The following is a 134,582-nucleotide window of genomic DNA, read 5'->3' on the forward strand; positions in this document are numbered from 1 at the left end:
GTTTAACGCAAGCACACACCTATCTTTACAGGAAGGGCCATCACACTCCCTGGCCTGCTTGAGGTTTTTCAAAATTATCACCATTTGTGTGTGTGTGTGTGTGTGCACGTGTGCACGTGTGCATGTACATGCGTGTGTATGCGTGCCTGTGCCACTACAAATACGGGGTCAGAGGACGGCCTCAAGTTTCTGTTCCTTGCCTTGCATCTTGTCGGGGACAGGGTGTCTCCTGGCTGCTGCTGCAAAGGCTGGACTAGCTGATCCACAGCTTCCGGGTCCAAATGTATTTTATTATTTATTTATTTGAGAGAGAGAGAGAGAGAGTGAATGGGTGCTTCAGGGCCTCTAGCCACTGCAAACGAACTCCAGATGCATGTGCCATCTTGTGCATCTGGCTTACGCAGGTCCTTGAGAGTTGAACCGGGATCCTTTGGCTTTGATGGCAAATGCTTTAACCACTAAGCCATCTCTCCAGCTCCCTTACTTTAATTTTTTTTTTTTTTTTTTTCTAGCACAGGCTGACCTGGAATTCACTATATAGTCCCAGAGTGGCGATCCTCCTACCTCTGCTTCCTGAGTGCTGGGATTAAAGGTGTGTGCCACCATGTCCAGATTTAAATATATACATATTTTATTTATTTATGTGAGAGAGAGGGAATGGGCATGCCAGGGCCTCCAGCCACTGCAAAAGAACTCGATGCATGCGCTCCCTTGTGCATCTGGTTTACATGGGTCCTGGGGGATAGAACAGGGATCCTTTGGCTTTGCAGGCAAATACCTTAACCATCAAGCCATCTTTCTAGCCCCTGGTTTTTAAAACTATTTATTTATTTGTTTGAGAGAGGTAGAGAGAGAGAGAGAACGGGTGCACCAGGGCCTCTAGTCACTGCAAACCAACTCCAGATGCATGCGCCACCCTGTGCATCTGGCTTATGTGGGTACTGGAGAATTGAACCTGGGTCCTTAGGCATCACAGGCAAACACCTTAACTGCTAAGCTATCTCTCCAGCACCCCACCCTTTTAAAATATGGAATGCTTCACGAATTTTCGAGTCATCCTTGTGCAGGGGCCATGCTAATCTCTGCATTGTTCTAATTTGAGTCTATGTGCTGCTGAAGCGAGCCCTTCCATCTTTGTATTTTATTTATTTGCAAGCAGAGCAAGAGAGCCAGACAATCTAGCCACCGCGAACGAACTCCAGGTGTATGTGCTGTCTTGTGCATCTGATTTGTGTGGGTACTGGGGAAGTGAACCTACATCCTTTAGGCTTTGTAGGCAAGCACTTTAACCACTAAGCCATCTCTTCAGCCCCCTCCAGCCCCCCTTTTTTTTTTTAAAAAAAATGTTTATTTTAATTTGTTTATTTGAGAGTGACAGACAGAGAGAGAAAGAGGCAGATAGAGAGAGAGAATGGGCACTCCAGGGCCTCCAGCCGCTGCAAATGAACTCCAGACATATGTGCCCCCTTGTGCATCTGGCTAAGGTGGGTCCTGGGGAATCGAGCCTCAAACCCGGGTCCTTGAGCTTCGCAGGCAAGCGCTTAACTGCTAAGCCATCTCTCCAGCCCCCTCCAGCCCCCCCTTTTTTGTAATTTAATTTTTAAAAATTTTTTATTAGCATTTTCCATGATTATAAAAAAATCCCATGTTAATTCCCTCCCCCCCACACTTTCTCCTTTGAAATTCCATTCTCCATCATATTACCTCCCCATCACCATCATTGTACTCACAATATCAACCTATTAAGTACCCTCCTCCCTTCCTTTCTCTTCCCTTTGTAATTTAATTTTTATTAACATTTTCCATGATTATATATAATCCCAGGGTAATACCCTCCCCCCACTTTCCCCTTTGACATTCCATTTTCCACCCCCCTCCCTTTTTTTTTGAGACAAGTTCTCACATATTCTAGGTTCACTACGTAGCCCGGCTCTGGATCCTCCTGCCTCTAATTCCGGAGTGCCCCGAGAGAAGTGCCTGCTCTGAGTGCACCGGGCAGCACTGTGGCCTCTCGCCTTGCCCCTCTCTCACCCAGGCAGAGTCCTCAAGGCTTTCTTGTGGCTGTGAGAAACAGCCCTCTTATTTCCTAAGATGAGGCAGGTGCTAGGGGCTGAAGATCTATCTGGCCATCCCACCCCAAATGAGTCCCATCGATTGTTTTTAGGTGCTGCAAGCTACCCTTGAGTCACTCGTCTGGCCTGACTTTGGACAGACGTGGGGACCTGCCATTGCTTGAAACCCCTGTGCAATGGCCGACGGGGCCAGGCAGGTGAGGCAGGTGAGGGCGGAGTCTCCAGTGTGGAGCTGAGGGAGGGAAGAAGAGACTCGCCCAGCACAACCAAGCCGGTCAAAGCAGGAGCTAGCGAAGTGTATGCCCACGGGCCGGTCATAGGCCTCGGGGCCTCTGGAGGCGTCCCAGGCTTAGCGAGCCCAGTGGGATGCCCAGTAGGTTAGTAGAGATGCCAGCAGGCCCTTGGGGCCTGCCACTGCTAGTAGGCATGAGATGGAGACCGAGGAACCCCTCCTCCTCAGAGTCCTTGCCAAGCAATCTTCCCTAAGCCTGTGATTGAGCTGTCTCTCAGGCTGGCCTTGAACTCATGGTGATCCTCTACCTCTGCCTCCAAGGGTTCCCATTAAAGGTGTGCGCCACCACGCCTTGCCCAAGCAATTTCCGCTAAGCCCAAGACTGAGTTGACAGTCTGCTTTTTTTTTTCCTTATTTTTATTTATTTATTTTTTTTTGAGGTAGGGTCTCACTCTAGTCCAGGCTGACCTAGAATTCACTATGGCGTCTCAGGGTGGCCTTGAACTCATGGCGATCCTCCTACCTCTGCCTCCCAAGTGTTGGGATTTACAGGCATGCACCACTATGCCCAGCTCTCCTTTTTTTTTGTAATTATTTTTTCTTTTCTTTTTTTGGTTTTCCGAGGTAGGGCCTCACTCTAGCCCAGGCTGACCTGGAATTCACCATGTAGTCTCAGGGTGGCCTTGAACTCACAGTGATCCTCCTACTTCTGCCTCCCGAGTGCTGGGATTAAGGGCGCGCACCACCACGCCCGGCCTTATTTTTTCATTTTTATTTGGGGGGGCGGCTGGGGATGAGGGGTGTTGAGGAAAAGAGGGAGAGAGAGAATGGGCGGGCCAGGGCCTTCAACCTCCAAACTCCAGATGCAAGGCATGCTTGCGTCACTGTGCGTCTTGCTTATGTGGGACCTGGAAATTAAAACATGAGTTCTTATGCTTCTCAGGCAGGCGCCTTAATCAGTAACCATCTCTCCAGCCCGAGAGTCTGCTTTTTTAAAAAAATATTTATGGGCTGGAGAGATGGCTTAGCGGTTAAGCACTTGCCTGTGAAGCCTAAGGACCCCGGTTCAAGGCTCGGTTCCCCAGGTCCCACGTTAGCCAGAGACACAAGGGGGCGCACGCGTCTGGAGTTCGTTTGCAGTGGCTGGAAGCCCTGGCGCGCCCATTCTCTCTCTCTCCCTCTCTTTCTCTCTATGTCTGTCGCTCTCAAATAAATAAATAAAATGAACAAAAAAAATATTAAAAAAATATTTATGTGTGCTGGGCATGGTGGCGCAGGCCTTTAATCCCAACACTCGGGAGGCAGAAGTAGGAGGATTGCTGTGAGTTCGAGGCCACCCTGAGACTAAATTCCAGGTCAGCCTGGGATAAAGCGAGACCCTACTTCGAAAAACAAAAACAAAAAACAAAACAAAACAAAACAAAAAATTTATTTGCAAGCAGATACAGATATATAGAGAGAAGAGAGACAGATAGAATGGTGGACCAGGGCCTCTAGTCACTGCAAATGAACTCCAGAAGCATGCGCCACGTTGTGCATCTGGCTCATGTGGGTCGTGGGGAATCAAACCTGGGTCCTTAGCTTCGCAGGCAAGCACGTTAACTTCTAAGCCTGCTTTTTAAGGGGGCTTAACCTTGGCTGCTTGAGAAGGCTGGAGCCCAGAGTCATCATCCATCGCCTAACTCCAATTTGCACAGCACATGAGAGGCTGGCTCCAGATGTCTTGGTTTTGCCAAGCTTGGCCTGGAGTTAAAAAGCTGAGAGGTGCGGCAAGCCAGGGTAAGGAGTTGGGGGGTGGGGTACTGATCTCCACCGGGGGCGGAGGGGGGGTGGAGGTTGGAGTCCGGGAGGGGGCGTGGCTCGGCCAGCCTGAGCGTCTTTCTCCAGCCGGGGAAGCAGTGGGGATCCTCCAGAAGGGGTCGAGCTCTCTCTGGCCTAGGGGACTGGCTTGGCGGGCAGTCTGCCCCGGCCCCCTTCTGGAGGAGAAGGCTCGGCGGCAGAGGCGGCGGCTGGGGGATGCCCACGGTGACTCGGCTGCGGTGAGTTGAGGTCCGCGCCCCCCTCCTCTCCGCGTGGGCGGAGGCCTCGGCTCCCGGGGGCTCGCGGGCCGGGGTGACGGGGCGCGGGGATTGGTGGCCAGGCGGGACCCCGCCCCCGGACACCCCCCCACGCCTCCCCCCTGGGTGGAGGGACCCCGGGCGCTGGGCGCGCGCTGGCCGGGCGGCAGATCGGTCGATCGCGGGGCTCGGCTGGCCGTGGCTCGGAGGGGTCGGAGCGGCCTGGCCGTCGCGGGAGCCGCCTCCACCCCCGGATGGGCCGGGGACGGTGGGAGGAGCGAGCCGGAGCCCGCGCGGGGCGCGCCACTCGCCGCTGCCACCGCGGCCGCCGGAGCGAGCCGCCCCCGGGAGCCTGGGCTGTGGCAGGTAGGGACGCGTGGGATGCGCGGGGAAGGACCGATCGTGGGCGTGGGGGGGTGGGTCCCTGGGCAGGAAGAAATCGCTGCCTCCCAGACCCGCCCGAAGCCAGCCACCCCAGACATTCCAAAGCGCCACGGGTTCCCGGGTCGCCTGCAGGTCGAGTTCCCTCGGGCTGGGGTCAGACGTGGGCTGGAGGCTTAAAGCTCCTCACTGCTAGACCGAGGAAGGAGGCTGGTGAGCTGGGCTTCCTGCGGAGTTGAGGAGAGGGAAGCCGGGCTCCCATCCAGAGATGGGGGTTTCAGAACTCATTTGCAGGGTGCCTGCGGCCCATGGACCAGGGAGGAGCCCAGGAGCCGTCGTGGGCACAGGCTTTGATTTGTGGCCCTGTCTGGCCCTCTTCCTCTGGGGGCCTGGGTCTCCTTGGTGTGTGTGTGTGTGTGTGTGTGTGTGTGTGTGTGTGTTTTCCCTTGGTTTTTCGAGGTAGGGTCTCACTGTAGCTCAGGCTGACCTGGAATTCACTATACAGTCTCAGGCTGGCCTCGAACTCATGGGTGATCCTTCTACCTCTGCCTCCCGAGTGCTGGGATTAAAGACATGCGCCACCACGCCAGGATTGTGTGTGTGTGTGTGTGTGTGTGTGTGTGCGCGCGCGCTTTTATCAGCTTCAGAAGGCCTCCTGACAGGACAGGAACCTGTTAGAAAAAAAAAAAAAAATTGGGTTTGTGGGAAACTGGCTGTATTCACTCCTTTTAGTGGCCAGCATGGTGTTGGCTTGGAGTCCCAGACTGAAGAAAAGCCTCTGGGCGGCATCACAGGAAGTTTGAAGCTTGGGGCGCTCTGCTCTCCCAGCAGCAGCTCCTTGGCTCCTCATTCAGCCAGGGAGCACCTGCAAGATGTCCCGGCTCGGGGTGGGGAGGAGGGAGGAGGACCTGAAGGGCTCTGTCCCCGCGTGGCCCTGCCCGAGGAGGAAGACAAGACACAAACAAACAGCAAGTTCTCTGATGAAGAGCTTCGATACCAGTGCTGGACTGGTAGCTGTGGAAATGCCAAGAAGCTTTCTCCTGGGAGTTTGCAGGACGAATGTGCCAGCCTGTGAGATAGCCAGGGGAACCAGGCTCTTGTTCTGTAGTTTTGTGCCAATGTTCTGTGGCTGCTTCCTACCCTCCTTTTAGTATGCTTGGAACCAGGACCTCTCTGCACCCCAGGGGCAGAGACTGACTGGCAAGGGCTTCCTGTTGTACATATCCCATGCCACTCCCAGAGTTTGTTTCCTTCTGGGGTCTGGAAACCAGTTTGCAGACCAAGTACACAACTGGCCCAGCTGCCCCCTGGAGGGGGCATGGGCTCTGGAGGTTTGGGGTTTGAGCCAGCTCTGTAGGAGATGCCGAGGCAGGCTGGAGGAAGTCCTTACTTCCTTTCTGAAGAGAGCCTCCATAGCAGAGGGCAGAGGAGGGGGGGCTGCTGGGAGGCGCTGGCCAGACGCGGTTTCCTGTGAGGGTAGACAGCCCTGGGGTGTCCATGTGGGATCCCTTCTCTGGTGTTGGGAGTGGGCAGGGTGGGGCACCCGTGACCTCACCTGAGGTGTCTGGGGCTCTTCCCTGCCCCTGTTGACCCCCAGAGGTCTTTGCTTTCCTGGCACACGTTGGGGAGGTGACAGTACACGGGAGACTACGGCCTTGGCTGGTGGTGGTGTGAGTGGGAGCGCTGAGTTCGTTCAAGCCCTTGGCTGGCTCTGTGGTCACCCACCCATCTCAGACAGGTGGCACATGGGTCGTGGCCTTCCAAGGCCCAGGTGGGGATGCTGTGTGGCAGAACGTGTCCCCATGATGTGCAGCTAATAAATAATTTTTTTTTGAAAAAGAAGTTTCAGCCGGGTGTGGTGGCACACGCCTTTAATCCCAGCACCATGAGTTCGAGGCCACCCTGAGACTCCATAGTGAATTCCAGGTCAGCCTGGACCACATTGAGACCCTACCTTGAAAAAAAAAGTTATTTATGAGAAGGGGGGGGGAGGGAGGGAGAATGGGCATGCCAGGGCCTCTAGCCACTGCAAATAAACTCCAGATGCATACACCACTTTGTGCCTCTGGCTTCAGGTAGGTGCTGAGGAGTCAAACCTGGGTGGGACCTTTGGCTTTGCTGACGAGCGCCTTAACTGCTAAGCCATTTCTCCAGCTCAGAATCTTCTTGACCCTTTGCTGACATTCCCCCCAGGGCTTTAGGAGCTTTCTGCAGTGGTATCACTGGGTCTCACACTGTTTCGGTCAGCTGGCTGCTATTTAGCCCCGGATGCAGCCTGTGGTCTCCAGCTGCTCATATCTGGATGCCGCTGGGAGATGTGAAGACAGGAGTCTTGGATGACAGCCAACACCCCTTGGCATAGACACCCCTAAACCCTGGTCTTAGACAGGGCGGGGTTCGCTACCTTTCACGTGTGCTCACTCTCCTCTGCTTTACCTGGCAGCTGACAGCCAACCCCAATCCTGATAGAGTTTTCCACCAAACGCCTGGGTGACCTTCGGCACTTACTTAATGTCTTAGTTGCCTCATCTTTAACCTCCATCCCCGGGGACTTTGGAGGGTTAAATGGAAGACAATTCGTGGAAAGCGCGTGACTTGCCATCAACACGGGTGCGGCCAGGACTCCCCAGAGCTTCCTCCCGCGGTCAGGTGTCTGGCCCAGGAGCCAGGGAACACTGGGCAAGTGGGCACCGGGCACCGCTCACTTGGAAGCTTTAGTCCTCTGTCCTCCCTCTCTGCCCACCAGCCCCTCCTAGCCTGGGGGGGACCTCCGTACAGGGTCAGGAAATGGCAGGCTGGCTGTGTGGAAGCTTGGGCTTGCTGCCTGCTGGGCCTCTGGGAGGGGAGCCACTGGTTCGCTAAGAATAGCCCCAAATCATGGCTCTGCCGCTCCCTGGCCCACACCAAGGCGCTTTGCAGATGGGTTTTTCATGTTTTTTTTTTTTTTTTGTGTGTGTGTGTGTGTGTGTTTGCCGTGGTCTGTGTGGCGCAGGGATGGGCTGGGAGCTGCAGGCTCTCCTGGGCAGCAGGTTTTGTGCCCCTGCCCAGACCTTCATCTGGGACACGGGAAGGAGAAGGCAGATGAGCCTTGGCCTTTGTTACTCGCGAGGTTCCTCTCTCCCATAGGGTGTGTCCTGACTCCAGCACCCCTGACTGTCTTCCTACCCGTTGCCTCCCCCACCGCTAAAGACCGGTAGTGATTCCGAACACACAGCTGGGCTGGAGAGATGCTTAGCACTTTAAGACGCTTGCCTGGGAAGCCTAAGGACCCAGGTTCGACTCCCCAGAACCCACTGAGTCCAGATGCACATGGTGGTGCGTGCATCTGGAGTTCATTTGCAATGGCTGGCATGACTGTTTTCTCTCCCCTCTTTAATAAATAAATAAGTTAATTAATTAAAAAATACAAAAAAAAAATCCCTACACAAAACAAAGAACATGCAGCAGGTCCCCGGGCTCCGCGCAGTGGATGTGACCTTTCCTTGCTTCGTTTCCCTCGTGGCACAGGATGGGAGCAGGGGCTTCTGGGTAAGAGCATCACAAGGGGGGGGGGTGACTGGGGAGATAACGTAATAACTTTCTTGCTTTGCAAGCATGACAGCCTGAGTTTGATCCTTAAAACCCACGTAGGAAAAAGCTTTGTGGGGGTTGGAGAGGTGGCTTAGCTGTTAGGGAGCTTGCCTGCAAAGCCTAAGGACCATGTTCGACTCCCCAGATCCCATGTAAGCCAGATGCACGAGGGGACGCATGTGTAAGGTCGTGCATGCTTGCAAGGTGGCACATGTGTCTGGAGTTTGTAGTGGCTGGAGGCCCTGGCATGCCAATTCTCTGTCTCTCTCTCATTAAAAAAAAAAAAAAAAAAAAAAAAAGCTGGGGGGGTCTGGAGAGGTGGCTTAGTGGTTAACGCGCTTGCCTGCAAAGCCAAAGGACTCAGGTTTGATTCCGCAGTACCCACGTAAACCAGATGCACAAGGTGGAGCGTGCGTCTGGAGTTGGTTTGCAGTGGCTGGAGGCCCTGGAGTGCCCATTTTCAATCTCTCTCTCTAAAATAATAAATACATAAAAATAAAAGCTGGGCATGGGGCCTGGGGAGATGGTTCAGTGGTTCAAGGCACTTAGCTCTGCACACCTGCTGACTGGAGTTTGGGCCCCCAGCACCCACATAAATTCAGATCACAGTGGCACCTGGGTAAGGAGAGTCTCCCTGTCCAGCTTGAGTGCCCTTCCCAACATCGAAACGAGAGAGATCCTGCCGCACACAAGGTGAGGGAGAGGACCAGCGCTGTGAGGTTGACCCCCGCCGCCTCACACAGGCACGGCACGTGTGCACCCATACACACATGCAAATAATAATAACAATCAAAAATAAAAGCCAGAGGCTGGAGAGATGGCTTAGTGGTTAAGGCGCTGGCCTGTGAAGCCTAAGGACCCAGCTTTGATTCCCCGGGACCCACGTATGGCTGATGTACAAACAAGGTAGTGCATGAATCTGGAGTTTTTTTTTTTTTTTTTTTTAAATTTGAGAGCGACAGACACAGATTAGAAAGACAGATAGAGGGAGAGAGAGAATGGGCGCGCCAGGGCTTCCAGCCTCTGCAAACGAATTCCAGACGCGTGCGCCCCCTTGTGCATCTGGCTAACGTGGGACCTGGGGAACGGAGCCTCGAACCGGGGTCCTTAGGCTTCACAGGCAAGCGCTTAACCCCGGTAAGCCATCTCTCCAGCCCTATGAATCTGGAGTTTGTTTGCAGTGGCTGGAGGCCCTGGTATGTCCTGTCTCTCTCTTTATCTCCCTCTTCCTCCCCCTCCTTCTCACAAATAAATAATAAAAGCCAGGCATGGTGGTTCATACCTATGATCCCATGCTGGGAGGTAGAGACAGGTCGACCCCTGGGGCTTGCTGGCTAGGCAGTCTAACCTGCTTGGTGAGTTTCATGCCATTTAGAGAATCTCTCTGTCTTTTAAAAAATATATTTTGGGCTGGAGAGATGGCTTAGCGGTTAAGCACTTGCCTGTGAAGCCTAAGGACCCCGGTTCGAGGCTCGATTCCCCAGGACCCATGTTAGCCAGATGCACAAGGGGGCGCACGTGTCTGGAGTTTGTTTGCAGTGGCTGAAGGCCCTGGCGTGCTCTCTCTGTCTCTTTCTGCCTTTCTCTCTGTGTCTGTTGCTCTCAAATAAATAAAATATGAAATATATATATATATATATATAATTTATTTATTTGAGAGAGAGAAAGAAGGAGAGAGAGAGAGAATGGGCACAGCGGGGCCTTGGGCCACTGCAAACAAACTCTACATGCATGCACCCCCTTGATCTGGCTTTCATGGGTCCTAGAAAATCAAACTGGGATCCTTAGGCTTTGCAGGCAAACGTCTTAACCTCTAAGCCATCTCTCCAGCCCCATCCCCCCCCTTTTTTTAAGGTAGGATCTTGCTCTAGACCAGGTGATCTAGAATTCACTACATACTCTCAGGGTGACCTCAAACTCATGGCGATACACCTACCTCTGCCTCCCGAGTATGGGCAAGAGACTGTCTCAATAAAAGTTGATGGTAAACTGGGCATGATGGCGCACATCTTTAATCCCAGGCAGAAGGACCCAGGTTCGATTCCCCAGGACCCACGTTTGCCAGATGGACAAGGGGGCGCATGTGTCTGGAGTTCGTTTGCAGTGGCTGGAGGCCCCGGCGTGCCCACTCATTCTCTCTCTCTCCCTCTTTCTCTGACAAATAAATAAAAATAAAATATTTGAAGTGTTTAAAATGTGGCACTCTGAAGATGCAGGGCTGAGGGCACTTGTGGTGGTGGAGAATCGGAGACCACACCGTCTCCTTTCTGTTCTGTGTTCTCTGCTGCCCCAGGACTTTTGCATGTGCTGCCCTCTCTGTCAGGCTTGCTTCCCCACGTCCACCTTGGCCATCGCTGACCATCAGATCTTACCCGTTTGCATCGCCTACTCTCCCGATGTTCTGTCTGAATGTCTGTGGCCCTAGTGGCCCCATCACGTTGTATAAAGTGTTGCATAGTTGATTCCCTTCTGTCTTGTTTGTCTTTTCTCTGCGGGACCAGAATGTGCATGTATCTAAGGACACTTAGTAGCCATTTGCTGACTGGTGGTGAGATAAGAGGCTGGCAACATACTAACCAGACAGGGCTGGAGTTCTAGATATTGGAAGGATGAATGTTTCTGTTCTGTTAAGCAAAAACGCTTGTTGGAGAAGGAAGCTTAAAATGTAGGTTTACGGCCAGGTGTGGTGATGCAGGTCTTTAATCCCAGCACTTGGGAGTCAGAGGTAGGGGGATCACCATGAGTTCGAGGCCACCTTGAGACTATATAATGAATTCTAGGTCAGCCTGGGCTAGAGTGAGACCCTACCTTGAAAAAACAAACAAACAAACAAACAAATGTAGGTTTGAAAAAAAAGTAGGTTTAGAGGTCAGGTGTGGTGGTACGTGCCTGTAATCTCAGTACTTGGGGGTTGAGGCAGGAGAATTGCTGCAAGTTTGTGGCCAGCCTGGGCTAAAAATGAGCTATAGGCCAGCCTAGGCTATAAGAGTAAGATTCTGTCTTGAAACAAAACAAGATGGGTGTGGTGGCGCATGCCTTTAATCTCAGCACTCGGGAGGCGGAGGTATGAGGATCGTTGTGAGTTCGAGGCTACTCTGAGACTACATAGTGAATTCCAGGAAGCCTGGGCTAGAGTGAGACCTTACCTCGAAAACTTAAAAAAAAAAAAAAAAAAAAAGAAAGAAAGAAAGAAAAAGAAAAAGTGTCCTAAACTAGCATGAAGTTAGAAAGGGACCATCAGGATTCCAACTCTGGTCCTCTGATTCCCACCATGGTCCTGCCCACACTGCCTCTCAGAATTGCCTCACCACAGTCCCTGGGGAAGGCAGAACAAGAGGTAGAACTATCCATGAAGGTAGATCCTGATTTTCTCAACTAACAAGTAAAACACAAACAGCCTCCTGCTTAGGCTGGCCTCCAAAGCAGAGCGGTCCTCCTACTTCGGCCCCTCAGTGGTGGGGTTAAAGGCATGAGCCATCACACACCACTTTTATCTTTTTCTTTATTTTTAAATAATTTTAAGCATATTTTATTTATTTGTTTGAGAGAGAGAAAGAGAGAGAGAGGATGGGCGTGCTAGGGCCTTCAGCCACTGCAAAGGAACTCCAGATGCATGTGCCCCCTTGTGCATCTGGCTTACGTGGGTCCTGGGGAATTGAACCGGGGTCATTTGGCTTTGCAGGCAAACACCTTAACCACTAAGCCATCCTTCCAGCTCTTATTTTATTTTAAAAAAATGTACAAAATCGATTTTCACCTTACCTTTTTTTTTTTTTTTTTTTTTTTGGTTTTGCAAGGTAGAGTCTCACTCTAGCCCAGGCCCACCTGGAATTCACTGTGTAGTCTCAGGCTGGCCTCGAACTCACAGAAATCTTATTTTTGCCTCCCGAGTGCTGGGATTAAAGGTGTGCACCACACCATGCCCGGCCACTTTACTTTTTTTTTTTTTTTAAGGAGTGTGCCACCATGCCCAACTTGAAATATTTTTTTAAAAAATATTTTATTTATTTATTTGAGAGAGAGAGAGGAAGAAGCAGATAGAGAGAGACAGAGAATGGGCACACCAGGGCCTGTAGCTACTACCGACGAATTCCAGACATATGTGCCCCCTTGTGCATCTGGTTTATGTGGGTCCTGGAGAATCAAACTGAGGTCCCAAGGCTTCGCAAGTGAACCCGTTAACCACTAAGCCATTTCCCCAGCCGCCACCTTACTTTTTTTTTTTTTTCCTTTTGGTTTTCCGAGGTAGGGTCTTACTCGGGCCTAGGCTGACCTGGAATTCACTGTGTAGTCTCAGGGTGGCCTCAAACTCACGGCGATCCTCCTACCTTGGCCTCCCAAGTGCTGGGATTAAAGGTGTGCGCCACCACGCTCAGCTTCCCACCTTACTTTTTGAGACAGGGTCTGTCACTGAACTCAGGGCTCATTGATTCAGCTGGACTAACTGGCCCGTTAGCGCCCGGGACACTCATGTCTTTGCCCACCCCTGGGATTACAGGAGCGCGTTTTAGGTGGGCGCTGTGGGTCCGCGCTCGGATCCTCCTGCTTGTGCGCAAGTACTGAAGCCCTCGAGCCATCTCCTCCGCTGCCAGGAGCTGAGGTTTGAAGGGCGCGGGCTGTGGGTTTTCAGCGTGTATCGCATATCGCTTGCCTTTCTTCTTGGGGTGAACCCATGCCCGTTTTGGCCTGCAGCAGTTGGGAATAAGCCTGTGGACACTCACCACCCGGGACGCCTGCCCGGGGTGAATTGCTGGGTGATGAGACAGAATCCTTGTTTGACCAAGAGCAAGGCTGGAGGGGCTTCCAGAGGGACTGAGCAAGGCCACGTTGACATCTCAAGTGTCACCTAGCTTCACTGACCCCCTCGTTTTCCCCATCTCCCGGCCCCAGTGGCAGCCTGCAGGTCAAGCGGGGTGAGGGAGGGTCCTCTGCTGAGCTGTGCGTAGGTCTTGTGGGCATTCTACAGACTTCTCTTTCCTCTTTCTCCTCTGTCTCTACCCCTGCCAGCTTGCACTTTGTCCTTGTTGACCATGGGGACCAGCAGAGACAAGGCTCTGGTGTTTCATTTTATTTTTTCAAGGTAGAGTCTCACCGTACCCCAGGCTGAGCTGGAATTTACTATGGAGTCTCAGGGGGCTCTCGAACTCATGGCGATCCTCCTACCTCTGCCTCCTGAGTGCTGGGACTAAAGGTGTGTGACACCATGCCCAGATCATTTCTCCTATTTTATTTATTTATTTATGAGAGGGAGAGAGAGAGAGAGAGAGAGAGAGAGAGGGAGGACGGGCATCCCAGGACCTCTAGCCACTGCAAATGAACTCCAGACACATGTACTGCCTTGTGCCTATGACTTACATGGGAACTGGGGAATCGAGCCTGGGTTCTTAGGCTTCGCAGGCAAGTGCCTTAACTGCTAAGCCTTCTCTCCAGCCCAACATTCTTCTTACGATAAAATATACATAAAAAAAAAAATTTACCATCTGGCTGTGGCACAAGGTGCTTTTCACAATGTTACACAGGTGTCAGCCCCATCTCTCCAGAAGGTTCTCTCCTGCTCTGGAGCTCTATGCCCATTGAACCCTAACTCCCCAGCCCCTCCCCCCAACACCATCCTGCTTCCTGGTGCTGTGACTGACTAGAATGGGGACCTCTTGTAAGTGGAATTGTGTGGGACTTGTCCTCTTGTTTCTGGCTTGAGTGACACAATGTCCTCCACGGTCCATCTGTGTTGTAGCACGTGTCAGAATTTCCTTCCTTTGTATGAGGTCATGATAATTGTTCTCTTTGTCTTATTTATTTATTTGCAGAGAGAGAGAGAGGGACAGAGAGAGAGAGAGGGAGACAGGGAGAGAGAGAGAGAAAAGAAGAGAGAGGGAGGGAATGAATAGACGCACCAGGGCCTCTTGCCACTGCCAAGGAACTCCAGATGTGTGGCGCCACCTTTTGCATCTGGCTTTATGTGGGTCCTGGGGAATCAAACTCAGGTTGTCAGGCTTTGCAGGCAAGCACCTTAATCACTGAGCCATCTCTCTGGCCCTCTTTATTTTATTTATTTATTTATTTTTATTTTTTGGTTTTTCGAGGTAGGGTCTCACTCTAGCCTAGGCTGACCTGGAATTCACTATGTAGTCTCAGGGTGGCCTCGAACTCACGGCGACCCTCCTACCTCTGCCTCTCTAGTGCTGGGATTAAAGGCGTGTGCCACTACGCCCGGCTCGTTTCATTTAAAAGTTTTTATTTATTTATGAGAGAGAGAGAGAGTATGGGTGTGCCAGGGCTTCCTGCCACTGTGAACAAACTCCAGATGCATGTGCCACTTTGTGCATGGATACTGGGGAAATGAACCCAGACAGTCTGATTTTGCAAGCAGGTACCTTTAACAGCTGAACCTTTCTCCAGTCCCCAGTTTTTTTTTTTTTAATTTTTGAGACCCAGGCTGGCCTTGAACTCAGTTCTCCTGATTCTGCCTCTATGCTAGCTTGTAGTTCTAATTTTTTTCTTTTTGCACATGTGTGTGATGTGTGAGCATGTGTATATGCATGTTCGTGTGTGTGTGTGTGTGTGTGTGTGTGTGTATGTTACAGTCAGGTTTGCATTGCTGGCAGAAATCACCCAACCAAGAGCAGCTTTTGGGAAAAAGGGGGTTTATTTTGGCTTACAGACTCCAGGGGAAGCTCCATGTTGGCAGGGGAAAACGATGGCATGAGCAGAGGGTAGACATCACCCCCTGGCCAACATAAGGTAGACAATAGCAACAGGAGAGTGTGCCAAACACTGACATGGGGAAATTAGCTATAACACCCATAGGTCTACCCCCAACAATATACCGCCTCCAGGAGGCTTTAATTTCCAATTGCCATCAGCTGGGGAATCTAGCGTCCAGAACACTTAAGTTTATGGGGGACACCTGAAGCAAACCACCCATATATATATGTGTGTGTGTGTGTGTGTGTGTGTGTGTGTGTGTGTGTGTGTGTGTGTATGCATGTGAGTGGAGGTCAGAGGACAACTTCACGTGTCATCCATAGAAACGCCGTCCACCTCCACTGAGACAGGGTCTCTTGTTGGCCTGGGACTCACCACGTAGGTTATACTGGCTGGCCACTGAGCACCAGGGATGGTCCTGTCTCACCCTCTTCAGAGCTGGGATTAGAAGACCAGACAGCATCAAGCTGAGGTCCTCAGACTTGCTGACAGGCCCTTTATCAACAGAGCTATCTCTCTAGCCTCTGTAATTATTACTATCATTTAAAAATATTATTTATTTGTTTGACAGAGAAAGAAGGAGAGAGAGAGAGAGAGAGAGAGAGAGAGAGAGAATGGGTGCGCCAGGGCCTCCAGCCATTGCAAACGAACTCTAGACGCTGTGCCCCCTTGTGCATCTGTCTAACGTAGATCTTGGGGAATTGAACCTGGGTCCTTTGGCTTTGCAGGCAAACGCCTTAACCACTAAGCTATCTCTCCAGCCCTGTAATTACTTTTTGGAGCAGAGTTGAAAGGCGTTTCGCACCTGAGGGTTGATGAGGGGTCTGGCTTGCCGGAGGCTTGCTTGCTGAGTGCTGCACTGCCCTGTCATCCTCACTGTGGTCCTGTGAAGTGGCTGTCATTTTACAGAGGGAGAAGCCAGGGCTGGGCTCTGTATTCCTGACGCCAGAGCAGGCTTAGACCAATGCCTTGAATCCTTCTCCTCATCTCTCCTCATCCGAGTGTAGAGCCCAAAGGTGTCAAAATGGTGACAGCTGGCCTGTCTTCTGTTCTCCCAAGCCTAAGTGTTCTCCTTGGCACAGTGTTCTTGGAGGTCACCTTTTGGCAGCATCCTCAAAGCCCCCCCGGCACAAGGCCTGCAGGGCAGCCTGGCTCCGGGTGGCCACATGGCAGGATGTCCCTCGCAGCTGGACTTGTCCTGAACAGACAGTACCAGGGATATTGGGATGGCAGGGACAGAAAAACAGGAAGAGGAAGGGCTCAACACCATTGGTCCTTTCTAGGGCTCTGGTGCCCGTCTGCTGTCTCCTCGGCTGGAGCAGGAGGCCGCGGACCTGCCTGCCAGAGACGAGCAGAGCCTGCGCCTGGCTGACCCGGGTCTTGGCGCTGTGGCTTGACTTGTCTGATGAGTGAATCGAGCCTGGCATTTGGTGCCATTCGAGTTTGAATCTTGCTTACCAGCCACCTCTGCTGGGTGTGGCTCACAGAACAGCACAGCAGCGGATGTGTAGGAGGCACTGGCCCTGGGCACTCAGGTGGGTCCTTTCAGCCTTGGTGGACACTGTGGTTGTCTTCGGGCAGGCACGGGGGGGCCGAGTCACGCGTGGCCAAGCTGCTGCTGGTGGAGCCGAGGCTCGAGCTCCTTCCACGCCCCGGTCCTGGGGCCTGACCGCAGCAGACCCGGCCCAGGCTGCGGTTGCCAGTGGGAGTTCCCTCCCCACTCTTCTCTCTCTCCCTTTCTCTCCTTTCATGTGCATGTGTTTGTGGTGTGTGTGAATTCTTGAGTTTTTCAAATTGTTGATTTTTTTCAAAATGTTTTATTTCCAAGTTGGGGAGGGCAGCGTGCGCACGCGCCGGGGCTTCCAGCCGCTGTAAACAAACTGCGCATGCGCCACTTTGTGCTCTGGCTTCACGCACGTCCTGGGGAATCAAACCCAGGTTGGTCGGCTTTGCAGGCAAGCACCTTAAGTGCTGAGCCGTCTCTCCAGCCCCGAATACATTTATGTGTGTGAGTGCACACATGAATGTGTGTGTGTCTTACTCCATTCCTCTCCATCTTTTTTTTTTTTTTTTTTTGAGGTAGGGTCTCACTCTAGCCCAGGCTGACCTGAAATTCACTATGGAGTCTCAGGGTGGCCTCGAACTCATGGCGATCCTCCTACCTCTGCCTCCCGAGTGCTGGGATGAAAGGCGTGCGCCACCATGCCTGGCTCCATCTTATTTTGTGAGACAGTCTCTTACTGCGCTAGCTAGCTGGCAAGCCCCAGGGAGCTGCCTGGCTTCGCCTCTGCCTCCCTAGCACTGAGATTATAGATAAGCACACACTACCACTTTTTTATTTATATTTTTATTCATTTATTTGAGAGAGGGAGAGGGAGAATGGGCGGACCAGGGCCTTCAGCTGCTGTAAACAAACTCCAGACACATGCGCCACCTTGTGCATCTGGTTTACCAGGGTTCTGAGGACTCAAAACTGGGTCCTTTGGCTTTGCAAGCAAGTGCCTTAACCTCTAAGCCATTTCTCCAGTCCCACTCTTTTTTTTGGTGGTGGTGGGGGGGGTTCACTCTAGCACAGACTGACCTAGAATTCACTATGTAGTCTCAGAGTGGTCTTGAACTCACGGCGATCCTCCTACCTCTGCCTCTTGAGTGCTGGGATTAAAGGTGTGTGCCACCATGCCCAGCTTACAGTCCCACTCTTGGCATTTTTTTTTTTTTTTTTTTTGTTTTGACGTAGCGTTTCACTCTGATCCAGGCTGACCTGGAATTCACTATGTAGCCTCAGGGTGTCCTCAAACTCAACAGTGATCCTCCTACCTCTCCTTCCGGAGTGCTGTGATTAAAGGCGTGCACCACCACTCCCTGCTCCACTCTTGGCATTCTAAGTGGATTCTGAGGATCCAAACTCAGGTCCTCATGGTTGGGTGACAGGTGCTTTATCCAATGAGCCATCTCTCCAGTCTGTCTTTCTTCTCTCTCTCTTTTTTTAAAACATTTTTTTTTTTACTTTAGAGAGAGAGAGAGAGAGAGAGAGAGAGCATTGGCATGCCAGGCCCTCATCCTTTGCAACCGAACTTTCGCCACCTAGTGGGCATATGCGACCTTGCACTTGGCATCACCTTCGTGTGTCTGGCTTATGTGGGATCTGGAGAGTAGAACATGTGTCCTTAGGCTTTGCAGGCAAGTGCCTTAACCGCTAAGCCAGCTCCTCAGCCCTTTTCCTCCTCTCTTAACTTGGGACTGATAGGATGGTGGCAAGAGGCAAACTGAGCCGCAGGCCCCAGTGGATACGGAGGAGGAGTTCATCCTTCTCCACACAGCCGCAACTCTGTCCTGTTGCCCGGCCTGGGTAGCGCATCTCACCTGCAGAGCAGTGCTTGGCATCCTGGCATGGAGCCCAAGGTACTCCAGGTTCCGTCCCCCGCCTCATCTCTGCTGGGTTGGTGGGGGGGGGGGAGGCGATCTCACAGATACTGTGAGCTCCTGGCAGGCTTTTGCACAGTAGACTCTCTCCTTGCGGTTCCCTCCAGTCTGACCGCCATTCCTCTCCCTCCTGGGCCTCCCTCTGTTGCCTCCTCCTTCAAGAAGCCTTCCCTACGATCCTGATGAGCTAGTTAACACCTCCCTCTGCCTGCAGCTCAGCGTACTGGGAAAGCTGGTATAGTTCCCCCCCCCCCCACTCTTCCTGTCCACAATTGTGAATTGGGATACCTGGGTGTGTGTGGGGGTGGGGTGGGGAACGCCTGGGTTCTCTTGCTTTGGCTTGTGTAGCGCTGCCAGGAGATGGGGACATGGCATTCTCAGGGTTAAGTCCCTCCTGTGCCAGAGGCGGAAGCAGCGGGGACAGAGCGTGAAATGAAGTCACTTCCCTGTCCCCAGGGCCGCCATGTGCCGGGCTTTCTGCAGGCAATCTTGTTTCCTCACTTGGCTTCCACATGCGCACACACTGCTGGCTCCCATGACCCCCACAGGTCACTAGCAGGTGGAGGCTCCTGATGGAATGTTGGCCTCGTCCGCTGACGTCACTTCCTGTCTGGATAAGCCATCCACCTTTCCTGCCTGGAAGTCCCCTGGGAGGTTGATGACAAGGATGTGCCCCTTGGAGGAAGCTCCCTGAGGACAAATGGAACACCTGCTGTGTCTCTTTATTCTTGGGGACGCTGAAGCCTGGAAGGGGACAGAGCTTTCCTGTCTCAGACCCGAGCCAGGTTTCTGGACCACATTCCAGCTGTAGGGAGTGTTAAGAGTTCCAGAACAGGGCTGGAGAGAGGGTTAGAGGTTAAGCGCTTGCCTGTGAAGCCTAAGGAACCCGGTTCGAGGCTCGATTCCCCAGGACCCACGTTAGCCAGATGCACAAGGGGGTGCATGCGTCTGGAGTTCGTTTGCAGTGGCTGGAGGCCCTGGCGCGCCCATTCTCTCCCTCTCTCTCTGCCTCTTTTTCTGTTTGTCGATCTCTATTATAAATAAATTCGCTCTCAAATAAATAAATGACAATAAACAACAACAACAAAACTTAAAAAAAAAAGAGTTCCAGAACAGTCTCTGCTCATTCCCCTTTCTCTCTTCCCCACCACCTGGCCATGCTGGCTAGTCCTGGGACCCTGGGACTGTCCCTTGGTATAGTCATTGAGCTCTGGGCTAAGAGCAGGGAAAGCCACCTGGCCATTCCAGCCCCCACCTTTGTTCACCATCCACAGCTCCTCCCTCACAGAGTGGTTTCTTTCTTGTCCATACAACCCCCTTCCCAGCTCCCTCACTTGCTCTCTCTCTCTCTCTCTCTCTTTAAAATATTTATTATTTATTTATTTATTTTATGAGAGAGACAGAGACAGATAGAGAGAGAATGGGAGTGCCAGCGATGTAAACAAACTCCACAGGCATGCACATCCTATGCATCTGGCTTTACGTGGGTCCTGAGGAATCGAACTGGGGTCCTTAGGCTTTGCAGGCAAGCGTCTTAACTGCTGAGCCATCTCTCCAGCCCCTTGCTCTCTCTCTCTCTCTCTCTCTCTCTCTCTCTCTCTCTCTCTAGTTTTTAAAACTTTTTTATTTTTCGAGCTAGGGCCTCACTGTAGCTGAAGCTGGAATTCACTGTCATTTCAGGCTGGCCTTGAGCTCACAGTGATCCTCCTACCTCTGCCTCCCATGGACTGGGATGAAACGCGTGTGCCGCCACGCCTGGCTAACTCTGTCTTTTGACACTCCTGTCCAGTGCACGATCCCTCCCTTTAACTTCCCCTCTCCCTCCTTCTCTGTCCTCTTTCTCCCCCTCCTCTTCTCCCTGCTCCTCCCCCCTTTTCTCTCTCCTCCTTTGCAATAGTCTTCGATCCAAGAAATTGTCTGTGAGTCATCTCATCTGAAGCTTCCCTCCCCTTTTCGGATCACACCAGTCCAACCTGACATTGAATTAGACCCTGAGCCCAAGACACTGTCCGTCTTGGTCCTCCATAGTGAAGCCGGAAGCTAAATGTGGTGCTGAAACCTGGGATGGGTGCCCAGAAAGGGGACCCTCTTGGGGCCCAGGGAGCAGTGGGTAGCAGCCGTTAGTCCTGGCATGACCCCCGGATCTTGCAACTTCCGCCCTTTTCCCCACTCTCCTTTTCAACCTTGCCTTAGCATACAGTGTTGTGACTTGGGTTGGAAGTGTTATCCAGACTGCCTTCTTGGGCTCTCTTCCTCTCCTTTTCCTCCTTCTGCCTCTGGCTGGGCTTTTTGTTTTCCAAGTTAGAGTCTTGCTCAAGCCCAGGCTGACCTGCAATTCACTATGTAGGCTCAGGCTGGTCCTGAACTCATGGTGATCCTCCTCTACCTCTGCCTCCTAAGTGCTGGGATTAAAGGCGTGTGCTTAGGTGGGCATGGTGGCGCATGCCTTTAATCCCAGCACTCGGAAGGCAGAGGTAGGAGGATCACTTTGAGTTCGAGGCCACCCTGAGTCTACATAGTGAATTCCAGGTCAGACTGGGCTAGAGTGAGACCCTATCTCACGAAACAAAAAACAAAAAGGTGTGTGCCACCACACCCGGCTGGCTGGACCTTTCTCCATTCAACATTAGCTCCATTTTCTTTTTTCTTTTTAAATAAATAATTTATTTATTTGAGAGAGAAAGAGAGAGAAAAAAAATGAACAAGTATGGGAACACCAGGGCCTCCTCACCCTGCAAACCAACTGCAGACGCAAGTGCCACTTTGAACATCTGGCTTTACGTGGGTCCTGGCGAATCGAGCCCCAGCCATCAGGCTTTGCGATCAACTGCCTTTACCACCTTGCCATCTCTCCAGCCTGGCATTAGTTCCGTTTTCTGGTGAATCAGGTGGTTGGGTCACCTTGGGTGAGTCAAGTGAGTCCCTCTGGGTGGGATCTGGGAACTCCTGCTCTAAACGCAGTAAAGATGCAAAGATGTTTGAGCTCTAATTTTTTTTTTTTTTTTTTTTTTTGAGGTAGGGTCTCACTCTAGCCCAGGCTGAACTGGAATTCACTATGTAGTCTCAGGGTGGCTTCGAACTGTCAACAATCCTTCTACCTCTGCCTCCTAAGTCCTCCTGAATGCTGGGATTAAAAAACCACCGCGTCCGGCTGAGCTCTAATTTTTGAGATTGCTTTCCGTGTGACTTTGATTCACACTTCTGGGAGATTTTAAAGGAGTGTGAGGATGCTCTTGCCTTTTGTTTGTTTCTGACTCATTTCCAGGTCTTAGAGCTTGTCACATCAACCCCTAGACGTTCCTCTCGGGCCTTCTCACTGGGCAGACTCTCTCCCTAGGACTTGGGACAGGCTGGGCAGGCTCTGTGCTCTCTGAGCTGCACCCCGGGGCGTTAATGCCTGCTACTGTCCCACTTACCACCTGACAGATCTTTATGCCGTGGGAAGCTGTGGAACCCGCCACGGCCATGCCAGGCTTATAGAATCTGATTTTTCATTGAAGCCCCTGACTTGACCACTGACCTCAACACCACTCAGTCCTCTGTCCTTGAAAGGGCCAGTTCTGCTCGTTAACAAACCATGTGCGAGTCTCTCCCAGACCCCCTTGTCACACCCTGGTGAACAGCTGAGATGCTTCGTGATTGTACTTTGAAAAAGTGTGGTTTCTGACACTCGTGTTTACCGCTTTACCAGAGACGGGCTGTGTCATCCGCACATCCTGTCTCTGCTTTGCTTCCGGCTGCGACTGGGACGTTTTCATCTCCTGTGACTTGATGCCACCCTGGTGAGGAGAGCAGTGTGCTGTGCTGTCAGGAGAAGTGTTCTGACCTCAGGGGTCTGGATGGAAGGTGCTGGAAACCTGGGGTGTGAGGCGCTTGCTTACAGTTCTGGAATCACGTGGTAGCCTCTGTACCGTGCCGCCTTTTTTTTTTTTTGGTTTCTCGAGGTACGGTCTCGCTCTAGCACAGGCTGACCTGGAATTCACTCTGTATTCTCAGGCTGACCTTGAACTCATAGTGATCTTCCTACCTCTGCCCCCCAAGTGCTGGGATTAAAGGTGTGCGCCACCACGCCCGGCACCAGCTGCCATTTTTTATCCTTGCCCCCTAACAGCCCTGACGAGGAATAGTGTGCCATTTGGGATTAAAAATTCAAAGCCAGAAGCCGGGCGTGGTGGCGCACGCCTTTAATCCCAGCACTTGGGGGACAGAGGTAGGAGGATTGCCGTGAGTTCAAGGCCACCCTGAGACTCCATAGTCATAGACTCCAGGTCAGCCTGGGCAACAGTGAGACCCTACCTCAAAAAAAAAAAAAATTTCAAAGCCAAGATGGGTTTGGTGGCTCATGCCTTTAATCCCAACACTTGGGGGCAGAGGTAGGAGGATCCACTGAGTTATTAATGAGTTTGAGGCCAGCCTGAGACTACATAGTGAATTCCAGGTCAGCCAAAAAACAAAACGAAACGAAACAAAAAGAAAAGAAAAGAAAAAAAGTTCATTATTAGCTGGGCATGGTGCACGCACTTTTAATCCTAGCAGTTTGGAGGCAGAAACAGGAGGATTGCTGTGAGTTCAAGGGTACCTGAGTTTACAGAGTGAGTTCCAGGTCAGCCTGGGCTACAGTGAGATCCTGCCTCAAAACAAAATTAGCTGGGAGTGATGGTTCACACTTTTAATCCTAGCAGCCTGGGCTGGAACGAAACTCTTCCATGAAAAATAAAATAAAATAAAATAAAAGGTTACTTAAAAAAAATAAAAAATTAATCAGCCAAATGTGGCGGCACAGGACTATAATTTCATTATTCACATCCATGGCTACATAGGGAATTTGAGGGCAGCCTGGACTATATGAGACCCTGTTAAAACAAAAAAAAATTAAACCAAAATTGTCTTGGGAAGCCACAGGGTGGAGAGGGGACTGGGCCCACTGAGGGGGAGATTCTTCCTTGAGTCTGTGTACCTGAAGTCCCTTGGACCAGAATCTTTATTCCTTGTTTGTTGTGAGAGAATGGGTGAGCCAGGGCCTCCAGCCCCTGCAAATAAACTCCAGATGCTTGTACCCCCTTGTGCATCTGGCTTACGTGGGTCCTGGTGAGTTGAACATGGGTCCTTAGGTTTTGCAGGCAAGGATCTTAATGGCTAAACCATCTCCCCAGCCCTTAAAACTTTTTTATTGACAGCTTCCATAAATAGAAGCAATATGCTATGATTATAATCTCCTCCTACCACCCTCTCTTTTCTCCCTCCCAAATCCCCCCTCTGCTGAATCCTTTCTTCTTTCCAAGTAGTCTCTCTTGGATTCTGATGTCATGCTGTGTTTTATCCCCTGGAAGAGGAGCGTGTCACCGATCAGGCTCTTCTGTGGCCCCTGGTCAGGCAAGTAATATATGGGACAGGGGATAGGAGACGCCTAGTCCGACCCTGTTACCCACTGTTTCTGTGACTGGGTGGGTCTCTGGCCATCTCTGGGCCTCAGTTTCCTCCTTTGTAAAGTGAAAGGGACAGACTGGAGTTTCCAAGGTGCTTTTGGCTCTGACTCTTAAGATACGTGTTGGTGACCAAGGGGATCATACTCTACTGTGATGCGCACCCATGTATGTGTTGGAAGTTGAGGGGCAAGGTCCAGGGTGAGGGGCTGGTCTGAACCCATATTCTAGGTACAGACCTGAAAGTTTGGCCTCATCCCAGCCTGTCCGGGTCCCCAGTGGGGGACTCCTGTGTGTGGTAACTTCCTCTGTGTTTGTTCTGAAGCAGATGTTTCCTGCAGCTGGGCTGCTCAGCCACACTGTGCTTGAGATGGATGGGCCTATTTTTAGCTCCATTGTTACTACCCCGGGCATCTGGCTGCCAGGGGCGTGTGAGACGCTGTGGCCTCGGAAGGGACTGTCCCCCTGTCCTACATAGTGTCCTCCTTCTAGGCCTCCGTGTGTTTACTGAGAAAGCCGAGGCCACTTCAGGGGAGGCCAGGGGAAGAGGTGGGGCAGATGCAGTGGGAAGGGCCCAGCGCTCTGACGTGAGCTCGTGAGCTCAGTTTGCCTACCACTGAACGGGACAGTAGTCCTCTACCCTTGTAGAGCTGCTCTGAGCTTCTGCTATGACAGGGAATGAGACATTCATTCAGCAAGTGATGTGTGGAACCTACACGTGCTGTGGGTTCATACCCAAGGGAGCCCAAGACATGTACTTGCCAAATGCTAAGTTGGGGGTGGGGTGTCAAAGGTCATGGAATATGGACTGAGCACTCCAGGGCATGGGGCATTTCTCTATTTTTTAAAGATTTTATTTGCATATTTGTTTGAGAGAGATAGAGAGGGAGGGAGGGAAAGAGAAAGAGAGAGAGAAAGAGGGAATGAGAATGGGCATGCCAGGGCCTCCAGCCACAGCAAACAAACTCCAGACACATGCACCACTTTGTGCATCTGGCTTCCGTGGGTCCTGCGGACTCAAACCTGGGTCCTTTGGCCTTGCAGGAAAGTGCCTTAACCGCTAAGCCATCTCTCCAGCCCTCATGGGGCATTTCTGCTGGCCACAGGTGGGTGGGGTGGAACTTAGATGCGTGGAAGGGGAAAGGGTCCATGACGTGAGAGACCCTTGAGGGCGTAGGCAGCTTGGGAGCCTCTTCCCAGGAAGGGCTTTTGGGGTGGCTCTAGGGACGGAAGCCTCCGCAGTCCCCTTCCTGGCAGCTGTGAGTTCGATGACTCAGCTCATGGCTGTCTGCGCACTGAGCTGTCATGAAATGCTGATTCTGCGTGAAGGGTTCAGCTGTCAAGTGTTTGGGTGCCATCTGGCCCCTTACTTTCCGTGTGGAAACTGGGGTGGCCTGTGAGGGCTGGGCTGATCTGGAAGCCTACTCAAAAGCCAGGGCTGAGTTTGCCACACTTCCACATTTAGGGCACTTTTTCAGGGCTGGAGAGATGGCTTAGCTGTTAAGGCGCTTGCCTCCAAAACCAAAGGACCAGGTTCGATTCCTCAGGACCCACATAAGCCAGATGCACAAGGTGGTGCTTGCGTGTGGAGTTCCGTTGCCGTGACCTTAGGCCCTGACATGCCCATTCTCTCTCTCTCTCTCCGCCTCTTTCTCTCTCAGATAAAATTAGAATAAGGGGGGCTTTTTTTAGTATAAATGCCCAGGGACAGCAGCCACCTGGATTTGCCTTGGGCACATGGGTGCTGAGGGTGGGAAGGGGCTTTCTTTTTTTTAAATTTAATTTTTATTTAAAAGGTAGAAGGTAGGGTCTCATTCTTAGCCCAGGCTGGCCTGGAACTCACTTTGTAGTCCCAGGCTGACCTCGAACTCATGGTTATTTTCTTAACCTCGCATGGCCTTGGAATTTTTTTCTTTTTGGAGACTGGGTCTCATGGATCCCAGGCTGGCCTCAAATGGGCTTATAGCCAAGGACGGACTCGTGCGCTGCCTGCCTCCCCTTCCTGAGTGTTGGGGTTACAGGCACTGGTTTACGTTGTGTCGGGTATCAAACCTAGGGCTTCATGCAGGCTGTATAAGTATATAAGTATATAAGCCAAGTGACCCTCCTATCCCCATAAGGGCTCTTCAGTGCTGGGCAGGGGCGTTTAGATTGGAAGCCATGGACATGGGAGGGGGCAGGGACAGGCCTCTGGAGTCCCTGCTGTGCTGCTGGGCACCACAGTGGGGCTTAGGGTTAAGTCACCACTGACCATCTGAGGCCCCACGTAGCCATCAGGAGAGCCAGCGGGCAGTGGTTGTGTGGCTCCCGGGAGTCTCTGCGTGTCTTGGTCTTGCCTGAGGCTCCACGTGCCCACCCTAATGCACCGAGGACAGAGGGCAGCAACCGGGGACAGGCCTGTCACTCCCTTCCCGCTGCGTGCACTGCCCGCAGGTTTCAGTCCTAGTGGGCCCCCGTGGCCAGTCACCTGATGTCCCCTTGGGGCTTTGCAAGGACTCCTATGACTCAGAAGGGCTCCTTGCTGGCCGCGGTGGCGCACGACTTTAATCCCAGCCCTCGAGAGGCCGAGTTAGGAGGATCCCCGTGAGTTCAAAGCCAGCCTGAGACTCCATAGTGAATTCCAGGTCAGCCTGGGCTAGAACGAGACCCTACCTTGGAAAACCAAAAACAAAACAACAAACAAAAACCAAAAAAACAAACAATAACAAAAAAGAAGTGCTTGTTTGAAGGGTCAGGAGAGGCCGTATCTACCACTGCATGCAGCCATTCTGCCTCGTGGGAGCAGAAGCAGCCTCTGGTTTCTATCAGCAGCAGGGAGCACCGTATTTGAAGCTGGAGGGGCCGGGTAATGGTGCTCTCAGTCTCCTGTACATGTCTCCTCAGCCATCCCCAGGTTCCCGTGTCTGGGGATCATGGCTGCTGTGATCCCTCCATCATTGCCTCCCGGGCTTCCTGTCTTGCCCACCAGCAGGGAAACTTGCAGGAGGAGAAAGAAGTTCTGTCCCGTGGCTGTGTGACCTGTGGTCACAGAGGGTCAGAGTCTGAAAATAACAGTGTGCACTAGTCAGGATTAGATTTGGCTCTAAGTCATAGGAAAAACCAAATAACAAGAGTTTACACAAGATGGAAGTTTATTTCTCCGTCCTGTCCCAAGCCCGGTGCTTGCTGGGAGCAGACCTGCAGCGGTGGCTCTGATCCATGGTTTTCTCAGGACACTTGGACCTCTACCATTCCTAGGACGTGGCGTCGGTGTTCCAGGCAACAGGATGGAAGCAGGGAGGAAAAGATTTTATGAGGGAAGATTCTGGAACTTAGCATATGACATTGTCCCTTATGTCGCTAGAATTTAGTCATTTGACCCAAGTATATACAAGGCAAGTGGGCAATGAAATCTTGGCCCTGGGTATCCCCATCAAAAGCAAGTGGTATTTGTTCCTTTTTGGGGGGTGTGTGAGTGCCGTGGGTATTTTATTGTTTGGTTTTTCTTTTTTTAAAAAAATTTTTAATTTATTTATTTGAGAGCGACAGACACAGAGAGAGAAGACAGATAGAGGGAGAGAGAGAGAATGGGCGCGCCAGGGCTTCCAGCCTCTGCAAACGAACTCCAGATGCGTGAGCCCCCTTGTGCATCTGGCTAACTTGGGACCTGGGGAACCGAGCCTCGAACCGGGGTCCTTAGGCTTCACAGGCAAGTGTTTAACTGCTAAGCCATCTCTCCAGCCCTTGTTTGGTTTTTCAAGGTAGGGTTTTGCTTTAGCCCAGGCTGACCTAGAATTCACTGTGCCATCTCAGGGTGACCTCGAATTTACAGCGATCCTCCTACTTCTACCTACTGAGTGCTGGGATTAAAGGCGTGTACCACCAAGCCTGGCATTATGGGTATTTTAAAATATTTTATTTTAATTTACTAATTTGAGAGAGAGAGAGAGAGACAGAGAGGGAGAGGGAGGGAGAGGGCAGCCTCCAGGTGCTGCAAACAAACTCCAGATGCATGTGCCACCTTGTGCCTCTGGCTTATGTGGGTCCTGGGGACTCCAGCCTGGCTTTGCAGGGAAGCTCCTTCACTGCTAAACCATGTCTCCGGCCCCACTGTGGGTATTTTGGTCAGACTTAAAGATGTTCCAGGCTGAGAAACTGGGAGAAGTGTCAGAGCCCAGAGCCTCGTGTGGACATTTCCCAGGGAAGTCAGTCCTGCTTTGGGACCAGAGGGCCACACGTCACAGGCTGGACTGAGCCCAAGGAGACAGGCTTCTGGGATGATAGGAGCCAGCTCAGTGGCAGTTTGCAGGGATAAGGGAGGTGGTGACTTCTCTGTGATCAGACCATGACTGATGGTGACAGGGTCTCCTCTTGGAAGAGTGGCCAGGACGCTGGCGCTCTGAGGAAGACCTGCAGGTGCCAGGACTGCAATGAAGACAATGATCAGGAGGGTGAGAGCCTTATCCCACTTCTGAGTGCTTCTCTTGAGGGAGGCTGGGCCTGGAAGGGGGTGCTCAAGGGGCCCCTCCGTGAGGCCAGCCCTGCTGGTGCACATCTTTAGAGACTCCGAGAGAAGCCAGAGATTGGAATTAATATTGTATTGAGATCATGGGTTTGATATGAAATAGCCTGACTGGCAGCTTGTAGGGGAAAAGGGAAGTGCTTTAAGGATATGTGCTGATAGCACTCTTGGCCGCTTTAAGTATAAGTACACACAGCACACGTGGCTGCTTTAAGGACAAGCACACAAAGCACACATGGCCGCTTTAAGGATAAGCACACAAAGCACATGTGGCCTCTTTAAGGATAAGCACACACAGTATGTGTGGCTGCTTTAAGGACAAGCACACACAGCACACATGGCCGCTTTAAGGATAAGCACACACAGTATGTGTGGCTGCTTTAAGGACAAGCACACACAGCACACATGGCCGCTTTAAGGATAAGCACACACAGTATGTGTGGCCGCTTTAAGGACAAGCACACACAGCACACATGGCCGCTTTAAGGATAAGCACACACAGTATGTGTGGCTGCTTTAAGGACAAGCACACAAAGCACACATGGCCGCTTTAAGGACAAGCACACACAGCACACATGGCCGCTTTAAGGATAAGCACACACAGTATGTGTGGCTGCTTTAAGGACAAGCACACAAAGCACACATGGCCGCTTTAAGGACAAGCACACACAGCACACATGGCCGCTTTAAGGATAAGCACACACAGTATGTGTGGCCGCTTTAAGGACAAGCACACACAGCACACATGGCCGCTTTAAGGATAAGCACACACAGTATGTGTGGCTGCTTTAAGGACAAGCACACAAAGCACACATGGCCGCTTTAAGGACAAGCACACACAGCACACATGGCCGCTTTAAGGATAAGCACACACAGTATGTGTGGCTGCTTTAAGGACAAGCACACAAAGCACACATGGCCGCTTTAAGGACAAGCACACACAGCACGCGTGGCCCCTTCAGGCCTATGGATCCCAAGGTTTTGTCCCAAGTTCAGATGCAATTTCTCAGTCCTCCAGAGCTCAACCAGAGCTTCTCCTGGGGTCTTCACAATATGCATTCAATGAATTCTTTTTGGATTTTAAAGAAAAACTATTTGTGTGTGTCTCAGTGTGTGTGCCACAGTGTGTTTGTGGAGCTCAGAGGATTGTGGGCCACAGGGGCTGATGTTCTCAGGACTCCACCTCGCGCGCTTTGCAGGCTGAAACCTGACCACCGTGCAGGCCCACCCGCCGGACCCACGGCCTCATTGCAGGGCTCCTCTGCCTTCTGCCTGGGATGTTTGTCTTCTCCTTTCCAGTTTAGGAAGACCAAAGGCATTTCAGGAACCTAAAGCTACGGGGTGAGGATGTAGCTTAGTGGTAGAACACTTTCCTAGCATGTGCAGGGTCTTGGGTTCAATTCCCAGAGCCACAGAAGCAAACCAAAAAATAGTTAGGAGTCATTGAAGGGGCTCCTTCCATACCAGCCCTCAGAAGACTTCATAGTACTTATTTGCATGTGTGTAGTAGGTGTGACGGTGTGTGTGTGTGTGTGTGTGTGTGTGTGTCCCAGAGGAGAATGCCGGGTGTTCCCTTCCATTGTTACCTGCTTGAGACAGAAGCTCTTCACTGGTCCCCCAGTTTGCACTTTGCTCAAGCCCCAATTAGACTTGCATGGCCATGGTCAGCTATTGATGTGGCTGCGGGAATTGAACGGAGCGATCTCAGGCTCCCTCAGGCCCGCACTCTCGCTCAGGAAGCACTCTTAACTGCTGAGCCAGCTCTCCAGCCTTTCATTTAGTTTAGTGTTTAATTTTTATTTATTTTGGTATTTTTTGAGGTAAGGTCTCTCTGTAGTCTCAGGGTGGCCTTGAACTCACGGCAATCCTCCTACCTCTGCCTCCAGAGTGCTGGGATTGAAGGCGTGTGCCACCATGACCGGCTTTTTTTTTTTTTTTTTTTTTGGTTTTTCAAGGTAGGGTTTCACTCTAGCCCAGACTAACCTGGAATTCATTCTGTCTGTATTCTCAGGGTGGCCTTGAGCTCACAGCGATCCTTCTACCTCTGCCTCCCCAGTGCTGGGATTAAAGGCGTGCGCCACCATGCCTGGCTCATTTAGTTTTTAATTATCTCATCCTTGTTTTATATTTTAGTTATTTATTTATGAGTGGGGGGAGAATGGGCACACCCGGGCCTCTAGCTACTGCAAATGAACCGTAGACACATGCACCACCTTGTGCATCTGGCTTACATGGGTACACATAGAGCCAGATGCACAAAGTGGCATATACATCTGGCATTCATTTGCAGCAGCCAGAGGCCCTGAGGTGCCCATACTCTCTTTCTCTCTCTCTCTCAAATAAGTAAAGAAAAAGAAAAGCAAGAAAATAACACATTCCCGCCCACCACTCAGAGGCAAGTGCCCTTGGTGTTGAAGTGAGGTCCCCCGGGTGCTATGGCGTCTCGACCCTGAGACAGTAGCCAAGCAGTCTGGGCAGGAGGGACCACAGAGAGACCCCGCCAGGTCCCCTGAGCTGATTCCTTGCGGCGGCAGTAAAGTGTGCAGCTCATTCTCTGAGCCAGTGGCAGATCAGAGCCGGGGGGGGGGGGGTGGGGGTGGGGGTGTGCAGGATGGCTGGTGTAGTGTTTTGAGCGGCTCACACAGGCGGCTGGAGTTGCGGGGCAGGGGCAGGTGTGCAGTCAGCGGGGGTGGGGGGGGTCCCCCGAAGCTGGGCCTCTGGGTTAGGATGTACAAAGGCAGCCCTGGAGTGAGGGGCATGGGGTGGAAGCAGTCCCCTGCCACCTTGTGGAAGGCTGAGACAGGCCTCCATGTGACTGGGGCTCAGAGAGGAGGAGGCTGTCCAAGGCCCTCGGCTGTGGCTTGCGAGGTGAAGGCCTTTGAGCTGGGAGGCCCAGTGGACGGAGGTTTTAGGGTGAAGGCTACCTCTTCCTTCTTCCATACGTTTTGGGGGCCGGCTCAGATTTCAATGTTTGCCACCTTTCCCCTACCCCCAGATGCTTGTTTTGCCAGCTGCGCACATCTGTATTGTTTGTTGGCCGCCTTTCCTGGGTACCAGCTGGAGCCTGCCATTGCCAGTGGGCCTGGGGGGCCAGGCTGGAGCCCAGAGCAGTCCATGGGGATGGGAGGCTGGAGGGGTGGGACGGAGCTCTTCCTGTGGGAACGGGTCAGGGCCTGGCCTTGGTGACCGCTGTGGCCAGAAGTTGCCAGCTGCGGGCCCGTTCTGCGAGGTGTCGCTCCCTGCCCGCCCCCTGTGCGCCTTGCTTGGAGCTGCCCCCACTCACGACTCCTCGGTCCAGGCTGCTGGGAGGGGTCTGGGAATTTTTGGTGAGGGCTGTTTGGGGCTTGGCAGCTGCAGAGGCTGAAGTAGAGAGAGTTCCCGCCCTGTGGCTTGCCAGCTGGGGTTCACTGGGGGGGCGGGCTCCCTCTCTGTGAGCCACCTGCTTTTCTGCTTGGGAGCATACAGGCTCATTCACACACACACACACACACACACACACACACACACACACACACACACAGAGAGAGAGAGAGAGAGAGAGAGAGAGAGAGAGAGAGAGAGAGAGAGAGAGAGAGAGAGGTGAGAGAGAATTCCAGGGAGATGGGCTCTTGGAACCATGAGGTGCACCTGTTAACTAACCTGTCACCAGGCTACTTGGAGTTTTGTTTGTGGTTGAGGCAGGTCTCACTCTAGCCCATGCTGACCTGGAACTCACTTGGGTAGCTCAGGCTGGCCTCAAACTCATGGCCATCCTCCTACTTCAGTGTCTTGAGTGCTGGGATTACAGATGTGAACCACCGCACCCACCTTCTTCTACTGGGAGATTTTAAAGATGGCAAGTTTGAGCAGAAATATGTGTGTCTGTGTGTGTGTGTGTGGGGGGGGCTTTCTTACTTTGAAGAAACTTCTAGAAGGGCAGATGAGTCCAGTGGCCGGTTTCTGAGTTCCCTGGGCAAGAGGAGACTCTGGGGAAAGAGCCCGTGTGCACGGCGCCGGGGTGGTGGTGGTGGGGTTCCCGCATGGGCACCGGGAGCTCCGGTGTGGAGTTGGAAAGGGCAGGGCAAGCACAGCCTGCCCACTGATCTGGCCTGCCTGGCTGCTGGCCCTGTGTGACCTCACCACTCACAGGTGCCCCTGTGGTGATGAGAGCGAGGGTGGTGGTGGGGAGGAGCAGTGGGTGATTGGGAGCCTTGTCCCAGCCACATGATGCACGCCCCCCCCCCGCAGGCATCTTGGCGGGTGGTTGCGTTTTAAGAATAGGGGTTGGGGGCTGGATTCTCCACATACATCCTGGAGCCTGGAGCCCTGTGTGTGTGTGTGGGGGGCCCAGACTCCTGAGCTCCTCCCTGCCACTTGGGACTCCAAGCTCCTTCCTTCCCAGCAGACCCCTGAGTCCTGCCCTAGCCGCCTCGCAGCAATTTGATCACGTCCTAGCCTTCTTCCCAATACTTTTCCTTTATCTGCTTTAAACAGATTTTAACTTATTTCCTTACGTTCAGAGAAGACAAACCAGGAAAAGCAGGCAAGTCAAAAGGAGGAATACAAGTTATCTGTAGGGCTGGAGAGATGGCTTAGCAGTTAAGGCAGCTTACCTGCAAAGCCTGAGGACCTAGGTTTAATTCCCCAGAACCCACGCAAGCCAGGTGCATATGATGGCACATGTGTCTGGAGTTCATTTTCAGCGTCTAGAGGTCCTGGCTCACCCATTGTCTCTCTTTCTCTCTCATAAATAAATTTAAAAAGTATTTTAAAAAAGTTGTCTGTAATCCGTTTGGGTTGAGAACTCGTTGAGGTCCTGAGAGCCCTGCTGAATGCGCTCGGTCCAGCCCGCTCCCTCTGTCCACTTCCCGCTCCCCAGACGTCGCTCTCATCAGCCAGCGGCAGAGGTTTGAAGACTGCTCCGTATTCCCATAACTCAGCCACCACCCCAAGCTGTTGGCCGGAAGTTGTTTTCAGCACTTGATTCTTGCCGTCAACACCCTAATCAGCAAAACACCATTGTGGGCCCCTTGTCACACACATCCTTAAGTGTTTCCTTTGAGTCCTGGAGGCGACCCAGCATTCTTTGGGTGGGGGAGCTCATTCCCTCTCAGATGTTGGCGTTGGGTTCTGGGGTCTACTCTTCGAATATTTGTGGAGCACTCACATAGTATAATGGTTCTGACCTCATATTTTTTTTCCTTTTTTTTGGTGTATGATGTGTGTGTGTGGGTATACATGTTCATGTATGTGAGTGTGGGCATGTGCATGCAGAGGTCAGAGGGCAACTTTTTTTTTTTTTTGAGGTAGGGTCTTGCTCTAGCCCAGGCTAACTTGGAATTCACTGTGTAGTCTCAGGGTGGCCTCGAACTCATGGTGATCCTCCTACCTCTTCCTCCCGAGTGCTGGGATTAAAGGTGTGCGCCACCACGCCCGTCCAGAGGACAATTTTTGAGTGGCCTCGCCTCCCAAGTTGTTTGTGGCAGGGTCTCTGCAGCTCTCAAACTTGTTGTTGCTCACTGCTGCAGTGGCAGGGCTGACTGCTCCAAAAACTTTTATCCTTTTTGGTTTTCAAGGTAGGGTCTCACTCTAGCTTAGGCTGATCTGGAATTCACTATGTAGTCTCAGGGTGATCTTCCTACCTCTGCCTCCCGAGTGCTGAGATTAAAGACGTGTGCCACCACGCCCGCCTTCCCAAAAGCTTTTGGGAAATTCTTTATCTGTGCCTTCCACCTCCCAGTTGGCACGCTGTGATGACAGAAGCCCTCCGCAGCTTTTACGTGGAGTCTGGGGGACCTGAACTCAGTGCTGACATGCTTGGGTAACAGGTACCTGATCCACGGAGCCTCTTTTTATGATACTCATGGCTAGAATGTCCTTCACACTCTTTGGAAGCACACATACCAACACCGGAATGATGCAGGGATTAGCAGGACGCAGTGTGGGGGTGGTGGCAGTGGGCCTGTGGAGAATGCCTTGCGTCCCATCCCTACCCAAACTGGCAGCTCGGCTCTTTGTCACTCTGTCCTGCCTCTCGCGGCCTGGACATCTTGAACCAGTGTCACCTCTGCGCCTGGTTAACCCCTTCCTGTCTGTTTTATTTTTGCCAGGGGGCATATAGTCCTCGGGATCAGGGCTGGTCTTCTTCTTGTGTGTGTGTGTGTGAGTATGGTGTATACATGTGTATGTGTGAGTATGGAGGCCACAGTACCCAGCCTTCAGTATTTATTTCTAAGCAGAGAGACAGTATGAGGAAAAGGGAATGGATGTGCCAGGAGGGCCTCTTGACACTGCAAACAAACTCCAGGTGTATGCACCTCTTTGTGCATCTGGCTTTACATGGGCACTGGGGAATTGAACTCCGGTCGTCAGGCTTTGCAAAAATAGTGCCTTTAGCTGCTGAGCCATCTCTCCTGCCCCCCCTTGTATTTCTTCAGTGTTACGACGCGTACGTTCTTGTATGTGACTCGGCACGCCCAGTGTCCTGATGTGTGTTGGGGGTGGGGGGTCAGAGGACAACTTTGGGATGTTGGTCCTTGCCTTCCACCTCATTTTGAGGCAGAGTCTCCTGTTCTCATTAGTCATGGCCGTGTTTGCCAGGCTGGCTGCTGTTGGGAGCTTCCAGAAAATTCTCCTGGATCCGCCTCCCGCCTTGCCATCGGCGTGCTGGGATTACAGAGATACTGCACTGCTTCTGGCTTTGACAAGGGACCTGGGGTCTGAACTGCAGTGCTCAAGCTTGCACGGCAGGCACTTTATTCACGAACCATCTCTGCAGCGCCCTCTCCCCCGACATCTGGTCTGTGCCCCTCTGTGTGTAAGTGTCCCGAGGCGGCCCACAGAGGCCGGGCACGCGGCACACCCGGGGTGAGCTTCGCAATGGCGGCCCTCATCCGTCTGCAGCCGCCTTGGGAGCCACCGCTGGCGTGAGTCAAGAGTCCCCCGCCCTGGCTCATTCCAGACCCTTGGAACTGCGCGCTGTCTCTCCTGCAGGTTGGGGGTCCTGAGGCAGCTGGCAGACCATGGGTACAACGGCGAGCACGGCTCCGCAGACGGTGGCCGCCAGCGCCCCCTTCGAGGGCCTGCAGGGCGGCAGCAGCATGGACGGCCGGCATTCTCTCAGCGTGCACTCCTTCCACCCCACGAATTTGCACAACAGCAAGGCCAAGTCCATCATCCCCAACAAGGTGGCTCCCGTCGTGATCACGTGAGTAACAGGGCACGCGTGACCATGCGGTATGGTGGCATCTAACACTTCATGCTTACAAATTGCCTTCAGGGACCTGGGCAGATGGCTCAGTGTTTAAAGACATTTGCTTGCAAAGCCTTCTGTCCTGGGTTCAATTCCCAAACTGTCCGCATAAGCCAAACACAAAAAAGTGGTACAAGCCGGGCGTGGTGGCGCACACCTTTAATCCCAGCATTTGGGAGGCAGAGGTAGGAGTTCAAGGCCACCCTGAGACTACTCCATAAGGAATCCTAGGTCAGCCTGGGCTAGAGTGAGACCCTACCTTGAAAAACAAACAATAAAAAAAAGTGGTACAAGTGTCTAGTGTTTGTAGGAAAGTGCCTTAATGGTTGAGTCATCTCTCCAGCCCTTGAATCTGGTGTTGGTTTGCAGTGGAAAGAGATCCAGGCACACCCTCCCCCTGCATACACACATACACACGCGTGTACATACACGCACACGTGCAAATAAATGACTAAATAAAAGTTAAGCAATGAGACAAAGCCAAACCGAATTGCTTTCAGTTTCTCAGATGGGAAACATTAAGCTCTAGAGAGGTAAAGCGGTATTTCTATAACTGCATAGCAAGCAGGTTACAATACTGGGCCTCTTGTGAATCTCTGCGCCCGAGTTGCCTGTGATGGGCATGATGCTGTGATCATGGAGAAGGGAGAGGGGCTGCAGGTACAGACGTCCTCTTGAAGATGATTTTTTTGTTTTATTTTTTAAGGTAGGGTCTCACTCTAGTTCAGGCTGACTTGGAATTCACTATGTAGTCTCAGGGTGGCTTTGAACTCATGGCAGTCCTCTTATTTCTGCCTCCCAAGTGTTGGTATTAAAGGCATGTGCCACCACGCTCGGCTTTTGAAAATGATTTAAAAAATATTTTGTTATTTATTTGTAAGAAGATACATATGAGAGAGAGAGACAGACAGACAGATAGATAGACAGAATGAGAATGGGTGCCTCTTGATCCTGCAAATGAACTCCAGATGCATTACCACTTTGCATATCTGACTTTACGGGAATACTAAACCCAAGCTAACACCTTTAACCGCTGAGCCATCTGTCCAGCTCTTGAAAATGATCTTTATTTTTTGAAGTAGGGTCTTACTGTATCCCAGGCTGATCTGGAATTTACTGTGTAGTCTCAGTTTGGCCTTGAACTCACAGAGACCCTCCTACCCCTGCCTCCCCAGTGCTGGGATTAAAGATGTATGCCACTCTGCCCAATGAAAATGATGTGGTTTTGTTTGCTTGTTTGTTTTGAGGTAGGGTCTCTAATTTAGGCTGACCTGGAATTCACTCTGTAGTTCTAGGCTGGCCTTGAACTCATGGTGATCCTCCTACCTCTGCCTCCTAAGTGCTGGGATTAAAGGCATGCGCCACTATGCCTGGTGATGAAAATGATTTAAAGATTATTTATTTATTTAAGAGAGAGGGAGGGAGAATGGTCATACCAGGGCTTCTAACCATTGCAATGTGCATGTGCCACCGTGTGCTGGCTTACATGGGCCCTGTGGACTAGAACCTGGGTCCTTTAGCTTTGCACATAAGCACCTTAACTGCTAAGCCATCTCTCTAGCCCGTGACCAAACAATTTCAAAGAAGTGTGTGTACCGAGACACATAGGATGTTGATACTTTTCCTTCAAAGTCAGTGATTCTGGCCCTAAATTCACAGTTGGCTGTTCCAAGGCCTAGCTGGCAAGCTGGGTGCTTCTCTTGGCCTCTCCTTGTCTAGGCCTTCAGGACTGCTGACGAGGTGGACGCTTTGCTCTGAGCAAGCTTGCAGAGGAGAGCCTGGGACTCATTTGTCCTGTGGGGCAGCGTGGGTGAAGGGGTGGGCGTTGGTGGCGAGGGATAAGTGGCTGGCAGGACATTGAATCTGTCACCTGGAGAGCCAGGAAGCCTTGTTCTTCCTATTGCATCTCTGCCTCCCCCTCTTCCCCCTCTGAGGTTCAGGAAGGGGGATTCGACATGCTAAGAATTAAATCTATTCCACACGGAGTTAAAATTTCCTCCCAATCCCAGGAGTTTGGCAGACACCCAGGAGATAGGCTGTCTGTGTCTAGAAGCCTGCGGGCGGGAGGTCTGTCTGGCCAGCTAACCCCTTGGCCTGACAGGAAAGTTGTCATCACCATAAATTACAAAGCTCAGGAAAGAGGGAGGAGAGAGATGTCACATAAAAGCGACTTGATGGGGGTCTGTTCCAACAACGGTCACTTCAAGTTGGTCTGTGCCTTGAAGACAACATTAGAAAAAGCATGTTTGGGGGCCTGGCTTCTAGTCTCTCTCTGGGCCTCAGTGTCCTTAGTAACACAGGTAGAAATGACATGGGAAATACTGAACCAGATGGCGTGGCTCAGACCGCCACTGGCTAGCTGTAAAAACCCAATAGAGACACTGTCCATCTGACCTGGAATTGGCCGTGAGCACAGCTGTCCCTGGGTTGTGGAGTGCTCAAGGTGGAAGAGACTTTAGAGGTCACCTTTCTGTACAGGGCCGGCTCACTGCATCCTGCCGGCCAAATCTGGCCCATATTCTGTTAATGTAAATAAATTCTCTTTTGGTGTCCTTCCTTCTTTCCTTCCCTCCCTCCCTCCCTTCCTGCTATCTTTTCTTTTCTGTTTTGCTTGTTTTCTAAGGCAGGGTCTCACTCTAGTCCAGGCTGACCTGGAACTCTGTAGCTGCCGGCTGCTCTTGAACTCACAGCACAGTGACCCTCCTACCTCTGCCTTCCAATCGCTGGGATTAAAAGATGTGCACCACCTTGCCTAGCTTTGGATTTTTTTTTTTTTTTTTGGCATATGCCGTATGTGTGGTGTGGCATGTATATGAATGCGTGTGCATGTGAGTGTGCATGTGTCAGGAGGCGGGGGGAGAGTGCAGGGAGACCTCTGCTGCTAATTACCCTTCTTTACTTGAGACATGTTCTCTCACTGAACCTGGAGTCGGTTTTTTGTTTTGTTTTGGTTTTGGTTTTTCGAGGTAGGGTCTCACTCTAGTCCAGGCTGACCTAGAATTCACTGTGTAGTCTCAGGGTGACCTTGAATTCACGGCAATCCTCCTACCTCTGCCTCCCCAGTGCTGGGGTTAAAGGTATGTGCCACCACACCTGGCTTTTTTTTTTTTTTTTTTTTTTAATTTTAAAGAGAAGAGAGAGAATTGGTGCGTCAGGGCCTCGGCCACTGCAACCAAACTCCAGACGCTTGTGCCATCTGGTTGGCATGTGTGACCTTGCAGTTGCCTCACCTTTGTGTGTCTGGCTAGGTGGGATCTGGAGAGTTGAACATGGGTCCTTAGGCTTTGCAGGTAAGTGTCTTAACCACTAAGCCATCTCCCCATCCCTTTTGTTTTGTTTTGTCTTTAAACTTTATTTTATCTTATTTTTAATTAATTAATTTATTTTTTTACTTATTTGAGAGTGACAGACAGAAAGAGGCAGTTAGAGAGAGAGGGAGAGGAGAATGGGCACACCAGGGCCTCCAGCCACTGCATACGAACTCCAGACACGTGCACCCCCTTGTCCATCTGGCTAGCGTGGGTCCTGGAGAATTGAGCCTCGAACCAGGGTCCTTAGGCTTTATAGGCAAGCGCTTAACTGCTAAGCCATCTCTCCAGACCTAAACTTTATTTTTTATCTTTAAAATATTTTCCATTTATTTATTTATTTAACAGAGAAAGAGGGAGAGAGAGAGAGAGAGAGAATGGGTGCACCAGGGCCTCCAGCCACTGCAAACGAACTCCAGATGGATACGCCCCTTGTGCATCTGTCTAACATGGGTCCTAGGGAATCGAACCTGGGTTCTTTGGCTTTGCAGGCAAACGCCTTAACCGCTAAGCCATCCCTCCAGCCCTAAACTTTATTTTTTATTTTTAAAATATTTTCTATTTATTTATTTATTTAACAGAGAAAGAGGAGGAGGAGAGCGAGAGAAAATGGGCGCACCAGGGCCTCCAGCCAATGCAAACGAACTCCAGACACATACGCCCCTGATACATCTGTCTAACGTGGGTCCTGGGGAATCGAACCTGGGTTCTTTGACTTTGCAGGCAAACGCCTTAACCGCTAAGCCATCCCTCCAGACCTAAACTTGATTTTTATTTATGAGAGAGAGAATTGCTAAGACATCTCTCCAGCTCCCCACTTTTTTTGTTTTCTTGAGGTAGGGTCTCACTCTAGCCCAGGCTGACCTGGATTCACTCTGTATTCTTAGGGTGGCCTCCAACTCATGGTGATCCTCCTACCTCTGCCTCCTGCGTGCTGGGATTCAAGGCGTGTGCCACCACGCCCCGCATCTTTTTTTTTTTTTTTTTCATCAGACTGGCTGACCAGTGAGCCCTGGTGATTCTCCTGTCTCCACTCCCTACAGGCCTGGGGTTTCAAGCACAAGGACTCAGGATTGAACTCGTGAAGTCTCAAGTCCTCTGAGACCCTTATGCTTACACAGCAAGTGCTCTTACTTGCTGAACCATCAACCCAGATCCCTGTCAATGTAGTTTCTTTTGTATGTGTGTGTAGGTGTGTGTGTATGTGTGGCGTGTGCACGTGTGTTCACGGTGGTGGGCTGCGCTGTCCTGAGGTGGTCAAGGGAATGTCAGGTGCCCTTCATTTCTCTCCGCCTGTTTTCACTGGAGCCAGAGCCTTTCACCCATCCTGGAGCTTGCCATTTATTTTGCCAGCCCCACTGGTTCTCCATTCTCTGCTTCCCACAGGGCTGGGGCTCAGACATGTGTGGCCATGCCTAGCTATTTCTGTGGATACCAGGGATTGTGCTGGAACAGCCTCTCAGACCCCCTCAGGCCCTGGCGCTTGCACAGGAAGTGCTCCTGGCCCCAGCCCCTTGCAAACAGTGTCTTGTTGGAACACTGGCCACTGTCATGCCCGTCCATTGCTGTGTCACCGGTGGCCACCAGGCCCTTGAGCAGCAGAATTGGGTACTTACAGCGCAGCCTGCCTGGCCCACAAAGCCTGAAGCACTTCGTCCCAGTCCTTCGCGGTGAGGGCTTGTGGAGCCCTGATCCGTGCATTGTAGAGCCGGAGACTGGACTAGATGGGAAGCTGGGTTTCAGGGATGGAGAGGGATTTGCCACTGAGCACCATGGGGTGACAGGAGGGCACAGGTGAGTTCCAGGACACAGACAGGATCTCCCAGAAGCTCGTGGGAGTGCAGCCAAGTGTGGCAGAGCAAGAATCCCAAAAGAGGAACGTCGCCTCAGATGAGGCGGGCAGGCAAGAACCCGCCTGAAGTCATCCTCCGACCCCACGCGCGGGCCGGGGCACGCGCACCTCCACACTCGAAAGCCAGCACGCACACTCACACACCGGTGAATAAATTTTTTTGAGGCAGGGTCTCATTCTAGCACAAGCTTACCTGGAACTCACTCGGTAGTCCTAGGGTGGCCTTGAACAAAGTCACAGTGATCTCCCGCCTCAGCCTCCCAAGTGCTGGGATTAAAGGCGTGCACCACCATGCCTGGCTTTTTCTTTCTTTCTCTGATTCTTTGTTCCTTTGTTTCTTTGTTTGTTTGTTTCTTTCTTTCTCTCGCTCTCTCCCTCCCTCTCCTTCTTTCTTTCTTTCTTTTTTTTTAGTTTTATTTATTTATTTGCAAGGAAAGAGAAAGAGAGAAGAGACAGAGAGAGAGAATGGGCATGCCAGGGCCTCTAGCCACTGCAAACGAGCCCCAGATGCATGTGCCCCTTGTACATCTGGCTTACATGGGTCCTGGGGAATTGAACCTGGGTCCTTTGGCTTCATAGGCAAATGCCTTAACTGCTAAGCCATTCCTCTAGCCTGCCCCTTTTTTTGAGATAGAGTCTCACTCTAGCCCAGGCTGAATTCACTCACTATGTAGTGTTAGCAATCCTCCTACCTCAGCCTCCCGAGTGCTGGGATTACAGGCGTGGCACCGCGCCCGGCCACTGTGACGTCTGCGTGCTGTGTACAGTCATCGTGCGTCAGCACTTGGGCCTTGGCCTCACTTACTGTCTACAGAAACCATGACTCCCACATGGGGGTTTCTTTAAATGGCCCCATGTGGAGGCCGAACTGCTCTTGGCAATAGGCATGGTCATGAATGTTTCCTGTGCCCCTGCACTGAGGTGGGCACTTATCACTGTTGGTGTATTATCCAGTTAGGGTGCCTGGAAACATAACCATTATTAAAAGGCTGATGGGACCCTTGTGGGCTGAACCACCACATCGGCTTCGGGAGTGGGGATTGTTCCAGGCATAATCTGAGGAGTGGGCCATCCAACTATATTGTCTAGTGTGTGTCCGCTGAGCCATTTCTCCAGCCCACCTGACAATATCTTGATCCAGGTCAGTGGTAGGCCATCATAACAAACTAATACTCAGACAGGATGCCTGGGTCAAGCCCTTTCTTGGGTGTCCAGGCTGCTACGGTGGCCCTTGTGACCATCCAGGCACCTCGTGGTCAGCCTGTGCCTCTGTCTTAAGACGTGAGATGGCTGTTCTAGTTCTGCCATCTCTTCTAGATTCTGTCAAGAGAGAAAAGTGGCCTAGAATTTGCTCTTCACCCCCTCGCACCTCATTTGGTGAAGCTTAACCACATGAGCATAAATCGCTGAAAGGGAGGCTGGGAAATGTAGTCTAGCCCGTAGCTGGGTGGTCCGGGTCTCCCGGCTCGGTTCTGGGGTTCCGTGCCTGAGGATGGAGAGGAGAGTGGCTGTTGGGGGACAGGGATGAGGGGCACACAGATGGGCGTGGGAGGGGCTGGGGCAGTGAGGGTGGGGGGACCTTGACCACAAAGGCGGTCTGACTCAGTGTCCCCTCGGCCCCTCCCTGGCAGGTACAACTGCAAGGAAGAGTTCCAGGTCCACGAGGAGCTGCTGAAGGCCCATTACAGGACGGGCCGGCTGTCGGACGCCACCCGCGAGCACTACCTGGTCCAGGTGAGGCCACGCCTTCCCGCCTCTCCCGGCGTCCTCCCTACTCTCCTCCACCCCTTCCCTCTCCGCTTGTGTCAGCCCCCATTCTTTTTTGTTTCTTTTTTGAGGTAGGGTCTCACTCTAGCTCAAGCTGACCTGGGATTAAAGGTGTGTGCCACCACGCCTGGTTAGCCCCCATTCTTTTTATTTATTTATTTAACGGAGAAAGAGAGAGAGAGAGAGAATGGGCACGCCAGGGCCTCCAGCCACTGCAAATGAAATGCAGACGCATGCGCCCCCTTTTGCATCTGGCTAACCTGGGTCCTTTGGCTTTGCAGGCTTTGCAGCCCCCGCCTTTTTTTTTTTTTTAAGGTGTTTCGTGGTAGGGTCTCACTCTAGCTCAGGCTGACCTGGAATTCACTCTGTAGTCTCAGGGTGGCCTCGAACTCATGGCAATCCTCCTACCTCTGCCTCCCGAGTGCTGGGATTAAAGGCGTGCGCCACCATGCCCGGCTACAGCCCCCTTTTTAAAAAAAAAATATTTTATTTATTTATTTGAGAGAGGCAGAGAGAATGGGTGTGTCAGGGCCTCTAGCCATGGCAAATGAACTCCAGACACATGTGCCACTTTGTGCATTTGGCTTATGTGGGTACTAGGGAGTCGAACCTAGGTCCTTGGGTTTTGCAGGCAAATGTCTTAACTGCTAAGTCATCTCTCCAGCCCAAAGCTCCCATTCTTGTTTATGATAGTGGGCTGGAGCCCACGGCCTCACACCTACTAGGCAAGCTCTCTACCACTGAGCTACATCCCAGTCCCTTAGCTCTCCTCCTTTTCCTCCTCTGCCTCTTTATTATTTGCGTTCTTGTGTGTGTGTGTGTGTGTGTGTGTGTGTATTCACTTGTTTGTGGGCTCATATGTGTGTACTGCCTTGATCTTACTGCGATCATCTTATCTCAGCCTCCCAAGTGCTGGGATTAAAGGCGTGTGTCACTATGCAAAGTTTCTTGAACCCAGAGTTTACCCAATGCCTTTTCCCCAGACCTTCTTTTTTTTTTTTTTTGGTAGGGTTTCGCTCTAGCCCAGGCTGACCTGGAATTCACTATGTAGTCTCAGGGTGGCCTCGAACTCATGGCGATCCTCCTACCTCTGCCTCCCGAGTGCTGGGATTAAAGGCGTGCGCCACCATGCCCAGCTCCCCAGCCCTTCTAAATGGCCAGCACAACTCTATCTCCTCACCACCAGGGGGCACAGCAGCGGGAGCCCTGAGTACCCCAGCTTCCTATCCCCCCAAGTCTGGGAGCCTCCATTTTCTCTTTCAAGAGTTCAAAACTTATTCTAGCTTTGCTTCTTCTTCTTCTTTTTTTTTTTTTTTGCTTTTTTCAACTGACACTTTTCATAATTATAGACAATAAACCATGATCACTCCCTCCTTCACAAATTCACTCTCCATCATATCCCTTCCCCCTCTCCACTAGTCTTTTATTTTGATGGCCTCATCTGTTCCTCCTGTTATGAGGGTCTTGTGTAAGTAGTGTCAGGCACTACGAGGTCATGGATATCCGGGCCAATTTCTATCTGAATGATTGCATTGTAAGGAGTCCTACCCTTCCTTTGGCTCTTACATTCTTTCTGCCACTTCTTCCGCAATGGACCCTGAGCCTTGGAAGGTGTGATAGAGCTGTTTCAGTGCTGAGCACTCCTCTGTCACTTCTTAGCACTATTGTGCTTGTTGGGTCATCCCAGTGGTCACTGCCATCTGGAAAGAGAAGCTTCTCTAACCAAAAGTGAGAGTAGCGTTAATGCATGGGTGTGAATGTTGAGGAAAGTGCTCACAGGGCAGCTTGGTGAGCATAGCATGTGCCGCTAAGCAGACAAGAGCAGACATTGCACTGCTGGAGCTCATGACCTCTCCAGCCATAGACTTAAAAAATTTTTTATTTAGTTTTTAGAGAGAGAGAGAGAGAGACAGAGAATGGGCACACCAGGGCCTCTAGACACTGCAAAGGAAATCCAGACACATGCGCCACCTTGTGCATCTGGCTTATGTGGGTCCTGGAGAAGCGAACCTGGGCTTCATAGACAAGTGCCTTAACCACTAAGCCATCTCTGCAGCCCTGCCATAGGCTTTTGATTAGGTTTTTATACCAGGCAAGTATTTACTCCCATAGAGAGGGCCTCCAGTCCAATTAGAGAGCAGTTGGTTTCTCCCAGAACAGACATGCCACTACTGCACCCACTGGCTCATTTGGCTTGGCTGGCCCAACTTAAGGCTTGCAGTGTCTGCTGTTTTCACTGCTGATGGCTCCTCTCTCCCATAGGGCTGCATGCAGCCTGGCTTTTTCCGGCTTTCTATCAGCTGGTCTACCGGGAGGAGGTTTTCAGCTCCTAGAGCTTGGCGTTTCCGGCTGGGCTGGGAGTATAGATCCCTCTTCTCATCTGTCAGGCTGTGGAGGTGTGGGGCTTGATGGAAGCAGGGTCACCCAAGACCACCCGGGGCTTCTGTTTGCTCTGGAACAAGCTCTTGACCATCCTGGCAACTTTCTCGTCTCTTTCCTGCAGCACTTGGGTCTTGTCATCTTCCGGCTCAGTCCTGGTTTCCCGGATGTCCATGTGCCTTGGTAGAAATGAGGGAAGTCTGCTGTTTTCTCGGGGAGCTCTGGGCCCCTCTCCCAGGGCCAGCTTTGGCCTGCGCTCCTCCTGCTCGTTCCTTTCCAGGCCTGGCTCCGAGGCTGTCTGCTGCACAGTCTTCTCCACTCTCCTGCCTGTTACGACGCCCTTGCTGTCTCGTGTCTGTGTCTCATATGAGCCTTGCAAGCAATTTGAAGGCAGGATCATGTCGTCTCCCTTGCTCCCAGCCATTCCCCTCTACTGGTCCTCAGGAGCTCAAGACAGAGCCCAAGGGGCTGGAGTGATGGCTTAGCTGTTAAGCACTTGCCTGTGAAGCCTAAGGACCCTGGTTCGAGGCTCGATTCCCCAGGTCCCACGTTAGCCAGATGCACAAGGGGGCGCACGCATCTGGAGTTCGATTGCAGAGGCTGGAAGCCCTGGCACGCCCATTCTCTCTCTCTCTATCTACCTCTTTCTCTCTTTGTCACTCAAATAAATGAACAACAACAACAAAAAGCAGAGTCCAAGACAATTCCCTGGGGTCGCCCCGAGTGACTGTGCCCCAAGTGACTGTGATGCGCCTCTCTTTCCGTCAGGGCCGCTACTTCCTGGTGCGGGATGTCACTGAGAAGATGGACGTGCTGGGCACTTCAGGGAGCTGTGGGGCCCTCAACTTCCGCCAGGCGCGAGGTGGGCTCCCCGTGTTTGGCATGGGACAGCCCAGTCTTCTGGGGTTCCAGCGGGTCCTCCAGAAGCTCCAGAAGGACGGACACAAGGTGAGCTTGCTTCTCCCTTAGACTGATCAGGGAAGCGGGGGCCCCCCAGGAGGGCTGACTCAGGAGATTTAAGGGGGCCCTGGCTGTGAGTTGGGAGCGTGAAGAAGGGGGTGGCTTGGGCCAGGCTCTGCTGAGCCTTGGCCACCACGCTGGTCGCTGAGGATTGGTAATGATTGGGAAACTCTGCCTGATGTTTACGCATTGCCCCATGTGGGCATGGAGCCCAAGGTGTGTACCCCACTCAGAGACACTCTGGGGAAGCCAGGGAATGAGAGGGTGAGAAGAGGGGCCAGGTCCGCCACTGCCAAATGCTGGGCACAGCTCACAGCTCAATCCCTTGTTCACTGTGGGCTGTCACCCTCATCTTACACATGGGGAAACTGAGGCCCAGAGAGGGCAAGGGTCACACAGCTCGTGAGCGGTGCCCACAGGTCCGGACGCCAGCAACTAGAGCCCACTGCCTGCTTTCAGAGGCGGGTGTTGCTGTCTGTGGGGTGAGGCCAAGGGCATGCCGTGACCACGGAGCGGTGGTTCTGAATGGCCTTAGGTGTGGTTGAGTGCCAGGGCGAATGAGAGTGAATTGGGGTCCTGTGCAAGTTCCACGTTCCCGGCTCGAGCTGAAGTTCCTCGAGGAGGGGCAGGCTGCCAACCTCCCTCCCCCTCTGCTGATCGGAGCTCAGTGAGCGAATGATGGACTGCTTGGTTGGCATTCGTTGCTTCAGCTGATATTAGTCAAGAAGCTGGTTTATGTAGGACTCCATGCAGCGTGCATTGTGGGTATACGAGATTGACCAGGGCGTGGTTCTGCCTCGGGGAATTTACAGTCCGTCCAGAGAGAAAAGCATAGGCGTAGCGTTTGCACGGGGGAACAAGCGTCTGTGGCAGACCAGGGTGGGGGATGGCTTCTTTCTGGCAGGAGTGCATCATCTTCTGCGTGAGGGAGGAGCCCGTGCTGTTCCTGCGTGCCGAGGACGACTTTGTGTCATACACGCCGCGTGACAAGCAGAACCTTCGCGCAAACCTCCAGGGCTTGGGGCCTGGGCTTGGAGCTGAGAGCTTGGAGTTGGCCATCCGGAAGGAGGTGAGGGCGAGCTTCTCCCCGGCAGGACCATCATCGCCCAGAGTCCAGCTCTGCAGACTAGGCTCCCCGGGCAGCTGCTCGGCTCCCCTTTGCCCAATCTTCCTGGGTTTTGTGCCCTGCTTGGGCTAGTGGCTGCCTACAAAGTTGACTTCTGGTTTTCAGTTTGCCTTCCTCTGCCTGTCTCTCACCCTGTTTCTCTCTTTTTTTTTTTTTTTTTGGTGGGGGGAGGAAGGGGGTTTCAAAGTAGGGTCTTATTTAAACCCAGGCTGACCTGGAACCCACTCTGTCACCCTGTCCTGGTCTAGAACTCATGCTGCCTCTGGCTCCCAAGTGCTGGGAATAAAGGCGTGTGCCACCACGCCTGGCTTCCAGCTTCCCTCTCAGGGACCAACATTCTGGTTTAGCAAGGGGTTTGGTGGGATGGGAGAAACACTGGATTATGGGGCCCAAGGCTGGGGTTCTGCCGTGCCTCTGCCATGCGGTCCCTGGGGAGTCGGTTCCCTGCTTTGTGAGTCTCTGGGTCAGCCGGCACACGCACGGAGTGAGGGGTCACAGTGGGCCTTGCTGGGAACTGCCATCTTTCTGCTTTCCCTTCCGGCCTCCTGAGCTCTCTTGCTTCCCTGGCTTCCAACTCCCAGCTGGCCGAGCCTCACCCTAACCTGGCACTCAGTTGGCTTAGCGCATTCCTGCTGCCCACTGGGCAGTGCCCTCCAGTCTGCCCCCATGGGGACCGGGGGTGCTCAGCCCGTGCTGGTTGCCCTCAGGGTAGTGGCCTTCCTGGATCCTTCCACACACGGCCATGTGGTTCCCTCTTGGAGGCAAAGTTGCCTGAGGTAGTTTCTGCATGCTGAGGTCACCAGAGCTCTTGGGGACGGTCGAGGAGGACCTGAAGGTCAGATCGCGTCCCTCTCTGCCGGCACCTCGCTCCAGATCCGTGACTTTGCCCAGCTTAGCGAGAACACATACCACGTGTACCACAACACGGATGACCTGCGGGGAGAGCCACACGCCGTGCGGATCCGCGACGAGGACGACGTGCACGTGACGGAGGAAGTCTACAAGCGGCCGCTCTTTCTGCAGCCCATCTATAGGTACCTTGGGGCCCGTGTTCCCCCTCCCCCCCAGGCCAGCTTCCCAGTACCGGCCCCAGTTCCCCCATCCACTCAGCAAGAATATGTTCCCCACATCCATCCCTCTCCCCCCACCCCATAGGGGACATTTCCCGACGGCTCTTAGAACTGGGGAATTGGACTGGTGCGTGGGGACATGGCCTGGCTGATGGGCTATTCCTGTCCCTGGCAGGTACCACCGTCTGCCCTTGCCAGAGCAGGGGGCCCCCCTGGAAGCCCAGTTTGATGCCTTTGTCAGTGTTCTCCGGGTGAGTGGCTGTGGGAGCGCTGCGTGGGAGCAGGTGCCTCAATGGCCAGTGTCTTGGCTGTCCTTAGAGGAAGCATCAGTGCTTGCTTAACATGACGCCCACTTTGTGTGGACGTGGGTAGTGCTGCGCCTTCGTGTGTGTGTGTGTGTGTGTGTGTGTGTGTGTACACGTCTCTGTGTGTGCATGCACATGTATAGAGGTGTGCACGGCACACTTCCTAATCCCAGAGTTTAGCACTGAGCCCAGGATTGGGCTCTGATTGTGGCTTGGCTATGAACTTGCTGCACGGTCTTGGGAGACTGCACCCCCTTCCGCTCTAGACCTCCGCTTCCTCAAGTTTTAAGCCCAACAGGCTGCCATTCTTCATTTTCTTTAAATGCGAGAGTGAAAGAGAATTGGTGTGCCAGGCCCTCCAGCCACTGCCATCTAATTCCAGACGCTCCCCCCTGTGCGCATGTGCGACTTTGTGAGCTAGCGTCGCCGTGTGTCTGGCTTACGTGGGCCCTGGGGAATTGAACATGAGTCCTTAGACTTTGTAGGCAAATGCCTTCACTGCTAAGCCACCTCTCCAGCCCCACTTACTCATGTTTTAATTTTTATTATTTATTTAAACATTTATTTTATTTCCTTTATTTGAGAGAGACAGAAAGAGGGAGAGAGAGAGAGGGAGAGAATGGGTGCGCCAGGGCCTTCAGCTGCTGCAAACGAACTGCAGACACATGTGCGCCCCCTTGTGCATCTGGCTTACGTGGGACCTGGGGAATTGAACCTGGGTCCTTTGGCTTTGCAGGCAAGCACCTTAACCCCTAAGCCATCCCTCCAGCCCTTCCTCAGGTTTTTAGTGAAGCTCCTGCTTCCAGCCTCACAGACTGTTCCGCTGAATCTCAACCCCTTCCCGTTGCCTTGTCTGATTTGCATTGTGCAGTTCTGGGAGGTCACTGGCCTGAGGCCCTCTGAGTAGCTTTTACTTCTGTCCCCCACCCCCACACGCTGCCTTCTGTCCACGCTGCCCTCTGGCTGCCCACAAGGCTGCACCGAGCAGGACCCGAGCTCCGGGGCAGGCGCGCAGCTGGCTGTAGCACCAGCCGTCAGAAACCACGCCATTCCCGTGAGCTCAGTGGGCTGCAGACTGTGGGCTGGGGATGGGTTGTCATTAGTTCCTTTCTTTTCTTTTTTTGGTTTTTCGAGGTAGGGTCTCACTCTAGCCCAGGCTGACCTGGAATTCATTATGTAGTCTCAGGGTGGCCTCAAACTCACAGTGATCCTCCTACCTCTGCCTCCCAAGTGCTGGGATTAAAGGTGTGCACCATCACGCCCAGCTTTAGTTCCTTTCTTTTAAAAAATATTATTTTTTTATTTATTTGAGGAGAAAAGAGAGAGAGAGAGAAAGAATGGGTGTACCAGGGACTTTAGCCACCACAAGCAAACTCCTAACGCATGCACCATCTTGTGCGTCGGGCTTACCTGGGTCCTGGGGACTCAAACCTGGGTCCTTAGGCTTCTTGGGCAAGCACCATAACCACTAAGCCACCTCCCTAGCACATGACTTCCTTTCTTGACTGGGTCTTCAGCCTCAGGGTTTCCGGGTCTTGCTGTTGCCTGCTAACTTTTCACGGTCCTTCCCCAGGAGACCCCCAGCCTGCTGCGGCTTCGCGACGCCCACGGGCCTCCCCCTGCCCTCCTCTTCAGCTGCCAGTCAGGTGTGGGCAGGACCAACCTGGGCATGGTCCTGGGTACCCTTGTGCTGTTTCACTACCATGGGACCACCTCTCCACTCGAGTGAGTGGCCAGGACACTGCTTAGCCAAGGGGCTGTGGGGACAGAAAAGGAGGAGGGGAAGCTACCTCCCCGATGATGGGGCTATGTGTGGGTGCCGGGCATTTGGGGATCATTCGCCACCAACTAACTGGGTGGTTTGGAGAGAGGCCCTTGACCTTTCTGATCCTTGCTTCCCCTATAGGATTTAGAAGGGGCCTGAGGTCTGATGCCTCCCACTGGCCTTAAGGGTGGGAGATGGTGGGCAGCATGGGTGTCCCAGGGGCTTTTGGGAGCCCTGACCATAATACTCACACCACTTTGTTAGGGCTGCTCCCTTGTCAACCAAACCCCTGGCCATGGAGCAGTTCCCGACCATCCAGCGCTTTCTCAGCATGGTGCCCCAAGGAAGGAGGATGGTGGAGGAGGTGAGTGAAAGGCCGGGCCCGGGCAGTGGAGGAGGGCATGGTGGCTTCTAGTGTGTGTGGGGGAGCTCTCTCCTCCCTGACGTCCCCTTCTTTCTGCCAATCTTCTTGCCTTTCCTCTCCTGCCATCTTTGCTGGCCCCTGCTCCCTCCCTCTCTTACGGACCCCTTCCCCTCTCTGCCGCAGGTGGACAGAGCAATCACCACGTGTGCAGAGCTGCAGGACCTGAGGGAAGAGGTCCTGGAGAACCAGAGGACGCTGGAAGCTGTTCGGCCAGACCGTCCAGCGCAGGTGCGGCCAGGAGGACCAGGCCAGACCCTTTCTTTACGGGAGCCCTGCCTGTTTGACAGGCCCTGGGGGAATGGCTTCTTTCAGCTCGACAGCTCCTGGCTGAGCAGTTTCGAGAGGACAGAAAGTGGTGTGGAGGCTGGGCCAGCAGGAAGGACGGGAAAGAGGGGAAGTTTGCTTTCCCTGACCAGGTCCTTCAGCTGCAGAATAAACAGGATGGACAGAGGAGCTGCTGATCAGGACCACTGGGACTTCTGCTCTCAGGCTCTTCCCAGATCATCACGCTAGTCAGCCTAACATTACGAGCATGACAAACCCACCCGACACAGTCAGCTTAGAGTACAGGTTAGCCAAGGGGTGGTGTGGGCCTGTAATCCCAGCATTCGGGATTCGGGAGGCAGAGACTTGAAGATTGTGAGTTCTAGGTCAGCCTGGGCTAAGTAATATGTTCTAGGGTCAGGCTTGGGGGAGAGAGAGAGGTGGGAGTGGGAGAGAAACTTTTGGAAGATTCAACATAATCTTGCCCCATTACTCTTGCTCTGGGCAGCATGTCATGGTGGGCATGCTTGGCAGGCAACATAATCTCTGACCTCATGGTCAGGGAATAAAGAAGACAGGGCAGGGGTCTTAGAATAACTTTTTAGGTATCCCCCAGTGATTTAAGGACCTCCTGCTGGGGCCACCTGTTAGAGCTTCACGGTGGAGATCAAGCCTTTAACACTCACCTGTATTTTGGGGGACTTTGAAGATCCAAATGGTAGGAGCTCCCCCGACAGAGAAGAGTCTTGGGGCTACTCAGGGAAGAGAGTCCTTGGTCCCGCCTGTAAGCTCTGTAAGCGCACCCTGCTCTGGGCTCACTCACGGCTTCTGTCTCCAGCTTTGGGGGAGGAAAACGGGGCTTGAAAGTGTTTGCTCTTGGTTCCTGGAAGGAATCTAAGACTGCATAGCCTTTTCCTTCTTTAACATTTAAAAAAAAACACCAAAAATCTCTGAAAAGCCATGTTCCATGATAGAAAACAGGGAAATTAGAAAGGAAAGGAAAAGAGATTGCTCCTGAGCCCAGCAGCCCGCAGCTGTAGGAACATCTGGGTTGAGTGTCTTCATCTGTGTAGCTGGTGGTGCAGGAGAGAGCCCTGTGGGACCAGAGCTCCTATTCCGCATCTCAGGTTCTCATCCATGCTAGCAAACAACTGAAAACGTGGACTCAGGAGAAGGGCAGATTATGATTTATTTTAGGGAATGTTAGGATAAAAGACAAAGCAAAGCAGAAAAGTCCCCCAAATCAAAAGAAGGGGAGATTGAGAAAATCTCCCTCACATAGGGAAGGAGAAGAGAGGAGAGAAAAGAGGAGAGGAGGGAAGAGCAGGGGAGGGCAGGGAAGGGAAGAAGAGAGGAGAGGAGGGGTTTCAGGTCCATGCATATGAATCAGACATCCAATTAGAATGAGCCTCATCACCAGGCTCAGGTGTGTAGGGAGGAACCTGATTGGCTGGTGGTCCCTGGCTAGACATTGAGGAAGGGCCCACCCAGGAGGCTGAGCTGAGGAAGAAACAGGAAATTGGTTTTTGTTGTTGAGGAGTTGGTGCCTTAGGCCATCTTGAGTGAGACTGAATCTCTCATGAGTTCTATCCCTGCCAGAGCAGGGAAGGGGATATCCCAGTTTCTGTGGGCTCTCCCTAGCTAACTGCCTATCAGGAAACAAAGCTCCCTCGCTCCTTTATCTGAATCACTAGCTACCCCAGTCACCTGGGTCCTGCTTATTGTACCATGGATACCTGGTTTGGGTCACTGAGATGATTTCTTTCCTTTTTTAATTAAAAAAAAATTTTTTTTATTGGGGGGGAATTGGTGTGCCAGGGCCTCAGCCACTGAAATCAAACTCCAGATGCTTGTGCCACCTAGTGGGCATGTGAAGCCTTGCACTTGCCTCACCGTGGTGTGTCTGTAGGTTGGATCTGGAGAGTCGAACATGGGTCCTTAGGCTCTGCAGGCAAGCATTTTAACTGCTAAGCCATCTCTCCAGTCCCACTGAGATGGTTTCTGATGGCCCAATCACTTAAACTCATGACGGGGTCAGCCAGCCAACTGGGCCTGATAGGCTAGAGTGGGGATTTTCAGCCAGCTGACTGGTTCTAGCTCAGGCACTGGCCACTTACAGGGCTGGGGGCTTGGTGGCAGCGCCTCCATTGTCCCAATTGTGATTCAGGGCAAAATGATCAGAGTAGCTCGTAGGGCTGCTGGGAGTCAGGTGGTAGAAAAGGGGCAAATGCCATCCGCTGTGATGACCAGAGAGTCTTGTTGACAGTTGTGTGGCCTCAGGGCTCTTTAAAGGGAAGGTCATCAAAGCATAGGGGACTTCTGCTCTCTAGATGAGCTGTCCAGGAGCCATCAAAGCATGGCTCACAGCAGCCAGTAACCTACGGCTTCCTGTCTTTGTGATAGTCCCCCACCCCTGAGGTAGGGTCTCACTCTAGCCCAGAGACTGGCTACCTTATTCTAGCCCAGGCTGACCTGGAATTCACTGTGTAGTCTCAGGCTGCCCTTGAACTCATGGCGGTCCCTCCTATCTCTGCCTCCCAAGTGCTGGAATCAAAGGTGCGTGTCACCAGGCTTGGCTTTTTTGGGGCTAGTTTCATTGGTATGGTCTTCCCAGCTCACCTTGCCACTGTCATGAGGGCCGTGTTGAGGAGACGGGGTGGACCGCACACCTATCATATTCTACAGAAAAAGCCTGCTCCCCACTAGTGAGGATTCCCAAAGATGGGGTCCAACTTGATCAGAGACTGTCACCCTCCTTCAGGCTAAATTGATTGGGGTATGTCTTCATGTTACTGACACATCAGGAGAAACTTGTCACTTGAGGGTTGCTGGGGCAACAGAGGACTCTGGGCTGCAGTTGGAGAGACGAGGACCCAGTATTTGCCGTCAGTTGTGTGACTTGGAGGAAGCTGTTTTCTTTTTCTTCTTCTTCCTCTTTTCTTTTCCTTTCTTCTTGTTTTTCAAGGCAGGGTCTCCCTGTGGTCCATGCTGACCTGGAATTCACTCTAGTCTCAGGGTGATTTTGAACTCGCGGCGATCCTCCTACCTTTGTCTCCCCAGCGCTGGGTTATTAAAGAAGTGTACCACCGCACCCAGCTGCTATTTCTTTAAGCGTTATTTATTTGTTGTTTTTGTTTTTTCAAGGTAGGGTCTCACTGTAGCTCAGGCTGACCTGGGATTCATATGTAGTCTCACGGTAGTCTTGAGCTCATGGCCATCCTCCAGCCTCTGACTCCCTGAATGCTGGGATTAAAGGCATGCGCCACCACGCCCGGCTTATTATTATCATTAGCGGTGATGATGCTTTATGGAGAGCCACTGTGAGGGTCTTAGTTACCAGTGTGTAAGTGTGTGTGTGGGGGGGTCCTGGTTCTTTAAGGAGGGCATCCCTTAAAGGGAAAAGTGTGTGGGTGTGCAAACTTGATTCCTCAACATGGGGTGGAATATGACACGGGGTGCTGGTTGTGCCATTGCTTGGGCACCCCCTTCACCCCCTCCCAGGGACAGAAACCTGCCTGCAGTGCGTGCACCCGGAGCCACCTGTGTTTGGTGTGGTCCCCAACCACAGCCGATGGGTTACGGTTAGATACACGGGGTGACTCCCAGCCTAGCAGAATGGTGTCATGAAGCTGGAGAGAGTGTCGGCACAGATTTCCCAAGCTTACCTCCTGCTGTAACAGACATACATGGCAAGGGGACAGCCCCCTATTCACTCCTCCTGGGGATCCCCTTTCTCAGGGAAGCGGTGGCCAGCATGCTGTCCGGCAGAGGGCGCTGTGGAGCCTGGAGCGTTACTTTTACTTGGTCCTGTTTAACAGCTATCTGCATGAGCAGGTGGGGCTGGGGGGGCAGCTGGCCCACACCCTCTCCTCCCGGGAATCCTCAAGCCCTACCACCCCAGGGCGATTGGCAAGAGGGTCCCTGTGGGGTGGTGAAAGAGTGCGGGGTTGTGTGTGTTGGTCCCTTAGGAAGGGGAGTGTGGGGGAGTTGGGAGAGGCAAGAAGGCCGCTTCTCTGTTCGCCCTGGTCCAGGGAGCCGCCCAGCGCCTGTCTCAGGCCCAGCCTCCCTATCCCCAGTCATCGAGGGCAGCAGACACCCTGGAATCCTCTCACCCCCCCCCTTTCTCCCCTGGGGACCGTGTGCATGCCTCTTGGGACTTCTTTTCCATGGGCGGGCAGGGAGGGCTCAGGATAGCCCCGCACCCCTCAATGCCCCATGTCTCCCGGCCTCGGGCTGCAGTACCCCCTGGCCTTTGCCCTCAGTTTCAGCCGCTGGCTGTGTGCCCATGCCTCGCTGTACCGCCTGCCCGTGATGTTGAAGTCGGTGGGGCCGATGGCACCCGGGGACCTCATCGCCAAGGGCTTCCTGGTGAGTGGCTGGCTGTCGAGTGGGCTGGGCAGGCTGGGCCCTGGCCCACGGAGCTCCGGATTCCCGTGGGTCTGAGCAGACATCACCACGAGTCTGGTGGGCTCCTGGGGGCGGGGGTGGGGAACCGCATGTGCCAGTGCTCTGATTTCCATGAACCGCCTGCAGCTCTGGCCTTTGTTCTGGTACCTTCTCTTCTGGGTCTCAAAGCCCGGCCTTTGGTGGTTGTCAGGAGTCCAGGATGTAGAACCTGGGCCCTCTCTGGAGGCACAATCTTGTCCTCACCATGGCACCAACCAGGCCCTGATGACTGTAGGGCACTGCTTCTCTTCCTCCCCGGCTGTCTGATTCTGGCTGTGCCAAGGCCAGCCGTCCCAGACTTGGTACTCTTCCCACAGAAGGCGGACGATCTTGTCTCCCTGGACACCCTCAGCACGGTCAGAGAGATGGATGTGGCCAACTTCCGGCGTGTGCCCCGCATGCCCATCTACGGCACAGCCCAGCCCAATGCCAAGGTGCCAGCTCCCAGGCCCGGGTCCGCACGTGGGGGCAGGGGAAAGGCTAGCCCTGTCCCTGACGGCCCCTCCTCCCCCAGGCCCTGGGCAGCATCCTGGCCTACCTGACCGACGCCAAGCGGAGACTACGGCAGGTGGTCTGGGTGAACCTGAGGGAGGAGGCCGTGCTGGAGTGTGATGGTCACACCCACAGCCTGTGGCCCCCCGGGCCTCCCCTGGCCCCTGAGCACCTGGAGGTAAGGGTTCTTACTCCGTATGCTCCTGCCTGGGAGGTCCTCGGGGGGGGGGGTGTGAAGAGGATGAGGTGGGGGGGGTTCTGCGGGCCCCACGTTCCTTATGCATAGATGGAGGAGCTGGGCTGCCCGGGAAGCTAGGGCTGCGTGTGGCCCCCAGCAGGCCCTTGCCTTGCCAGCTGCCGCTCTGTCTCGCCCTGCCCAGGCCCTGGAGGCTCAGCTGAAGGCCCACATAAGCACACCTGCCCCAGACATGAAGGGCCCCGCCGGCCCCAGGTTCCAGACGTGCCTGACCATGAAGGAGGTCTTCAGCCAGCACTGCGGCGCGTGCCCCGGCCTCACGTACCACCGCATCCCTGTGCCAGATTTCTGTGCCCCCCGGGAGGAGGTGAGGCCTGGGGATGGGCAGCAGACCTCCCAGCCTCCCCTGTGTCCCAGAAGAGCAGCTCAACTCCACACGGGAGGGTGGGGGGGTGGGGAGATTGTGTCACAGTGTTCAGATGTGGCCCAAGGGAGTTATTCACATCTCCTGGCTGCGTGCATGCCTGGTCATCACGTATATACCTGTGCATGCTATGTGTTGAGGGGCCTGTGTGCATGTGTCACGTGTTACAGACATGCATGCTGTGTGTCACAGGGAAGAGCATGTGTACGCATGTCTGCGGCAGGCTATGTGGCGTGGATTGACATCTGTCTTGTCTCAAAGGGCCGTGGGAACAGTCCCTCCGCGGGGCAGCGGACGGGGTGTGAGGTCGTGACGTCTGTAGCAGGGAAAGGCAGGCAGGGTTTGGCAGCTGTGGGTCCGTGACAGATGCATGTTTGCAGCTGTCTGTTGGTCTGTTGAGCCCATGGATGCGTATGCATGCGGTATGTGTGTGCCTGGCACGTTCTGCCCGCGGAGGTCGCTGTGAGAGTGGCTTCAGGGCCGTGTTCCTGCCTCGCTCTTCTCCGTGGGCTCACTGCCTGGGGGGCGCTGCTCTCCTGGTGGCTCCAGGTTGCATTGGGCTCAGATCCTGCCCTTGGGAGAGAGAGCCGGCCTGGGTGCAGCTCAGGTGGGCATGGATACGGCATACCAGGCTGACAAACTCAAGTTGGAGTCTCACCAGGTGGAAGGTGCCAACTTGAGCCCCAGAAATGTACCCCGTGTCTACTTACATGTCTAGTCCCGGGTGCCTGGGGGGCTGGTTGTAACTGTGCATAAAAGTGTGGCTGTTGGGGCTGGAGAGATGGCTTAGCAGTTAAGGCGCTTGCCTGCAAAGCCAAAGGATCCAGGTTCGATTCCCCAGGACCCACGTTAGCCAGATGCACAAGGGGGAGTACGCATCTGGAGTTTGTTTGCACTGGCTGGAGGCCCTGGCGTGCCCATTCTGTCTCTCTCATACATAAAAATAGAATGTTAAAAATGAAGAGTGTGGCTGTTCACACACACATATTCTTGAGTGTGACCTACTGAGCTCTGTGTGTGTGGGAGAGAGAGAGTTTCTGGCACGGGGTCCCTTTTGGGTTGCCATGTGGATGTGGGCTGCACTGGAAGTCTGGATTCAGACTGTGTCCATCCCACCCTCCCCCAGGACTTTGACCGGCTGCTGGAGGCCCTCCGGGCTGCCCTCACCAGGGACCCTGGCACTGGCTTTGTGTTCAGCTGCCTCAGTGGCCAGGGGCGGACCACAACTGCCATGGTGGTGGCTGTGCTGGCCTTCTGGCACATCCGGGTAGGTGTGCCCTCCCAAGTGGGGGCAGGGGTCTGCTCTGGCAGGGGTGGGCACTAGGGCGGATGCTGGTTACGGCAGGAGGGTGTGTATCGGTGTGGGCAGAGGGACACCCTGGTGTGGTCCTGGGAGACCCAGCAAGGGCATGCGGGTGGGGAGGGTGTGGCTTGGGAAGGACTGCTGTCCTAGTGTCTGTTGTCTCTCAGGGCTGTCCCGAGGTGGGCGAGGAGGAGCTCGTGAGTGTGCCCGATGCCAAGTTCACCAAAGGCGAGTTTCAGGTGAGCGTGTCTTATAGGGTTCGGTGGGGGGGCTGTCCTTGGGATCCTGATGGAAGCTCTAGAGGGTGGTTAGGTCTTTCTTTCCACTTCCCAAATGGGCAACCCGTGGCTCAGAACAGCTTGACGCTGGGGCCCTGACAGATGGCCATAGGGGGAGGGGACACGGTCTCTCTCCAGCCTCCCGTTTGCCACCACACGCGGCTGGGTTCCTGCTTTGAATGATTCTGGGTATGTGCCTAGAAGTAATATTTCTGGGTCATATGGAAACTCTAGTTTTGGGGTGCCTGCCTGACTTTTCCTGTAAGTCCTGCCTTCCCGTCAGTGGAGCACACGGGTTTCCGTTTTCCCGCTCCCGTGCCAACACTTGACCTCTGCCGTTCTGCTTATTTCTTTGTGGGCTGCAGTGTGAACCTCTGTGTCCATCTGGGGACTCAGACCTGGGCTGGCAAGCTTTGTGAGCAAGCATTTTTAACTGCTGAGTCTCTCCAGCCCCCTTTTTATTTATATTTATTCAGTTAGTTACGAGAAAGGTGGGTAGAGAATGAGCCAGGGCCTCCAGCCACTGCAGATGAACTCCAGATGCGTGCGCCCCCTTGTGCTTGTGGCTTAACGTGGGTCTGGGGAATCGAACCTGGGTCCTTTGGCTTTGCCCGCAAGTGCCTTAACCACTAAGCCTTTTCTCCGGCCCCCTGTTTGTTTATTTTTATTTTATTTTTTTTTTTTGAGGTAGGGTTTCACTGTAGCCCAGGCTGACCTGGAATTCACTATGTAGTCTCAGGGTGACCTTGAATTTATGGTGATCCTCATACCTCTGCCTCCCGAGTGCTGGGATTAAAGGCGTGCGCCACCACGCCCGGCTTCTGTTTGTTTATTTTTAAACAATACATCTTATGGTTTTGGTTTGTCCACTTCTCATGACCAGTGATGGAAAGCCATAAGACGCCCTCATTGGCCACTTTACATATCTGGAGCAATGTGTATTGTAGGTCTTTCTGTTTGAATTGCTGAATTTGAGCTCTTTTTTGTATCCTGGGTATTAGATCCTCATGAGATATGTGATTATCATTATGTGTTTTCTCCTGTTCTATAGGCTCTACCTCTTTACTCTGTTGATGTACAAGTTACTAATTTTACTTTTATTTTTTTATGTTTTTGTTTTTTTTTTTCTTTTCTTGAGGCAATATCTTGCTTTAGCCCTGGCGGCTGACCTTGAACTTACTCTGTAGCCCTAGGCTGGTCTCAAACTCACTGTGATCCTCTTATCTCACTCAGCCTCCTAAGTGCTGGGATTTAAAGGTGTACAACATGATGCCCAGGTCAATACTTTTTGGTTTTTCGATGTAGGGTTTCACTCTAGCTCAGGCTGGCCTGGAATTTATTATGTAGTCTCAGGGTGGTCTTGGACCCACAGCGATCCTCCTACCTCTACCTCCCAACTGCTGGGATTAAAGGTGTGCACCACCACATCCGGCTCAGATAAATATTTTTAATTTTTATTTTATTATTATTATTATTATTTTTGGTTTTTCCAAGTAGGGTTTCACTCTGGTCCAGGCTGACCTGGAATTAGCTATGTAGTCTCAGGGTGTTCTCGAGCTCACAGCAATCCTTCTACCTCTGCCCCCGAGTGCTGGGATTAAAGGCATGCGCCACCACGCCTGGCTTCAGATCAATGTATTTTTAAAAATTATTTATTTATTTGCAGGCAGAGAGAAACAGAGAGAAGAGAGAAGAGAGAGAGAGAGAATGAGAATGGGCGTGTTAGGGCCTCCAGTCACTGCAAACGAACTCCAGATGCATGCACCACTTTGTGCATCTGGCTTTACGTGGTACTGGGGAATTGAACCCTGGTCCTTAGGCTTTGCAGGCAAGTGTTTTAACCGCTGATCCATCTCTCTAGCCCCCAATACTTTTTTTTTTTAAATGTGGGTGCTGAGGATCAAATTCAGGTCCTCTCAGGTCCTTATGTTTACGTGGGTCATCTCCCAGCCCCTTAGGCCACTAATTGTCATGAGATGCGCTTGTTTGGTTTTGCTTTTGCTATTGGATTACATTTCATTGTGTGTGTGTGTGTGTGTGTGTGTGTGTGTGTGTGTGTGTGAGAGAGAGAGAGAGAGAGAGAGAGAGAGAGGGGGGGGGGAGGGAGGGAAGATTGGCACACCAGGGCCTTCAGCCACTGCAATCAAAGCCCAGACAGGATGCTACCTTGCATCACCTTGTGCGTCTGTCTTACGTGGAGTCTGGGGAATCAAACACGGGTCCTTTGGCTTTGTAGGCATACACCTTAATTGCTAAGCCATCCCTCCAGCTCTTTAATTACATTTTTTTTTTTTTTAATGGTTTTTCAAGGTAGGGTTTCACTCTAGCCCAGGCTGACCTGGAATTCACTATGGAGTCTCAGGGTGGCCTCGAACTCACAGCGATCCTCCTACCTCTGCCTCCCAAGTGCTGGGATTAAAGGTGTGCGCCACCACGCCCAGCTACATTTTTTTATTGTTTATTTATTTATTTATTTGAGAGCGACAGACACAGAGAGAAAGACAGATAGAGGGAGAGAGAGAGAATGGGCGCGTCAGGGCTTCCAGCCTCTGCAAACAAACTCCAGATGCATGCGCCCCCTGTGCATCTGGCTAATGTGGGACCTGGGGAACCGAGCCTCGAACCGAGGTCCTTAGGCTTCACAGGCAAGCACTTAACCGCTAAGCGATCTCTCCATCCCTTTAATTACATTTTAAAAAATGTTTATTTATTTATTTGCAAGCAGTGGCAGAGCGAGGAGAGGCAGACTGAGAGAACGTGTGTGCCTCTGCTCAGACGCATAGGTACGCACACACGCACACCCATCTCACACACACACAGACAGAGTTGAAAATTGTATACACATTGAAATGTACCCAACCCATAAACCCCCACTTATGAACAAAAAAATAAAAAGCAGGGTTTGGAGAGATGGCTTAGCATTTAAGGCATTTGCCTGCAAAGCCAAAGGATCCGGGTTCGATTCTCCAGAACCCACATAAGCCAGATGCACGAGGGGGCGCATGTGTCCGGAGTTCGTTTGCAGTGGCTGGAGGCCCTGGCACGCCCATTCTCTCTCCCTCTCCCTGTCTGCCAAATAAATAAATAAAATATATTAAAAACAAACATCATGAGGGTGTGGTCTGAGCAGGGCTCAAGCAACCCCCAGGCTGTGAGCTGGGTAGGAGTCTGGGGCCAGGCTTGTGCCTCGAGCCCGTGGTAGGTGCCGCGGTTTGCGGTGTCCTTGGTGCTGGGCGGAGGCCTCTGCCCGCTCAGCCCTGCCGTGGTCCCAGGTTGTGATGAAGCTGGTGCAGCTGCTGCCCGACGGCCACCACGTGAAGAAGGAGGTGGACGCGGCACTGGACACGGTCAGCGAGACCATGACGCCCATGCACTACCACCTGCGGGAGATCATCATCTGCACCTGCCGCCAGGTGAGCGCCCCGCCCCGCCCCACCTGCCCCCTTCCGGGCTGCTGCTCACATGCCTGGGGAGCATGGTGGGTCCTGGGGACCCCTCCTCAGCTCTCGGTGTCTTCTCACCTTCTGGAAGGGGAGGTGGCCCAGAAAGAGAAGCATTGCTAAGCCACACACCACTCCCACCTCACCCCCACATGGGCCTGATGGGGGACCAAGCGGGGAGAAGGCCCGTCCCGAGGATCACCCGTGTCGCAGTCAGGTCCGCACTGTGGGTCGAAATCACCCAACCGAGAGCAGCTTGTGGGAAAAAGAGGTTTATTTTGGCTTACAGGCTTGAGGGGAAGCTCCACGATGGCAGGGGAAAATGATGGCATGAGCAGAGGGTGGACATCACCTCCTGGCCAACATAAGGTGGACCATAGCAACAGGAGAGTGTGCCAAACACTGGCAAGGGGAAGGTGGCTATAACACGCATAAGCCCACCCCCAACAATGCACTCCTTCCAGCAGGTGTTAGTTCCCAAATCTCCATCAGCTGGGAACCTAGCATTCAGAACACCTGAGTTTATGGGAGACACCTGAATCCAACCAGCACAACCCGAGACTCCTGGGAGGGTGGAGGTGACTGTAGTGTGGGATCATTGGGGTCTCAGAGGCCAGGCAGCAGTCACGCAGGGTAGCTGGGGCCCCTAGGCTCTGAGAAAGAGCTGACCAGGGGCACAGCTCAGGGAGAGGAGTTGCCACGCTGGGGAGGGAGTGTCAGGAGCTTCCGAAGTGAACTTGGTGCATTTCAGAAGGACACGGGTTTGCTCCCACGTCTGTAGCTGTGTTCTTGCATGCATACTGCCACCAGGTGGCAGCACCGAGCCAAGACCCGCTTCAGAGCGCACCTTGGGAAGGCCAAGGCTATAAACTGCGAAGTGTGTGTGGGGATGGGGGAGGGGGGAGGGGGGAGGGGGAGTTGCCTAGGCCTGCTTCAGGGTACCACAGCCCCACCCCACACTGGCCAGGCCCTGTTAGAGTCCCCCAATCTCCACCCAGAGTTGATGGCCTCTCCTTACCTTGGGACTCTGCACCTGGATATCTACAGTGATGCGTCGTGTGTGTGTGTGTGTGTGTGTGTGTGTGTGTGTGTGTGTGTGTTGGGGGTGGTGTGGCAGACAGCGGGGATGCCCAAGCTGGGCTGGGGGGGTGAGTGGTCCCACAGGGCTGGTCTCGGCCCCAAGGGAGAGTCTCTTCAGGCGGGATGGGCTTTGTGGGCAAAGGCTGGGGGCAGGCAGAAGGGTGCAAAATGGGCTCAGAGGCAGCGAAGGCAAGCTTGGTGGCTCAGTGTCCCCCACAACTGCTAGATGGCGTGGCCTGCTTTGCCCCCTGACAGCAAGCAGGGGAGGAAGTGTGGGGAGTTGGGGCTGTGTTTAAGGGAGGCGGCTTGGGCTGCTCTCAGGAGTGGGGTGTTTAAGAAAGAGAAGAGAAGCAGGGAGCCCGTCCCTCCTCTTCTGACCGCCAACCCCATGCACAGGGCCAGGGTGGCTGCTGACTGTCTGCATGAGAGAGGCTGGCTCCCGGGAGGAGCCAGAGGCTAGATGCACCTAGTATGGCCACTAGGTGACCCCAGCGGGCTTAGTTAGGGCTACCCCTCCCGCCCCCAGTTTCTGCCGTTGACTTACACTTGCCCTCCAGCTCTAGGACAGATTTTTTTAATGTGTTTTTATTTATTTAGAAAAGATGAATATGGGCACTACAGGGCCTCCAGCCACTACAAATGCACTCCAGATGCATGCACCACCTTGTGCATCTGGCTTATGTTAGTTCTGGGCAATCAAACCTGGGTCCTTAGGCCTTGCAGGCAAGTGTCTTTAACTGCTCAGCCATATCTCTAGCCCTTGGTTTTTTTTTGTTTTTTTGTTTTTTTTTTTGAGGAAGAGTCTCACTCTAGCTCAGGCTGACCTGGAATTCACTGTGTAGTCACAGGCTGGCCTTGAACTCACAGCGATCATCATACCCCTGCTTCCCAAATGCTGGGATTAAAGGCATGCACCACCACGCCTGGCTTTTCTTCTTTATAAGGGTGGATATTGTTGCAATCAGGTCCGCATTGCTGGCAGAAAACACCCGACCAAGAGCAGCTTGTGGGAATTTAAAAAAAAGGCTTATTTTGGCTTATAGAGTTCAGGGAGAAGCTCCTTGATGGCAGGGGAAAACGATGGCATGAACAGAGGGTGGACATCACCCCCTGGCCAACATAAGGTGGACAATAGCAACAGGAGAGTGTACCAAACACTGGCATGGGGAAATTGGCTATAACACCCATAATCCTGCCTCCCAACCATACACTGCCTCCACGAGGCGTTAATTCCCAAATGGCTGTCAGCTGGGACATAGCATTCAGAAAACCTAAGTTTATAGAGGACACCTGAATCAAACCACCACAGATATTTTGTGTAGAGACACTTGGAGGCTATGTAAAATCTATTCTCCTTACTTTGATCTATGAGTTTCAGCATCCACTGATGTTTCTTTTCTGACTTGATTATTAATATAATGATTTGCAAATGATGTTTTCCTTATTCTATTATCTATTAGGGGCATCTTTCAGTAGGTAAGGATATATATGTGTGTGTGAGTGTATGCTGCTCTTAGTGTTTAAGACTTACGTGTCATTTAGTTTTTGTTTTTTCGAGGTAGGGTCTCACTCTAGCTCAGGCTTACCTGGAATTCACTAAATAGTCTCAGGGTGGCCTTGAACTCACGGCAATCCTTTTACCTCTGCCTCCCAAGGTCTGGGATTAAAGGCGTGTGCCACGACAACTGGCTTCATTTATTTATTTTAAATATGTTATTGTTTATTTGAGAGAGAGAGAAAGAAAGAGGAAGATAGAGAATGGATATGTTAGGGCCTCCAGCAGCTGCAAAGAACTCCAGACACATGCGCCACCTTATGCATCTGGCTTACGTGGGTCCTGGGAAGTTGAACCTAGGTCCTTTCACTTTGTAGGCAGGTGCCCTGTTGTAGTCAGGTTCGCATTGCTGATAGAAATCAACCAACCAAAAGCAGCTTGTGGTTAAAAAGAGGTTTATTTTGGCTTACAGGCTCGAGGGGAAGCTCCATGATGGTAGGGGAAACGATGGCATGAGCAGAGGGTGGACATCACCCTCTGGCCAACATAAGGTGGACCACAGCAACAGGAGAGTGTGCCAAACACTGGCAAGGGGAAACTGGCTACAACACCCATAAGCCCGCCCCAAACAATGCACTCCCTCCAGGAGGCGTTAATTCCATTTGCCATCAGCTGGGGAGGCTAGCATTCAGAATACCTAAGTTTATGGGGGACACCTGAATCAAACCACCATATTCAGCCTCTGGCCCCCATAAACTGATAACCATACATAATTTAAAATGCAATGCACTCAGTCCAACTCAATCTCAGTGATGTTCAAACATCCCCATAGTCCAAGATCTTTTAACTGAGCTATAATACCAAAAAATCCCCTCAAAACCCATAATGGCACAGAATAAACATTCACACTGCAAAATTCACACTGGAAGTAGGCATAACAAAGAAACATTCAGCCAATACAAGATTTAAAACAGGGCAAACACCAAATTCTGTAGCTCCAAGTCTGACAAGTCTAGCTAGTGACAACTCTCCAAGTCTGATAATTCTAACCAGCAACAAGTCTCTGGTATTCCAATTCCGCCCATCCAGCAAGGCTACTCTCACAAAGCTTCATCCAGGCCAGCAGCTTTCCTTAGCAGCCATCTTGTGGTCTCAGCATCTCCAATGGGTCTCCACTGCAATCCACGGTGTATCCTCATGGCCCCATGGGGTCTCCATGTAGGCGTCCAGCAAACCTGCTTTACACTGCCCATGCCATTTCTAAAACATAAGACCGTGTGGCAAACTCAGTGACCTTCTCTTTCCAGCATCCACAATACCAGGTAGGGTACCAATTTGCCAATCCAGGGGGAATAAAGCACTTTGAAGAACAGGACACTCCGTGAGCACTCAGTCCCCTTCAAAAGAGTCGACATTTTCTTCCTGTTGCCCCAGTGCAGGTGAGCTGGCCCAATCTCAAAGGTTGTAATCTCTCAAACAATTTGCAGGTGAATGGGCAGCAGTGTAGGCCCAAAGATTTCATTTTTTTTTTTTTTTCTGTGCCATATCCCTCTGCTCACACCAGTTCATTTCTATGCAAAGCCACCCTGCACAACTTCTCAGGACATGGGCACAAGAGCAAGCTTCTCACACAAACTGCTAGCCCAGTCCAAGCAAAGCTCTTTCTCACCCTCATAAGCCAAACCTCACAGCCATAGTTCTTACTGCATTCAGGTCTTTCAACTCTGACCAGAATAGTCCATCAAGCTTTACTTACAGCACTGCAAGGCCATCTCTTGGGCCAAGGATTCAAATCCTTCCACATTCCTCTTGAAAATCAGCTCCAAAAGGTCAAAGCCACAGAGTCAGGGGTCTAGCAGCAATCCCACTCCCCGGTACCACTTTACTGTTGCAGTCAGGTTCACATTGCTGGTGGAAATCACCCAACCAAGAGCCATCAACTGGGGAGACTAGCATTCAGAATACCTAAGTTTGTGGGGGACACCTGAATCAAACCGCCACATGCCCTAACCACTGAGCCATCTCTCCAGCCCCTGACGTGTTGCCTTAGGATCTTAAATTTATCACAACCATTGCTTATTTTATTGCTTAAGTTGTTCCATATTTAACCACTGTCAGGTTCCCCTCAATCTGCTGCTGCAAGGTGCGGCTTTCTGGCATCCTAGGAATAAGCTATTTGTTGTGGTGGTGGTGGTGGTGGGTGCATGCCAGTAAGACAGATTCCTAAAGGCACCACAGAGCGGTAGCACCTGAGATGCCCAGAGGGTCTCTTTCCCTGCTTGTGTAAGAAGAGGTGGGTCCCGAGCTCCCAGACATCAATGGTACGTTAGAGAACTTGCCACGATCCGAGACCCAGTTGTTCTGTGACTTGCCTTGGGGCTGACAGATTCTACTTGGCGAGGAAGCTGTGAGCCAGGAACCATGGATGAAAAGCAAGAACACATTTAGTCCTATCAGAACCTGGAAGTGGAAACTCCTGGACCATGGGCTGATTCTCAGTTTAACCCCCAGGCTCTCCCAAAGTGAGCGCCACCCTGTGTTCCCCCCAGTCGTGGTGAAGCATGCTGCTCCACACCCTGGCCGGGGCACATCGCCGCCTTCTGTGCTTTGCAGCCTCTGTGTGGAGTATGGACACGTGCTCATGTGTGCGTGTGCATACGTGTGTACAGGTATCAGACAGGCATGTGCACATACATGCAGGCCAGAGGTCAAGCTTGGGTGTTTTTCTCAGTTGCTCGCTTTCTTTCTCTCTTTCTTCTCTTTTTTTTCTTTCTTTTCTTCAAGATAGGGTCTCCCTCTAGCCCAGGCTGATCTAGAATTCACTATGTAGTCTCAGGATGGTTTTGAACTCACAGCATTCCTCCTACCTCTGCTAACATGGGTCCTGGGGAATCGAGCCTCGAACCGGGTCCTTAGGCTTCACAGGCAAGTGCTTAACTGCTAAGCCGTCTCTCCAGCCTATTTATGTATTTATTTATTTTTGAGGCAGGGTCTCCTTCTAGTCCAGGTTACATGGAACTCATTTTGTAGCCCAGGCTGGCCTTGAACTCATGGTGATCCTCATACCTCACCTTCCCAAGTGCTGGAATTAAAGGTGTGAGTCACTGGGCCCGGCTCCACCTTATTTTTTTGAGATAGGTCTCTCACTGAACCTTGGAGCTCTGATCCAACTAGACTAGCTGGCCAGTGAGCCCCAGAGATCCTCTTGTCTCTGCCACCCCAGTGCTGGCATTTCAGGCACATGCTGCCATGCACAGCTTGCCATCTTCTCGGGTACGAGTGGTAACTCATTACAGTCTGCATGCACATGCACACATGCCAAGGCCTTTTGCCACGTCAAAGGAGCACCTGACACGCCACTTTTTGGGTCTGGCTTTTACGTGAGTGTCTAGGGAACTGAACCTGGGTCAGCAGCAGGCTTTGCAGGCAAATGCCTTGAAATGCCGGGCCGTCTCCCCAGCCCCATGGTTGATATTCTTGAATTTGATTGGTTTGTATTCTGTCAAGGACTTTTGCGTCTCTATTCGTGAAGGCTTTGGTTTTTTGTTTGTTTGTTTGTTTCTCAGGATATTTTTGCTTGGTCTGGGGCAATTGGAGGCCTTCTTTTTGAGGTTCTCACCCAGTTTACAAGCTTGACACTTGAAGAATGGGGACTCTCTGTCGTGGTTCTGGTGTCAGAGCCTCTCACTGCATTGATCTCAGAGGACTTGCAGCCGCGGGCTCTTGGAAGTGCTGTTGGAGAGGGAGGCAGGCGCTTCGAACGGCTCTTAACAGTCCCTGGCCTTTCACAGAACACCTTGCCTTTGAATTTTCACTTTTACATTGCAGGGTGGGGTGTGTGGGGAGGAGAGGGGGGTGGCTAGAAATTGCTGGAGACCTACTAGGGTCCGGGCCTGTGTGTCCCAGCATCTCCAGCAAGCCAGCAACAGCCTGAGAGGGGCCAGCACTTGGACCAGTGCAGGTTGCCCACCGCAGCGTGGCTCAGTCCTCACTCAGCGGCCGTGCTGGGTGACATACGTTAGCGTGAACTCCAGGGGGGGAGGGAGGAGGCCCTGGGCTTGCTCCAGAATCCACAGCTGGAGGATGACAGGCGGATCAGACTTGGACCCGCCCTAGCACAGTGCCCGAGGAGAAGGCTGTGACACACACCTCTCCTGGGCTTCCGTGAAGCCCTCGGGGATATCAGAACCCCAGGCTGTGGGCCCAGCCCTAAGGTATTCCAGCTGATCGGGAGATAGAGGCTCCAGGAGTAGAGCGTATCCTGGAGGCTGGCACAAGTATGGCCTTGAGGTGGGGGCACTAAACCCGTACGTGGGCACTTCTCACAGGACGGCCTGACATGGTAGCACAGTGCCACCTCTCCCTGCCTCCACCTGGCTCAGCCGCCTGGCGTCAGTTACGGGGATGACACCTCCATTCTCCAGTCCACGGTGGCGGTGGTGAGACTGAAGGAAGCCTGATCACCCTGGGTGTGTGCACGCGTGTGCGTGCGTGTGTGAGACACATACTCGGAATTAAAAATTTTTTCACTTTATTTGCAAAAAGAGAGCATGGGTGCACAAAGCCTCTAGCCACTGCAAAGGAACTCCAGATGCATGTACCATTTTGTGCATCTGGCTTTACATGGGCACTGGAGAATCGAACCTGGGCCATTGGATTTTTCAAGCAAGCACCTTTAACCACTTGGCCATCTCCTCAACCTCAATTCAGGGAACTTTAAGAACTTCCTCGAATGGCAAAAAAAAAAAAAATTTAAGAAAATCTTGAAATAAGTCATTTCATAAAGTTAGGCTGGACGTGAGGAGGTTGGGATGGGCATGAGAAGGCCAGGCCCCGGGCCGAGGGATTCCGAGATAGCTGCCAGCCCGCAGGGTGACCCTTTCTGGCAAATTAGTTGTTTCCTGTTGGGCTTGGAAGGGGCAAAAATATTTGTGACAGAAACCAAGCTCAGGGCTCTGGAGGAAGCCCTGCTGGCATCATTAATGCCAGCAGCACTTTCCTTGGCATCGGCTGGTGACAGTAATTCTGAGTGCCCTGTCTGTAAGACAGTCTCCCGTGTCTCCTGCCCAGAGCCAGTTAGAGGAAAGGCTGGGGCGAAGGCAGCTACAGCCGGAGAAGTGACATGTCCTCGGGCTTGCAGGCAACGCTATGAAGACTGTGCTTTTGTGACTGTGAACACTGCTGTTCAGATTTTCCAGAACCTACCATTTGTCTCCTCCGGGCCTCAAGGGAGCTGGTGAGGAAGTCAGGGTGGGTTTTTTTTTTTTAATTTTTATTTATTTGAGAGCGACAGATACAGAGAGAAAGACAGGTAGAAGGAGAGAGAGAATGGGCGCGCCAGGGCTTCCAGCCTCTGCAAACGAACTCCAGATGCGTGCGCCCCCTTGTGCATCTGGCTAACGTGGGACCTGGGGAACCGAGCCTCTAACCGGGGTCCTTAGGCTTCACAGGCAAGCGCTTAACCGCTAAGCCATCTCTCCAGCCCTTTTTTTTTTTAAGATTTATTTCTTTGACAGAGAGAGAGGAAGGGAGAGAGAGAGAGAGAAAGAGAGAGAGGGAGGGTGGGGGAGAGAGAGAATGGGCACATCAGGACCTCCAGCCCCTGCAAACAAACTCCAGACACATGCACCCCCTTGTGCATCTGGCTAACATGGGTCCTGGGTAATTGAACCTGGGTCCTTTGGCTTTGCAGGCAAATGCCTTAACCACTAAGCCATCCCTCCAGCCCCAGTGTGTTTTCTTCTTCTTGTTTGTCTGCTGGCTATCTGCATGGAAGGTGCTCTGTGTGTGTGCGTGTTATTTGCACGTGTGTGTGCCCTTGTGCTGCCCCATGCGCTCAACTGCAGCTGGGGCTCTGGCCTGCAGTGACTGGCGATGTCCTATTCCATTGTTTTTCTGTCCCCTGCTTATTTGAGCTCGAGTCTCTCACTGACAACACAGCTTGCTGTTTTACGTGAGCCCCGGCAACTCCCTGCTCTCCCCGTCCCCTTGTGGAACTGGGCTTGGGGGGGTCGACTGGCCACACCCAGCTGTTTAGGTGGATTCTGGAGAGCCAGACTCGGGGGCTTTAGGCCCTCTCAGGCCGTCATGTTTGTGGAGGAAGCACACTTGACCACTGAGACATCTCTCTCAGGTGGTTTTTAAAAAAATATCTTCTTTATTTAGGAGAGAGAGAGAGAAGAGAGGGAACACCAGGAGGCCTCCAGCCACTGCAAAGGAACTCCAGACGCATGCGCCACCTTGTGCGTCTGACTTACGTGGGTCCTGGGGAATCAAACCTGGGTCCTTAGGCTTCTTAGGCAAGCACCTGAAATGTTAAGCCACTCCTGGCTGATGAGAGCTCCGTCTCCCACTTTGACCTGTATTCCGTTCCCTCCACGGTGGCAGCCAGGACCCAGGAGTCCGTGTGGCGGAACCGGAGAGGAAGAGTGGGAAGGAAGCATTGCTGTGACTCCGTGCGGTGCGCTGCCTGGGCTTTGGGGAGTGAGCAGGCCCCGCGGACAGGAACTCACAGCCCGCCAGCAAGATCAGCTCAGTGCCCTAAGGACTTACGGTCATTTCCTAAGAAAAATAGAAAATGAGACAGGTCTGGCATGGAGCCCCAGGCGGGTCTTTCTTGGCCTCTCTGAGACCTGGGCATGGCCAAAATTGTTCCCTGGAGACCTCATTCCAGTAGGTAATATGTCTCCTGGGTCCAGCCCCTGCAATTAGAGCAGCCTTGGAATGCTGTGAGCTGTCTCCTATAATGCGACAGGAGGAAGGGCTGTTTCCCTAGGCTCTTCGCACCCAGCCCAGAATAGAGCCAGTGGGTCGGCGTGGCTGCCAGAACCGTTTGTGTGCGTGCGTGCGGTAGCATGTGTGTGAGTGTACGTGTATGTGCAGTAGTGTGTGTGTGTGCGTGCACATGCGTGTGTACCTGTACACAGAGTCCCCATTAGTAGCTAAGACCTCATTTCCTTTCTTTCCCACTTCAGGCTGGGGGAACCCTCTGCCCTGTGGGGGAGTCTGCTGTTTGTTTATTTCTACTTGAGAGAGACAGAGAGAAAGAGGCAGACAGAAAGAGAGTGATTATAGGTGTGCCAGGACCTCCTGCCACTGCAAATGAACTCCAGACGCATGCACCACTTTGTACATCTGGCTCTAGGTGGGTACTGGGAAATTGAACCCAGGCCATCAGGCTTTGCAAGCAAATGCCTTTAACTGCTGAGCCATCTCTCCAGCCTAAGAGACTTGCTGTTTTGCTTGTGGTTCTTCCTGTCTGGGGACAGTTACCACCAGGAGTGCTTGATTCGCTACCCAGAACCATCTCTACCACCTGGCTCCCAGGACTCTGTTGGGCACCAGCAGAACTCTGCCATGTCTGCGAAGTGAGTGGGAGAGGGCAAATGGCAGGTGGGGTAAATAAACGGGTCTATTTCCCGTCCTTTTGGGTACTTCATTCACACGGCTGGTCTTCCAGGACAAGATACTGTCCTTCGGCACTGGAAAGGGCCCTGGTTTCTCGTCTTGGCTGTGCCAGGAACTCCCTGAGCGACTTTGGCCTGCCCAAGCCTCAGTTTTTCTGTCTGTCAACTGGGTTGTTACCCTGTTCAACCTGCCTTAAAGGGTCGTGTTGAGGAGCAGGCTGGTTCCTGGAGGCAGGAGTGCTGCCGAGGGCAGGCAGGGCAGCTGGGACCTCCAGCCTGCTTGGTGGTCGCATGTAGAGATGGGGGAGTCTAGGGGCTGGGGCCCTATCTTGTTAGCTGGAGCCCCGCGCCTGGTCTGGAGGCATTTCTGAACTGAGTGCGGGAGGGACGGCAGGGTGTACACCGCCAGGTTTGGTCCTTTTGCCCTTGGAAAGTGCTGAACGAGCTCGGACGTCTTGGGGAACCTAGTTCCCTGCATGGGCGGAGGGCCCTGCTCCGGGGATCAATACGGACAGAAAGCCTGCGGAAAGTGGTTAGAGTTTATAGGGCCTGGGGAAAGCGCACAGGATTTAGATGGAGCCCCCATTTCTTGTGGGGGGACAGGGTAAACCTTATCTGCTGGGGATAGGGTAGTGTGTACTGGGAAAAGGGAGGGGGTTAGGCTCTGAGACCCGCCACTTGCGAGGACTTTCAGGCCACCTGTCCAGCCCAGACTTCTCAGCTGGAAGCAGAGGCCTCCGGGCCATGTCTCTTGCCATTCCAGGGTGTAGTTGGGCGATAGGGACGGGCGAGGGGCTGGCTTTTAATTGACACACATCACAGGCCAGCCTCTTTGCTCTGACAGTAACCCTTTGAACTGGAGTGTTGCCCGGGCCTGTACACAGGTCTCCTCGGTGGATGGAATGTTCTGGCAGGAATGGCCAGAAAGCCTGCCACTCTGTAACCCTGGCAGGACTCCCCACCTGCTTGACCTTAGCTTTTCTTTCTGGAAAGCAAAAGGAATGATGCGGGCAGCCCCGGGGCGCCCTGTGCGGCTGGATTGACGAAACCCCCATCAGTATGGAACCACCGGTTAGTCACTGGTTTAACCTTGGTTCCAGTGCCCTGGGCACCAGACAGATCCCGGGCGAGGTGCTACACAGACAGAAAGCAGAGCCTCTACCCGCAAGAAGTGGGCTCCAGGGAGGGAGCCCCGCAGTGGACCGCACCGAGGTGGCAGTGCCACGTCGTGACTCGTCTGTGAGAGGAATAGAACAGCGGAGGGGCGGGGCGCGGTGAGGGTGGGCCTCGCCCCGCCCCCCTTGCTGGGGCAAGCACCTGAGCCCAGACCCCCACACCTGCCAGACAGGCGGTTTTGTCTTATCTTCTTATTACTAGTTGTGGACCCAGTGTGTATACAGCCAGGTCGAGACCATCGATAGCCTCCTCCCTGTCCTCCCCCCTCCGCAGGGACCCTCCTCGTTGGGGAGCATGGGTCGTGCATTGTGGGATCGGGTATGGGGGAGAGGCAACGTCTCTGCGCATAATGACCCAACGTGTGGCTCTAACAACCTTTCCGCCCCCTCTCCCGCAAATTTCCCTGAGCCACGATGGGTTCGTCTTAGGTCTGCTTCAGTGATGAGGTCTGGGGAGCTTCCGTGTCTCTGGGTCTCTGGTTTGGGAGGAGGTGAGTGTTCTCTGTGTCTGTCTCCTTCACCCCTGTGCTGGTACCAGGTTCACCAAGGAAGCAGCGCTCTTGCTCGTTTCCCCAGTTACTCTTGGTTTCGGCTGGGGGCCCTGGTGAGGTGCGATGGGCTGGTTCTCTCCTCGGGATCTGCGTCTATCTTTCCTTCCCCGGGAGGTGCAGTGCGGTGAGACGGACACAGTCTTGACCTGAAGTCCCTAACAAGCGGTTTACCACTGCAGTCACACGCCTGCCCCAGCACTGCCCTGTGAAACCTGATGGTCAGCTGAGGACTGGATGAAAACTTAGCATTTGAACACAGTCCAGTGGAAGGGGAGGGAGGAACCCATGCCAATAGCTGGGGCAGTGTGCGTGTGTGTGTGTGTGTGGGGGGGTTTAGAACATTCTAGACAGAGAATACTGTGCGTGTGAAAGCCCTGAGGTGGGAGGTGCCTGGTCTGTATGAGGGGCAGAGTGAGGGAGAGGGGAGAGGGAAGGACAGAGAGCAGGTGACAGAGTGGGTGGGACTTCCGCCCTGAGTGTGAGGGGAGCCGCTACGGGGTGATGAACCGGGACACCGGTTTCACCTGTCCCTAGAGCTTCGCTAATTGATGACAGGGCAGAGGGGGTCCAGGGGGGCCAAGCAGGGGCTGTCACTTGGCCGCAGGTGGCTAGAAGCCACTAAGGAGAGGTGGGTAGTCTCGGGAAGTGCTTTAAAAAATTTTATTTTATTGTATTTATTTGAGAGTGACAGAGAGAGAGAGGGAGAGGGAGAGAAAATGGGCGCACCAGGGCCTCCAGCCACTGCAAACAAACTCCAGATGCATGCGCCACCTTGTACATGTGGCTAACGTGGGTCCTGGGCAATTGAGCCTCGAACCCTGGTCCGTAGGCTTCACCAGCAAGCGCTTAGCCGCCAAGCCATCTTGGGGAGTGTGTTTTGAAGGGTTTTCCTGGTGGAGTGGATGTGGGTTGAGGAGGGGAGAAGTGAAGGCAGAGTCAAAGTTAGGCCCCAGCGGCTGAAAGGATGGTGGTGTTTGTGGGTGCAGCAATTGTGGGGGGATCTCAGAGGACTGTTGGGACACGGTTAGTGACTTTGGGACACCTGACAGTTACCTGCCAGAGTGTGGGGCATGTGGTGGCGTGGACACACGCGGTCAGGTTCCACATGCTCCTGGACGCTGCACAGCGGCTCACCGGGCGGTCTCACTGGCCACCAGCTGCTCGTGCTGTCCACGGGGGTCGCTTCGAGAGTGGTAGGCTCTGGCCGAGGTCAAAGGTCAGGGTGTGCCCACTCAGCCTGACACATGGCACAGGGTAGAGGCCCCACGCTGAGGCCCCACGCTTACTCCTAGGGTACTGTTCCCCTGGGGAAGGTGTCCTCTGTCCTTCCAGAGCGGGTCACTTCCTGGTGGCCCAGCAGAGCTTCCAAAGAGCCGCACTGACCGCGACGGGCCGGAGGTGGAGAAACCTGTGGTGCCCACAGCCCTGGCCTCTTGGCTGGCTCCCTTCTATTTTAGGGCTCCGTCCCAAGGGATGAGGAAACGTCGATGGCAGCTAATGACAGCCTGGCCTGCCAGGCCATTCAAAAACAGCTTGGCTATTTTTATGTACAGGAGGTGGCTAGGTGCCTCCTCCCAGATCATGCCAACGTGGGATATTCAAGGCAGCGGGGGCCATGATAGGCGGATGGGTCACCTGAAATCACACAATGTGCCCGTGAACTTCAGTTGGGGGGCGTGGGGTGCGGACAGGGCATGCCAGGCATCATCTGCACAGTGTCTGTATTTGGAGATGATTCTAATTTGGCTGTAGGATTGGATTCCTCCCCGCCTGTTCTCCCAGTATGTCTCAGACCTAACCCTTGCCTGTATCCAGGGACCAGGCAGGCCTCTATCCCCACGGGCTGGTCCCATGGCGAGGACAGTGCTGGCATAACTGGGCCAGGCGAGAGCCGAGACTTGTCATTTCTACATAATCTTTCTTCCTGAGCGCTAGTTGAAAGCGGTGTAAAATGGCTTTTCCTGGGAGAACTGTGGGCAGTCCCACTCCTTTCTTTCATTTTTTTTGGTTTTTATGTGGTCAGGTCTTACTTCAACCCATGCTGACCCGACACTCACCCTATAGTCCCAGGCTGGTCTCGAACACACAGCGATCTTCCCACCTCCGCCTCCCAAGTGCTGGGATTAAAGACGTGCGCCTGGCAATCCCTCTTCTCTCTAAGGACATGTTTTGAACACATTTCAGCCTAAGAGTGGAGATTGGGAGAGGAGAAGTAGCCAGAGAGATAGGGCTACCTGCCCTGTGCAGTATGGGCCAACTGGCCATGCTCAGACTGCGTTCTCTGTTGTCAGGCTGACCCAGAACTCACTCTGTAGTCTCAGGGTGGCCTCGAACTCCTGGAGATCCTCCTACCTCTGCCTCCTGAGTGCTGGGATTAAAGGTGTGCACCACCATGCCTGGCTGATTTCTTTTTCTTTCTTTCTTTTTCTTTTTCTTTTTTTTTTTTTTGTTGTTTTTGAGGTAGGGTTTCACTCTAGCCCAGGCTGACCTGGAATTAATTCACTCTGTAGTCTCAGGGTGGCCTCGAACTCACAGCGATCCTCCTACCTCTGCCTCCTGAGGTGTGCGCCACCACGCCTGGCTGATTTCTGTTTTTGTAGCACACATTCTGCTAGTCCTTAAGATAGTGGGCATCCTGCCCTTACCTCGCTCACGTACTCTCCTATAAACAGCCTTGGGGACACCCCCACCCCACCCCAGAGCCAGCTCTGGCCCCTTTGTCTGCCAGATTCTTGGCTGGGCTTCTGCTCACCTCTGTGCCCCATTTTCTGCAGCCACCTGAGCCTCTCAGAGGACAAGACCTGGGCAGGACTTGTCTTCGAGGTCCCCATCCTGGTCTGGGCCAGTGTAGGTGACAGATGCCTTCTCGTATGTCCCTTTGCTAAAAAATCTGACCCACGAACACTGGGAGGCTGAGAGGTTGATGGGACCCGGACCAACTCACGTGTTTCCGTTGTCTGAGCACAGGAGCTCTGGCTGCGGTCCCCAAGCCCCTCCTGGCACAGTCCGCTGTCACTCTTCCCCTCTGCCTCCCTCCCCAGGACCCTTGGCTTTGCCAGTTACTTTCTACCCCATGACTCTGGGGGCTCTGCTCAAAGGACAAAAGGAGGAGGTGGGGTACCCCAGGCCCTGTGCAGCCTCCCAGCTCTGGTTCTTACGGCTCTACATGCCACCTCTGGGGTAGAGTGGGGGGGGGGAACACCCTGGAGTTTTCCCACAGCATGTAGGCAGCATTGAAAGCATCGTGTATCTTATGGGAAGACTTACAGCTACTGCCCGGCTGTTGGGAGGCCAGGCTGCGCTGCCTCCTGTGGCTCAGTGTGCTTTCCCTCAGCTGGTACTGGCACCCTGGGCACAACCCCTGTGCCACTTTCTTTACCAGAGCACAGAGCTGTGGCGGGCCTGGGTGGAAGCTGGTGACGGGGTGGTATAGGTCAAGGTGGCCTTCCTCCTCCAAGCTCCCTCCCTGGGACTATGGGGTGGCACCTCTGTGGTGCATAGAGGAAGAGAGTTGGGTGTGGTGGCCAAGCACCCTGGGGAGAGGCTAACTGGGCATGTCCTGACCTTAGCCGTGACCTGGCCTCCTGACCCCGTGCTCAGAAGGACCTCTAAAAGACCCCTTTAAGGTCCCTCCCCCTCAGCCAACCTTGGCTCAAAGGCCAAGATGGCATTTTCTTCCCTCACTAGAGAAAGAGGAGCCTGTCCCTGTGAACCCCGAGTCGAGGCCCCTCGGCCACAACCCCACCTCCCACGTTCTAGGCCATGATAAGAGCCTCACACCCCTCTGGAGAGGTCAGGGAGCTGGGGGACGGAGCCAGTTTCCCTGTAGCTCTGGGGGGCAGGGGGTGACAAGGGTGTGTTCAGCAGGGTCCTCCCTAGCCGCCAGGGCTGCACATGGCATCACGTCCACACTTCTGATGTCCCCAGTTTTCAGGCTAACAGCCTCAGGACAGGACGGTCTATGGGCAGGAAACACAGGCTTTCTCAGAGGGAAGGCACCCTTGGCTGGGTTACCCCGGCTGCTTGCTCACACACAGGGCGCACGTGGTCGTGCGCGGGGCGGGGGGTGGTGGCAGGGAGTCCGCACCCCGACCCTGTCCTCCGCACACTTCCAGGCGAAGGCCGACAAAGACGCGCAGGGGGCCCAGCGGCTGCGCCTGCGGAGCCTACAGTACCTGGAGCGCTACGTCTACCTGATCCTCTTCACCGCCTACCTCCGCCTGGAGAAGGCCGGCTCCTGGAAGAGGCCCTTCAGCGTCTGGATGCAGGAGGTGAGGGGGAGGCCCAGGCCTCGGGCGGGAGGAGGTCACAGGGAGGACTGCACCCTTCTTTCTGCTCCCTGTGTGTGCTGTGGGGGGCGGGGAGGAGGAATCACGAAGAGGGAGGAGTCCTCCTCTCGTAGGAGATTTCGTGTCCCACTCAGCTGGGGGTCTGCTTTTTAATTTAATTAATTAATTTATTTATTTGAGAAAGGGAAAGAGACAGAGAGAGAGAGGGAGAGAGAATGGGCGCAACAGGTCCTCCAGCCACTGCAAACGAACTCCGGATGCGTGCGCCCCCTTGTGCATCTGGCTAACGTGGATCCTGGGGAATCGAACTGAGGTCCTTTGGCTTTGAAGGCAAGCGCCTTAACCGCTAAGCCATCTTCCCATCCCCGCAGCCAGTCGTTTCAACATGTGAGTGAGTGAATAGGGGAAGGAGGGAAGAAGATGGACGGGGCCACCTGCTTGCAGATGTCCTGTTCCATATGTCTGTCCCACAGCCAGCTTTGCCTTAATGTCAGCCCTGGGTGCCGTAGGCACTTGGGCACATTTTTGCATGTAACCCCCACCCTGCCCTAAGAAGGCCCGAGGGTAAGTGTGTCACGTTCTTCCTGCCTCCTTCCCGCCATGACCTTAGACGTGGAAGCTGCCCCTGTAAGCCTGCAATCTTTAGGACTAGAATGAAGTTATTTGTTGATAGGATTGATGTTGGCTGGGAAAAGTGGCAAGAACTCTGACACACACACACACAAACACACACAGTCTGCCAAATCCAGGGATAGCTCAATGTGCCTTCGACGGGAGGGGAACCAAGCAGAGGTTTAGTGACTTATTAATGGTGATCATTAAAGCTGCCTGGTTGGCTCCCAAGCTAACGTCACCCCTTGCCCCTGGACCTTTGTGAACCCTTTCTACTTAGCCTCCCACCTGGGCACCTGCCTGTCAGGAGAAAGGTCTCTTTCCTACCCGAACAGCAGTCTGTGATTATCCGTCCCCCAGGTCAGGAAGGCCAGCTTCCTGACCTCAGCAACCATCTGACTCTTTTCAGCTGCACTCGGGGCTAAAATTAGCTCCTAGGAGGTGTGTGGGTGGAGAGTGGAGCCAGTGGCCCAGACGGAGTGGGTATAGGATGGGTGAGGACCCCAGGTGTAGGGGCGTGCAGCTGGGTGGGGAGCTGCAGTGGGGGAGGGGCAGGGCCAGGGCCAGGGAGGTTCCTGCAGAGAGCCCTGGGTCTGGTTCTTGCTTGGGATATCAAGTGCCAGATGTGGGCACCGGAGTAGCCAGGCCAGTGGTGCATTGGTCCCGTGGGCATACCCAGCGCCTCTTCTGCGTGGAGTGCCCCTGTGTGCTTCAGAGAGGGAAGGGGGCCACGAGGCCCAGTGATGCCCCTCCCCCTCTTCTGAAGCTCTGCACCTACTCCGCCCTCCCCCAGGTGGCATCCAAAGCCGGAGTCTACGAGATCCTCAACCAACTGGGCTTCCCTGAGCTGGAGAGCCCGGAGGACCAGCCCCTGTCGAGCCTGCGCCACCGCTGGCTGGAGCAGAGCACAGGGCCTGAATCTCCTGCCGCCAGGGACTTTCTGTAGGGCGTCCCTTTGCCTCACCCCCCGGGGCATGCTGGGGGCCTGATGTCATCGTCGCTGAATGATTCCCGGCTCCCTGAAGACGCTGACTGGGCGCGGGAGCTCTTTGTAGGATCTGTAGACGGCACAGTTGTTCCTTGTAAAGCCAGAGGTGCGTGAAGACCTGCCAGCGAGGTCCAGTGTTCCCAGACAGATGGCCGCCACGGAGCCCGCGCCCCAGCCCGCCAACCAGCTGTCCCCTCACTGTGTCCCTTTCTCTCCCCGTCAGTGGACAGTCAGTTTTGTCCCTTGACTTCTGGCTGCTCCACCCTCGTGCCACACTTTTTTTCTGCCCGAGCAGCTGCTTGAGGATGCGATGAGAGGATGTGGAGCTGGGTGGGTGGACGGCCGTAACCTCAGCTCTGTACAGCTCCCCTTGTCTTTAGCCTGAGGTCCCGCGAGGACCGCATCTCGTCCGTGGCCGGCCCGGGCGTCATCTCTCTGGGCCCCTTGTCTCCCCCCTTGTCTCTCCCTGGGCTGGCAGGAGATGGAGGTTCCCAGGGGAGCTGGAAACACCAAGGAGTAACCCCCCCCCCCCAGTGTGGGGCAAGAGCTTGCAGAGGCCGCTGATACAGTTAAGCAGGCTCAATTTGTGGGGGACCTGGTCCGGGGGTAGCTGGCTGGGTTCAGAACGGTTGGCTGGGCGACCCTCGTGAACTGTGAGATGTGACCCGTCCAAAGATGGCGTGTGTCAGGTCTTCATGGCGTGATGGGATCCCAAGGTGGGCTACATCCTTCTTCCTGGTCGCTGTGTGTTCTGGGGGTGGGATTCAGCTGACCGGGGGGTGTGGATGAGTCCTCCTTTCCCAGGGGATTGTGTCCCACTCAGCTGTGGGTCTGTACTAGGCAGTCTGTCCTGTCAACAGGGGAGTGAGGGAGAGAAGGAGGTGGGGCCGCCGTTGCCAGCTGCCTCCTTAGGACACTACTAAGTTGGGGTCAGCCCTGTTCATCCAAGGGCTTGGCCACCTGCATGGCTCTTTGGGGACAAGAACACCTGTTGAGTTGGCTTCATACCTTTCTGTGGACAAACAGAGGACCTGTCATTTGTTGGCCATGACATCTGAAAAGGAGAGAGGGAGCTAGAGTTGTTTATACCTGTCCAGCACTGGCAGACATTGAGCTGAAATTCTTCTGCAAACTACTGTACGTCTTTTCAGGGTTGCTTTCATTTCATCTGCATGCTTCCAGAATTTTCCTTCCTTGCAGACAAAGCGTAACTGAGGAGTCAGATATGAGGGCTGGCCTGGGAAGGGCCCTGCATGTTCTCCTGGCCGGCCCTGACTCTCAGCTGTGCTGGGACCACTCACTGGCTTGATCACTTCACCTCTCTGCCTCAGTTTCCCCATCTGTAAAATGGGAGAATAATACTCGTGTACCTACCTCACAGGGGTGTTGTGAGGAAATCATGATTTTTCGTTTCGTTTTTGTACAGAGTTTTTGAACATTAAAAAAAATAGTATAAATGTGAAGTGTGTCCGGCTGCTTGATTTTTCTTTAGTGTGAGTGTAGACACGCGGTTTGTACAAGTTGTGGTCTCATGCTCCTCCACAGAGAAGCAGGGCACAGAGGGGGCACTTGTCTTGGCACTTCTGCTTAGAGAAAGTGGATTTTGAAGACATTACTCTCCCTCCGCCACGTCATCAGTCACATTTTGTCTTTTTTGTTGTTGCTGCTGTTTTATTGATTGATTGATTGATTGAGGTAGGGTCTTACTCTAGCCCAGGCTGACCTGGAATTCACTCTGTAGTCTCAGGGTAGCCTTGAAGTCAAAGCAATCCTCCTACCTCTGCCTCCCAAGTGCTGGGATTAAAGGCGTGCACCACCACGCCTGGCCCATCTTGCCTTTTTATATTGGATGCTCAGGGATGACACATCATGCCCTATTAGAATAAAATACGAGTAGTGAATCCTCGCTAAAGTGTGCAGAACTGCCTTGTCTAGGTGGAGTGGAGTTCGGGCCTGTGCAGGCGGTGGGCTTCAGCCTCCTCCTCCTCCTCCTCCTCCTCCGAGACCGCCCCCAGCCCCTGCAGGCCCTGCTTGCTGGGACACAGCCGTGGCTGGGAGAGGGGCACGCGAAGGGGCAGTGGGGAAGGCGAGGTGGAAAAGGACCTTGGCTCCAGGCCTCTCAGCAAACTCAGGCTTTGGGAGATGAGGCTGTGGAATAGAGTTGTGAAGCCTGCTGGGCTGTTGTCCATTCTTGGTCCTGACAGGGAAATGGACTTGGGTGGCGTGGGTCTCTTCTGCAAACTTCCATACCCTCTGCGTACGCACCGGTCGTACTTTGAAGAGGAAGGGGCCCCGCACGTGCACTGTTGGAACACTTTGTCCCGGGGAAGGGGGTGCTGTTTAGGAAGTGAGTCACTGGGGGTGGACATTTGAGGGTGGATAGTCCGCCCCACTTCCTGTCTGCTCTTAGCTTGCTTTCTAAAACCATTTTGTTTTTTTTTTTTTTGAGGCAAACCCAACAGACTGGCCTTTTCTTTTTTCTTTTTTTTTTAAACGCAAGAGTGACAGCGAGACAGAGAGAGGGAGAATTGGCACACTAGGCCTCCAGCCATTGTAGTTGAACTCCGGACACATGCGCCACTTTGTGCATCTGGCTTACGTGAGTACTGGGGAATCGAACCTGGGTCCTTGGTCTTCACAGGCAAATGCCTTACCCGATAAGCCATCTCTCCAGTCCCTTGAGTCGCTTATTGTCAGGCATTCTGTCACAGCAGCGAGAAAAGTAATTCATGCTGTCATGCATTTGCTGGATCACATGGTTTGGCTTGAGTCACCACCAGACTACTCCACAGGCCTATGCTAATCTGCGTGCTTATGAGCAGTGTAAAGGGTTTCTTTCCCTACACTCCCCGACCTTGAGACGTTTCCTGTCTTTGGTCGTCACCCCATCACACTGCTAGGTGACATCTTCCTGCTGTTTTTGTTTGCATCACCCAGACTAATAGTGATGTTGACCACTTTTCTATCTCTCTTTTGAATATTTCTTTTTCTTTTTATGAATATTTTATTTACTTATTTATTTATTTGAGAGAGAAAGAGAGAATGGGCACGCCAGGGCCTCCAGCCACTGCAAATGAACTCCAGATGCATGCATCCGTTTGTGCATCTGGCTTATGTGGGTCCTGGGGAATCGAACCTGGGTCCTTTGGCTTTGCAGGCAAATGCCTTAACCGCTAAGCCATTTCCCCAACCCTTGTTTTTCTTTTGAACAGTGGTCATTCAGGTCCTCTGCCTTCCATGAATATGTTTCCAACATTTGGATTAAGAATGTTCAACCTGGGCCTGGAGAGATGGTTTAGAGGTTAATGTGCTTGCCTGTGAAGCCTAAGGACCCAGGTTCAATTCCCCAGGACCCACATAAGGTAGACACACAAGGTGGTGCATGTGTCTGGAGTTTATTTGCAGTGGCTAAAGGCCCTGGTGTGTCTGTTTGCTCGCTCGCTCCCTCCCTCCCTCTCTCTCTAAAATAAATAAATAAGGTATTAAAAAAAAAAAGAATGCTAAAATTAGCCGGGTGTGGTGATGCATGCCTTTAATCCCAGCACTCGTGAGGCAAAGGGAGGTGGATCACCCAGAGTTCGAGCCCACGCTGAGACTACAGAGTGAGTTCCAGGTCAGCTTGGGCAGGAGTGAGACCCTACCTCGAAAACCAAAAAAACAAAAGACAACAACAACAAGAATGCTAAAATTGGCTTTCTGTGTTAAAAAAAAAAAAAAAAAAAAAAAGCTGTTCATTTCTTATTCGCACAAGTAAGGTCACCTCTTTTTTTTTTTTTTTTTTTTTTGAGGTAGAGTCTCATTCTAGTTTAGGCTGGATTTCACTATACGGTGTCAGGGTGGCCGCAAGCTCACAGCAGTCCTCCTACCTCTGCCTCCGGGATGCTGGGACTAAAGGCGTGCGCCACCATGCTCGGCTGCGGAGAGAATGGCTGCGCCCGGACCTCTAGCCGCTGCAAATGGACTCCAGATGCCTGCGCCACTTTGTGCATCTTGCCTTGCATGAATGGGTACTGGGGAATTGAACCTGGGTCGTCAGGCTTTACGGGCAAGTGCCTTAACTGCTGAGCCATCTCTCCAGCCTTCAGACCACCTTCTTTATTCCTCCTTTTCCCAGTTCTGTGGGGGTTGGGGACACGGCTCAGTCGATGAGTGGCTTTCCTAGCGTCCATGAAGCTCTGGCTTCTACCTCTGGCACCTCCCAAAGTGGGCGGGTTAGCGCCCACTGTCATCATCACGCTCCGGAGATGGAGGCAGGGCCTATCCTTGTAATTCGTGTTCCATGAGGAACAGAGCAGATAGAATGGAATGTGCGTCTTAAAGGGATCCATTGGATTAGTTCACAGGATACATCTGGGCAATCCAGCAACAGCTCTCTATAGGCTGGAGAGCTGGATAATCTGTTGGCTGCTCAGTCTATGTACCACACTGACTTTTCTTTTCCGAGGTAGGGTCTCCATCTAGCCCAGGCTGACCTGGAATTCACTGTGTAGTTTCAGGGTGGCCTCGAACTCCTGGCGATTCTCCTATTTCTGCTTCCCAAGTGCTGGGATTAAAGGCGTGCACCACCACATCCAGCTGCCACATTGACTTTTTGTGTTTTTCCTTTGGTTTTCTGAGGTAGGGTGTTACGCTAGCTCAGGCTGACCCGGAATTCACTATGTATTCTCAGGCTGGCCTCGAACTCTCGGCAGTCCTCCTACCTGTGCCTCCCAAGTGCTGGGTTTAAAGGCGTGCACCACCACGCCCGGCCACGTTGACTTTTTGAAACGATGGCACACTGGCAAGCCTTGGGAAAGGAGGAAGTTGGTCCCACACAGACCGCCAGCAGCAGGAGCGCCCCTGGTATGTCCAGTCTGGGTTTCCATCATCTCGGTGCAGTTGGATTGGGGCAGACAGCCCAGCTTCCAGAAAACCTGCCCAACCTTGTGCTGTCCAAGATGGAGCCCATCAGCCTCGGGAAGCTGTCTTTGATTTGAGTTCCGGAGCTTACCAGAGAAGCAGGCCTACCCGCCACAGCCTTCCCTGGGTGGCTCCTTGCCTCCGGGAAGCCCATGGGAAAGGAACAGATGAGAGGCACCTTGGCTTCAGGGGGACAGGCGTGAGGTGAGGGGCTGTGGGGTGATGGCTGCTCTCAGCTCACACACGCTGCCTTGTTTGGATTTCCACCTTACAGCTTGGGACACAAAGGTTCCGGGAGAAGATGGAAGCTTAGAGAACAAAGAAGAAAATGAAAATCATGTGCACTCTTAGGTCCAGACAAAACCACATGCAAGATGACAGTGTGTTCTTGCTAGTTTTATTCTGTGAATACATGTATAAGGTAATGCCAAGTCTTATATCTGGGCATACCACATGCCCGTATATGCCTTATAAAATTAGGAGGAGAGAATTCTGTAGTAACTTTGTTTCCACTTTAACAAAAGTACTTCTTGCTGCTGTTAGCCCTTGAAACATTTAAATGGCTTTGTAACATTTTATTATGTAGTTACTTAAAACTTCTTTTTTCTTTCTTTCTTTGTTTTTTTTTAGAGGTAGGGTCTCTAGCCCAGGCTGACCTGTAATTCACTATGTAGACTCAGAGTGGGATACTTAAAATTTCTTGCAAGTCCTTCCTTTGGGTAGTTAGTCTACTTTGTTGCTAATAGTGTTTTATCTTTTTGTTTCCTTTTGTTTCTGTTGTTTTTCTTCCAGGTAGGGTCTCTCTTCAGCCCAAGCTGACCTGGCATTCACTGTGTAGTCTCAGGGTGGCCTCAAACTCTCGGCAATCCTTCTACCTTTGCCTCCTGAGTGCTGGGATTAAAGGTGTGTGCCACCATGCCAGAGGGAGAGAGAGAGAGAGAGAGGGAGAGAGAGAGAAAGAGAGAGATGTGGATGGGGTGGGGTGGGGGGAGGGAGAAGGAGAGAGAATGGCTACACCAGGGCCTCTAGCTGCTATTGCACATCTGGCTTTATGTGGGTGTTAGGGAATTGAACTCAGGTTGTTAGGCTTTACAGGCAAGCACCTTAACCTTAACGCACGCACGCATGCACGCTCCACATGTTCTCTCTTCCTCTCCCTCTTCTTGCAAATAAAAGTATTTTAAAAAATGTTTAAGCTGGGACTGGAGATACGGCTCAGCAGATAAATAGCCCTGGCTCTGCAAGCACAGAGCCCGAGTTGGATCCCTAGCACTTGTGTAAAAGGCTGGGTGCTTTTATCTGTACCCGCCTTCCTGGCGTGATGTTAATTCCCAGGTATAAATCCATCTCATTAATCTTGTATGTGCTGTCTTCATATATTCTCTGCTGTGACGTTCTGTTTAAACAGCTGACACGGGGCTGGGGCTGGAGAGATGGCTTAGTGATTAAGGCGCTGGCCTGTGAAGCCTGAGGACCCAGGTTCCACTCCTAGTACCCACGTAAGCCAGGGGCACAAGGTGGCGCATGTGTCTGGAGTTCTCTTGCAGAGGCTGGAGGCCCTGGAGTGCCCATTCTCTCTCTCTCTGCCCCTTTCTCTCTTTCAAATATAAATAAATAAAATATTTTAAAAAGCTGACTCGTCAGCCACAATCTCTGCCACTTCCACACATGGAACTGGCAAATCTAATTCCTCTCTGCCTAGGAAAGCATAATTTCAATACTCTTTCAAGTATGTCAGTGTCTTTGATGAGTGGCCTTTATAACCAATCACAAGGTGTGCATTAAGTTCCTTAGTTTGTTACCTACTACTTGAAACTTTTTAACCTATGACCTTGACAGTAAAGAAGGGGTACTTCCCTGACAAAAAGGGGAGCTCCCCTTTCAGTGAGGACTTCTCCAGTCAAAGTTTGCCCTGTGAGGCTGCTCAGTTACAAACTCTGTCCATCTGAAATGGTATTGTGTCCCTGTCCTACAAAATGATCCCCTCCTTAACCCCAGCACACAGGAGACAGAGGTAGAAGGATCGCCGAGAGTTCGAGGCCACCCTGAGACTACATAGTGAATTCCAGGTTAGCCTGGGCTAGAGTGAGACCTTACCTTGAAAAGAAAAAAAAACAAAAAACAAAAATTATCCCCTCTTCTTCCACATCTGTACCTAATCTTTTGCAGCTCGGCATGGATACACAGAAGCCTACCACCCTGCCCTGTGTGGGTCAGAGCCGGGAGAGTCCCTGGGGCTCGTGGGTGCACAGGTCTGGCAAAAAAAATAGCAGCTCCAAGTTTAGTATGAGGTTGGGGCACAAAGTCACAGCCGTGGAAGAACGGTCGAGGAGGAGAGCCGAGGGCAGATGTACCCGTGGGGCGGCACATCTGCATTGTTCATGCATACATCATACACCAACAACTAACTCCACGCTCACCTCGTAGACGTGAATTCACAGACCGTCTTCAATGCGAGGTTTGCAGGAGTGATAATTAGAACCGTCAGAGGAAAGGGTTCCAGCCAGCCTTAGGCCCAGGGAAATTGCAAGACAAATGGCCAGTAGAAGGACTCCGGGAGCCAAACAGCAAGGCCCTGGGACAGTGGGACTGCAGACTGGAAGACTGTCTCAGGAACCCGGAGGGTCGCTGTGTCCCTGTACGTGTCCTTCAGGTCCCCTCTGAGGCCCCCACTGCAGATGGGTCCTGGGCAACCAAGCCCAGGCGGACTGGCTTTTCAAGCAAGCACCTTTAATTGCTGAGCCATCTCCCCAGACAGTGTTACATGTGCTTTTAGCTTTAAAATATCCCACATAACTCAGGCTGTACTGGAGCTGACTTACTCTTAATCTTGGTTTATTTTTTAATCTTTTTTTTTTTTTTAAAGAAGGGAAGTCTTTTTTTAAAATAAATATTTATTTGAGACAGAGAAAGAAACAAAGACAGGGAGAAAGAGATTGGGTACACCAGGGCACCAACCACTGCAATCAAACTCCAGACACATGTGCCACCTTGTGCCTCTGGCTTACGTGGGTCCTGGGGAATAGAACCTGGGTCCTTTGGCTTTGCAGGCAAGTGCCTTAACTGCTAAGTCATATCTCCAGCCCTGCTATAATTTTATTAGAGTACTTGCCTTTCTAGGTACCATATTTGGCTTCTTTTGCAGTCACGGGCTCATTCATCCCCCAAGAAGACCTCAAGATCAGACAGGAGATGTAAATGCACGCAGAACGCTGACCTGCAGATTATCCTCCTGCTCCCTGTTTTACAGACAGACATCAGCTCACAAAGACTCTCAGCTCTGGGTGGGGATGTTCTCATTGGATTAATTTGATCCCAGCACTTGGGAGGCAGAGGTAGGAGGATTGTTGTGAGTTTGAGGCCATAGTGAATTCCAGGTCAGCCTGGGCTAGAGCAAGAGCCTACCTTGAAAAACAACAACAACAAAAAAGTTACCTGACCTGGAGTTAAGGTGCTTGCCTGTGAAGTCTAAGGACCCACTCTCAACTCTCCAGATCCCACGTGAGCCAGACGCACAAAGGTGAGGCAAGCGTAAGGTCTCACATACCCACTAGGTGGCGCAAGTGTCTGGAGTTCAATTGCAGTGGCTGAGGCCCTGGCGCACCAATTCTCTCTCTGCCTCTCTCTTTCTCTCACTTTCTGCAAAATAAAAGAAAAAAGAGAGAGAAGGAGAGAGGAAGAACTGTCACCTGCTGTGGTAGTGCACTTCTGTTCCCAGAAATTGGGAGGTAGAGGCAGGGGATCAGGAGTGCAAGGTGTCAGCTATACAAGTGAGTTTGAGGCTAGCCTGGCCTCAGTGACACTCTGACTAAAATACATAATAAAATAAAATGGAAATAAATTAATAAAATAATAAAAAAATACAACAACAAATAAAATGAACTGGGCATGGTGGTGCACACCTTTAATCCCAGTACTTGAGAGGCAGAGGTAGGAGGATTGCCATGAGTTCAAGGCCAGCCTGAGACTACATAGTGAATCCCAGTTCAGCCTGGGCTAGAGTGAAACCCTACCTCGTAAAACCAAAATAAATAAATAAATAAAATGAAATGAAAAGAAGAAAGACATGTTCCCTTTGCCAGCCAGGCATTGGAGGTCGTCTGTCTTTGATTTCTGCAAATCTGAGAAAGAAAAAAAAAAAAAAAGCCTTTAACTTTTATCTTAATGTGACTGTCCCAGATTATTGGTGACGTTGGGACATCTTTTCATGTATTTATAGCGGAATCCTCTGGCAAGCTGGGGTGACTAAGGAAGGGGCCTGAGGTGGGGACTGAGGGGAATCACTGCGACTTTGAGACGCCACCCACAAGTTCTTGCGATTCTCTGACCCAAAGCCAGTCAGAGGCCTGCTTTCAAGCAGGGCCCTGCACACCACCGCTTCTAGTCACGCTCACCTTTGAAGTGTCCTTGACGCCTCCCACCGCAGGGTCTGGGCTGTCCTGTCTGTGTCCCACCTGGGAGTTACGCGGGGCTCCTCTGTGCTCGGCCTGGCTCCACCAGCAGGTGATGAAGCGTCCTTTTGCCTTTCCCAGCTGGGCATCAGAGGCCACATGCCTTTCATTTTTGCCAAGCTGATAAAGAAAAAAAACCTTACATATGGAAATTGTTAATAAAAAGAAAAAGTGGTGGCGCAGGCCTTTAGTCCCAGCACTCAGGAGGCAGAGGTAGGAGGATCTCTGTGAGTTTGAGGCCACCCTGAGACTACACAGTGAATTCCAGGTCAGCCTATGCTAGAGTGAGACCCTACCTTGAAAAAGAAAAACAGGTAATAGATCGAAGTAGACATTTCATTCTTTGTTGTTCATCCTTTTAAAAAAGATTTTATTAATCTTTTATTTTTATTTATAGTGACAGAGAGAGAAAGAGGGAAAGAGAGAGAGAGAATGGGCATGCCAGGGCCTCCAGCCACTGCAAACGAACTCCAGACGCATGTGCCCCCTTGTGCATCTGGCTAAAGTGGGTCCTGGGGAATCGAGCCTGGAACCAGGGTCCTTAGGCTTCATAGGCAAGCACTTAACCACTGAGCTATCTCTCCAGCCCAAAGATTTCATTACTCTTATTTAGTTGATGTGTGTGTGTTTGACATATATGTATGTGTGCATATTTGTGCGCGTGAGTGGGAACGTGTGCACACATGTGGAGGGCCACTTTTGGGTCTGTCCTCTCCTTTTACCTCGTTTGAAGCAGCCCCTTGTTCAGACCGGAGGTTCCTGAGCTTCTCAGAAAAGAAATTCCCCTGTCTCCACCTCTCTTCTCCCCACAGGTGCACTGAGATTACAGAAGCCCACCATAGCTCCTGACTTTCTATGTGGGCTCTCCAAACTTACTTCAGAATTGTGTGACAAGCCCTGAGCCATCTCCCCAGCCCTCTTTTTAATTTTTATTTATTTATTTATTTGAGAGAGAAAGAGAGAAAGAATGGTCATGCCAGAGCCTCTAGCCACCGCAAATGAACTCCAGACGCATGCACCCCTCCCCATTGTGCATCTGGCTTACATGAGTCCTAGAGAATTGAACCTGGGTGTTTAAGCTTTGCAGGCAAGAGTCTTAATTACTAAACCATCTCTCTAGCCCCTTTTAAAAAGTTTTTTTTTTTTTTTTTTGGCGGGGGGGGAGACAGGATCTCATGTTTTTTGAGGTAGTCTCCGCTCTATCCCAGGCTGACCTAGAGTTCACTATGTCTTCTCAGGGTGGCCTTGAACTCACAGCATCCTCCTACCTCTGCCTCCCTAGTGCTGGCCCATGACCAGAGTTTTCAATGCTGATAATTGTGTCCCTTTGTAAATGTTACCTGGCTGTGCTTTAGCCTTGTAATAAACCACCAGAGCTGAACACTTTGTTATGTCTAGAATTTTTAGTCTGCTTCTGGTGGTCTTCCGTGTTACCCTTGCGTTAGTTGTCGGGGTGACACTAGCCTCGTGAGGTCACCTTCTGTCCTGTCGGTGTATGCAGCAGCTCACCGAGGCTGCCGGTCTCCGCGCTGGGTGGATGTTTGTTTCCGGATGCATCTCTTACGGACTTCTCAGTTTCTTCTGTGTTTGCCAGAGCTTTTTATTTCTCTTGGGTCAGTTTCTAGCAACATTTTCCCAGAACAACACAAGACATCAATCTATCAGGATCTTCAAATCTATTAAGGCAAATCATACGTAATAGTCTTAAATATTTAAACACCGCTCTGACCTCTGTAATTTTGTTTGCTTTCTCAGTTTCAGTGTTTGGAAATAGTTTCTTTTTCTGGTCACCTGTTTATATTTTTGAGGCAAGCCCAACAGACTGGCTTTTTTTTTTTTTTTTTTGGTTTTGTTCTCTGGAGAGCTGGGATTAAAGGCAAGTGTTACCACGCCAGGCTCTTTTTTTTTTTTTTTTTTTTAATGCAAAAGAGTGAGTGCAAGAGAGAGAATTGGCACGCCAGGGCCTCCAGCCACTGCAATCAAACTCGGGAACCTTGCTCCACCTTGTGTGCATATGTGACCTTGAATGCTATGGAACCTTGTGTGTTTGGTTTACATGGGATCTGAAGAGTTGAACATGGGTCCTTAGGCTTTGCAGGCAAGTGTCTTTTAATTGCTAAGCCATCTATCCAGCCCTGATTATCTTTTTTTTATTTTCATAATTTTTATTAACATTTTCCATAATTATAAAAAAATATCCCATGGTAATACCTCCCGCCCCCCCCCCACTTTCCTCTTTGAAATTCCATTCTTCCTGATTATCTTTTTTAATTAGAGTGTGTGTATATGTGCCGGGGACTCTTGCTGCTGTAAGTGAATGCCCATCTGGCTTTACATGGGTGGCTGGAGATGTATCAGAGCCAGCAGGTTTTGCAAGCAAGTGCCTTTAACCACTGAACCAGCTCCCCAGCCTCCTTTTTACTTAATTTTATTTATTTAAAAGAGAGAGAGAGAGTGAGAGAGCGAGAGCGAGAGAGAGCGCAAGAATGGGAACTCCAGGGCCTCCAGCCACTGCAAACAAACTCCAGATGCATGCGTGACTCTGTGCATCTGGCTTATGTGAGTCCTGGGGAATTGAACCTGGGTCCTTTGGCTTTGCAGGTGAATGCTTTAACTACTAAGCCATTTCTCCAGCTTCCTTCCTTGTTTTTTGTTGTTGTTGTTTGTTTTTTGAGGTAGGGTCCCACTGTAGCTCAGGCTGACCTGGAATTCACTCTGTAGTCTCAGGCTGGCCTTGAACTCACAGTGCTCATCCTACTTCTGCCTCCCAAGTGCTGGGATTAAAGGCATGAGCCACCATGCCCGGCTCTCAACTTTATTTTGAGAGAAAGAGACAGCGAGGGAAACGGAGAGAGAGCATGAGAGAGAGAGAGAGAATTGGCGTGCTATGCCTCTAGCCACTGCAATCAAATCCAGACATGTGTGCCACATTGTGCGTACACACAACCTGTGCATACGTCACCTCTTGCGTCTGGCTTAAGTGGGTTCTGGAGAGTTGAACTTGGGTCCTTAGGCTTCACAGACAAGCACCTTAACTGTTAAGCCATCTCTCCAGCACCCCCTCCCTTTTTTTTGTGCGCTTAACGAGCACGCTGCCATGATCAGAATGGCTTCCGGAGTCTTTGGAAGCAATTTGGCTTCTTAAGAGTTATGTAACCGCAGAGCCTCTCATTGGCCTTCTCAGTTGGTTTCATGAACTTGTTTTTGTTGTGTTTGAAACATCAACAGCAGATGTGTGTGTTTCCGCTGCCAGCTCCAGGCCTTTCCGATTCTGCTCTGCCCAGCTGGCTCTGTTAGCAGCGTGTGTGTGTGTGTGTGTGTGTGTGTGTGTGTGTGTGTGTGTAGAGGGGGCGGGGTGGGGGTCCTTGGCCAAGCTACATGTGCTAGGGTCACTCCACTGTCACTGCTCAGGGAGCTTCCTCAGCAGTGAGCCTGGGGCAAGGGGAGTGGGCGTGGGAGGTGGGGACTGACTGATAAGGAGGGACCTCTGGCCAGTTTGCATGGCCTACAGTAAGCTGCTCTCTGTCCTGCCTTTGGAACCCTTGCCTGCCACAGAGGGTGTCAGTGTGACAGAAAAATAGGACCGGCCTGCCCCCAACAGGGGCAGACATAGGGATTCTTATAAACACCTCACACTTTTCCTTCAAGCTCCCTGAAATCCTCTAATCCACCCCCAGCTCGCTTCAGAAAGTGCCCAGGTCTCCCTGGAGGGCCACGTGCCGCCTGTGGGAGTCAAACCCATCTGCCTGGGATGGCCTAAGGGCCAAAGGTTGCGACCCTCAAAGGGCAGGATGGGCCAATAGGGAGGGGATGGGCTGCGGCAAGTGGCCGTCAGGAGTTCTGGGCTCTGGCTGAGAGAAAGGGGACATCGGACACCTGGGCGCTACCGCGGGCCTGCTGGACCGCAAGGGCAGTGTCCGGGGAAGGTCGACGGCGCTGTGTGGGTGGGAGCACGGTGGGGACACACACCCCAGTATTGTTGGCCACCAATATGCTGGTTCAAGTCTCACCATTCTCAACAATGAAATACTGGTGGGGGGAGGCTCCCCAAGCCTCAGTTTCCCGTTTGAAAAATAAGAAAATTAAATGCAGTCATGTATTTGTACAGGGGACTGCGCTGCGGCAGGGACAGACGGCAGAGCCCTGAGGCCCCTTTGTCATCTTGGTTTACGTGATGACTGTGCCGCTTCTGCCTGTGAGGCTGAGGGCAGGGTCGCTTTGGCTCGCTGTGGTTAGAGGCCCTGACCTCTCAAAATCCTGTCCTTTTAAGCTACGGGTCTCCAAGATTTCCAGGTTAAAGTGGAGGGGGGGGGGGTGGTGGTGCTGGAGAAATGGCTCAGTGGTTACAGCATTTGCCTGCAAGCCTAATGACCAGGGTTCAATTCCTTAGTACCCACGTAAAGTACAAGATGGCATGTGCATCTGGAGTTCCCTAGCAGTAGTTGAAGGCTCTGGCATGCCCATTCTCTCTGTTTCTCTCTCTCTCTTTGTTTGAAAATAACAGGGTCTCACTCTAACCCAGGCTGACCTGGAATTCACTATGCAGTCTCAGGGTGGCCTCCAACTCATGACAATCCTCCTGCCTCTGCCTCCCAAATGCTGGGATTAAAGGTGTGCACCACCACCTCCTGCCTAAAAATATTTTTTAAAATATTTAAAAAAATATAAGGGGGAAGAGTTGGCCTTTTGGGGGTGGAGGAGAAGTATGGAGGGACTGCACCTGTCTGCCTGAAAAGTACTTTCCCTAAGTGTTGACTCATCCCTCTCCCTTCCCTCCCCTCCCCTCCCCTCCTCTCTTCTCTGTTCCTCTCTCATTCCCTCCTCTCCTCTTCCCTCTCTTTCTCCTCCCACCATATCTCTCTATCTTTCTTCTCTTCCTTTCTAACATGCCCCTCTTCCCTCCTTCCTGCCCTCCCTCCTCTCATTTCCTATAACACCCCAACACTTCCTCCCCCTAACCTCTGACCAAACGTTCCATTCCATTCTCTGTTGTCCAACATCTGACTTTGCTTTGGTTCAGTAACATTTTCTGGTCTGTGGCTTTTCCTCTCAGGCCTGGCTGGCCGGGGCCACCGCGATGAGCAGGCAGTGAACCCTACCCTCAGTGAGCTCACAGTCACGGCCACGTCCATTCCTTCCTGTATGTTTTAGTTATTTATTTATGAGAGGGAGAGGGAGAGAGAGAGAGAATTGATGCGCCAGGGCCTCCAGCCATTGTAATCAAACGTCAGATGTGTGTCCTCGGTTCCCTAGGACCCACCTTAGCCAGATGCACAAGGGGGTACACGGGTCTGGAGTTTGTTTGCAGTGGCTGGAGGTCCTGGTGTGCCCATTCTCTCTCTCTATCTGCCTCTTTCTCTCTCTGTCTGTGGCTCTCAAATAAATAAATGAATAAAAATAAACAAACAAAAAGTTACAAAAAAGCTGGGCGTGGTGCCGCATGCCTTTAATCCCAGCACTCGGGAGGCAGAGGTAGGAGGGTTGCTGTGAGTTCAAGGCCACCCTGAAACTCCATAGTGAATTCCAGGTCAGCCTGGGCTAGGAGTGAGACCCTACTGAAAAAAAAAAAAAAAAAAAGCCAGGCATGGGCTCACAGCACTCAAGAGGCAGAAATAAGTGGATCGCCATGGGTTCGAGGCCACCCTGAGAATACAGAGTGAATTCTGTGTCAGCCTAGGTTAGAATGAGACCCTACCTCAAAAAGCCAATGTGTCTGCTTCACATAGGGCTTGGGGTGCAGAGGTGCATGGCCATGTCCAGCTATTTACATGGGTGCTGGGGGAATCCAACTGGGGGTGGTCTCAGGTCCTCATGCTTGCACAGGAAGTGCACTTAACCTCTGAGCCATCTCCCCAGTTTCCTAAAGTAGGAATTCTAATGGATATATCCCCACCAATGTTCTGCACCATAGCCAAAGGTGAGAGTGGCCCACATGTCCACAGATGGGTGAATAGAGACACAGAGTGTCGTGCCAACATACCAGGGGCTGTTACTCAGCCACAACAGGAATATCATTTAAAAATTTGTTATTATTTGGGTTTTTAAGGTAGGGTCTTGTTCTAGTCCAGCTGACCTGGAATTCACTACGTAGTCTCAGGCTAGCCTCAAACTTATGGCGATCCTCCTTCCTCTGCCTCCCAAGTGCTAGGATTAACGGCATGTGCCACCATGCCCGGCTCTGTTTGTTTTTATTTGAAAGAGAGAGCAAGAGGAAGACAGATATAGAGAGAATTGGTGCACCAGGGCCTCCAGCCACTGCAAACGGACTCCAAGATGGATGCTCCACTTTGTCCTTTATGTGGTCTCTGGCGAATCGAACCCTGGTCCTTAGGCTCTGCAAGCAAACGCCTTAACCTCTAAGCCATCTCTCCAGCCCAGGACTGTCATTTTTGGTACATACAGCGCAGCTGGACCAGTGATGTAAGCTGGACACAGAACCTAAGAATTCATTTGCATGACTCCACTTAGACCAGACAAATGACAGGGTCACAGAAGACAGAATGATGCTTCCAGAGGCTTGGGGTGAGTTACTGTTTAGTGGGCCAAAGTTATTTTGAGGATGTTGGGAAGTTTGAGGTGCAGTGATAGTCACACAACGCTGCAACTCTGTCAATGCCACTGAATGGCACATTGGCCATAAATATGCTATATGTTCTTGATCACCGTTTAGGAAAGCAGGTTAACATGGGCACACTGCTTCTAAGAGCACCCCTAAGTGGATCCTGTGGTGCTAAGTTAGACAGTTAGACATGGTTGTGGGGACTGTGGAGGAGAGCCCCAGGGGAGGCTGTGTATAATACAGTAGGAACACTTTGGGGTCACAGAGATGAAGGGGGAACCTCAGCTTTTTTTTTTAATTTTATTTTTATTTATTTATTATAGTCAGAAGAGAGAGAGAGAGAGAGAGAGAGAGAGAATGAGCACTGCAGGGCCTTCAACCACTGTAAACAAACTCCATATGCATGCGCCACCATGTGCTTCTGGCTTATGTGGGACCTGGAGAACCGAACCTGGGTCCTTAAGCTTCGCAGGCATGTGCCTTAACTGCTAAGCCATCTCTCCAGCCGGAAACCTCGGCTTCCTGAAAAATGGGAAGAGATGGGAATTTGCCTCACAGGGCTGGTGGAAAATGGTCAAAGCAAAGACTTACCCCATGCTTAAAGCACTCAAGTGTGCAAGAAATGTCATTTACTCAAATTGTCCTTCTGTGTGAGAGAAGAACAGTAGAAATGAAGAGGCAGAGAAGGGAGCAAGGACCCTCTCCTGTTCTCCAACTTGGAGAAATGTTGTGCGAGATGAAATCACAGGGTGAGCTAGGCTAGGCGTGGGCGGGGACAGTGCCCTTGGTCAATTACTGCCTCCTGCCCGTGGCAGGACCCCGGGTGAGCCCAGTGGTGCCAAGTCCTGTGAATCTCAAGGAAAGGGCAACCAGGCTGTCCTCCTTGGGGTCAGCCTTGTTTGGTGGCTGTGGAGCCTCCTAGGGAGCTTGGGGTTCCCAGAGAAAAGAACCGACGTCACTCCCCTTTTAAGACAAAACCAAGAACCAGCTGCTGGGAGGCTTGACTGTGTGTCCAGATGTTCCGCCGAAGCCCCACAGCGGGCAGCGCAGCCTGGTTAGAGCCTGCAAAACAACGCAGCTGTTCCGGGCTGGGCTGGCTGGGCTGGGGCCTGGCCTCTGCGAAGGCGGAGGCGGCAGAGCCTTCACGTCTCCAAGCCTGGGAACGGCGTTGCGGCGCGGCACCTGTGTGTGGACTGGCGGGAGTGAGAGAGCGATCAGAACCAGAGCTGAACCCCCTGAGTCCGGAAGCTGCGTGTCAGCCATGTTCTCTGCCCCTCACATCACAGCCGGGGACTCCTGAGATTGGAGGAACATGGTTTCTTTCCTTTCAAGACAGGGTCTTTCATTAGCCTGGGCCTCCCCAGGTAGGCTAGGTTGGCTGGCCAGTGAGTCCCAGGAATCCTCTGCAAAATATATTTTAAAAATTTATTTATTATTTATATTTTTGAGAAAGAAAGAGAGAATGGGCATGCCAGGTCCTCCAGCTGCTGCTGCAAAAAAGCCAAACCAAACCAAAACAAAACAAAAAACTCCAGATGCATGTGCTCCTTTGTGTATCTGGCTTTATGTGGGTATTGGAGAATTGAACCTGAATCCTTAGGCCTCACAGGCAAGTGCTTTAGCTGTTGAGTCACCTCTTCATCCCCCAGGAATCCTTTTGTCTCCACCTCCCCAACACTGAGATTACAAGTGCACAACACCACACCCCTCACTTTTTTTTAATTTTAAAATTAACTAATCAATTAATTTACAATTATAATTTTTAATGTATTTATAATTATAATTTATAATTAATTAATTAATTTACTTATTTGAGAGCAACAGACAGACGGAGAGAGAAAGAGGCAGAGAGAGAGAGAGAGAGAGAGAGAGAGAGAGAGAAGAGAATGGGTGTGCCAGGACCTCCAGCCACTGCAAACGAACTCCAGACGCGTGTGCCCCCTTGTGCACCTGGCTTACGTGGGTCCTGAGGAATTGAGCCTCAAACCAAGGTCCTTAGGCTTCATAGGCAAGTGTTTAACCGCTAAGCCATCTCTCCAGCCCCACCCCTCACTCTTCTGTGGGTTTTTTGGTATCAAACTCAGGTTCTTATGCTTGCAAGGTAAGCACTTTACCAAATGAGCTAGCTTCCCAGCCCTGGGGAGCAGCTTAATGCTGTTGCGGGTGTGTGGCCTAGGGTGTCTATGTTTGTGAAGGTCAGTCCTTGTTGCTTTCCAGGGTCATATCTGTGGCTGAAGAAGAAGAAGAAGATGATTCTTGTGCAAATAGTCCTAATCCTGACCTCTCATGAGCCTCTCCTCTGTGACATTGGTCTTGGCTGCTCCAGGCGTTACCCATTGCTGGTCGTGGCCAGCTGCGAAGGACTCTGGGAGGGACCTCATCAGAAAGCTCGGGGTGGGGGGGGGCGGGGGACTAGAGGGGATCCCACCAGCGGGCTAGGCTCAGTGGACACCAGCTCTGCCTAGGGACTGCAGATGGCGATGGGGGCCACTCAGAAGCAGTCAAGGGCCATGAAAGGAAGGAAGAAAATCGTGGCTTTCCAGGACAGGAAGTAACAAGAGGGGCGGCTGGTCCCACTGCCACGCAGTGTGTGGCCCTGCTAGGACTTCTTTGTAGAGTGAGTGGTGAGTGAAGGCACCCATGCCAACCCAGGAGCCTCCTGCCCAGAAGATCACAGACAGAGGTGCAAGCACCTACAGTCTCTGAGCCATGACTGTGGCTCACTATTGTAAGGAAGCGGGTTTTATTTAAAAATATTTTATTTATTTGAGAAGAGAGACAGATATATATATATATAGAGAGAATGGGCACGCCAGGGCTTCTAGCCAGTGCAAATGACCTCCAGACACATGCACCACCTTGTGCATCTGGCTTATATGGGTCCTGGGGAATTGAACCGGGGCCCTTAGGCTTTGTAGGCAAGCACCTTAACCAGTAAGCCATTTCACTAGCCATTGTTTTTTTAATTTTGAGACAGTATCTCAAGTAGTCCAGGCTGGCCTTGAGCTCGCTGTATAGTGAAGGATGGCTTTAAACTGATTCTCCTCATGAATACCGGGATTATAGGTGCACACCACCACACCCAGCTTAAGCAGGCAGATAACAGCTCAGATGACTCGGGGTTGGAGCCATCCAGATAGATGCTTGCTACCTCTCTGTCTCAAGCTGAGGCTGGAAGGGCCTTGGTGGGCTTCATTCGTCATCCAGCCAGTCACCCGCCAGTACTTGCCATTCATAAGAACTCTGCAGGGCCTGGGCTCGTAACAACCCCATCGATACGATAAGAAAGACCTCTCTCTGCCCCTTTCTCTCTCAAGTATACATATGCAAAAAAGGGGGCTGGAGAGATGGCTTGGTGGTTAAGGCTCTTGCCTGCAAAGCCAAAGGACCCAGGGTCAATGCCCCAGGACCCATGTAAGCCAGATGCACAAGGTAGGACATGTATCTGGAGTTTGTTTGCAGCAGTTGGAGTCCCTGGCACGCCCATTTTCTCTCTGTCTCTTTGCCTCTTTCTCTCTCTCAAATATAATAGTTTGATATAACAATTTTTTTTTTTTTTGGTTTTTTGAGGTAGGGTCTCACTCTGGCCCAGACTGACCTGGAATTCACTATGGAGTCTCAGGGTGGCCTTGAACTCATGGTGATCCTCCTACCTCTGCCTCTCGAGTGCTGGGATTAAAGGCATGTGCCACCACGCCTGGCTGATATAACAATTTGAGATAAATATAATAAGTATAACTTGAGACCACCCTGTCAGGGAAGGCGTGGCGGCAGAGTGGTGAGGTGACTGGTGATGTCACTTCTGTGGTCAGGAAGCAGAAAGATCTGAATGTTCTTGTTTAGCTTACTTTCTCCTCCCCTGCTTCCCCTCCCCCCGAGATAGTGTCTCACTCTAGCCCAGGCTGACCTGGAATTCACTATGTAATCTCAGGGTGGCCTTGAATTCATGGCCATCCTCCTCCCTCTCCTTCATGATGCTGGGACTAAAGACGTGCGCCATCACACCCAGCACTTTCTCCTGTTTATTCAATCTGGGCCTCCAGCCCATGGAATGATGTTGCCCACTTTCAGGTGGGCCTTCCCTCCTCAACTAATCCTCTCTGGAAACACCATCATTGACATGACATGTCAGAGGCTGGTCTCCCCGGTCATTCTTTTTAAATTTTTTTTTGTTTATTTTTATGTATTTATTTGATAGTGACAGAGAGAGAGAGAGAGAGAGAGAGAGAGAGAATGGGCATGCCAGGGCCTCCAGCCACTGCAAATGAACTCCAGACATGTGCGCCCCCTTGTGCATCTGGCTAACATGGGTCCTGGGGAATCGAGCCTCGAACTGGGGTCCTTAGGCTTCACAGGCAAGCGCTTAACCACTAAGCCATCTCTCCAGCCCATCCCCAGTCATTCTAAATCCAGTCAAGCTGACCATTATGAGCAGCCATCACAGAATGACTGATGAGTGAGGAGGTGCTCCAGCCTCTCAGGGCTGTGGGGAGCCCTGCCCTTTCCCCAGGAATCTCTCACCCCTAGACTACCTTCCTCTAACACACCCAGTTCTACGGTTAACAGCTTGTCAGACTCCACCATTATAATCTCTAGAGACCACAAAGTTGGTGGGAAAGAGATGAGGGTAACCATAGCAACCGCTTAGAAAACAAAAATGTCATCTGTGCTAGCCCTGAGTTTGGAAGAGAGACTCCTTGGAGAGAGAGAGAGAGAGAGAGAGAGGGAGGGAGAGAATGGGTGCGCCAGGACATCCAGCCACTGCAAAAGGAATTCCAGATGCATGTGCCACCTCATGCATCTGGCTTATGTGAGTCCTGGGTAATCAAACCTGGGTCATGGTTTATTGTCTATAATTATGTCTGTAATCATGGAAGTTGTAAATAATAAACAAAAGGGATGCAAGCACCTGATGTCCATTTGCAGTGACAAGAGACACTGATGTGCCCATAAGCACATGCGCGTGCTCACACTCATATATGCAAATTAATTTAAAAAATATTTTTATTTATTTATTTGAGAGAGAGGGAGAGAGCGAAAGAGTGAAGAACAAATATATAGAGAGAATAGATGTGCCAGGACCTCCAGTTACTGCAAACAAATTCCAGACACATGCATCGCCTTGTGCATCTGGCTCACATGGGTCCTGGGGAATAGAACCTGGGTCCTTTGGCTTTGCAGGCACGTGCCTTACCCCCTAAGCCATCCCTCCAGTCAGTTTTAAAATTATTTTTATTTTGGGCTGGAGAAATGGCTTAGTGGTTAAGCGCTTGCCTGTGAAGCCTAAAGACCCCAGTTCGAGGCTTGATTCCCCAGGATCCATGTTAGCCAGATGCACAAGGGGGCACATGCGTCTGGAGTTTGTTCACAGTGGCTGGAGGCCCTGGAGCGCCCATTCTCTCTCTCTCTCTCTCTCTGCCTCTTTCTCTCTCTGTCTGTTGCTCTCAAATAAATAAATAAAAATAAATAAAAAATATTTTTATTTATTTATTTGAGAAATGAATTTTAAAAATTTATATTACTTATGTGTGTATTTTATTAAAATGGATCACTAACATCGACACTTTCCACCAGGGGTATGTTCAATCCCCTGTGCCACCACATCCATCATGCTTATGACATATTTATTGGTTCCCTCTCAAGCACATGATGACACAGGCCTTGAGTTATCGGAGGCAACATAGGGGACACGAAGAAAACAGAAGAGCAGCGAGGGATGCAGTTCGGCTAACAGATGCACTTCCCTCGCCAGAGCGGGAGGGTGTTAGAATCCCAGTAGGGACAACTTCTTGGCCTTCTGACAGGCTGCTGGCCAGTTAGCTCTGGCCTGTGCAGCAGAGACTCTCAAGTAAGTTTGGGGACATCGATGGGCCTAGGTAGTGTGGACAGGGACACTCACGGTGGCTTATGAGCCCGGCTGCCTTAATGAGAGGTCCAAGCGTCGGTCTCCGTCTATCTGATGGGACTGTGAAGGGCTCCCACTGGGAGAGCCTCCTGCAGCCACCGCGCTGGGAGCTCACCGTTCCCTCACCACACGGCCCCACTGCGGTTTCCTGGCGGTTCTCCCAGAAGCCCCTGGGGGGCATAGTCCAGGCAGGTTCCCCCGCGGAGGTGGGGCAAGCACCTGGCGTGGTAGAGGAACTTCAGACGGCCGTGGCTCAGGTTGCACTGCTCCTCGTGGGAGCCAGATTTTGGAGCAAGGTCACAAGAGCCAAGCAGATCATCGTCCCAGCCATTATCCACATCCCAGATCTGCACCCTCAAGGGTCCCCCCGTGGCCAGTAGCACGTTCCCGAAGTCCAGCTTGGTCGCCCACCTGGGGTTATTATTGTTCCACACCGTGCCGGTCCTCAACTCCCGGCTACCGAAGAAGACCTTCACGTAGGCGTCCGTCGCTGTGCTCACGTCTCCCCAGAGATTCCACGCCTGGACGATGGTCACCTCCAGGTGGGCCAGGCCCCTCTGGCGAGGACAGCAGTCCTGGGTGGTGACCGTGGAGCCATCGCACACGCACTGGCATGGGTCACGGGGGCTCTTCCACTGGCCTGGTTGGCAGGGCTTGCTGCAGTCCTTCCAGCGGGCCCTGCCCGTCAGATACTGGCTCACGGCCCCCCTAAGCGCCTCCCGCCGAGGGTCCCCGCTTTCCACCAGCACGTGCAGGGGCTCCAGCGTGTAGTCCACCAGGCCGGGGCTGCCGGCCAGCGCCGACACCCAGTCGGAGAACTTCTCCGGCCCCGCCTGAGCCCCGAACAGCAGGTCGTACGTGGAGGCGTGGTGGCCACCGACCGCTTCGGTGTGGCGCTCCCGGTACGCCTGGTGAAAGGAGGTGGTGACTTTGTGCTTCTTTTTCTTCTCCTCGCAGGCCTTGAACTGGCTTGAGGAGTCGGCGCGGCCGCTGATGCTGACCTGGGCTTCCACGGCCAGGCAGTCGGCCACCTCGTCGGCCGTGAGCCCTTCCAGGGCCAGCTCGCACGTGCGCAGGGCCGTGAGGGCCAAGATGCGGCCCCCCAGCTCCACGGACTTGATGAAGTGGGTGCCGTAGGAGGAGATGAGCTGCTGGTAGGCAGGCTGCGTGGAAGTATTGAAGTGAGGGGGCAGGTTCTTGAGCGCTTTTCTGAAGTCGGGGTGCAGTGGGGGCGAGTGCACCAGGTGAAAACTGCGGAGAGGGACAGAGGAGCATTGGTTCGATTCCCCAGAGCCCACATGAGCCTGATGCACAAGGTGGCACATGCATCTGGACTTTATTTGCAGTGACTGAAGGGCTTGGTATGCCCATTCTCCCCCCTCCGCCTCTTTTTCTCTGTCAGATAAATAAATATATAATATTAAAAAGGAAGGCGTGCATATCAGTTGTCCCAGAAAGGAAGAGAAAATACCCAAGGTCACACAGCAGTGAGGAGAGAGGACCTAGCCACGTCTTCCATCTCTGTCCCTGCCTAGGAGGCTGGTAATGCCCAGCAAAGAGAGACACTTAAGTGTTACCATGCTGGGGCTAAGGCATAGTCTTGTTCCCATCTCTCACTGGGCCCATCCAGATTTGGGTCGCCATGGAATGGGGGGGGGGGTCTCAGGGCTGTAGCAACTGCAGTCTTTGCAGCAGGATTGTGGGACACCTGGACAAGTACCCTGCCGTCTCCGAGCTTCCTCCTCCCTCTCCTGCCTCCTCCCTGACCCCAGCTGGCATCTCACCTGTACAGGCGACACTCCACCAAGTCGCTATTGAAGCTGTACTGGTCCTGGTGGGTCTTCTGGGCGGCGAAGTCCGCCGCTCCGGAGTGTGATCCGGCCACCGAGACCTGCACGTTGTTGCTGGGCTGCGGGTTCACGTCCAGTCCTGCCTTCCAGTCGTTCTTGATGTTGGCAGCGGCTTCCCGGGCCACAGCCTCGGCGGAGCTGGCCTTGGCGGTGGTCACATGCCGCTGGCAGCCGGAGCCCTGGGCCCTCCAGTGGGTGAGCGCCAGGGGCAAGCGCTGCGGGGCGCCCTCTTGCAGGGCGTTTTTGCAGAGCGTGCAGGTGCCATCAGGCCGAAGGAACCTGTGCGTGTCCACTGGGAAGGCGCCTGAGCGGCGGAGGCTGCTCACGTCCACACCTTCCCCAGCCAGCCACGCTCCGGGCACGAAGCTGAGCTTCCGCTTGCACTCCGAGTGGGTGGCCGTGTAGCAGGGGGCAGGGACCAGTGGGGGCAGCAGCAGGAGAAGGCCCAGGAGGAGTTGGTGCCTGGCCATGGAGCTCTGGGCCCTGGAGAGCTGAGGGTTAGAGGGATGAGGGATGGCTGACCACTGTGCATCAACAGGAGGACTTAAGACTGGGCTTTAGGGTTGGGGTCCTCCCTCTCTATTGTGCACAGGGGCTCCGAGACTGTCGATCCCACAGTCACATTGTCAGAAGGAGCTCAACATTAGGAAGATGTCATAATCTAAGGCCTAATAGGAAGCTAAATTGATGACCCAGTGGAGGCTCATGAGGAGAGAGAACAAAGGTTGTATAATAGGTTTAGGGGAGGGCCTGGGGATCCAGGGGAGCCCAGGTTCTGGAGAAGTGTTATTTTGTCCGCAGTAAAGGTCAGCCTTTCCCTCCTGACCCTCCATCCTCCATTCTGGGGATTGTTCTCAGGGCCTCATGCATTGTAGGCAAGCCCTCTAATGATGAGCTACACCTCAGCCCTTTATGTTATTATTATTAAAAATTTTTTTAAAGTTTTTTAAAATTTTTATTTATTTATTTGAGAGTGATAGACAGAGAGAGAAAGAGGCAGAGAGAGAGAGAGGAGAGTGGGTGCGCCAGGGCCTCCAGCCACTGCAAATGAACTCCAGGCGGGTGTGGCCCCTTGTGCATCTGGCTAACGTGGGTCCTGGGGAATTGAGCCTTGAACCGGGGTCCTTAGGCTTCACAGGCAAGTGCTCAACCGCTAAGCCATCTCTACCCCCCCCCCAATTTTTTTTTGAGGCAAGCCCAACAGACTGTCCTCTTTTTATGAGAGAGAGGGAGGGAGAGAGGGGAGGAGAGAAGGAAGGAGAGAGGGGAGGAGCATTGTTGCTCCAGGGCCTCTAGCTGCTTCAATCAAACTCCAGACACATGTGCCACCTTGTGTGCATGTACAACCCTGCACCTTTCATCACCTTGTGTGTCTGGCTTACATGGGATCTGGAGAGTCAAACATAGGTCCTTAGGCTTTGCAGGCAAGTGCCTTAACTGCTAAGCCATATCTCCAGTCCCACTTTACATTATTTTTATCTATTTATTTATTATTTTTTTGTTTTGTTTTTCGAGGTAGGGTCTTACTCTAGCTCAGACTGACCTAGAATTCACTGTGTAGTCTCAGGGTAGCCTCGAACTAATGGCAATCCTCCTACCTCTGCCTCCTGAGTGCTGGGATTAAAGGCGTGTACCACCATGCCTGGCTATTTAAAAAAAAAAAAAATGAGATAGAGTGTCACTATGTTGGCCTTGAACTCTTCAGCCTGGCCTGGTCTTGAACTTGGGATGCTCCTGAGTAGCTATGATCACATCCCGTGTCACCAGGCCCGGCTCCCCCCTAATTCTTATGCTGTCTTTGTCTCTGTCTCTCCCTCTGGCCTCTGCCCCTCATGCAGCCCCCTCAGACCAGGGAAGGGAAGGAGTTGCAGTGTCCCCTCCCCCTCCCCCCTTGTTTGCCGTGAGCATCGCAGCTGAGCCTGGTGGAAGAGCTCCGGCCCTACTCGGCAGTGAGTGGAAGCTGCCTCGTGCCCACACCCCTGGCTGTGTGAAGGAGGGTGCCCATCAGTGCCCCGCCTGCTGCCTTTGGTCTCCTGTCTGGCATTCCCTGCCAAACTCAGTGGACTTCCAGCAACGGCGGGCACCTAGCTGTTGTCAACTTCCGGGCCAACCATTGACTAGAGGGTTCTTCTAATGGCTCCAACTGCTCTTCTGGACCTGCTCTTGACCTGAAATCTCCCTGCAAACTAAGCCCCCTCAGAGGCTGCCCCCAAGCCTGCCACAGAGGACTCAGGGACAGGGGATGTAAGGGGGGGAGCATCTCACCCCCTTAACCAGAGCCTTCTGTTCTCCACCCCAAGGAGTGCCTGGGAGGCAGAGTCTCCAGGCTGGGACGTGAACAGGTGAAGGGGGATCCCTCCTTCCGACCACCCTACCGCCTGTCATGATATAAACCCAAGGAGCTCGGTCCCCTCACTGGCACTTTTCCTTCCCTCCTGACCCCTTCGCGTGTGCGCGCGTGTGCACGCGTGTGCACGCGTGGGCACAGGCACCACAGCTTCAGTCCTCCATATCCACCTTGTTTGAGGGACGGTCTCTCGCTGTTCAGCACCCTGCTTTCATCCAGGTTAGGGGGCCTGTGGGCGCCGCCTGCTTCCGCGCGCCCCCCCCCCCCCACTTCTTCCTGTAAGACTCGCAGACACTACAGACACCATTTCTGCCTTGACGTGCAGTCTGGGGATCCGAACCCAGGCCCTCACGCTTGCACGGCACGCGCTCTCCCCCCAACCTCGCTTTTCCGGGTCTCGCTCTGCAGCCCAGGCTAGCCTGGGGCTCCTCAGTGCTGAGGTCACCGGCATGCGCCACCGCGTCTGGCCTCCTGGGCTTTTTGAGCAGCTCCAGCTGTCAGGACTGTGAGAATGGGGACCCTCTCCCTTTCGTTTCCATCAGGCCCACAGGCGGACAGTCAGGGGCCTGGGCGAGCCAGGGCTGTTGATTTAGGGTCCCAGCACTTCCAGCTCGGCCCTCAGCTTCCGTCTCCCCCACCCTCCTCTTCCTCCCTACCTGGAGTCCTGCCGAGGGAGCCGTCGAGCCGGGGCGACCTTGGGTGGTGAAATGGTGGTGTCTCCCCGAGGCAGGCCCACCCTAGTCCCCTTCGCATCACTACTGTTTCCTGCCCCGCCCTCAGACTGTGGTCACAGGTCCCACCAGCACCCCCACCTTGCCGTCACCTCCTCATCCGGTATGTGACAGCCCTCAGGAAACCAGCTGTGAAGGCCACGTGGCCGCTGACCAGCAGGATAGCTAGCCCTTCTCCATCTGTGGCCTGGGCGTATAAACTGTGTGAGGGAGACAGGCTTTTTGAGGGAATTGATGAGAGCCTCCTGGGTTTCCGTGAGCAGGCGAGGTGCCTCTCTGTGCCTTGGTTTCCTCAACTAGCCACGGGGATGATCACAAGACATGCCCAAGGTGTGACGGTGATGAGGAGAGTCTCTCTGTGGGAAGTGCTTAGAACTGGGCCTGGCCTTCAATCCATGTCACTGTCCCCTCCGCCCTGGGAAGCAGGGACAGTGGTGGTCAAGGTTGGCCTGCATTTCTTGTCCTGGATGGTGAGAGATTTGCAGGGGCCAAATGCTTCTCCCCCACTGTACCTTCCCTGAGGACAGGGCGGGGGATGTTTCCATGGGTGGAATGACTCACAGACCACCTTCTGGGGGCAAACGCACACTGGTTCTGAGGTGGGGACAAGTGAGTAAGCTGGCGGGGGGCATGCAATTCTTAGCACCTACAACTGCGTACGTGATAGGAATAAGTTGCCACAGGCCTGCTTGTGGGGGGGGGTGTGCGGTGGTGGCGTGCAATGCTTAGCACCTACAACTGCGTACGTGATGGGAACGAGTCGCCACAGGTCTCAGACCACATGTGACGCCACATCTCACAGGCTAAGCCTTAAGGCTCGTCTCTTGAATCTGCCCCCCCCCCCATGTGTCCCTGCTCTTATGGAAACTCAGCCTTATGCTACCTTCTCAGAACCTGACCCCATCTTTTCCCCCCAACCCCATCCTCCCAGAATTCATTACCCCCTTGGCAGGAATTTTTAACTCCTTTGTAAGCCCAGCTCTCCTAATCTATGGAATCAAAGGGAAGGGGCTGGGCAAGCAGCTCCGTGGTGCAATACTTGCCTGGCATGTGCAAGACCATGGCTTTTATTCCTGCTACCACCGTCACCACCACCATCATCATCACCATCATCAGAGTGAGGCCTTTGGCATCTTAAGAGTCCTCCCAGCCGGGGCTAAGGAGCTGGCTCAGTGGAGACAGGCGCTTGTCCCACAAGCCTGTTGCCTACAGTGTGAGTTCGCAGCACCACGTGAAGCTGAGCACATCTGTAATCCCAAGGCGCCCGCAGCAGCCGGAAGCTGTCCGGAATATCCTAAGCTTGAGGTCCAGCTAATGTGGCCTTCCCAGTGGCCAAACAACAAGAGACCCTGGCAAGTAAGGTGGAAAGAAGACAGCCAGCGCCCTGAGGTTGTCCACTGACCCCCACATGCATGCAGTGGCAGGCATACCCCCACCCTACAAACAGTAACAACCCTTTCAGGGAATGGCTAGATGTACCTCTAGCAGGTTCCCGGTGGCTGGGGTCTATGAGACGATGCTGGTCCTGGCGGAAGTACCCATTAGAGAGTCATGATGACACTGAGGCTTCCAACATGCTAAGCTTTCATGCTTCATGACAGTTGTCCTGTCCAGACGGGGAGGGGAAGAGGGATGGCTCAGGGGTTAAAGGCACTTGCTTATAAAGCCTGTTGGCCTGGGTTCATTTTCTAAACAACCCATGTAAAGCCAAATACAAGAGGCCCTGATATTCCACTCACACAAATTAATAATAAGTTAAATAAATAAATAGAAAGTGAGAGTTAAAATGTGTACCAAACACAGTTTCTCCTCAGCTTTATTGAGACACCACGCGCATGCCCACGTCGGCACCCACTGAAATGAGTGGGTTTTTGTACGTTCCCAAAGTTGTCCCTTAATCAGCATGATCAGCTTTACAACATCTTCACCACTCTCCAGAAGAAACCCCATGCCCACTGGCATCTATTTCCTCCCCGCATTTTATATCTCTGTGGATTTTCCTGTGTTGGACACTTTGGTTACGCAAAATCATGCAGTGTGCAACCTTTTGTGTCTGGCTTCTTTTGATTAATATTTTCAAGATTTAAATATGTTGTAGAATGTGTCAAACTTTATTTGTTTTGTGTTTTTGAAGTAGGGTTGCACTCTAGCCCAGGCTGACCTAGAATTCACTATGTAGTCTCAGGGTGGCCTCGAACTCACGGCGATCCTCCTACCTCTGCCTCCCGAGTGCTGGGATTAAAGGTGTGTGCCACCATGTCCAGCAAAGCTGTATTCTTTTTCATGATGAGTAGTGCTTGATTTCAGGGACACAGGACATTTTATTTATCATTGCTTCAGTTGACGGCTACCTTTCTTCCTTATGAATAATGCTGCTAGGAACAGCTGTGTACAAGTCTCTGCATGAACAAATGTCTTCATCCCTTGGGTTGATCCTTACAAGAGGAACTGGTGGGTTATGTGGTTGCCACATATTTTGCTTTGCTTGTTTTTGAGACAGGATCTCACTCTAGCCCAAGCCTACTAGGAATGTACTCTGTAGTCCAGGCTGGTCTTAAACTCACATTGATCCTTCTGCCTCAGCATCCCAAGACTGCAGGCATGAGCCACCACACCTGTCTTTTTTTTTGATTTAAAAAATATATATATTATTTAATGGGGCTGGAGAGATGGCTTCGTGGTTAGTTAAGGTGCTTGCCTGCAAAGCAAAAGGACCAAGGTTCAACTCCTCAGGATTCACCTAAGCCAGATGCACAAGGTGACACATGCATCTGGAGTTGGTTTGCAGTGACTGGAGGTGCTGACGTGCCCATTCTTTCTCTGCCTGCTTCTTTCTCTCACCCTCTCTCAAATAAATAAATAAAAATAAAATATTTAAAAAATTATTTATTTATGAAAAGATAGAGAAAGAGAGAGCACACACTACAAATTCTAGACGCATGCGCCACTTTGTGCATCCCGGCTTTACTTGAGTACTGGGGAACTGAACCCAGGGTGTTAGACTTTTCAGCCAAGCGCCTTAACCACTGAGCCATCTCTCTAGCTTCACATTTTTATTTTTATTTTTGGTTTTTTGAGGTAGGGTCTCACTCTAGCTCAGGCTGAACTGGAATTTACAATGTAGTCTCACGGTGGCCTCTAACTCATGGTGATCCTCCTACCTCTGCCTCCTGAGTGCTGGGATTAAAGGCATGCCCCACCACACCCGGCTTTCCACATTTTGATTTTTAAAGAACTGTTTTCCAAAGTGGCTGCAGCATTTTGGATTCCAACCAGCATTGTATGAAGGCAGCAGTTTCTCCACAGCCTTTCCTACCTTTATGAATGCCTTTCTTTTAAAAAAATATTATTATTTTAATTAATTTATTTATTTGAAAGAGAGATGGTGGGGGGGCAGGGAGAGAGAGAATGGGTACACCAGGACCTCCAACCCCTGCAAATGAACTCCAGACATGTGTATGCCACCTTGTGCATCTGGCTTATGTGGGTCCTGGGGAGTTGAACCTGGGTCCTTTGGCTTTGCAGGCAAGCGTCTTAATGACTAAGCCATCCCTCTAGCCCTTCTGACTGCCTTTCTGATGATAGCTGCTCTCCTGAGCAGGAAGCAGCAGCTCACCATGCTGTTGATTTAGATTTCCCTCATGGCTAATAAGCACTGTGCTATTTCATGAGCCTTTGGACCACTTGTTTATTATCTCTCTTGGAAACGATGTCTGTTCAAATCCCTTGCTCATTTTGAGTGAAGTAGTCTGTTGTTCAGCTGTTATAGCTCCTTAGTTTGGATTCTAGACGCTAACAGGTCTATGCTTTGAAGATATTTACTATCTTGAAATGACTTCTTCCCTTCCTTCCTCTTCCCTCTCTCCTTCACTTCTTCCCCTCCCCTCCCCTTCCTGTCACTTCTCTTCTCTTCCACTTCCCTTCCCTGTCCCTTCCATCGACCCCTGTCTTCCTCAGCGGTGGGGACTTGAGGAGGTCAATGGGACTAGAGTCCTTCTCAAAGGCTTGAAGGAGCCTTTCAGTTCTCTTTTCTCCCCCTTCCCTGTGAGAACACGGCAACAAGCGCCACCCACGGGGCAGAGTGCACCCTCCCCAGGCCCTGTGCGTGCTGGTGCCGCAATCCTGACCTTCCCAGTCTCTAGAACTGTGAGCAATGAATGTTATTACATCTCAATCACCCAGCTGCTATGGTTTCAGTGTTCCCTAGAATCCATGTGTTGAAAACTGTCACCTTCAAAGTCATATGCTCATGGTTGAGCCTTTGGGAGGAAACTAGGAGGGAATAAGGCCATCAGGGTGCGCCTCCCCCATGACTTTATGATAAATGGAGGAGATGCTGGGGACGCAGCTCAGTGGGCAGAGTGTTTGGCTAACGTGCCAAAGGCCCTGGGTCTGATGCCTCAGTACCACATAAACTAGTACTTGTAATCCCGTCACTTGGGTGGTGGAGGTGGGAGAATTAGAAGTTTAAGGCCATCCTCAGGTTACATAGTGAGTTGTTGAAGACCAGTCTGGGCTATGTGAGACCCTGTCCAAAAATAAATAAATAGGGCCGGAGAGATGGCTTACCAGTTAAGGTACTTGCCTCTGAAGCCTAAGAACCCAGATTTGACACTCTAGAACCCACCTAAGCTAGACATACAAGGTGACGCATGTGCACAAGGGGGCGCCCACGTCTGGAGTTCGGTTGCAGTGGCTCGAGGCCCTGGCGCACCAATTCTCTGTCTCATAAAAATAAATAAATAGATAAATAAATGAATGAATGGAAATGAAAGAAAGAAAAGGGTGAGACCAGAGCTATTTGTGCCGTTCTATGCGACACTGTCCACCATGTTATGACACGGCAGAAAAGGCCTTCACCAGATGCTACCACCATGTTCTTGGACTTCCCCAGGGTTTACAACAGCGAGCCAAAGGAGCTTTCATTCTTTGTAAATCGCCTGGCACCAGTTATTGTGTTATAGTAACTGAAAACAGACTGAGACACCAGACTGAGGTCTTTGGCTGTAGCAGCAGGAAGAGTGAGACGACACTGTGTACATTGCATGGGGGAGGGACTGGTCCTGGGTGCAGCTTCGTGGATACACACGTCACCGGTGGCCATGACCTGCACTGAGCCTCCCTAAGCAGCCAGTGAGATTGAGATGGTAATCATTATCAGAAAACTCCACAGTGCAGCCCAAGGGCCGTTGCTTCACCCTGAGATTCTTCCTTGGTTCCCTTTGCTGTACAGGACAGTGAAGCGTAGATGCGCTTCCCTCTCCCCACTTAATGTGCCACCCACACTTCCGCTCACCACCCCTGGCACTCATGAAGTGAGTTGAAGAGTCCATCCTTTTCCCCTCCATTGGGGGTTGGGGTGGCGAAGATGCACTCTGTTTTATGGGTGGGTTCTGAGCCCAGATCTTCAACTGACATAGCTCTATTCATGTTTTCTTGGCAAGTGATGTATTTCTCAAAAGATTCACAGCTTGCCTGAAATTTCACACTTGTGGGCTTGAAGTCGTTTATGGTACTGGGGCCCTATCTTAAAAAACAAACTTTGAATCAGTGGCCATGCCCTCCTTGTGTCCACGGTATTTTTTCTGGCTTTTCTTTCTGCTGCTAGCACAGTCTTGGTGAAATGTTTATATATTGTGCTGATTTAAAAAAATAATTTATTTTTATTTATTTATGAGAGAGATAGAGAGAGAGAATGGGTGCACTAGGGCCTTCAGCCACTGCAAACAAATTCCAGATGCATGTACCACCTTGTGTATCTGGCTTTATGTGGTTCCTGGGGAATTGAACTGAGGTCTTTTGGCTTTGCAGGCGAGTGTCTTAACTACTAAGCTATTTCTCCAGTCCCTGATTTTTTCCCCCCAAGATTCATGTTTCACCGATCTTCCCTGAGGTGGTGTCATTTTCCATTTTATTCATTTCATTCTTAAAAAAAAAATAATTTATTTTTATTTATTTGAGAGAGAGAGGGAGAGAGAAGGAGAGGGAATGGGCATACCAAGGCCTCTAGCCACTGCAAATGAACTCCAGACACATGTGCACTGGCTTGCATGGGTCCTGTGGAATTGAACTAGGGTCCTTTGGCTTTGCAGGCAAGTGCCTTAACTGCTGAGTCATCTCTCCAGCCCACATTTTATTCATTTCATTTTTCTGTTTTTCATTTTCTTCCTTTTTTCCATTGGGTTTCTTCTATTGTTCTTTTTTCTAGTACCTTAAGATGAATGCATTAAGTTTCAGCCTTTCTTCTTTAAGGAGGTACTTAGGCTCTGGCATTCTCTGTTTAACTGCATTTAATTTCTAAATTTCCTTCTGATTTCTTCTTGGGCCTTGAGTTATTTAAAACTGTGCTTTTCAACTTCTCAAGCTTGTGGACTTTGTCCTGGATTTCTGCAATCAAATGCTCTACCCCTGAGCTATACCCCCGGTCCTGATTTCTTTTTTAAACATTTTATCTATCTATTATATTTATTTATTTGAGACAGAGAGAGGGAGAGAGAGAGAGTGAGAATGGGCATGCCAGGGCCTTCAGCCACTGCAAATGAACTCCAGACGCATGTGCCACCATGTGCATCTGGCTTACATGGGACTTGGGACTTGGAGAATCAACCCTGAGTCCTTAGGCTTCGCCGCTATGCCATCTCTCCAGCCCCTGATCCTGATTTCTGAACACAGAACCTTAGATCACTTGGCCATCCTCATCAGAGCATGTTGTCTCTAGGACACCCATTCTCCATTGTGGGGAGCAATGATCTGAACTGTCTGTGGAGGACTCAGCTTTGGTAAGCGATCCTGTGTGCTTGGGAAGAATCTGTAATTCTAATTTTAATAATGCTAATTTTTCAAATGTAAATGTTCAGATCTATAGACATTTTATAAAACTTTTATTGGCAGTTTTCATACATGTACATAATGTATTTTGATCACAATCCCCCCATTACCATTTTTTGTCCCCTTTCCCCATCCTCCTCTCAATGAGCTCCTTTCCAACCAGTCCCTCCCTCCCTTCTTTCCCTTTCTTCCCTTCCTTCCTTCCCTCCCTCCCTTCCTTTTTCTTTCAGTTTTCATTTTTTGGTTTTTCAAGGTAGGGTCTCACTCTAACCTAGACTGTCCTGGAATTTACTATATAGTCTCAGGGTGGCCTCGAACTCACAGCAATCCTCCTATTTCTTCCTCCCGAGTGTTTGGATTAAAGGTATGTGCCATCATGCCTGGCTGCCCCTTTTTTATTGAGAGGTTTTCATGTTATCCAGGCTGGCTTCAGACTTACTATGCAGCCCAGGCTGACCTGGAACTCACTCTATAGTCTCAGGCTGGCCTCGAACTCACAGTGATCCTCCTACCTTGGTCTCCCGAGTGCTGGTATTAGAGGTCTGTGCTACCACGCCCCGCTAGAAATGTTTTTTTTTTTTTTGTCTCTGGAAGCTTACACTCTCAGTTTCTGTTTGCTAAAAATAGCTTCATTTCACCCTTTTCTCCTCTTCCCTCTCCTCCTTCCTTTTCAAGATAGGGACTCACTCTGTAACTCAGGCTTGCCTTGAACTCCTGCAATCCTCCTGCCTTAACCTCTAGAATCTATGACCCACCTTGACTTCACCTTTGTTTTGTTTAGTTTTTTCCATTTTGGGTTTTTTGAGATAGAATGTCTCTCTAGCCCAGGCTAACCTGAAATTAGTCTCAGACTGGCCTCAAACTCACAGCAATCCTCCTACCTCAGCTTCCCAAGTGCTGGGATTAAAGCTGTGCATCACCATGCTACGCCTTTTGTTATTTTTTGATGTTTGTGTGTATGTTTGTGAGCACACATGTGTGAGCCATGGCGTGCACGTGGAAGGCCACAGACAATCTCGGATATGTCTTGCTTTCTACCTCATTTGAGGCAGGTGGTGAACGTTGTTGCATGGGCCTGGGGGAATCTCTCTCTGCCTCCCATCTTGCCATAGGCTGGGATTACAGACGCCTGCCACAATATCCGTCTGGCTTGATGTGGGTTCTGGGGATCCAACTCAGGTACTTACTTAGCATGGCCAGGGTGTTACCTACTGAGCCACGTCCCCAGCCCCACACTGGTTCTTGAATTGGCGCTGTAGCTGTTGGCCGCTTTGAAGTGACGCCTGGTTGACACCTCTCAGTGTGTTGAAAGAATCGCATTTCTATATTTGGCTTCTGCTGCTGCTGTGGTTTAATTCTCATAACTTTATAGACAATTGTCTGTTTTTGTTTTTAGAGGGGAACTGTTTGCTTTTTTTTTTTTTTCTGGTTTGTTTTTTCGGGGTAGGGTCTCACTCTAGCCCAGGCTGACCTGGAATTCACTGTGTAGTCTCAGGGTGACCTCGAACTCATGTTTTCCTCCTACCTCTGCCTCCTGAGTGCTTGGATTAAAGGCGTGCGCCACCATGCCCAGCTGAACTGTTTGCTTTTTAAAAACACTATTTATTTATTTATTTTGAGACAGACAGAGAGAGAGAGAGAGACAATGGGCAAGCCAGGGCCTCCAACCACTGCAAATGCTCTCCAGATGTATGTGCCCCCTTGTGTATCTGGCTTACAAGGGTCCTGGGGAATTGAACCTGAGTCCTTAGACTTTGTAGGCAAGCATCTTAACCACTAAGCCATCTCTCCAGCCTGCTGTTTTCTTTGAAGGTCTTTCAATTACTCTTTGAAATGTTGCTACAAAGTACATGTTATAGATGAATTTCATTCAATTTATCTTGCTTGGAATTTGTGGTTCTTCCCAAATCTGAAGTACCAAGCCATCAGTCTCTTCCTGTCCCCATCTGCCTGTGTTTCGTTTCAGATGTCACAGCCTGTCATCTCTTCTTTCCCCACTTTATGACTCACTTTTACCATGTGACCCTCCCTGCCCATACATTTGCTTCTGGTCCCTTCACAGCTGTTAGAAAATAGCAGCTGCCAGGCTGGGGAGAAAACTCAGTCAGAATAGTGCTCGCTTCTAGATTATGAAGGCTCAACTTTGATCCCCTGAACCCACGTAAAAATTTCAGTCACGGTGGTCCTTGCTTGTATAATCCCAGCCCTGGGGAGGTAGAGACAGGAGGGACCCCGGGGCTTGCTGGCCGACCAGATTAGAGAGCTCCAGGCCAGGGAGAGACCCTGACTTGACACAAACAAGTGTGTACAGCATTCCTGGGAAGGACAGCTGAGGTCGCCCTGTGGCTTCCACACACACATGCACACATGTGCACCACATAGCCACGCACACTTACACACGCAAACACATACACACATGACTCGACATGACAGCTGAAGTCTTGTGTCACTCTCTTGATTTTATTGCACTGACTTTACAGATTAACAAGGAAGGTTTTTTTAAAAAAAAATTTTATTTATTCATCTGTGAGACAGATACAGGCAGAGAGAGTATTGGCACTTGCGGGCTTCTCGCCACTGAAAACGACACTCCAAGTTGCACGTGCCACTTTGTGCATCTGGATTTACATGGGTCCCGGGGAGTCAAACCTGGGTCATTAGGCTTTGCAGTCAAATGTCTTAACCGCTGAGCCATCTCTCCAGTCCCAACAAGGAGCTTTACATTCATTGTTTCATCTAACTCTAACAATGTCGTGACAGAGGTGGGATATCATTATCTGTTCCTGTTTTGTAAATGAAATAACTGAGACAGGAAGAAGTGAGTCATTGTCCAATATCACACAACCAAGCGAGGGAACAGGGCCAAAGCCAGGATTTCTGCCTCGAGGCCAGGGTGCTCATTCAGCCTTCTTCTAAATCTCCGTTCAAAGGAAATTCCAACATCTGGAAAAATTGGATTTTTTAACTCATCACTCAGCCCCCAAGTTTCTGATATTTTCAGGAAAGGTCTGTGATTTCTCTGTGAGAATGGCACCCTTAGGTTATAGCATTTAAAAATTAGGTGTTGGTTCTGTGAATGGAGAGGATCTGTCTGTCATTTTGATCTGGCTGGCCAGTCACGCTTGGCCATGGCCCGGAGTTTTCTGATGGCTTACTTGTGGCCAAGGGCTTGTGAAAACATAAATGTGTCCCTGAGCTGAAACCTGAATGGAAAAAGAAACGAAGTTCTGAGTAAGAGCCCGACTAATGATTCCTTGGAAGAAACTGGGCAGTGCCTGAGATTTCTACCTGCCTCTCAGCTAGAAAACTTTCTCCTTAAGACCTGGTAGCTCAGGGCATGTGACCAGTGAAGTACCGGGCATATTAACCCACCTTGAGCTCAAGTATCGACAGTTCTTTCCTTAAAGGAGCCTGGCATCCACGGAAGTTTCTAGCTCCATGATTGAGCCAGGCCACCTAGTCAAAATCTGGGTTGGGGCTGGAGAGATGGCTTAGTAGCTAAGACATTTGCCTGCAAAGCTTAAGGACCCAGGTTTGGTTCCCCAGAACCCACATAAGCCAGGTGCACAAGGTAGGGCATGGATCTGGAGTTTGTTTGCAGTGGCTGGAGGCCCTGGCATAGCCATTCTCTGTATCTGCCTCTTTCTTTCCCTCTATCTCTCTCTGTCCAATAAACAAATATTTTTTTAAAAAGAAATCTGTGCTCTGCTACTTGGATAAGTATCTGCTCTCTTTAACACTCCCTGTCCTCATCTATAAGGACAATCGTTGTAATGAGGTCATGTGTGTGAAGGGCTTGGCACTGAGTGGAAGAAACAAGTGAAGCCGTACAAGTTTGGGCTGTGTGGCCTACACACCAGGAGCCGGGTGATGGTTAGGTTTGCTGCCAACTTGACCAGATCAGGATTGGAGCAAGAGTCGCCTCTGGGGCGGGTCTGTGCGGGTGTTTCCAGGCAGGATTCATGGAGGAGGGACGTCCTTCCGTTGAAGAACTGTGTATAAGGATGCCCTCGGAGGACGCCCGGGCTTTCTGAGCCCATGCTGTGTGCCCTTTGCCTAGGCCCCTTACTACACCCTTGTGCAGGCATATGGAGTTTGTTTGCAGTGGCAGGAGGCCCTGGAATGCTCATATTCTCTCTCTCCCTCTCTCCCTCCCTGTACCTCTGTGCTTGCAAATAAATAAATAAAATATTTTTAAAGAAAAAAAAAACAGAGGCCTGGCATGGTGGTGGATGCCTTTAATCCTAGCACTCAGGAGGCAGAGGTATGAGAATTGCCGTGAGTTCAAGGCCAGCCTGAGACTAATTCCAGGCCAGCCTGAGATAGAGCAAGGCCCTACCTCGAGAAAAAGAAGGAAAGAAAGAAAACTGATGGAATAAACATGTAAAAAAGAAAAACCAGGGCCTGGAGAGATGGCAAGCGCCTGACAAGTGCAGGCCTAGAGAGAGGAGCACTGGGGTTGGGCTGGGCTAGCCCCCCGACATCACCAGGATAAGACGCTGTTGCAGGAGACTGGGCAGAGGTACTCGTAAAGAAAACAGGGGCCAGGCATAGTGGTAAGAGAGCAAGGCACAGCGAGGACAGCACCTTATCTGGGTGTGGTGACAGCAGGGCCAGCACTCAAGGGGCTGAGGCAAGAGCTCAGCAGTTTGTTGTTGTTGTTGTTGTTTCAAGGTAGAGTCTCACTCTGGCTCAGGCTGACCTGGGACTCACTATGTAGTCTCAGGGTGGCCTCGAACTCATGGTGATCCTCCTACCTCTGCCTCCCAAATACTGGTATTAAAGGCATGTGCTACCATGCCAGGCTCAGAAATATTTTAAAAAATATTTATTTGCAAACAGAGAGAAATAGAGAGGGGAGAATCAGAGAGAATGGGTCTACCAGGACCTCCAGCTTTCCACTGTACTTTTTATACCTGATTTATTTATTGAGAGAGAGAGAGAGAGAGAGAGAGAGAGAGAATGAATGGGTGCACCAGGGCCTCCAGCCACAAGCGAATTTGTTTATCTGGCTTACATGGGTTCTGAGGCTCAGTTGGTTAAGGTGCTTGCCCGCAAAGCCCAAGGATCTATGTTTGACTCTCCAGGACCCACGTAATCCAGACACACAATCTGATGTGAGCACGCAAGGTCGTACGTGCACACAAGATGGTGCATGTGTCTGGAGTTCAACTGAAGTGGCTGGAAGCTCTGGTGTGCCAATTCTGTCTCAAGCACGCTTGCTCTTACTCTCTCACATTAAAAAAAGAAAAAAAAAAATAAGCCAGGCATGGCAGCCCATGCCTTTAATCCCAGCGTCTGGCTTCTGTTTGCAGGGCCGAGAGATACCAGTGTGCACACACACGCACACACACACACGCATATGCACATGCGTGCACACACGTGCAAATAAATAAATGGATAAATAGTAAGAAACAAATCTAAAAACAAAATTTAAAAATTGTTTTGGTAAGTAGTAATATCTTTTCTGGTGTGTAGATGTAGTGGCGCGTGTGTGTATGGTTTGTATGTGCTATCTCTACATAGGTATTACAGATGGGCATACCATGGGCACCCACATGCAGAGGCCAGAGGAGGGCATTGTACCCTCCCCTATTGCTCTCCCACTTTATCTTCTAGAAACATTTTTGCTCACTGAAAGGGGGCTCAGTTTCTCAGTGACCCTGACTATCCCGCCAGCTCCACTGACCCTCCTTTCTCAGCCTCCTGCAGTGCTGGGGTTATAATCACGAGCAGCCACCTCACGAGGTCCAGGGTCCTGGGAGAGAGCTAGCCGAGCCCCTGCCCTCATTCCTCGTTCTGCTTCCTGCCTGCTGGTGTGAGCACACGCCTCCACTTCCCTGCTCCTGACATGCTCTCTAGTTCACACTGCCTTTTATCCTGGGCAACGAAGTCCTCGACCTCTGACTCGGGAGGTTAGCCGGGAAACTGGCCGGCACTGTAACATCTCACTGTTATAGGTATTAATGAGTCGAGGAGAGTAATCAGGCAAAATCCGCTTTAGAGAGAGGGAGAGAGCCTTTACTGACGCGCGGACCTCTGCGGGCTAATGCCAAACCCTGACGGAGGCCTTGAACTTGGATTGTGCAGGACTTATGTGCTTTGTCTGAACGCTCCCATTAGAGGGGGAGAGATTTTCATCCGTGAGTGCAGGGCTCTGTCAGATAAACTTAAGTCCAGGCAGCTGTCTCCTGACACAAGGTAGTTATGTATTGTCCAAAGGGGTCGGGCTCAGAGTCACAGAGTTCTCCGCTACCATCAGAGGACTCTCCCCGCTGCAGTTTCAGAGGAGGGAAGTGCAACGTCTCCTGCTTCTCTGGAAGTCCTAAGTACATTTATATTTCTTAAAAATCCATTGATTAGGGCTGGAGAGATGGCTTAGCGGTTAAGCGCTTGCCTGTGAAGCCTAAGGACCCCGGTTCGAGGCTCAATTCCCCAGGTCCCACGTTAGCCAGATGCACAAGGGGGCGCACGCGTCTGGAGTTCGTTTGCAGAGGCTGGAAGCCCTGGCGTGCCCATTCTCTCTCTGCCTCTTTCTCTGTCACTCTCAAACCAATAAATAAAATTAAAAAAAAATCCATTGATTACACTCCAGCTGTGGCGGTTTGATTCAGGTGTCCCCCATAAACTCAGCTGTTCTGAATACTAGGTTCCCAGCTGATGGAGATTTGGGAATTAACACCTCCTGGAGGCAGTGTATTGTTGGGGGCGGGCTTATGGGTGTTATAGCCAGTTCCCCCATGCCAGTGTTTGGCACACTCTCCTGCAGAAATGCAGGTCTATCTTATGTTGGTCAGGGGGTGATGTCCACCCTCTGCTCATTCCATCAATTTCCCTGCCATCATAGAGCTTCCCCCTCAAGCCTGTAAGCCAAATACCCACCCTCCAACAATCTGCTCATGGTTGGGTGCAAACCGGACTGCAACAGTAAAGTGGTACTGAGGAGTGGGATTGCTGCTAGAATCCTGACTGTGGCTTTGGCCTTTTAGAGCTGATTTTCAAGAGGAATGTGGAAGGATTTGAAACCTTGGCCTAAGTGACACCTTGCAGTGCTGTAAGTACCGCTTGATGGACTATTCTGGTCAGAGTTGAAAGACCTGAATGCAGTAAGAACTATGGACTGTGAGGTTTGGCTTATGAGGGTCAGAAAGACCTTTGCTTAGGCTGGGCTAGCAGTTTGTGTGAGAGGCTTGCTGTTATGCCCGTGTCCTGAGAAGTTGTGCAGGGTTGCTTTGCATAAAAATGGACTGGTGTGAGCAGAGGGATATGGCACAAGAAAAAATGAAATCTTTGGGTGAACTGCTGCTTGTTCATTTGCAATTGAGAGATTACAACCTTTGAGGTTGGGCCCCCTGACCTGCACTGGGTCACCAGGAAGAATGTCGACTCTTTTGAAGGGGACTGAGTGCTCAAGAAGTGTCTTGTTCTTCAAAGTCTGCTTTATTCCCCTCTGGATTAACAAATTGGTACCCTACCTGGTATTGTGGAGAATAAGAATTGCAGGAAAGAGAGGGTCGTTGAGTTTGCAACATGTTCTTGTGTTTTGGAAATGGCCATGGGCAATGTGAAGCAGGTTTGCTGGTTGCCTGCATGAAGACCCCATGGAGCCATGAGGACGAACCATGGATTGCATTGGAGACCCAGTAGAGAGGCCAGGACCACGAGATGGCTGCCAAGGAAAGCTGCCAGCTCCGGATGAAGTTTTCTAGGACTGTGAGTAGCCTAGCTGGAGGGGTGGAATTGGAACTCCAGAGACTTGTTACTGGTTAGAATTATCAGACTTGGAGATTTGTCACTGGCTAGAGTTGTTGGAGTTGAAGCTACTGAGTTTGATGTTTGCCCTGGTTGTTTTAAATCTTGTATTGGTTGAGCATTTCTTTGCTATGCTCAATGCCATCTTTTGCAGTGTGAATGTTTATTCTGTGCCAATATGGTTTTGTTTTTTTTTTTTGATTTTTTGGTATTATGGCTCAGTTAAAAGACCTTGGCCTATGGGCATGTTTGAACATCATTGGGATTGATAAAAACTATGGGGAGCCGGGCGTGGTGGCGCACACCTTTAATCCCAGCACTCGGGAGGCAGAGGTAGGAGGATTGCCATGAGTTCAAGGCCACCCTGAGACTACAGAGTTAATTCCAGGTCAGCCTGGACCAGAGTGAGACCCTACCTCGAAAAACCAAAAAAAAAAAAAAAAAAAAAAAAAACTATGGGGACTTTTAAAGTTGGACTGAATGCATTGTATTTTACATCATGTATGGATATCAGTTTATGGGGGCCAGGGGCGGAATGTGGTGGTTTGGTTCAGGTGTCTCCCATAAACTTAGGAGTTCTGACTGCTAGGTGCCCAGCTGATGGAGATTTGGGAATTAATACCTCCTAGAGGGAGTGTACTGTTGGGGCAGGCTTATGGGTGTTATGGGTGTCTGCTATTTCATTGGACTGTAACAAGCCCTTGGGCTGAGATCATCTAGTGGTGATAAGTCTACTTAGGATATCCACGATGCAGGACCCACATAATAACCCTAAGAAGAAACATCATTGGCTAGGAAACTGGCAGAGTCACGGCTCACAACACACCTTGTGCTGATTTGACTCAGGTGTCCCCCATGAACTTAGGTGTTCTGAATGCTAGGTTCCCAGCTGATGGAGATTTGGGAATTAATGCCTCCTGGAGGGTGTGTATTGTTGCAGGCGGGCTTATGGGTGTTATACCCAGTTTCCCCTTGCCAGTGTTTGGCACACTCTCCTGTTGCTATTGTCCACCTTATGTTGGCCAGGGGTGATGTCCACCCTCTGCTCATGCCATCGCTTTCCCCTGCCATTGTGGAGCTTCCCCTCGAGCCTGTAAGCCAAAATAAACCTCTTTTTCCCACAAGCTGCTCTTGGTTGGGTGATTTCTACCAGCAATGCAAACCGGGCTGCAACACACCTTATATGGTTGGGCAAGGAGAGCCAGCAGTGATGGAGACAGATTTCTGGGACAGCTGACTGGAGGCCATGATAGAAGGCATGTGAAAACGCTCATGCATCTGTAAGCCCTGGTGAATGAGGATCAGGGACAAGCATCCCCCCTTCCCAAGGAGGCTAGAGGGATGATGGGGACAAGCTGCCCAAATGTCACGTCAGCCAGTCTTTACTCTCCCGCAGGCAGAACCAAGAAATCTCCACATGAGTAGACACAATAGGTTTGCATCTTTAAAAATTTTTTAAAATTTTTATTTATTTATCTGAGAGCGACAGACAGAGAGAAAGAAAGAGAGAGAGAGAGAGAGAGAGAGAATGGGCACATGAGGGCCTCCAGTCACTGCAAATAAACTCCAGATTCATGCGCCACCTTGTGTATCTGGCTTACACAGGCCCTGGGGAATTAAGCCTTGAACTGGGGTTTAGGCTTCACAGGCAGGAGTTTAACCGCTAAGCCGTCTCTCCAGCCTTAGGTTTGCATCTTGATGGGTGCAAAGACTAAAATCACAGCCAGGAGATGAGAGAATGGGGATAGGTTTGTTACTTTCAGCAAGTAAGAACACGGGGGGCGGGGGGGGGTCACTTGCAAAACAATGCTGTCCACCAACAAAGGTAGCACCAGGAGCTTATTGGGAATGTCACACGGGTTCATATAGGAAGGTTTAAGGTTATGTTCCGAAAGGAGAGATGGCAGACATGTTCCTGGGCATGCTCAGTTCAAGGTCAATGAGTGAGTGTTCAGAAAGGAAAGATGGCAGACACATTTCTGGGCATGCTCGGTTCAAGGTCAGAAAGGAGAGATGGTGTGGTGGCACACGCCTTTAATCCCAGAACGCGGGAGGCAGAGGTAGGAGGATCACCGTGAGCTTGAGGTCACACTGAAACTACATAGTGAACGTAGTGAATGCCAGGTCAGCCTGAGCTACTAGCAAGACACTACCTCGAAAAAACAAAAGAAAAAAAAAAAAAAAAAAAAGAAAGGAAGAAAGGCATTGCTGGGCATGCTCAGTTCAAGGACACTGAGTGCGTGTTCAGAAAGGAGAGAAGGCAGACATGAATGCTCCTGGCCAGGCTCAGTTCGGTATTCTAATGAGCCAAGTTTACTTTAGGTTGCCTAAGGATGAGTCAGAGTGACTTGGTGACCTTGTAAGTTTTTCCAGAGTTGTAACAGAAAAAGAACAATTCTGGAGGTTCATAATCTTTTAAAAGGACAGCGGCTTTCTGTGCCTTTAAAAAGTGGAGGGGTGTGCCTCACTCATTGGCTAACACCCATAGCTAGTGGAGAGCTAAGGAGGGTCTGACGTGGACCAGGGCTGCCGAAACAGAAGACCCAGAGGCAGGGAGGTGGTGCCCTCCCCCCAGACTGGCCCCAGGGCTTCCATTGCTGGCATTTCTTCCTGAAGCCAGAGGCCCAGTGTGAGTCTTGTTTGTAACCTTGCGCACCTTGATCACCGTGCACCACTCGTTGCAAAAGTGACGCTGGGGGAATCAAGTGTGCGAGGCTCCCTCCCTGCCCGCCCATGCGTTCACACTTGGGTGAAGAGGATGAGGTTGTGGGTGTCAGTCCGCAGAGGGGCTGCATCTTCTCTCACTGCTCTCTGCGCAGTGGGGCTGCCTGCCCTGTGGGGCCCATTTTGGAAATTCAGCGGAGGGTTAGCGCTTCCTCTCGGCCAGTTGCACGAGGCTGTGGGAATGCACAGTTCAGGGGCCCCCGGCTTGGCCTCTTGTAGCGTACAATCTAGAGGTCTTTTCTTGTAGCTCCATCCGGATTTGGGCATTCACACTGCGCTTTAATTCTCCTCGCACCTCGCTCTCTCCGCGACCTCATCTAGCTGCCGCTCTCCGCAGAGCTCCGCCCAGGCTTCTGCTCGGCTCCACTGGCCCCCGGTAGCCATCTGGTGACTGAGTCAGGGGCCCTGGGAGGAACTTCTGACCCGGTTCCCACCCCACCACCTCTTGGCTTCCCAGTGCTGACTTGGCTAATTGAGCTCAAGGCCTTGCCAAAAACATCCCCAAGGCCCGGGAGCTTGAACATGTGGGGATGTTGAAGGGCCCAGCTGCTTGGGGTTATAAAAAGAACAGCAGCATTCCGGAGGGTGGGTGACTCACGGGTGTCACGTCAGCTTTGGGGAAGGTGACGGATCACTCACTCTTGGTTCCCAAGACTTGTCCCTGGAGGCTGGTAGCCCTTTTTATCTTCCAGCCTGACTGCAGGGGCCACTTTGACTTTGTCAGTGGCCCACGGTGTCCCCTGAGATCCAACTGTCTTCCAATCCCGTTCCAGGCAAGGGACACAGACCACGTACTCTGTGAAATCCTTGTGGCGCTGATAGTTTGATAGGAAGCAACGGGCCAAGTGCCCGCAGATATGACATTAGTGTTGGGGGGTGTGGCTTTTGGAGCCTGAAGAGCTGCCTCCAAGTGCCAACGCTGCCACCCTGCCAACATTGCGATCTGACACTGGCTATGTAAGTCTTTGGGCCTTCACAATTATGTTGTAAAATGGAGACAATACTTTTCTTGTAGAAGCTACATGGAAAAGGTAGCAACATCAGCTTTTAAAAATATTTTATTCTTACTTATCTAGTTATTTTTTAGAGCGAAAGAAAGAGAGGCAGAGAGAGAAGTTATCCTCGGCTAGGTTCTACTCTGAATGTTTAGCCCCTTGGGTGCAAGTCTGAATAGGATGTACCCAGTCTCTTTAAAAACAGTAAGCCGGGCGTGGTGGCGCACGCCTTTAATCCCAGCACTTGGGAGGCAGAGGTGGGAGGATCGCCGTGAGTTTGAGGCCAGCCCGAGACTACACAGTGAATTCCAGGACAGCCTGGGCTAGAGCGAGACCCTTCCTTGAAAAACAAACAAACAAACAACCCCCGCCCCCCATTCATCCATTTATTTATATTTGTGAATGTGGGGACTTGCTGTGTAGCCCAGCATGACCCTGATCTCCCAATCGTGTCTCCTCTAAGTCCCAAGTGCTGGGATTGCAGGCACGCGTCACCACGTCCGCTGAGCCTCACCTCTTGACAGCAGCCTTCGCTCCCCACTAGCATCGCCACTGTGATTATGCTGTGAATGAATTACCTTTCTCATTGTTGTGACCGAATCCCTGAGAAGGAGCAACTGAAGGGAGGAAGAGTGCATGGCTCACAGCTTGGTGGGAAATAAGCCAGACTCAGACAAATATCATGTGTCTTCTCTCATGTATGGATCCTAGATTTTACATAGATACATAAAACCATATGTACATATATTATATATTATGTATTATATATCATATATATTGGACATTTCTTTTGTTATTTAGGCAAACCAAACAGACTAGCCTTGTTTTGTTTGTTTGTGAGGTAGAGTTTCACACTAGCCTAGGCTGACTTGAAACTTGCTACGTAGTCTCAGGGTGGCCTTGAACTCATGGTGATCTTCTTCCCTTTGCCTCCCGAGTGCTGAGATTAAAGGCTTGTGCCACCACACCTGGCTCCAGACTGGTCTTTTTTGATGAGAGAGAGAGAGAGAGAGAGAGAGAGAGAGAGAGAGAGAGAGAGAGAGAAAGAGAGAAAGAAAGGGGGAAGAAAGAGAGGGGAGGGAAAGTAGTGGACATCTCTTTAAAATATATATTTATGGGCTAGACAAATGGCTAAGCAGTTACAGCACTTGCCTGAGAAGCCTAAGGACTCTGGTTTGACTCCCCAGAACCCATGTAAGACAGATGCACATGGTGGCGCATGCATCTGGAGGTCATTTGCAGTGGCTAGAGGCCCTGGCGTGTCCATTCTCTCTCTCTCCAATAAATAAATAAAATATCTACATATATTTATATACCTTAAAGAGCCGCCCAACATGCCATTTCCTTCCTTCCTCCTTCTGATCCCTGTCTGCCTCCACGGCTGGATGGTGAGTCAAAGGGTGGCTTTCTTCGGAGGTCACACAAGTGACAATGTGGGACTTATGACCCTTGACGACAAGGCTTGTGACGGCTCTGAGCAAATGGAAAGCAGGAATTTCCATACATCTGCACCATGACTCAGCTTGAGAGGGGGGAGGCCGTCCTCCAGCTGGGCCGCCCCGCGACTGGTCAGAGGGAAGGGTTTCTCGGTCACGCTGGGGGCTTTCCGCTAAGTGTGGTGGGAGCAGGAAGAAGAGATTCTAGAGGCGTTCTGCCTGGCGCCTCATCTTCCCGGGGCCCTGCAAGGGCTTCTCCTTCTCAGCAGTGGCTGGCATTCCTACGCTCATTTTCCAGAGTTAGCTTGGACCAAGAGAAATGGCCACTTCCATGGCATGGTTTTAGGGATTCAATATCACAGCACTACGTTCTCAGTCATGTTAAAATATGCCTTGTGAGGGCTGGAGAGGTGGCTTAGTGGTTAAGGCGCTTGCCTGCAAAGTCTAAGGACCTAGGTTCGATTCCCCAGTACTCATGTAAGCCAGATGCACAAGGTGGCGCGTGTGTCTGGAGTTCATTCATAGTGGCTAGAGGACCTAGTATAGAATATATATATATATTCTCTTTTTTCCTATTTGTGGAAAAAGAGTGGGGGGGAGAGATGAATGAATGAATGAATGAATGAATATGGGTGCACCCGGGCCTCCTGCCATTGCAAAAGAACTGCAGATGCAAGCACTACCCTGTCCATCTGTCCTTCCCTGTGGGTGCTGGGGAATCGAACCCAAGCTGGCAGGCCTTGTAAGCAAGTGCCTTTAACTGCAGAGCCAGCCGTCTCCCCACCCCATACACTCTTTTCCTTATCTATCTTGGCCATTAGGCCCTGTTCTTTCTTGACACTTCAGTAGACCTTTCCTGCCGAGGAATCTGTTCCCTGGGTTTGCTCTGATTGCTATAGACATACTCACTTCTCTGCTGTCTTCAGAACACTGGCTCAGAGCTCCCTGGGCCTGGGCCTCCCAACCTCAGCGCCTAAGACACCAAATAATGTCTTACCACTTCTGCAGTTTTTGTTTTTAAAGCACACCTTTAATCTCAGCACTCAGGAGGCAGAGGTAGGAGGATTGTTATGAGTTCAAGGCTACCCCGAGACTACAAAGTGAATTCTAGGTCAGCCTGGGGTAGAGCGAGAGCCTACCTCAAAAACTTATTTATTTGTTTGTTTGAAAGAGAGAGTGAGAATGTGCGCACAGGGCCTCTAGCCACTGCAGACGAACTCCAGACACATGTGCTTCCATGTGTATCTGGCGTACGTGGGTCCTGGGGAATCGAACCTAGGTCCTTAGGCTTCACAAACAAGTGCCGAGTTGACCCCTTCTGGAAGGCTGGACTCAAGCTTGCCTACATGGTTTCTGCAGGTGTTCTTTCCTCCTTTCTGATACATAGAAATCCAGTTTATATCTCAGAGGCAGCCATGGGCCCCAGGAGAGGGCTCTGGCCCCCTTGGAACCTGCAAGAAAGAGGGCTCCACACAGGATGATCTGAGAACTCTAGGGCCAGGGCTTCTGAAGCATGAAACTTGTTCTTCAAAAGGGGCACAAGGGGGCTGGAGAGATGGCTTAGCAGTTAAGGCGCTTGCCTGCAAAGCCTAAGGACCCATGTTCAACTCTTTAGATCCTACGTAAGCCAGACACGCAAAGGTGAGGCAAGTGCAAGGTCGCACATGCCCACTAGGTGGCACAACTGTCTGGAGTTCCTTTGCAGTGGCTAAGACCCTGGTGTGCCAATACTCTCTCTCTCTCTAAAATAAAAAAAAGGGGGCACAAGGATGTGCAGTGTGGGGGGTGGGGAGTTGTAGGACAAAGGTCCTTTCTAGATAGAAAGGGAGAGAGATGGAGAAACAGAGAAAGAGATTTAAAGAGAGAGAGACACAGAAAGACTATTTAGATAAGGAAGGGAAGTGGTGAGGTTTTTTTTTTTTTTTTTTCTTCTTTCTTTTCTGTAAAAACCAAGTCATAAATTTCTTGGGCCTTACAGCCATCAGGCCTGAGTAGGGAGAGCTCAGCGACGCTGCTGTCACTTGGAATGAACCATAGAACGCGTAAACAAGGGGGTGGCTGGCTTCCAGTCAGAGCAGTTTATACAAAGCTGGTGGCTGGGTTTGGCCCCAGGTGAAGTTTCCTCCCCGTGGTTTGGATGCAAGGCGGCTTCTGAGAGCATCAGCCCTGCGCAGTGGACGGGCTCTGCTCACACCCTGACCTGAGCAAGCCAAGTCTTAAAAGTATGGCATCGGGCTTGGGGAAAGGCTCAGCGGTGAAAGGCACTTGCTTGCCTGTGAAGCCTGATGGCCCAGGTCCGATTCCTCACCACCCATGTAAAGCTAGTACCATATACATCTGATTGCAAGAGACCCTCTCTCTCTCTCTCACACACACACACTGTATGTGAGCAAATAAATACATAACTTTTTAAAAAGTAAGTTAGGAGGTGGGGAAGTGGTTCGCTTGGTAGAGTGTTTACCTAGCATGTGAGAAACCCTAGGTTTGTATAAACCAGTTTTGGTGCATGATTCTGACATCCTTGGCTACATGGTGAGTTTGAGGCCATCTTGAACTACGTCAGATCCTGTCTCAGGAGGAAGAGGAAGGTAAGTCAAGGCCTAGAGTACAGCTAGGTGATAGAGCACATGCTGGATATACACTAGGGTTCAATCCTTAGCACTGGTTTGTGTGTGTGTGTGTGTGTGTGTGTGTATGTGTGTGTGTGTGTGTGAGAGAGAGAGAGAATTGGGGACATGTGTACAATAATTTAAGAACTTATTGCTAATATTGTTAAGTTATTATTAGGTTAAAATTATTATATTATTATAATTCCATAGCTAGGATTAGATGTGCCAAAAACATGGAGGGCTTTGTCGACATTTTGATTGTGTTGTAAAAAAAAAAGGAGTTTTGTCTGTTAGCTATGGATACTGAATGAGTAGTGATGTCTGGGGTTTGTTTTAAAACAAGCCAGGTATGGCGTGAGGGGGTAAAATTGACTTACTAGCCCTGTGGTCATCATGATTAGAACGGGGTAATGGGAAAATGGAGGGGTCTTCATATTTTTCTGTCTGCATCTGAATGTTTGGGTATACATAATAAAGTAGAAGGGGAAATGCAAAAGAACTCCTGCCACCGTGCCTGGTCATCACTGCATCTGGCGCAGCGCAGTGATTTTGTGATCGAGAGGGGACAAGGCTAAACAGGCAACTCTGCACCAAATGTGGCAGACTGGAAGGAAGAAGGAAGGATGCTGGATGACTCCCTCCTCTCTCTCTCTCTCTCTCTCTCTCTCTCTCTATATATATATATATATATATATATATATATATATATATATGTATATCCTTAAATATTATTTATTTATTTATTAGAGAGAGAGAGAGAGAAAAGGGGCAGATAGGAGAGAATGGGCGTGCCAGGACCTCTAGCCACTGCAAATTAACTGCAGATGCATGTGCCATCTTGTGCATCTGACTTACGTGGGTGTGATAGCTTAACTCAGGTGTCCCACATAAATTTAGGTGCTCTGAATGCTAGGTTCCCTGCTGATGGAGATTTAGGGATTAACACCTTTTGGAGGCAGTGTATTGTTGGGGGAGGGCTTATGGATATTATAGCCAGTGTCCCCATGCCAGTGTTTGGCACACTCTCTTTATGTTGGCCAGAGGGTGATGTCTACCCTCTGCTCATGCCATCATTTCCCCTGCCATCATGGAGCTTCCCCTTGAGCCCGCAAGCCAAAATAAACCCTTTTCCCACCCTAAAGTGCTCTTGGTCAGGTGATTTCTGCCAGCAGTGTGAACCGGACTGCAACAGTGGGGAATAAGGAGTTGAACCTGGGCCTTTAGGTTTTGCAGGCAAACGTCTTAACCACTAAGCCATCTTTCCAGTCCCTATCTCACATCTTTATCCATTCATGTGCTGGTGGACGCCTAGGCTATTACATAATGGATGATTTCTCCCTCTCTCTCTGTGTGGTATGTATGCGTGTTTTTGTGCCTTTGAAGCACCCCACGAGCCCACTTGCAGTGGGGGCTGGAGCAGAGAGCCAGGTGTCCCATTCCATCTCTCTCCCACCCGTGCTCTCCTCCTGACACCGGAGCTTGCTGTCTTCCATGAGCCCACGTGATTCCCTGGTGTCTGCTCCCCTCTGTAGCACTTGGGGTTATAGGTGCATGTGGCCACACCCAGGATTTTAGGTGGGATCAAGAGATTCAAATTTGGGGGAATTTCAGTTCTCCTTAGGCCCTCCTTTTAAAAATTTTTATTTATTTATCTATTTATGAGAGAGAAAGAGACAGAGAGAGAGAGAGAGAGAATGGGCACACCAGGGCCTCTAGCCACTGCATACAAACTCCAGATACTGGCGCCCCCTTGTGCATCTGGCTTATGTGGGTCCTGGGGAATTGAACCCAGGTCCTTGGGCTTCACAGGCAAATGCCATAACTGCTAAGCCACGTTCCCAGTCCTAGGCCCTCATTCTTACACAGGAAGTGCACTCAACCACAGAGCCCATTTCTCCAGCTGGGGTGGTTCCTTTCGTGGTCAGATCAGCCAGCTTCACAACGGCCGCTTCAAGATTTTATTTATTTATTTTTTTGCTTTTGTATGTGGTGGTGGTGGTGATGGTGGTGGCGGCAGTGGTGGCGGTGTGCATGTGTGTGCTCCAGCACATACGTGAATATGCCCTAGGGAGATGTAGAGGCCAGAGGTTCATGTTGGGCGTCTTCCTCAGTCACTCTCCACCTTATTTTCATTGAACTCACAGCTCACCAGTTAGGCTAGAGAAGCTAGCCGTCAAGTCCCAGGAATCCTTCTGTCTTTTGCCTCCCCAGATTCCTGGGATTACAGGCACACACCACAGCTGGCTTTTAAATGGGTGCTGGGGATTTGAACTCGGGTCCTCATGCTTGCCAGGCAAGTGCTTCGCTGACTGAGCCACCTCCCCAATCCCAGGATGCCTTTTTATTGTATTTTATTTTAATATTATTTATTTATTTGCAAGTAGAGCGAGTGAGAGCGAAACAAAATGGGCATGATAGGGCCTCTAGCCACTGCAAATGAACTCCAGACGCATGTGCCACTTTGTGCATCTGGCTTTATGTGGGTCCTGGGATATCCAACCTGGGTCTTTAGGTTCTACAGACAAGCACCTTAACTGCTGAGCCACCCCTCTAGCTTTCCAGGATGTCTTCTTATGTGAGATGATATTTAACTTAAAGATTTAAAAACAACCGGGCGTGGTGGCGCACGCCTTTAATCCCAGCACTCGGGAGGCAGAGGTAGGAGGACTGCTGTGAGTTCGAGGCCACCCTAAGGATACTGAGTGAATTCCAGGTCAGCCAGGGCTAGAGGGAGACCCTACCTCAAAAAAAAAAAAAAAAGAATTAAAAACAACGTATTCTGTTGCCTATAACCCAAAGTACCCCAAGTGACCGGTACAGCTGCAGGGCATCACCATAACATGTAAGAGGGCAGCAGAGTTGGGAAATCCGTGTGAGGGAAATGGACTGAATCTCTCCGAGGCTCCAGCAAATGGAGGCAAATGGAGGCAGTCGCTACTTTCTGCTCTATTTCTATTTCTATTTCTATTTCTATTTCTATTTCTATTTCTATTTCTATTTCTATTTCTATTTCTATTTCTATTTCTATTTCTATTGAACCCAAGGCCAGCGCCTGGGCTTCACGTAGGATGCCCGTGTTGCAATCACCGACCCTACAGTTTCGGGAGAAGGAGTGGCAGAGTCAGAGCTGGGGGCTGTGGGGAAGACAGCTGGTCTTTTGGCCTTTCTCCTACAAGAACAAGGAGACCTCCCTTCCCTGCGTCCTTCAACACGCAGCGCCCGCGCCATGCAACGATCACACACGGGGCGCAAACAGCATTGTTTCTAACTGACCTCATGGTCCAGCTGGTCTCGAGGGCGTCTGCTGCTCTGTAATGCATGATAAGTCACTGCGGTCAGCTTATCCCAACCAGGTCTCCTAGAGACAGTTACTAGACACTTGCCAAAAAAAACGTGCGGAAGGAGCGCCGGGAACAAGGGGGAGGATGAGACCAGGAGGCGCTGTTGATCTTGGATTCGCAGGCTCAGCCCCTGAGGCTCAGCTGAGCTCCGGCCCTGGAGACTGGGACAGCTGAGGGTGGCCGCCCGGATGAGGAGCCGGATGAGGAGCCGTCCTAATTCGGCCCCAGCTTTAATATCCTGACTTAGAAGTGTGATGCTTGAATTTGAACAGGCATCAGGATTCCTGCAGAGGGCTTATTAAAGCACGGATTTTTTTTTTTTTTTTTTGTGGGCCTGCCCCCTGGATTTCTAATCTCACAGGTCTCATCTAGGGGCGGGGCTGGGAATTCCCTGGGTCAGGGATCAGGGGACCCTCGATTGAGAACCGCTGGCTTCAACACCTCTGCAAAACTGTGGCTCTTAGGTAGCAGGAAGAAGAGAGACTGTCTTCTTCACTTGGGCTGAGGTGTGTGTGTGCGTGGGGGTCGGGGGGGGGGGGGGACATCCATGAATGACCAACCCAGGTGGGAGGCTTTTGTGGTGGACTTTTGTTTGTGTTTTCTTGTTTTGTTTTTTTTTTCCCCCTTCAGCACTGGGCTTTGAATCATTGAATGCCAAGCAAATATTTTACCACTGAGCCTCAGGCCCAGCCAACTCGGGTAGGGAGAATCAGTGCCATTGCTGGTCCAAGGAACACTGACTTGGTGTGTTAGATGCTCTGAATGACCTCACAGCGTGACCTTGAGAAATGACGTCTCCTCTGGGCCTCAATGTGTCCCTCCTGTGAAATAAGCAGATGATTCTTCCAGCACATGTCATCCTTTCCATAGAAGACATTTTTCCATAGAACACAACATAAAAAAAGGGAACAAAACAAACCAGGTGACGTGGTGGCGGGGGTGGGTCTTGCAGGGGCTGGGGAGCCTGGAACCCCCGCGACCTGGATATCTGTCAGCTGTAGGATCTGGGGTGAGCTGCCCAACCTGGCCAGCCCATTGAGGGGAGCAGAGATATATAAATGTGCAAAGTGTCTGGCCGGCAAGCATGAGCTACGACAGCCATTTCTAGTTTCGATATCTTGTCAAGATTAGGGGAACAGCTGGATGGTGGCGCACACCTTTAATCCCAGCACTTGGGAGGCAGAGGTAGGAGGATCGCTGGGAGTTCGAGGCCACCCTGAGACTCCATAGTGAATTCCATGTCAGCCTGGGCTAGAGTGAGACCCTATCTTGAAAAAAAAAAAGATCAGGGGAACGGAAAGGACCCCCTTCTCCCCCGTCTTTGCCCTTACTGTGGAGCCCCAGTGACCTTTGTGACGATGATGATGATGGCCTCAGACCTTCCACATGACTCAAAATTTCCCCAGAAACATTTGTTCTGGGAAATACCTAACTCCCCACATTGTCCACAAAGAGTTCCTTCTCTAGCTCCTATTCTATTTAACAGTTGTTGAGGGCCTACTGTGTGCCTAAGGCAGGGACAGACACTGAGGACACAGTGAGATAAACTTAAAAAAAAAAAGAACCAGGTTCCTGATTCCTGTGGGGTTCACAGGTTGAACGGAAGCAGATGTTAATCCGAAACTTACATAGGATGACATCATAAAGTGTCAGGCGTTGACTGGGTGAAGACGGACTGGTGAGCCTTCAGGGAAGAGAGAACAGCCCGGGCAAAGGCCTTGAGGCAGGACGAATACGGTGCCGCAAGGAAGTAGGCTGGAAGGCTGTGAAGGCCGGACGCTGGTGGGCAGAGGGTCTGCGCTTTAAAATCCTAAGGTCAGGGCTGGAGAGCTGGCTTAGCGGTTAAGCGCTTGCCTTTGAAGCCTAAGGACCCCGGTTCGAGGCTCGGTTCCCCAGGTCCCACATTAGCCAGATGCACAAGGGGGCGCACGCGTCTGGAGTTCGTTTGCAGAGGCTGGAAGCCCTGGCGCGCCCATTCCCTCTCTCTCCCTCTATCTGTCTTTCTCTCTGTGTCTGTGGCTCTCAAATAAATGAATAAACAAATAAATTAATTAAAAAAAATCCTAAGGTCAACCGAGCCTTTGGCGGTCTGAAAGCCCTCCTCTGGGTGCAGTTGGAGATGATCCTAGGGGGTCAGAGAGGAGTATAAAATCTGTTAGCTTTCAATTGGGCTCTGGTGAAATTCTCCTCTCCTGATGGCTTCAGAGCTTTGGGGAATAGTGGGGGGGGGGGTGCCAGAAGACACCTGACTTCTGTGTCTTTGGGGTCCTCACCTCCTCCAGGTGGCGATCAAACACAGCAGCTGGTACCCAACAGACGACAGCCACCTGCTGGGCACAGGCTGTGCCAGCACTGTGCCTCTGGGCTGGCTCTTGCTCCTCTTCTCAAGCTGACCTTCTGGCCACCTTGGAGGCCATCTGGGAGTCCCTCTAAGGAAGGGGACGTTTTGTCTCGACTTTGAGCCACCTCACCTTCACTGGGTAATGAGTGGCGGAGAAGGAAAGGGGTTTGCTGCAACAGGTATGGGCGCAGCTGCCTCCGATGCGAAGTAGGGGCTTTGGCCCCACTGTGCCCAGCTTTGTGACCTGGGGTGGGCCCATCTTTTTGCTGCCCTAGACCTCGGTTTACCTTGAAAAATGGAAGCGGGTAACTGGGGTGCAAGAGTGAATCGGAGCCCCCGTAGCTGTGACTCTGGGCTCAGAGAATCCAAATGCACGCTTACAGAAGTGTGGACCGGCAGCCACTGGGCCCGCGTCTCTCCTCTCCGCACTGAGCAGGTCTGCCTCGCTGAGGCCCCCTTTCCAGTCTGGACTCGGCCCCTTGCCTTGACTCTGGGTTCCTGAGTCAGTTTTAGATCGCAGGCTCTCGCTGGGGCGACCTTTTCTTCTCCTGAGTGGAACATTCATTCAAGGCAGGCTGACCCACCCACGGCCCACATGTAGGCCAGTCCTCAACTGGGACAATTCCCTCTCTCCATCTGAGATCCATGCTTTCCATGAGACTGTCCTCCAGGAGTCTCTTTCCAGAACGTCCCCTAGTCCTCAATAATAACTCTGCTCATCCCTCCATCCATGGGCATTTCTCTGTCCTTCCGTCACCTGAGATTCAAGCTTCCTCACCCACAAGCCACATCCTCTGCCTGCCTTCTTCCCCCTCACCCCCAAG

General features: G+C 51.7%; 2 protein-coding genes and 1 non-coding gene across 5 annotated transcripts; 1 reads left to right on the forward strand and 2 right to left on the reverse strand.

The window, feature by feature from the left end:
- Positions 1–1,022: 1,022 nt before the first annotated feature.
- On the reverse strand, positions 1,023–1,126 carry LOC123455856. Its single transcript, XR_006634171.1, has one exon. It is a non-coding gene; the product is annotated as a U6 spliceosomal RNA (small nuclear RNA).
- A 3,052-nt stretch (positions 1,127–4,178) lies between these two features.
- Positions 4,179–80,453, forward strand: Pald1 (phosphatase domain containing paladin 1). Of its 3 annotated transcripts, none has more exons than XM_045137553.1 (20): positions 4,179–4,343; positions 35,337–35,550; positions 42,387–42,489; positions 45,670–45,849; positions 46,766–46,930; positions 47,879–48,021; positions 48,233–48,308; positions 49,936–50,087; positions 50,392–50,491; positions 50,675–50,779; positions 54,554–54,649; positions 55,055–55,183; positions 55,579–55,695; positions 55,776–55,931; positions 56,134–56,316; positions 57,500–57,640; positions 57,844–57,915; positions 61,227–61,367; positions 77,217–77,372; positions 78,796–80,453. In XM_045137553.1, the coding sequence occupies exons 2-20, from the start codon at positions 35,366–35,368 to the stop codon at positions 78,946–78,948; spliced, it is 2,553 nt and encodes an 850-aa protein (XP_044993488.1). In that variant the 5' UTR covers positions 4,179–4,343; positions 35,337–35,365; the 3' UTR covers positions 78,949–80,453. The 3 variants fall into 3 exon arrangements, with proteins under 3 accessions (XP_044993488.1, XP_044993487.1, XP_004657863.2); XM_045137552.1 differs by having other exon boundaries at positions 4,180–4,353; positions 47,861–48,021; XM_004657806.2 differs by having other exon boundaries at positions 4,180–4,343; positions 47,861–48,021.
- A 20,085-nt stretch (positions 80,454–100,538) lies between these two features.
- Prf1 (perforin 1) lies at positions 100,539–105,768 on the reverse strand. Its single transcript, XM_004657892.2, has 3 exons — positions 105,658–105,768; positions 102,589–103,145; positions 100,539–102,055 (listed from the first exon to the last, which is right to left on the reverse strand). Exons 2-3 carry the CDS (start codon positions 103,122–103,124, stop codon positions 100,927–100,929), a joined length of 1,665 nt encoding a protein of 554 aa, XP_004657949.2. The 5' UTR covers positions 103,125–103,145; positions 105,658–105,768; the 3' UTR covers positions 100,539–100,926.
- Between the last annotated feature and the right edge of the window lie 28,814 nt (positions 105,769–134,582).

The sequence above is a fragment of the Jaculus jaculus genome, chromosome 18, assembly GCF_020740685.1.
Source record: "Jaculus jaculus isolate mJacJac1 chromosome 18, mJacJac1.mat.Y.cur, whole genome shotgun sequence".
In the NCBI taxonomy this organism is placed as follows: domain Eukaryota; kingdom Metazoa; phylum Chordata; class Mammalia; order Rodentia; family Dipodidae; genus Jaculus; species Jaculus jaculus.

Coding starts and splice junctions, on each gene's coding strand:
- Pald1 (XM_045137552.1), top strand. CDS start 35,366: ATGGGTACAACGGCGAGCACGGCTCCGCAGACGGTGGCCGCCAGCGCC. Junction 48,309..49,935: donor CCTTTGTCAGTGTTCTCCGG/GTGAGTGGCTGT, acceptor GTCCTTCCCCAG/GAGACCCCCAGCCTGCTGCG. Junction 55,184..55,578: donor TCATCGCCAAGGGCTTCCTG/GTGAGTGGCTGG, acceptor CTCTTCCCACAG/AAGGCGGACGATCTTGTCTC.
- Prf1 (XM_004657892.2), bottom strand. CDS start 103,124: ATGGCCAGGCACCAACTCCTCCTGGGCCTTCTCCTGCTGCTGCCCCCA. Junction 102,056..102,588: donor GTGGAGTGTCGCCTGTACAG/GTGAGATGCCAG, acceptor CCCTCTCCGCAG/TTTTCACCTGGTGCACTCGC.